General features: G+C 40.9%; 8 protein-coding genes across 8 annotated transcripts in view; 4 read left to right on the top strand and 4 right to left on the bottom strand.

Moving 5' to 3' along the window:
• The window catches only part of slc6a17 (solute carrier family 6 member 17), a 17,373-nt gene extending 6,028 nt beyond the window's left edge, over positions 1 to 11,345 (bottom strand). Inside the window, exons 1-5 of the mRNA XM_073470519.1 lie at positions 11,045 to 11,345; positions 5,837 to 5,994; positions 2,874 to 3,000; positions 1,074 to 1,255; positions 235 to 345 (exon numbers count right to left, since the gene is read on the bottom strand). Coding sequence (XP_073326620.1) covers positions 235 to 345; positions 1,074 to 1,255; positions 2,874 to 3,000; positions 5,837 to 5,994; positions 11,045 to 11,345 — 879 coding nt within the window. The remainder of the gene's footprint in view (positions 1 to 234; positions 346 to 1,073; positions 1,256 to 2,873; positions 3,001 to 5,836; positions 5,995 to 11,044) is intronic.
• Positions 11,346 to 39,641: 28,296 nt separating this feature from the next.
• alx3 (ALX homeobox 3) lies at positions 39,642 to 46,194 on the top strand. Its single transcript, XM_073471169.1, has 4 exons — positions 39,642 to 39,996; positions 44,274 to 44,548; positions 45,547 to 45,669; positions 45,847 to 46,194. The coding sequence occupies exons 1-4, from the start codon at positions 39,642 to 39,644 to the stop codon at positions 46,192 to 46,194; spliced, it is 1,101 nt and encodes a 366-aa protein (XP_073327270.1).
• A 4,028-nt stretch (positions 46,195 to 50,222) lies between these two features.
• Positions 50,223 to 58,291, top strand: rbm15 (RNA binding motif protein 15). The gene has a single exon (XM_073470307.1). It carries the CDS (start codon positions 50,339 to 50,341, stop codon positions 52,886 to 52,888), a length of 2,550 nt encoding a protein of 849 aa, XP_073326408.1. The 5' UTR covers positions 50,223 to 50,338; the 3' UTR covers positions 52,889 to 58,291.
• Positions 58,292 to 61,737: 3,446 nt separating this feature from the next.
• slc16a4 (solute carrier family 16 member 4) lies at positions 61,738 to 79,015 on the bottom strand. The gene is made up of 8 exons (XM_073470996.1): positions 78,889 to 79,015; positions 78,324 to 78,456; positions 77,924 to 78,067; positions 77,563 to 77,724; positions 74,942 to 75,595; positions 70,125 to 70,336; positions 64,617 to 64,710; positions 61,738 to 62,327 (listed from the first exon to the last, which is right to left on the bottom strand). Exons 1-8 carry the CDS (start codon positions 79,003 to 79,005, stop codon positions 62,119 to 62,121), a joined length of 1,725 nt encoding a protein of 574 aa, XP_073327097.1. The 5' UTR covers positions 79,006 to 79,015; the 3' UTR covers positions 61,738 to 62,118.
• A 12,866-nt stretch (positions 79,016 to 91,881) lies between these two features.
• On the bottom strand, positions 91,882 to 96,622 carry lamtor5 (late endosomal/lysosomal adaptor, MAPK and MTOR activator 5). Its single transcript, XM_073469409.1, has 4 exons — positions 96,498 to 96,622; positions 96,344 to 96,405; positions 93,654 to 93,771; positions 91,882 to 92,258 (listed from the first exon to the last, which is right to left on the bottom strand). The coding sequence occupies exons 1-4, from the start codon at positions 96,530 to 96,532 to the stop codon at positions 92,198 to 92,200; spliced, it is 276 nt and encodes a 91-aa protein (XP_073325510.1). The 5' UTR covers positions 96,533 to 96,622; the 3' UTR covers positions 91,882 to 92,197.
• Positions 96,623 to 99,452: 2,830 nt separating this feature from the next.
• On the top strand, positions 99,453 to 101,141 carry prok1 (prokineticin 1). The gene is made up of 3 exons (XM_073469408.1): positions 99,453 to 99,527; positions 100,520 to 100,645; positions 101,022 to 101,141. The coding sequence occupies exons 1-3, from the start codon at positions 99,453 to 99,455 to the stop codon at positions 101,139 to 101,141; spliced, it is 321 nt and encodes a 106-aa protein (XP_073325509.1).
• Positions 101,142 to 104,208: 3,067 nt separating this feature from the next.
• Positions 104,209 to 107,580, top strand: LOC140999824 (pepsin A-like). The gene is made up of 9 exons (XM_073470367.1): positions 104,209 to 104,282; positions 104,507 to 104,648; positions 104,826 to 104,943; positions 106,004 to 106,122; positions 106,228 to 106,424; positions 106,526 to 106,642; positions 106,735 to 106,879; positions 107,078 to 107,176; positions 107,274 to 107,580. Exons 1-9 carry the CDS (start codon positions 104,224 to 104,226, stop codon positions 107,409 to 107,411), a joined length of 1,134 nt encoding a protein of 377 aa, XP_073326468.1. The 5' UTR covers positions 104,209 to 104,223; the 3' UTR covers positions 107,412 to 107,580.
• Positions 107,581 to 108,122: 542 nt separating this feature from the next.
• On the bottom strand, positions 108,123 to 130,197 carry LOC140999413 (uncharacterized). Its single transcript, XM_073469783.1, is given in 48 exon segments — positions 108,123 to 109,043; positions 109,171 to 109,217; positions 109,319 to 109,437; positions 109,525 to 109,651; positions 109,872 to 110,183; positions 112,250 to 112,369; positions 113,842 to 113,947; positions 114,046 to 114,105; positions 114,197 to 114,280; positions 114,808 to 114,894; positions 115,016 to 115,113; positions 115,267 to 115,406; positions 115,538 to 115,680; positions 115,864 to 116,061; positions 116,153 to 116,267; positions 116,371 to 116,627; positions 116,712 to 116,800; positions 116,888 to 116,987; positions 117,099 to 117,319; positions 117,420 to 117,580; positions 117,760 to 117,836; positions 118,239 to 118,355; positions 118,455 to 118,473; positions 118,573 to 118,685; positions 118,776 to 118,953; positions 119,054 to 119,312; positions 119,430 to 119,594; positions 119,714 to 119,896; positions 119,996 to 121,123; positions 121,358 to 121,435; positions 121,559 to 121,835; positions 121,978 to 122,171; positions 123,281 to 123,352; positions 123,791 to 123,855; positions 124,112 to 124,224; positions 125,748 to 125,803; positions 125,919 to 126,022; positions 126,172 to 126,322; positions 126,414 to 126,553; positions 126,661 to 126,883; positions 126,973 to 127,128; positions 127,231 to 127,404; positions 127,498 to 127,671; positions 128,368 to 128,541; positions 128,651 to 128,779; positions 128,869 to 129,017; positions 129,546 to 129,784; positions 130,000 to 130,197. Coding segments are annotated over 48 exon segments (7,800 nt in total). The 5' UTR covers positions 130,138 to 130,197; the 3' UTR covers positions 108,123 to 108,872.
• Between the last annotated feature and the right edge of the window lie 13,982 nt (positions 130,198 to 144,179).

Genomic DNA, 144,179 nt, shown 5'->3' with positions numbered 1-144,179 from the left:
ACTACTCGTGGCTGAACAGCTCGCAGAGACAAAGTGTCACTTATGTTACATTTGTTCGGCTGACAGTCAGTGAATGAAGGATCAGGACTAAGACAGTTATGAGTTCAAAGATTACATTTCTCCCTCCAGCAGGGCAGCTAACAACAACATGTTGTATTATTTTTATTGTAAAAATTCTGCTAAGGCATCCTCTTTTATAGTTGCTTCTTTTTTTGAGCTCAGTTCCTCTCTCACCTTTGGGGTGAACATGTGAGCGATGCCGTCCACTGCTCCCTTCATCAGCAAGACTCGCACCAGGAAGCAGAAAAGCACCACGTACGGGAAGAGAGAGCTGAAGTACATCACCTAAGACAGAGAGAGAGTCAAGGACATCACACAGTGTTGCCATGGACACGCTTTTTCGGAGGCCTCACACATGGAGGACCAAACTGCAACCATGCACACACACGGACACGATGAATAAATCCCAAAACTGCTTTGTGTGTGCTCGGCACAGAAAAACTGTGAACTCTTACCAAATGTGAAGAGGAACTCTCTGAGGTTTGGAGAGATGAGTCAAAGATCCTTCCTACAGCGTTTTCAGGGAATCAATTCAGTACTGACTATGCTAATTGGATCACTCAGTCTAAAAACCATGTCAAACCTTGGCGATCTGTGTATTTTCCTATTGAACATGTGGGCTGGATGTTTCTCTGTGGTATATGACTCACTCTCTGGATCCAGATTACAGGATGTTGTTGCAGTTGTTGCCAAACTGAGCATTTTCCATCTGCATTGTAAACCGCTCTTTGCTTGGTTCAGTTTAAGCTTATTAGTGTTGCACGTATCCCTCTTCCATAATATAGATGAGATCCAAAAATAGACTAATGCTGATGACGGGCTTACCTTTGACTGAAAGCATCAGCAGAGTGAAAAAACACTCACTGATATGGATGAATCATTGATTAAAAAACAATTTTAAAGCTTTTGTTGAAATGATTTATTGTGTGAATGTTTACACAGCGTCTATGGTGTGTTAATCTCTATAGTTTGCAGGTTTGGCCCCTGCTGTGAAGCCAATGGAGACCCCATACCTTCCCAGAGGACTGGATGCCCTTGATGACAGCCAGGCAGACCAGGATCCAAGCCACCAGCAGGGACAGCGTCATCTTCCAGTTCAGGCCACCCGTGTCGTCGATGGAGCTGGTGATGTTGAGAGTCTGGCGGTACCAGAAGTAAGTGGTGGCCGAGCTCTTGTCACACTCTGGCACCACGACTACAACAGGGAAAGAGCAGGAAATGGAATAAAGAGTTCTCCAACAGTCAAGTAAGCACACATACCAAATCAGTGATGGCCAATTTTGGTTAAAAATAATAAATGTATTTACATGGACCCAGTGGTGGAAGAATTACTCAGATGGTTCTTTTTTTGTTTTGTTTTTACATAAAAGTCCCACAACCAAAATTTAGTAGTATATTTTAATACTACCCATGCATTCATGTAAAGGTAATTGCAGCTAGTCCAGGTTTAGATAATTACAGTATAACAATGATTCATAATTTTAACCTACAAAATCTCCATCCTAACAACTAATCTTATCCTACTATGCATTCATTTCAAAGAAAACTCCTTAAAATAAGTGGATTGTATGGGAGAGGAGTTGAAATCATCTCGTTTGACATAAATGACTTCCTAACTTGGAGATTTTAGAGTGTATGTTTTGGATGTAAAATCTCAAAGGTGCTCTGTGGAGTTTTCTTGTAAACAAAGTTTCTGTTTACATTCAGTGTTGAGTGCACTTCCTTTCTCATACAACAGTTGCAAAGCTGATTTTTTATATTTTTTTTTACAGCCAGCTTACTGCTAGCACGCAGTCATCTTCTTTCCTGCATTTGCTGATCAGGTCAGGTCAACAAAAGTTGTCTCATGACACTTTTTAATTGGAGCAGGTCTAGACTGCTCTTTAATTAATTAACGGACACCCAACATTCCCCCATGAACAGTCCTCTGGTGCATTGCTATGTGTCTTGGAGTGTTTCCACCACATTTAATTCAGTGAAATAGCGTTAAACCATTAGCAGTAACGTGCATCGTGTCACCAAAGTGCCTGTGCATGTGTGTCTTCATTCACTAGACAAACTAAATGGGGAGCGCTCATCATTATCACTCAACAGCGCTACTAGATAACAACTGTACAGGGCCCCTTTAATCTGCAAAATAACAAGAAGCAGTTTACTATTAGATACATGAAATGGAATATTAAATACAGTAGTACAAAGTAGAGCAAAAAAAAATACTCAAGTAAAGTAAAAGTACTTCATAATTGCATAATCCCACCACTGCACACAGCTGAACTAAATCCTATTGGACGCTTGGCAGCATCCCTGCTGCATTCGTAATCATAAGCAGAGTCGACATCCTGCCCTCGAATGTTAATGAAAGCTGATGCCCTTTACTCTGCCAGAACCTGCATGTGCCTCCACCACAGGCTACCAGCTGACGCTGTCGGCCCGGTCATACCATCTGACGGGCCGTGCCAACAGAGCTGCCCTGTAGGACAAGGTGCAGGGCCATCTCTGCTTTAGAGAGAGCATGAGCACTTTTCTGTTGGCCTGCAGAGACACTGCTGCTCGACTGCAGAGCCACAGCGAGGCAAGCTGCTTCAATCCAAAGACGCGTTCTGCAGCTTTAAGCACCGCCCTGCGTAGCGCTGGGCAGAGTCTGCATCTGCTGAGATACTTTGCTGAATATGGAATTGTCTTGCAGGACTCTGCAGTATTCATTTTTCCCCCATGTGCTGGTGAGGGCTGTACAATTGAAAAAGCTCTTTTGTATGGGTGCTTGTCTGTTTCTGTACATCTCTATTACAGATTCAGCTGTGTTGTGCACTCACTGGCTTGCGTTCCATTTCTCTGGATGGGGCATTCAGCCCAAGGCAGTGGATACTGGAAAGACTGGAAGAAGTAGAAGATGCTCCAGCCGATAATCACGTTATAGTAGAGGCCAACAAAACCGCACACCTGAGGGGAAATGAGAGCAAACAGGGATACTTATCATTTCTTAAAACAATCACTGTCTCACCACACAAATATACAAACACATGCAGCACAGGGGGCAAACAGCGTGCAGTTTGTTGAGGTGAACACCTCTTCTTGAGTCTGGGCACAGCCCTGAGCATACAGCTTAAGTCAGAGTTTGTATGAATTATTGAGCTGTTTGCTCTCAGCAGCCAAGGCTGGGTCCTCTATGAGAAGGTATTTATAGCTGCTGAATCTCCCACTGCTACATCCGGGCTGCCACACGCCTCACTGCCCCAGGCCAGGCCTCTCCCTCCCCTCTTTTGCACCAGATTGATGAAATCACTATCAGAGGGACTGACTGACGCAGTGGATCACTGACTGACTGACTCAGCCTCTGACTGAATTTGTTTTAGGCTGATGACGCTGATGGGATGGGGACATGATGGGTCACTACACCTCCTGATGATGGGGACAGATTATGACAGTGATCAGCGCTGGTCTTTGCATGCTGCCTGCTCTGAAACATCAGGAGGAAGTAATGTCAGCTGGCAGAGGGAGTCAACAAGAATGAGCTGTATGGCACATTTGTTGTCTCTGCACATGACCTGTTCGCTGAGTCGACGAGTGAAAGTGAAAAAATTACCATCTTAGATACAACAACAGCTGGAATTGTTGTTTCAACATACACATTGCATTTCTTCAAAGCCTGCTGTAATATTTTATGCAATAAATATGTTACTATATCACTGTGTATGGCATTTAAAAAAAGGATCATAAACTGCCAATAATATGTTTGATAATGGTAAGTTAATTATTCATTAATGCTCAACAGTTCAGTGTTAAGCCTTTAAAAATTAATCATCAGACCTTTTGGTTGTTAGTTTGTTTGAGAGGTCACAAGAGGCCCCATCGGTTGGTGTGTATCTTCTGTAATTGTAGCTTTGTTTATTGTTTTACAGCCTCAATGGCTCATTGTAAAGTGGAAAGATATGTCATGGGTTTTTCCACTTATGATAAAGCATTAAATATTATCAGGTTGTTAATAAATCAGCCTTCCCGCAGCACTAAAAGTTCCTTTTATAGATTCATTAAACTGACAGGTGAGTGGAGAAAGAGGCTGTGGCCAACTTGAATTCATCTCACCTTGAATAGATTCCAATGAGAGGTTTTCAAGCTTGAAAAAATATCAAAATGCCCAAATAAAGAAGCTTCAAGAACCACTCCTGCAGTACAGTCCACTTCACTGGACATTTTCCACTGTGAAAGCCACTGAATTAAACTGTTACTGACTTGACTTCATGCTGACCTTATGAATCAAACTTCAGCCACATACAGCCATCACTTCAGCCTACAGAGGTTTGTGTTTGATATTTCAAAGGTACATTTTGCGTGTGCGGCCATGAAAATGTTTTAATTATGAATTATAACATCTTATTACTGACCTGTACATAAAAAAATATATATATTTAGGACTTAGTATGGATGGTAATGTTGGTCGGTCTGTCCACCACTTTGGTCCTGACTGAATGTACAGAAAAGCCAGACATTCATGTTCCCCAGAGGAAGAATCCTTATGACTTTAGTGATCCTTTTTCTCCTTTCTTCTAGCGCCACCACCAGGTTAATATTTCTGTTTTTGAGAATAATATCTCAACAACTATTGGATGGATAGCCATGAACTTTGTTACAGACATTCATGCTCCCCAGAAGTTAAAGTGCAATACATTATGGGATCCTTTAGCTTTTCATCTAGCACCATCATCAGGTCCAAATATCAATGTTTCCAATACTTTGGTTTACGACCAAAATAATTGTCTTTTGGCCTTTTTCATGGCTTTATTGGACAACAAATCTGAAGAGTGACAGGAAACAGGATAACAGAGAGGGGCGGTGACATGCAACAAAGGAGTCACAGTCTCTGTACATGGGGCACACTGTCTAACAACTTGTGTTTAATGCTAATTATCAAATATTAGCATACTAACACAATATGTAAGATAGCAAGCATGCTAAACATTAGCCTATTAGCGTTTCCATTGTGGGGACCATTAGCATAGCCATCAATCAAGACATAAGTGATAACCCGGTATGGTAGAGTTGTGAAGTTGGGGGTCGCTATTTTAGGAGTCACTGGTTCTGGAGGTAAAAGTTCATTTCCATTTTCCCCATAGACAATGTCTCACATGACTCACAGTTGTTGCTCCTCTACAGATTATATGAGCATGAAACTCTCTTGGCAAATAGTCCAAAATATTAACAGCTGCGTGAGATAATATGTGGTTCTTGGGGGAAAGAGAGTTTGAAGGTATAAGCTTGTGAATATAAAAATGTCAGGAGGGAAGTTATCTATGAATCCCAAGAGACAGCTCCAAAGAGCTTTAAATCATGTCGTGAGCACCTCTAATGGTGGGTCAAAAGTAAAGATTATGCTGTTGAGAAAACTGTTTTTATAATATGCACCTTAAATCCATTCAGTTTTAATTTTGGGGTCAACTTTGGTTGAATTCAGCAACTGTCAATTCACATATTGTTAAAAACTGCAGAACCAAAGCCCTTTGTACTGGCTACAGTTCTGATTCAAGTCTCTCACTATTTTCTTCTTCATGACATCGCTGGATAAGGCTGTGATTGTTACATCATCAGGGATAGCCCTTGCTTTCTATTTTTTTAGAGTAATTTATTTTATTGTCGAAATAAGAAACTAAAATTAAATACAGATTGGAGAAATCAGCTCCAGAATCAGATGCCCCTCCCGTGCCACAGCTCGATTACACCCTACTATAAAATGCGAGCAGTATGATGTGCTAATTGTTAATGAGGTCATGTGTGCACATACCATCAGACTGGAGACCCCGATACCCCCCAGCTGTGGGTAGACGTAGTTCCACACCCCGATGCTGCCACGTCTGATCCTCTGACCCACCGCCAGCTCCAGGAAGAACAAGGGGATGCCAATGAGGAGGAGGAGAATAGCGTAGGGCACCAGGTATGCACCTGAGAACGACAGAGGAACAGGGCAATACAAAATTATCTGAATTTTTATCTGTCTGAGTTTCTTTGCTCTGTGTTTGAAATCCATGTATAGTAAAGGATGAAGGCTTATTGTAAAACAGCAGAAGGGACATTATTAAATTCATTGTTAAAGCATCTATTTTTATCCTCTATCACTCTAATTTCACTTCTCTACCTCTCTTCCCTCTCGAACTTCCTCTTTCTTTCTCTTTCCCTTGTCATTATCAGCTTCCATTCACCACTTCGGCAGATACGACTGTCTTTTTTGCAGAAGGGACAACAGAGCGAGAACTGCAAGCACTCAGAGACAACGAGTCACGTCCACTCCTGCTTACGTCAAGACATGAAGAGGCACCATGGTGACAAAGCCATCGACAGCCAGAGAGGATGGGCTCATACTGATGGACAGCTGAAAGAGAGCAGCCTGTTTCAAGACTAAAAACAAACGACTGTGACGTCTGACTTGATCAAAAAAACCCTGATCACGTCGTGAGTGGCTATTAGAGCTAGCAGCAGACAAAGGAAACAAAGACAGGGACACAGAGTCATGTTACACAATGGTATTATTATCTGGACTGTTAGAAGTGACTTCTGTGTGGCTGCCTACTTTCACTGATCTTTGATGTCTATTCTGAGCACATAGAACAGAAGAAAACAAAACGTGCTAGTGAGTAACTGCCTATTTTATTGGTTTTCCTCACAGATATTGCACTTCAGCCACACTGGTTGAGATGGTTCCTGTCCGTTTAAACAACTTGGCGTTTCTTTTTGGTTTTCTTGATTGCTGATTTTAAAAACATATTCTTGATGAAAGTAGGTTATTGTACAATCATTGCGTATAAATCCTGAATACATTACATATTTCAGGGAAACCGCAGAATTAAGAATACAGATAATCATGATTGGCACAATGAGGTCTACAGACTGATGAGTGTCTGCCTTGTCATATTGTTTTGTTCACTCCTGTGTACAGAGCAAATCTTTATAAATTTAGCTGAGACGTCATAATCTGAGAAGAGATATTTATGTGACTATATCCTAAGATTGCGTGCTTTATATCTGACAGAAGATCAAGGAGACGGGTGTCATAGTTTGTCCTGGATTTGATGATTAGAAAAACACATTAGCCAAATGGGTTTTCAGAGAAGACATTGCATTTCTTCTGAGTTCTAATATCTTATAATACAAACTCAGAAATATTTATTTTTTCCATAACTGAATGAACAAGCTTTTCTCAGAGGAATATAAGGTCCACAGAACACTGTTTGAATCAAGAAAGGTGGCAGGGTCCGCCAAATATAAACAAGGTAAAACAGTATGAAATTGTGTTGTCCTTTAAGGTCACTTTGTTTATTCGGTTTATTCATTAATTAAAATGAAGAGTTTGTTTATCTATTTCTTTAAGGCATTCTAAAAAAAATCAGTCATTTATTTTTCCCTTCTGATTAAAATTTCTTCCCCAAAAACTACCTAGTGCACCTTTAAAGGATTCTATGTTTCAAGCATTGTTAAATTAAAAAAAAATCTATACTTAAGAACATCAAACAGTTAACTAATGTCACTTAGCTTGTTCAGCAATACAAGCTTCAACCAGTTTGATATTTTGCCAATCGACTGAATTGGCATTTGTCATGTTACGTTACGTTAAGTTAGGTGGAGATAACTAGCAGCATGTGACTAGTTAGCAGGGATAGCCGATTTGCTCAGTTCCACAGGTGGTACAGTGCTCATGTCTTGTTATGATGTACTAAAAGTGAGAGTTGTGCACACAGTGCCACTATACTGGTCAGACTGACTTCCACGAGAGAAAATTCATCAGCAGCGAGTTGGTGCAGGTTGCTGCAGCTTATTAGCGTTACACGCTGTTTTTGTAGCCTGCAGTACGAAGCCTTGTTTTGATCTGCTACTCCTGTTTACCATGTTAAAGTTACTGCATGCTAATACAATCTTGACACTTCATGCATCTGTTTCAAATTAAAAGCCCACTAGTGTTTCGGTGAAAAGAAACACTAGTTATTTCATTTGTTATTATTTTGATGTTAAACTTTAGACGAAGACAAGCTGAAATGTTGTCGTGAGAAATTAAAACACAACGTGTTGCAGTGGCCCTGATGGACTGTAGTGCTGCTACACTCTAATTCATCGGCTCTCATTATGTTCTTCCTGGGAGCAGTCTCGTACGATATCTAGTAGTGATATTTGGTATTACCGATCCGTTCCTGTCTAAGGACTTGTATCTAACCAGTCTGAACATTTTTAATGTAGATTTCAATTAATTTTGCTGCAGATATTAATGATCCGCAGAATGTTTTGGGTGACTTCTTGACTGTCCTGTGCACATCCAGCCCCCTCAGAGGATAAACCCATGTCCTCCTGTGTGTTCTATCATCACTTTGATGTCACAGCTTCAGAAAGAAGACTAAAAATGCTAGAAGCAGCCAGTTCATTTTTCCTGAAATATAGTTAACGTGGTCCTTTTGTCTGGTCTGAACCACTGTGAACTACAGTGAAGACAAATGTTTTCATCAGTATCCAAGCTCCACCAGGACAAAAACAAGATAACAGGAATTAATTACTTGAATTATTTATTTGTTAGACAAGATCATTTGGAGTAATTTGTCTTTGGCTTCTACTGCTTCACTGAGGCAGGCTTGGCTAGATAGGTGAGGTAAGTAAGCCTGTCAACTTATTTGTGCTTTGTTTCCATATTTTCTTGTGAAGTATACAACATTTTTTTGACTGTTATCGGTTTTCTAGATGGACTGGAGACAGTTTGTCCTCTTCTGTGAGACAAGTCCAGACAAGACAATGCAGCACCGCCTACTGAGATAAATTCAGCAGAGGATACACACGGTGTGCACACACATACACACACTGATTAAAATTATCCAGCGTTGTTATATCATGCATTTCAAATAACCTCTTTACACACACACCTCCCACACAAGGTAGAACCGACAATGTCTGAAAGCCCAGGAAATCAGTGTTTACTCTTCCACTTCCTCCATCTTAGTCATCACCACCCTCTCATCTCTACACAATACCGGTAAATCACAATAGCAAAGAGATAAGGCTGAGAAGCCTGCAAGGAAAGCAAATACAGACTAAAACTCACCAAATAACTACATCCCTCAATGTTCCCAAATCCTGTTGAGGAGAAGTTATCTTGTCCAGTCTGCTGACGGCACAACCTCACAAAGTCTGAGAAATGTTGAAGAGACTGCCCCTCTGACTTGCACGATTAGTTGGCTAATTGGGTGACAGGACACAATTTATCAAGGAGGAGGAGGCTGCAGCTCCTTCAGCAGGCAAACTGAGCAGTACTGAAGTATGGGAGGAGGGATAAGGGTGCAGCACCTGCCATATGTACTGGAAATTGGTATATACTGAAATGTATGCAAAATTAATTATTATGTAAAATTATCGACTTAATGTTTATTGTAATTAATTGTTCTTCCTTGTACGTCTACACACACATTTTATTTTTAATTGCAATCTGCTTGAATCGCTTATATGGCGACATAATTTTGTGAAATGATAACATGATAAAGTCATCCTACAATCCCACCAAAAGCTGACATGTAATATCAGTTCATTCTCTTTAAGGGAATAGATTCACATTCTGAGAAATAAGCTTTTTCATGAGAAGATTGATACCACTCACGTGTCAGTTCTAGTTCAATAGGCTATGAAGCTACCACTAGCCGCCAGTTAGCTTAGCTTTTTCTTTGCTTAGCGCCAAAGACCAGAAACAGGAGAAAAGCTAGCCTGGCTTTAGTTTACAAAATCCATCCACCAACTCCTCTAAAGCTCACTAATTAATATGTTACATCTTTATTGTTCAATGGTACCAGGCTACAATAGCTGTTTTCCCCTAATTTCAGTCTTCGTGCTAGGCAAACTGGCAGCTGGTTGGTCAAAAATATTGTTATTCGATTTTGTCGGCCAGTCTTAGCATTTACAAAGCGCTTTTGGAGGACCCTAGTAAGGAGAAGTTTAAGTTTCCCTGGGACCCACTGAAATAACCACCTGTGGATCCCCTGTAAACAACCTGTAAACATCCCTCTGAGTGGTGTCGATCTTTTCATTTAACTCTCACCAAAAAAGCGAATAAGAGTATTTCCCAAAATGTCAAACTATTCATTTAAAATGAAGGAAGATGGAGGCAGAGAACAGATGCTATGTGTACACAGCTTTTTATCAATCAAATAATGCTGTAGCAAGAGCCTACAATGATTAACTTCAGTACTGAATTTCTTTATCACATCCTGGATTATTTTATGATCATTTTGCAGTATATAAGCATTTTCTTTTTCACTTTGCTAACTCCTCAGACCGTCTAAAAAGCAGATGGTTAATGACTCAGACTAATGTGCAGTGCTAAGATGATGAGGCACTTCTGACAAGTGCAACATTTTAGGTGGTTGAAACTGTCACCACACTGGTCTGGCCCTGGGCGACACGCCGGGCAGAGTAATTGGGTTAGTGCTGTGTGTGTGAGTCAAGAACAACAACAGACAGAAAATACACAACAGTACTTATTGACTTTATCTGGTGGAGGAAATATGAGCTAAATTAGTTGAAATTACTTAAGTATTTCTTTCTGTAATGTGATGTAAATGAAAGTTTTATGAGCTAGAGCCAATCACAGGGCATTCTCAGTCAATTCAGGTTTTAGAAAATAGCTCCCAGACACAGAACACTATCCTGGACAAGACAGACGCGCAAATCCCACACTCAAACAAAAGCATAAAACCGAAATTTGAACATGCTATTAAGTTAACTACTCCCATCTGGCAGCTTATTTCAGTGAGGATTTTACACAACTAATAAAAAAAAATTTGCATTAACAGCGTTGACTCAGCACAACATTTCTCGCTGTTCACAATTACTCAGCAGCCTGAGGGGACACATGTTCTCGATGGGTGGCCCAATTAGGAACCGACTTCCAAACCTGGGAAGTGTTACTATGCTTAGCAACACAAACCTTTGGATTCAATGGACAGTGAACTATTAACATCTATCCACCTACCTCCACCGTTCTTCTGACACAGGTAAGGGAACCTCCAGACGTTACCCAGGCCCACAGAAAAGCCCACCTGGGCCAAGATGTACTCCAGCTTGTTGTTCCAGGCCGGTCGGCCGTCCTCAGCATCTGGGTCAGGGGAGGGTAGCAGGGCCTTTACCGGAGCAGTCGAGCCAGGACTCAGACCCATACTCATTTGGCTGCTCTTATAGTCCATGGGGTGCTCCAGGGACAGCAGGTCAGCCACCGACTCAGTGACCGGCTCATTGCTGTGCTCCCGCTGGGTCACCTTGGTGTTCTTTGGCATGGCTGCAACGCAGGAGCTCCTTCAGGTCGAGTGCGGTGAAGTCAAAGAGGAGAGCCTGAGGAGACTGACTGGAGGGTGCAGGAGGAAGTAGGGAAAGGAAAGTTGTGCTTGTTTCTTAAATCTGTGAAGAGAAGAGACAGACAGGAAATGTAGGAGTTTAGGATGACCAAAGTACTTTTTTCTGCCTAAACCATAAATGTTATTATAACCACTTCTCATATGAAGTTTTTCTTTCTCATCATATGAATGTGGTGAGCTTGTGCCATTAACAACTTTAAATTAAAGGGCAACTCCACCAATTGTACACTTTACAGTGTGTTTACAGGGCTTGGCGAGAACTATTGCATATGTGAAAAAACTCAAAGTAGTATGAAGTGTTTTGTGTCTGCAGATGTAATCTGATCTGAGCTAAATTTGCATTGTGGGTAATGCAGGGTTTTGAAAAGCAGTCCACTGTTGGAGTCATTAAGAAAAGTTAAAAAACAATGATCAAAATCGATACAGAACCAGCGATATCGCCACACAGTCTTCTTCCTTTTAAAAATTGGGTGCCTACATTACCCAGAATGCAACTTTGCCACCAAGTGACATCACTAGAGGCAATTTATCAGATTCCATGCAGCTTCCTCTGAAGCCACAAAAGGTTTTAAACTACTTTTTTCACGTACACGGTAGAACTCCTCAAAACCTGTAAATGTGTACAATTGTTGAAACACTCCTTTAAGCGAATGGCAGAAGACCAACAGTAAAAGATCAGTTGCTCTTCCAGCTGTACCAATGAAGGCAGGTCATATTAAATTCATCAATGTGCAAAATGTTTGGGATGAAACTGTCTCTGAAGACATGATTATTTAGTAAAACTACAAAATATTCTCTGGTTCCAGCTTCTCAAATGTGAATATTTGCTGCTTTTCTAACACTTCTATGATGTTTTTTGGGTTTGAACTGCTGGTTGGACATTAATTAATTCTTTGAGAAAATAATGAGATTAAGTGATAATGAAATTAATCACTGCAGCCCCTCACAGTACGACAGTTTAGGAGCCAGACATGTGACAAGTTACTTTAAACATTTAGATTCAGAATCACGGGGCCTGCCTCTCCTGTTCTCTCTCTAGTGCATAGAGTACTTTAAAATGGTAGTAAAACTGCAGCACTTTAGAGCCATAAGTGAGGTATTTCACTAATCCACTTCATTACGTTGAATGAGACCAAAAAATTCAATTACAATCCATTTAACAGCAGAGCCCATTATACTAAAACTGAGTCATGTGAACAGCGTGAATAGCGGTGTGTCTGTATGTGTTACTGCTGCTCTCAGGAGAACGCAGAACAATAAAACTAAAGCCTCTAAGCACAGATTTCATCAGTTATTAGTGTCTGTATTTGTTTCTCATCATGCTGCTTCAACATCTTGTTTTAAGGTTTCAGTGGCTGTCATGAAAGAATCCGGTAGTCCACATGGCTCCTTTTGTTGCCCGGAAAGTTAGTTTCTTAAAGTTCTCTGGCATGTGTTAGCTTTTCAGAGGCCCGCTGATAATCCTACAATCCTGTGCATGGTGCCTCCCTGAAGGGGAACTGGCATGGATAACAATACAGTATCAGAGTTATTGTGTCAGATGTTATAAAAGGGCTGATTCTTCTGCATAAATGAGGGTTTTACAGTTATTGTTTTAGCGGTGGTGGTAGACCAGATCCTGACAAATCTCATCTTGTGTTATCCTTAGTTTGTAGATAACAAGCTGAGCAATAAACACACCGATTAAACAAGCACCAATTCAATATTGCTCTCCTACATCACTGTCAGACTCATGATGGACATTATAGTATTTTTAAAAAGGCAATGGCCTCAAGCAAAGCTCACTTCGTGCTAATTTGGCTCCCTAGGACTTTAATCATCTTCCAACAATGATTAACATATGTAGTAATATTCCCCAAGTAAACAAGCTCTGATGTGTTAAATTGGTGGAGTTCCCCTTTAAAGGTACAATATCTAAGAACTGGCATCTTGTTGAATTCATACTTAAAACAAATAGGGGGAAGCACATCACTTCCACGTCAGAATAACCGCTAACTGCTGCTAACTGCAGTTACCATTAACTGGTTAGCTCAGTTAGCTGTGCAGCAAGCAGCCCAGAATGGGAGCTTGGAGCACCGGGGAAGAGTTGGTGTTTACACTGCCAGCACAGGAACTTTAGACCGAGATGGGCCGAGGCTAGCTGGTTAGCATTCTAACTTTAATAACCCTGTAACACAATACAAAGATGTCATAATTTCAAAACTGTTATTTTTTCACGTTCTGCTGATAATTTCAGTGAATTTTTGAAAATTCTTGCATATTGTACCTTTAAATATATTTGCTGAGCGAAATAGCACCTCTGCTCTATGATGATGTTAGTGGAGGTGGTCTTTATTTCCACCTCTATAAAACACTGGGAAACCCTGTAAACACTGAGATCTAATCTGTTTAAATTAAAATGGAAATTTGTGGCTGCAAGCATGAAACACTCAAAGTAACAAGATCCTTGACCTTTACAGGCTGGTGTTGGAAAATTGCATGAAAACATTGAAAGAAAGTTAGCATTTACTGTACATAAACTAATTAACTAAAGGTCAGCCTAAACATGAACGATGCAGACGACCTGGGTTAAATAAAAAATAAAGCAGCTACAGGATCAGAAAACAACAGAAACCAGACTTTGCAGATAGATTTTGGGAGTTTGCTGTGTGGGATGGATGAGATCCGGCTTTTCACTCAAGGGCAGAGAATAGAAACCGAAGGTGTTTGATCTGCAGACAAGACCTCTGATTTAAAAACAGATGCAGCCGACTGAAATCAAAGAAGGTCTTTTATTCACAGTGACTTCTCAAGAACGGTTGCCAGCCTGCTGGACTCTAAGCCCGCCTGGAGGCCGCACCAGCAGCACGCACATCGCATTCCTCAACAGTGGCTGTAAGCCCCTGCAGTCACGACACGCAGTGGCTCCGATGCTGAGAGCTCCACACAGATCCTGGAACAGCAGCGACCTTTCCCACAGCAGTCTACAACTCCACAAAAGTGAGTCATCAACAAAGCCTCGCCGATTGAGGTGTGAAGTCATGACGTGCATGTTTGCAAACAAAAACGATTTTCTGGCTGAGCTGCAGAGATTTTATAGCTCTGAAACACAGCTCGCGCGATGTTTTGCTCTACTTTTCTTATGAATGGAAATGCTGGCATAGTCAGTAACAATCTGTCCCAATTTCTACTGCTGGGTTTGGGTGACGGTGGCCCTTTAAAGAAAAATGTCCGCTCTCTGTGCAGGGAAAGTTTTCGATGAAAAGATCGCCAGCAACTTTCAGAGTTTCACAGTATGCGCTGACACAGATGGCACTGTACACAGACAGCAGGACTTCACACACAGTGCAAGACACACTGACAGATTATGACTCAGAATTTGGTCTCCATGTGAGGGAAACATAGCGAGAGGAGGCAAGAGGAGGTCTTGTCTTCCATGATACTGTGAAAAAGTGGACTGGAGAGAGAAACAGGCATGATGGAGAAGGTGCAGCAGAGAGTCAAGTATGTATTTACTGTGCTGACAGACCCCAACATGTGTGAGTCCTACATGTTCCTAAGTCTCCATACACAGTTTGGCGTGATGATGTAACAGCACAGGTTCCCTGTTTCTCACTCTCAATTTTATCTAATCTGGTTGCTAGGCAATGGCTCTTCCTGCAAAATTGAAATCCCATCCCCGCAGTTTCAGTGGTCGCCTATCTCTCCTCTCAGCATCTCAAAAGGACAGACATGAAATCCCCCTGAGGGTCGGCTGCAAATAACATGGGGCTGCTGTGACAGGACTGAGGAGGGGGCGATAGATTGTGGCTTAACTGGGGGTGCTGCTCTGTTGTTGTGGGATCTATTATAGTGTCAATCGGGCAGCCATCACAGACAGAAAATGGTGTCATTCTAGAAGATAAGGTTTGGATAGACGTCACTCAGTAATGATAAATTGCTTTGCAGCCCAGTGGGATTTGATCCTGGTCATCACAGTGACTCTGGCAGGTACCAAACAGCACCTGCACGGCCATGTTCACGCCTCTTTCATCAACATCACACGCAGGCCCGTGTGTAACCCTCTCTGCGTGGATATAACCTCTGATGCCTTGTCAAGGTCAAATGAATCACCTAATAACGGCAATGCGGGGATGCAAACAACACCTATAAGAGTGAGCGCGTGATCAGCGGCCCCGCAGTGTGTCACGCTCGAGCCAAATGTGGCCACACATGGCGCGGCGTCGTCAAAAAAAACGGCGGATTAATGAGCGACGCTCGCCGTCAATGTTGCGGCGAAATCACCATTTGTCATGTGATGAAGTGAAAGCTGACTATCAAATCATATCAGGAGGGAAAGTATCGCTGGTGAATCGAGCGGTAAACAGTAAATTCATCACAGAGACGCAAATCTAAACAGATCAAATTAAGAAAATGCGCACAAGAGCGTCGTTCTCACCTTAATGTGGCGTGCAGAGGTGGTTAAAACGTCCGAGTCCGCCTGACAGTGTGAATCCTGAAGTGACGGTCGGTGTCTTCATTCAGGCTCTGTGTCCGTGTGCAACATCTCTGCGCGCAACGAGATGCGGGATCACACAGCTTCCAGTCACACAGGGGCGCATGGTGCGTAAAGTCTGACGCACGAGCTGAACGCCTCGCCACAAGTTTGGTTACTACAATGACATTAACTCGTGCAGGTGAAGATGAAGATGAAGGCTCGCTGCAGCCGCCTGTCGCTTTAACGATGCTCTCTGCAGAAATCAGCCGCTCGCACCTCTGGTTTCCACGTGGCTCCGGCTCGTGTTATGGGATAAATCAGCAGCTCCCTGTAGGATGGAGAAGTTACTATGGAAAGTCACGACGATGTCTGACGCAGGTTTGAGTCACTCGATCGTGCGCACGTCAGCACGAGATACATAAAAAAAAAAACAACCCAACATCTGCAGTGTTCACAGGACGTCACGCAGGTAGACTGCGACCAGGAGCATCAAAAACATTGTCTGAATATGCTGCTTGTGCAAATGATGTTTGGATTGACCAAAATGCAGCTAAAAACACTAATTATTATTATTATTATTATTATTATTATTATTACCACACTGCTTTATATTCCCCTGATACATTAAAGGAAAAGTTTGCCCAAAAATGTAAATTCACTCAATGTTTACTAACTCTCAAGTCAACAGAAAGCCTCACAACAAAACAGCGTTGCAGCATTCTCCTAAACCACTAAAGTAGATGGGGACTTGTTTAAAGCTTAAAAAAAAACAATTGTAAAAAAACATAAAATGGCTCCATATCTGACATAATCCATATCCCATGATCCCAAATTGGGTGCAAATGTTTGAATGTGTGTCATTGGTGTTAATATGGTCTTTTCAAATCAATCTGGACGAGCTGTATGGAGCTGGGGTTTTTTGTGTTTTTTTTTACGCAAACAAGTCCCCATCTACTTCAGTTGTTAAGGAGAATGCTATAACGCTGTTTTGCTGCGAAGCTTTAGAAATGTTTTGTGAACTACGAAACTTCTCCCGCCTTTCCATCTGCATGTGGGTATAAAATGAATGAATTTTTATTTTTGGTAAACTTATCCTTTAATGTGTCAGGGTAATGTAAAGCACGTGGGGAAATTTGATGACAGATCTGTTTGCATCGTCATCAGAAAAGATCATTTTTGTGTGTACTTTTCCTTTAATCTCCATTACAGGGGAGGTACTGGATGTTAATACCTTTAATAGACATGTCAGACTTGTTGTGTTGCGGCCACAGTGATGCAGACTTAAACAGGTGTGAAAAGACAGCGCTTCCTAATGTACGTTCCTCAAGTGTAGATAATTTGTGGCGAAGTCATTTTTCTCTCTGACACCAGCAATTTATTCTGCCCTTGGCTCTGCCTGCCGCGGCCCCGCGCTCCATTTTTCTTCTCGCAGCTCACTGGGTGGTTTTATATCGCCACAAAATACACGACAGTGAAGTTTGCGTGACCTTGTTTTTGACATTTTGCATGTAATTGTTTGCCCACATGATAATGAGGAGGTGGATCATTATTCAGACAACTCCATTTTGAAATCCTCAGGTTACCTTTCAGTTTGAAGTGTCAGCTAGTGGCAACATCCTCTCAAACCTTGAGGGTGGAAACGAGGCTAGAACAAGAGGTGAGTGGTTTTGTTTTTGTTGTCGTGAAATTATAAAAATAGCCTGTGTGAGTCAAACAAGCACACCGTTTGTATTTGGAGACTGAATGTGCTACTAGTGTGTCAGACTTTGTAGGATATCTGCAGGAGTGACAGTTTGCTTTTCTACTGATATCATCTTGACTATCATCATAGCATCGAATACTAGCCCAAAGCTTGTTAGTTTTACTGTGTGTTAGTGTTGGATTTTCACAGTGAAAGTGTCTGGTGTTTGCTCCTGATCCCCCTGCACATTACGTTCCACTCAATGACTAACGTTCGACAAAAAACATACATAGATGGAAAACTAATCCTGCTGTACGTGCTAACCCCGAGCAACTCTCTGCTTCCATCACAAGAAACCCCCAAAACACACATACTCCCTCCTCACACACACACACACACACACACACGAGTAGCACTGCATCAGCCGACATGTATGCACAGTATGCTTCTTGTCTCCTTCAATTCACGCATGTGACTCACTTTCCAAGGGCTGGCTGCTGGGATCAGTTGCCATGGCAACCACTGATCATATGATGGTTACTCACCCTGTGAGCATTTTTCTTTTCTTTTCTAGTTTTTTTTTCTCCCCCTCCCCTCCGTCTCCAGCACCTACTGGCGTTCCGCAGTACGGCTGTGAATGAGCCACTGAATTATCCTACTAAACCCTGAAACACAACTTCTCACACAGTTGGTTTTCCCGCCTGTCTTTCATTGCTTCTGATGTGTGACTCAACTCATAAACACGTAATTTATCACACCTTTAAATTATGCAGCAGGAGACACAATGTGCCCTGCCTCCTGGTCAAAGCCAGGATCCTGCTGCAGTATTACTCACCTTAAAGCTTCATGAATGATGGCACAGAAGAAAAATCACATCTCATATTTGATAAATGGTTCCATGAGAGGAATTTCACTCACGGTGTAACATCAACACAGCTCTCCATCATTGCAGCTGTGACCTGAAATTTCTTGACCTTGAGCTGGGTGATTTTATTTTTAATCGTCTCACACAGCAGAGAGGGTAGCAGAGGAAGAAGCTGCAACGAGGGCCCTTGGATTCAGTCTCAATACTTCACATGTTGTTAAATTGGAGCCCAGAATGGAGGGGTAATGAGCCACTAGACTGGGCTGTGATTTACTGAGCCTTTTAGGACCGGTGGAGCCGGACTGCTAAAGACCTGGTAAACAGAGTGGAGACAGACTGCTGTGTATCTCCACAAGAGTAAGTGTAGTCATATGCAATAATATAATCCAAGAGTACATCATCAAACATTGATTCTGGATGTGAAACCTGGCATTGGAACAGGTGGGAGATAACATGTTTCCACAACACTGCTCAATAGGATTCACTTCAGCTTGAGGGCAAATTTGTGAATGGTGGTGATGTTTATATATATGATAATATTGTGAGAACCCTATTCACCATCAGTGGAGCACCAGCCCTTATCTCCAAACCTCAGGAGAACCAGGTTGCCAGGTCACAAATTAAACATGCTGACGAACACCGGCGGCCTAACTCTGATCCATGTCTCGGGGGGTGTTTCAGTGCAGCTGAGCCTCGCTCGCAATCCACTTTCCTCTCTCTGCTCCCCTGTTTGTCTGCTATTAATGGTGCAGCCCCAACTCTGTCAGTGCACTGACACCTTTTGCCTGCTCCTCCCCTGGGTGTGAGAGCACCATCATAAGGAAGAGATGAACAAATGAGAAGGGAGGGATACTTTGGCTAGTTCCCTGATTGACTACCTGCTGCTTTTCTGTCCATGAATAAAGAGAAAGAGAAGGCTGCCTCACCTGTGCTCATTACAGAAATGCTACTGATGCAACAGTCCTGCAAAACTGGTGTTTTTCTCACGTGTTCACTAAAACTTAATCTTCCAGGACAGATATCTCATTATGTATTCCTCCCCTGCCCTTCTCCTGTTCCCCTTTAATCGCCCACCCCTGCTGTTCAAGTGACAAGAGGCTCATTTGCACTCTGGTGAAGCTTCACTCCTCTTCCCAAGATAAAGAAACATACAAAGAAGTCACGACCATGATAGGAGAAACAGGAGTATTGACACCTGTGATGAATGTGCAGCGGTAAAATCGATGTCAGAGATTTGACCATGAGACAGTGTAATAAACACAGCATCGAGCTGATGACGCATGATGGGTGTGATATCCGGCATAAGACACCATCAAGAGACAACAGACAGCAGTTAGGCTTGGTTCAACAGCACCTGCAGCCCAGTCGCCAGGATAAAATGTTTGCAGTTACCGTTTCTGCAAACCCTCATATGTTAACATTTGTATGTGTCATAGGCTATGTAACATAGTGACATTGCTACAATACATGTCATATCATTAACCCATAACAGGTTAAGTAGTATTTGTGCCTAAACCTAACCAGAGCATAACCACAGCGTTGTCAAAAGATAAAATTGAAAACTGAACCTAAAGAAACATACAGTTGCAACATAAAAAAACACAATCACGGTTTGCAGAAAAGTACACTGCCAACATTTAATTTGGTGATCGGGCTGGCACCTGAGTTTGAGCCTGTGATATTGTTGGATGAATACAAAGGAGTCTGGCCTTCTCCCAGAGGAATAGACACTAAAACTGTTCGATACAAAAAAAGCTCCACAGTGAGAGAGAATTTACTACTGAGGTAGCTTTTATGAGCTCAGCGAGGTGTCAGTTGGCCTGTTAACAGTGGAGGCAGAAATAGAACTACTATAAAATCCTGCCACTTCGCTTTTCATTTCATCAGCCAAACATCTCAGCAGAAACCTGTCATTTGTCCATCACTTCATATCACTGACGTTTACAGCTGCTCTTTAAATTTCCTTTGTTCTTTCATCCAAAATGTTCATTATTATTCACAATATGTTCAAATGGAGAATGAAAACTGTGCTGCAAACCACTAATGCCAAATTCTGCTATTACTGCCTTGTGCCCTGTGGTTGTCGCCTATATAGCATGTGTGTGTGGGCGTGAGAGGAGAGGGGGCTGCTGGGAATAGATCAGACAACTTATTGTGTCAGCAGGATTAACACATCACTTATCATTCTATTCACTTAAGGACAAGTGATGCAAGTATTGTGCAGTGCAGTCAGAAAAATTAGTATTATAGTATAATAAATGGCCCGATTGTGTCATTTATTTGCATTTATTTAAGGCAGACGTGTCATTTCCTGGGAGCAAAATTGACAAATTGTGAAATGAAACAAATGTCACAATTCTTCTTGTTTTTGGTTTGCAAACAAATTATGTTTTAACTAGTCTTTTCCATACGGTGCAACGAGCTGTAAAGTGAGGCTCAGAGAGGGTTAAAGCCATCCCTGTAGATTTTAGTGATACAGTGTGAACACTGCAGTCCTTCTTGTCCTGCCCTCCAGTATACCAGATGGCTGTCCAGAGACCCCGCTGTTCGAGGCTGTACAGTAAAATACGCAAACAGTAAAGACTTCCCACTAATTCATTGTGCATTCATCCTGATCATGCATAACGAAAACTCACTGGGCCTTGTTGGTATTAATGGACATGAGCTGGTTTGCCCTGATGGAAACAACAGAACAATTGAGATGTAGCTGTTGTTCCTGTATAGAACAAAATGGAAAATTATGGGTAAATGTTAAGTCAATCATTTATAGCTATGATCAGTTTTTTCCTGCACAGTGAGGCTAAATAAAGAGCCTTTAATACCTCAGCACTGCACTGATATCTGACATTGTGACCAGATGATTGTTACTAAACACAGGGACATGATATACGGAAGCCCCACTGACCTGGTCAGTGGCCTGTGAAAAGTCTACCTCAGATTGTGGACACTTCTCTGCCACCTCACGGTGACTAATCCGCTGCGACCGTTGCCAGGAGGGTACTACAGCGCTTAAAGGGACAGAGCACACACCGTCTTTTATGTAACGACATAAGAGGTGAACAAAATGTTTGCATGTGGTGACCCTGTCATCTGCATTCTTGTCAGAAAACCGTGCTCCCTGGGGACGATCGGGACGTGTTCATGTGTACATGTTGTGGGTGTGTATTTATGTCTGCGTGTGCTGTATTTAACTGAACTCCCTGTGTTTATACTGTCTCTGCTTCTTGTTTAACCAGCCTCGACTCAAGCAGATGCTGCAGTGCAATTAAGAACAGCGGTTGTAATGAGGTTTTTCTTTGTCATATTTCTCTAAAATCCATGTTACACCCCAAACAGTTCCACTTCACATCATGTTAAACAAATCTCTATAATCAACCCCCGCTGTGCTTTGCTGAAATATAAATACCACAACACGCCGTATCTATATTAGGAATCCGGTCTTGGGTAACGTTATTTCACCGAGCTATAGAAACCCTAAGCAGTGAGGCTTATTTATTCATGGATGAACATCTAATGGACCTGGGTGATTTAAAGGCCACTGCTCAGAAACAGACCACAGGCTGACTCATGTTCCCCTGCCTCTAATACCTCAGCCAGCAATCTGTAGGGACATCAGTGCTAAAACTAAGCTGCCCGGAATAAGGGAAAGGGAGAAGGACAGGAAGTCAAATTCTGCACAGAGATTAATGCTTTTTTTATCCAGCTTTTGGACGAGGGGATAAAAAAATATCTTGTAATTCAAGTCTTGTGCATTTTTTCCACATTTCACTCTACGTAACTCTTGGTGTGATCTTGCTTCTGTTAATGCAGAGTTGTCACAAAGCATATATTGCTGTTTAGGCCACTTTATTAGGTACACCTCCAGTGCAACAGCTCTGTCACATAATCTTACTTCACACAGCTTATAATGACCAGCCCTCCGAGAGGTGTTAATTCAGCTGTATGTTTATTACTGGGGTTGTAGTTAGGGGTGGTGTTGCACTGAACTGCATTATATTGAGATGTATTTCTAAGACTCTGCACTTCAGTTCAACACCACTGCAACTTTAATAATACACATAAAGTTAACACCTTTCTGACAGTATCAACTAAGACTGACCATTATTATATGACACGATTAGATAGAACTTTATTGATCCTGCATCGGGGAAATTCAATTGTTTCAGCAGTTCAAGATTCAGAAGCAAAAGGAAAAAGTAAAACCTTAAAGTTCAAATTAAATAATAATAGACCATATACACTATGTACACCTTTCACATAAAGAGACATGATGGATAGTTGTAATGTGCACACTAAAAATAATGTAAGAGTATATCAATATATCTGCACCGAGACATGGACTGCACAGGATACAAGCAGGAATATTTCTCCGGATAGTTTTATCTTTATAAATACAGAATTTATGTATTGTATCTTGCCTGCATTGCATTTTAAATGTATAATAAACTCTAATATAGATGGATGGAAGATCCACTGTGATATTATTCCACCCTCTACTGGTGAGAATTGCAGCAGCACTTTATAATGTGAATTTAAATACCAACAAAAGCTGAGAGATTGTTTCATCACAGTTGGTCTCCTCTGTATGCTTTTAGTGTGAAATAAGCATGGGGGGGACGTAGTCAGAGAAAACCTTCCCGCACTGACGTTAGATTATAAAAGTGTCCATTTTGTAATGTTGTTCTATTAGATCAGTACATGACATATATTGATTAGCTATTTTCCACAGTTTGCACAATCGGTCTCATGTCTCAGAACGATTAAGATGGTAATCCTCCCTCCTCCCTCCGTCTCCTCTCCGGCTGTCGAGGCAGGCTGCTGAGACCTCTGCTGCTGAGGGAGGGCTCCGCAGCCATCTGGGCTGCAGCAGGGAGTGGCAACCAAGACACCAGAACCAGACACAGCCTTCATATACCATCAGCAAGACACATGGATGAATAAGAGGCTCTTTTTCAAGTATGGAGCGCTCATGATCGAGGACGACAAAGAAAAACAAAAACATAACAAAGGCCTGTCAGTGTGGTCTTAATATAAATCAAAGGCAGCAGCATCACTAAAAACATCCACAGTTGCAGCAAAATAGATGCTCAATACGATGCTCCAAACTGGCAAGCTTTGCAGGCTACCTCGCCCAAAGGTCTGTTGTGAATTATTCTGGGACAACAGCGCACTGTATCTTAAAACAGGCCTCTGTTTACTCCAGAAAAAGGCTGTTGTTCAGAGTCTTAGGAAGAGAAGTGAGGTGGGAGTGTATTCATGAAAGCTCAATAAATAAACAACACCAATTATGCTTAAGAGAATACAGTTGTTTGTGCCATTAAAATCGTGATTTACGAATGTAAAAGCTGGATGACAGAGTATAACGAGCATATATGCGCACACAAATGGATAAAGCACACAGAGTACAGTAAGACTCAATAAATGATCACTGGATGCCAGGTCTGAGGTTTTCAACTGATAGAACCGCTCTACTCTCCAGCCTGATTCCCGCTCCATGTCCAGATTCATGTCTTCATCAGTAACAAGGCCGGCAGTCACTGTGATAAATTCTGCTGTTGCTCAGACGCCCTCATACAGAGTCTGGCCGGCTGCCAGCTCCGTCAGCAGACAGCTCTGTCTGTACACCTCCTCTTCCTCTCTCTCCCTCTCCTGAAGACAAACGACCTCATCTCTGCCATCGCGCCGTGGCCGCCATCGATTATCACTGCTCGCTGTCTCATTCGCTCCTCGCTCACCCTCCTTTTACCTCATTCCCATTTAATTTCTTGTTGTCTTCACACACGGTTTCATTATCGATTCGAAAGCAGGGGTGGCGAGAGCTTGATGTCTCTTTTGTGGACTCCATGCAGCAATAGTGAAATGTTCCTGCAGGCTAAGAGCAAATATAATAACAGCAGGAGGCTTCACCTATATATTAGCGTCCTTTTCACAAGCTGTTGGTTTGACAGGATGATTCAAATGATGAAGCGAGAGTGTCATTCCTGCTGTAAAGATGCTTAACTCTGGGGTCAGCAGCATGTTGCCTGAGTTAAAATCAGCCACCGCGGCCATGAAAGCTGGCAACAGTCTGCCATTAAAACCATAAACAACAGAGTAAAGGGTGAAATGACCTGGTCATAAAATCTGGCTAGTCACTGGGTTTGATGTACAGTTCTGGGCTCTTTAAAAACGTGCCTTTGCTCTGAGCTCCGCGGCCATTAGTGGGAATGATTATCGCCATATATTTCAACCTGTAGTCGCCTACTGAAGTTTTAGGTAATAGCAACTCCAAGGTCTTGCTTGTGACAGTAGGGAAAACAAATGATTATTATAAGAGGGTGAAGGTAATTGGCCATAATTCACAAGGCCCACAAAAGAGTTTCTGGCCGTAATCAAAGCTGGTTTCCATACACTGAAGGTGCCTGTTTGACAGGCCGTTTGTCTGGCTGCATGAAGTTATTACATTCCCAGCTCTCCGTGCCAACTTTAAGAGGAAAATGATTTTAGGTTGCATCTCACACAATATCTAAAAGCACATTCAGGCTTCAGGACATTTATCAATTATAAGACCTTGATCTTCACATTTCCAGGATATAGGAGTGAAAGGCAATGCGGGAGGAAGCATTTAGATCCTTTAGTACCCCACAGCACATGATTAAATGTACTTAAAGTTTCCACTGCCAAATCAGTATACCTACTAATAATGTAGTGAACTCTATTTTCATCCTTCATACATGATCATATAAACCATAACCATATAAAGATATAGAGCAAAAGCAAACATTTGTAGTCATTGTTTGATGTGTCATCTTTGAGTAAAAGTAAAGATATTACTTTAGTAAAAGTATAAGTCACCCAGAGGAATAATAGTTACATTTAAGTTTTCAATAGAGCCTGACCTGATACTTGGTTTTGAGGCAGATACAGATACCGATTTCATTATATGGGCCAATATAAATACACTTTCTGCAGTGATCTCTCAAATCAACCATTTGTGACAAGGTATGTAATGGAGGCAGGATATTTTACAGTTTAGCAATAAACTTTATCGTCTATAATGACATCAGTCCACTGAAACAGTAAATTATTGACAGATATTGGCATATGTTTCGACTTTTTCTACATTATAATCCCGAAAAAATTGTCAGCCCATCAGCCCACACAGGACAACATATAAGCAGATACCAATATATCTGTGAAAGACCAATAGAACCAGGTAATATCTGCAATCCGATATATCAATTGGGCTCTGATCTGAAAGTAACTGATATTAAAGGGGCTCTGTGGAACTTCTGTGTTGTGCTGGAAGCCAGTCGTTAGTTTGTGTTAACAGACTCCATTTCTAAACTTACGTTAGCAAGTGTTGCTAGCTGTTAGCAGAGCGGCAAGGAGACAAGGCACTCGAGAATGTGCATAAGGTCACATCATTTGCGGATTGTCGCAGATGTTCCAAGCCGAGTCCTTCACAAAGAAATCCACAGTCCAGCAGCATAAAACAATTTAAACAAATCATCCACAGGCTTGTATCGGCAAACGAGAGAGAAGGTTTCATTTTTCATGTTATGCTACAATCCGCTTGCATTTGGCCAATAAAAAAGTGATTTATACATATAAATTACCACAAATTATTACATAGAAACCCTTTAACTATCTAAATATCAAACATAAATGTACTTATGTATCAACAAGTAAAAGTAAATATCATCAGAGATTTTTGATGCTGATGAAATAAATTAATTTAAGAATGTGCTACTTTAGCTCTGATGCAGCATGTGATCGGCAAAGTAGCTAGTAACTAAAATGATCCGATATATGTTGTGGAGTACAAGTTTCAATATTTGCCTCCAAAATGCAGTGGAGTGGAAGTGTGATGTAGCAGAAATACTTGTGTACAACTACCTCAAAATCGCACTACAGTACAGTAATTGTGGAATTATAGTTACATTCCATCACTAATTATTCATAAATCAAAAACAGCAGATACAAGTGCAAGAGATTAAATGCTGGTTGATATAACCGTTAATCACCACTAGATGGTATCATTAATGTCACTGTGCTTCAGGAAGTGACACTGGTTTGAAGCACAAATGTCATTCTGTTTACTGAAGACAGCTCAGAAACACAAGCCGCATCATAGCTTGTCATCATCGCCATACACATAAAACATGTATCAGCTTCCTGAATCTTAAAGGAATGCTCTGTCGGACTGTAAAGACACATTGTGTGTTTCATCAGCCAGGAGGTAGACTGAATGCACTGACAACTGATATCACTGATATCTATAACTGGTATTCCAGCACTGAAGTTAGCAGGCCAGACAAAACAAACACTAGATTCTGGCTGTAACTATAGATAGCATAAAATTAATTCAAGCAATAGAAGTCATAGCACTTGTGTGTGCAGACGATATAGTCTAGCCTACTAATAAAACAGCAAGAAAGTGCACAAGGCAAGTGAAAACTTTTGCTACAAGTCCTGAAAGTGAGGCAATAAAAATTAATAGTGACTTTTATAAGAAGAAAAAAAACCACTTACTTTGTCAAAACACATGGACACACACAGACTTCAATGGCCGCTGCTCTCTAGTCTTTTTCCATGGGGTCAAAAGTGAAGCCCTGACCTGGTGAGGCCAACATGCCCTTGTTAATAAAACAATAAACAGCAGTCTTCTCTCAATAACCCCCCAGTCAGCACCCTCACCAACAGCTCTCTCAAACATCCATTTTCATCCCCTTACAAAATACAACTAGCGAAAAAGAGTCATGCATACACATGCATGATTTTGTTCATCATACCAACAACAGGAATATAAGGCTCAAAATGATGATGTATGCTCAATCCTATACACGAGTGCTAAAAGGGAGTTTAATAAGGCTTTATTTACTCTCTGCCCACCATATGTGATGTTCCCGAGTGTTTGAAATCTAAGATCAGTCACGGGGGGGCTCCCAGGACACCTAATACTCTGCGTGCTCCAGGGCCAGTGAGAAGAAAAAGAGCACAATTGGATTAGATACCAAAATAGGGTCAGTGTTTGTTTTAATCAGTCTGGTGACACAGGGAGCTCTTGAAAGCACCGGGTAAAGAGAGCCTGGAGAGAGAGAAAACGAGAGAAAGAGGAAGGGAGTGAGAGTAGAGGAGACAGATAGTGAAAGAGAAGGAGAAAGGGAAAAAAGAGAGACAGAGAGGGCAGCCGGGGTGATTGGTCCCTAGGCTATGGCTGGATAATGGAGACTTGAGGCTGGAGGGGAAGCTGTCTGGGAGGTGGCTGGCCTTTCAGAGTTCACTGTCAGGTCTCCAAACCAAGAGGACAGTGGTCACTTCCACTATCCCAACATTTGACAAACATGCGGTGCAGTCAGTTTTCTTTCCACACAACACCAACAAATCATCTGACCAAGAACGCCTCTGAAGAAACGAGCATCCGTGAAATTGATGATTTATCTGTTTACAGGGATTTAGATAAACAACAACCATCCCTTTGTTGGTTTTGCGCTGGAGGGGGATTCAAATAAAGTTGTTGCAAAAACATTTGAAATCTGAGGCTGGGAATGTCAAGTGTCTTGTCTTAGTCAGGGCTATCTGATTACCAAACGTTTTTGTGATGTGGATAAGAAGTTTAGAAAGAGAGAGTGCTTGAGCTTATGTAGCTCAGTTGACACATTGTACATTTCTGCAAACCATGGACATGTTAAATTTGTACATTTCATATGTATGATATGAACATTTCTACAATATGTGTCATATGTATATCTTTGTGAGCTGACTTCCACATCAGGAGGAGGAGGAGGTGGTGAGAAGGCTGCCAAGCCAGAGACCACTGCTCAAGACAGTGTTTCAACATGTGTAGATAAGGAACCACAGGATATTTTTAACAAGACAATTGGGAGAATTTTAGCCGAGTTAGTGGCAACATAACCGGATATTTCTGACGAGACATTGGGATGATTGCATCCAATGTAAAAACATATTTAATTAAACTAGATACAGGTTTTTATTTGGATCTGGATCAAATTGTACTGATCGATACCAGCCATCTATGCCCACCTCCCTGACAAATTAACGAAAAAGGTAGAAAATTCTCGCTGTCACACAATGTTAAAGAATTATTGGATCTGTCCCTTTATTAGGAGTATCATTCCAAGGTCACCAAATACTGACACTTTGGGTTGGAATTTCAGGCCAAATACTGACCCAAAGCATCAGTATTTGATGACCTGGGAATATGACTCAACAATCAACTATCTTTCTCCAGAATCGCCTTCCCTAACTTTAATGGCATCTATTCTGAGCCAGGACCCATCCTCCATCCAGGTTTCATAGAAATCCGTTCAGTAGTTTTTGAGTAATCCTGCTGAGAAACCAGCAAACCAGCCAGCAAACCAACCAGCAAACCAACCAGCAAACCAGCCAGCAAACCAACCAGCAAACCAACCAACCAACCAACAAACAAACAGACACAGGCAAAAACATAACCTCCTTGGCAGGGGTAAGAAGTACTTTTAACAAGACATCTGGACAATTTCTAGCCGTGTGTCAGGTGACAGAACCAAGCAGAACTACATGATCTTCTCCAAACCCTAACCAGGTGGATTTTGTGCCTTAACCTAACCAGATCATAATCACAGCACTACAACATACAGAAAGAAAAATTTGCAACGTATCAAACTTTAAATTTCAACATATCTGTGGTTTGCAGAAAGGTACACTGCCAAAATGTATTCTGCCACTTAGATTGACCTTATGATTGAGAAAGATAGTGAACACCATCTGCAGAGAGCGATCTTGAATAAGTGTGTCAAGCTTTGGCTTTTTTCCCCATCTAGGTTGTTGTTGTAAGATTACACTCTCTGGCCAAGTCAGTGAATTGTGGTTCTTAGGGAACAAATCTCGATCGCAGCTGACTAGACTTTCCATGGCAGGGCTAAAAATCCTTGCTGGGATACACCACTGAATTTCAGATGTCAAAAATGATTTTCTTACTTCTTTGGATGAATTCAGTCTGAATCAGTGGGGGGACATTTACTATTGTTTCTCAAGGACGGAAACAAAAAGAGCGTAAAAATGTGTGATGTCACACCTCGCTCCATGAAGAATGAATGAGAAAAGACAGAAAAGTTGGTGGATTTTTTATCAAATAGATGTATTTTCTGGTTCATTACCAACCTCCAAGTCAGTATCCAATTTATGGCCTGCAGAGTAGCTCCAGACTGTGGATCTAAGTGGTATTACAGAATAATGTTTTAGCTGTCTGGCTTTGCAAGCTACTTGGTTATTTAGTTTTCCAAAATACCCATTGAGCCATGACATTTATAAATACTTAAAAATGAGTGCTATTTCCCTTTCAATGCCACCCATGTGCAGTCCACTGACCTAAGAGTTTAGTCACACATGCAATAGGAAAACTAAAAACAACAGCATCAAAAGCTAGAGCTAGATCAAAATAGTGGAAAATACTAATCTTCATATAATTTCATATCATTATTCCTGTGTAAAGTTGCACAAAATGAGTTATAGCTTCAGTTTAGTATGCATTTTTCTGCTGCGTGAGCATGTGCACGTTTGTGAGCATGCCTCTATAAATATACAGTATATTTGTGTGTCGCTGAGAGGCAAGAGAGCAAAAGCGAGAGTGTCCTATCCATCAGCCTTCTCCGTGGTGTTTGGTAATGGTATCCCCTGGTCGGAAGTGCAAATCCAGCTGCTGCGAAGTGGCCATAAATTAGATTTTCTGAAACTTGGTGCAGACGGGGTCTCCAGTGTGTCGTTTACTGGAGCGCTCGAGCCCCGCTCGCCCACTGCAGCTTTCATTATCATTACCTAAATCCCTTAAACTTTGCCGATTAATTGTCACATACCTCAGATGATCTCAGTTGTGCATCAGCTCTTTAGTCTGCTGCAGGGCTTAAACCCTGCAAGTCAACACAAAAAAGTTAAGTGTCAGTTTAACTTGAACCTCCAGCAATGCAATTTATCTCCTTTAAAAAGCGCAGACATGTTGAAAACATTACAACTCGTTCTTTTTGCTCTCTGAGCCTAGAGGTTAGTGTGATGTGCCTGCTGAAAGCTTTTCCAAATCAGAGAGAAATCAACTGGGTAAGTTCAGATTTTTGCAGCTGCTTTCTATTCCACAATGTGCAGAGTAATTCCAAACAGTTTATTTTCTATCCAGCCACTTCAGCCCCCAAGGTCATTTGCTTTTTCTCTTTCTAAACAGGCAGAATTCTCACATGTCCTTTCTTGGTGGAACTCCACTCGGTCTAATTCGTTATGCTGGGCCTGTTCTTCCCCAGCAGAGTTGTGACAGCTTTGTTCAGATGTGTCTGAGTTCCTTTAATTTACAGACCTCATCTCTTGCCCGAGATCTTCTGATAACAAAATAACCGAGCCAGTTTCAGCTGCACGAAGCCATTCACATGGATTATACAGTTTATAGCTGAGCATTCATTTTACTGACTGAAAAAGATGTTCCCTGTGGATTTTATAATAGTGTACTTATATTAAAGCAATACATTTTGAATGTGCCGTGTGAGCTGTCCTGTTTGTGCTTAAATGTGTCCTCCATGACAAAAAATACATTTCAAAAAGGGAGGATGAGAGAGAGAGTCAGAGCAGAGACAAAACACTAGCCACCATGCTAGCTTCAGTCAAGGAGGGCATTATGGCCAGTGTCTGGGTGGCTGTCTGGGGGGTCGTGCTCTATGCCCAGGCCCTCGGGGCACCAGTAGCAGGATGGGCCCGAGCATCCGCTGAGAGGATGACCCCAGCTATCCCTGTGGAGTTTGGCTTGTACAGCTGTATCTGATTGGACAGGAACAAAGAACTGCACTGCACCAGGGGGTTTGGCATTCAGCAGATATAAGAACAGATCCTCTCAGACGCCTATATTTTCAGTATAAGACTTCACGATTGTGTTGATCTGCTTTATCCTACACTGAGTGACTGGGAAAATGTCAGAAGGAGCATGTTTAAATATGCAAAAGGTGTTATTTTGTGTTTGTGCAAGACAGACATAACGAATGTGCAAAGTATAACTCATCATGACATTTTAATAGTAGTAAGCTACTAATTTTTGAGACTCAAGAATCAATTTTCTCTCAAATAGCACCGTTAAGGAGGACTTTCTAAAAAAAAGTGAGACAGCATGCGGTTAGCGTGAATCCTTGAATGAATATACTGTATGAGAAATCACTGCCAGAAGATTGGTTTTGTTCAGCGTCTTGAGCTTTTTGTCCCTGATTCTCATGGCCTGCAAAATGTAATGCTGCCCGATGAGACAATTTTTTTGTTTTGTTGACCAATTTCTTCTCTAACATAATCAATCATAATCTGTCTATCTATCTATCTATCTATCTATCTATCTATCTATCTATCTATCTATCTATCTATCTGATAAGCATATTCTGGAGAAGATTTCACACCTTGACTTCACGTTACAGTCCAACAGATCCTCCTGTCACAGCTGATAGCAGCAGAGAAATGTGAGCACGTTCAACTGGTTATAATTTTTGCGACTGTCATCTCTTCCCTCAGCTGAACTCGCAAAAACCGGTTGATTTATTGTGAGGCGCTCCGACAAAGAAAAAATATATCATGTGGTTCTTCCGCGGACTTTCACAAGTATTTATCCAGAATGTAGCTGACAGGTTTCTCTCCCCCAAAAAATGTGAGAAAGCCGGTCGGCTACCGGAGACCTCCTGTGCGTCAGGAGTTTTCTCATTTGATGCGCTGGAGACGGAGGCCGCTGCCAAAGCCGCAGGTCCTGTCTGGAGCCTCAGGATTACAGACCTGTGAGTGTCTGTCTGTCAGTATGTCTGTCTGTCACGATGCCAGAGACATCAGACGGACTGTCACACACACGAGCGTAAAGACCTTTAATGAGAATAAGACAGGTGATAAACAAGATCTTAACATAAGTCGCTTGTACTTTCAGTAGTTTCCCGCACCAAATCCCATCATGTTTGTAGTTTTATTGCTATATAGTCAACTTTAAATTTATATTTAGACAAACTATTCTTTCTATTTTTTTTTTTAAAGGTTGTCTGTGTCTGGTCTTTAGCAATCCGTCAAATAATAAAGTGAATAAAAATAGTTTATTCTCCTTCAATTTCAAACAACAAGCTGTTATATTTTTATATAACTAAAAGCGATGTTTAAGGCTATAACGGCTTCAACGTTCATGAACACAGGGGGAAAGAATAAATATAGTCCACTTATTTTGTATTTAATTTTGTTTTTTGTTTTTTCTAAGCAGGACGTCTCAGATCATCTCCTCTTAGCCAACACAAATCTGATTTTTTTTCGCTGTGAAAATCATAGTACAGATGATGCTTTTTAGCTATGGAAAATGTAATATTCATCCTTTGTTCGTTCCCTTGCTGTGATTTATTATCACGCAACGGGAATAGACTATTTGGCAGAAAACTGTGAAATAATATGTGAGTTCCCGATCCTGCAGTCAAAAAAATAGAAATGCTCGTTTCATTCAATCACCGGAGAAAAGAAACGTATCTTATATCAGGAAAATAACGTCAAAATGAATTTACAGTGAGGATTTAACAATCTAAGATTTAACACACCTCAAAAAATGTTTCCCCTAATTTTCTGCTTTTATTTTGAAGAGATAGCAACGATGAGAAGAGAGAAACTAGCCAGTAATGCTTGTTATTACACCAAACTGATAAAAAGAGAGAGTTTAATGCACACTTTAAACATTGGTTTAAAGTAGACTATTAGCAACATTACAATTACTATACTATAATTATAATATTGGTAAACTATTATTACAGTTTAACCTGTAGTTTGACCAGCATTTTTACTATAATGTCACACTGAACGGTCGGATCTTGGGTGAGTGAGAAAAAAATAATGATTTGAATGATAATTCTATTTTATTAGCAAATAATATGTATTTTAAATAAATAAATAAACGCTACAAAAACGTATTTAAATTTCCCACCATTAGAACATGATTCATTTATTTATCTATTGCATTTTTTAAATATTTATTTAAATGGATTTTAAATAGCCATATTTTTAACAGCACTACTGACTGACAGGTGAACACAGGTGCCACATGTCTTGCATGGACACTTTCAGGTCATCTACTCACCGGAAACCCGCAGTGTCTGCGGGACAGGAGGACTTGCAGAGGTCCCTGTCCTCTGCCTCTGGATAATGAAAATCCTGTGATCTCCAGTCCGTGCTGTTTATCGCTGCTCGACCACCTCTAATTCAATCCAAGACCCCGGGTCAGGGGCAAAAAACCAAAAACAGCATCAACAAGATTATAGCTTAAAGTGATCCCGGCGTTTAATCGTTACATTAGCCTACTTTCCCCTCAATATGTCGGCGGAAACCCGTCAGAAATAGGCTAATTTATTACCTCAGCCTTGACACTGCTCAATAATGGTCGAGACAAACAAACAGACGAGGATATAATGTTCCCAGCGAAATGTAGGCTGCTTCCACCTAAAGGAAATAGCCTTTATTGACCATTTCTAATCTAATGTTAGCTTATTTTAGCCTACGTAGATAAAATGGATGATTATAGCTAGTTTGTATTTGACTTCAATCTTAGTTTACCTGAAACTAGAAGAAATGGGATGAATGATGAAGTGGGATTTTGATGGACCCGAGTTATATAGCTATATATAAATATAAAAATGTGATATCTAGCCACACATGCTAACAGTTAAGCCACGGCACAAATTTGTTTTAACGGAAATTGCAGGCTGTTTTTCAGGCGACTCATTTACGCATGCGTCACCGCGCATCAGGGCCCCTGCGTCAAGGGCTCTCCGTCCGCTCTAAAATACATTTAAGATTATTTATTTTTAGCTCTGGCTGGCGTTTATCTGTATATCAGGGCCCAGCTAGCTGATACATCCAGATGGTTTTAGCTAAGGTGCATGTTTACGGATTCCTGGAGATTGTGAGTAAGGAGCGAGGCTGCACCGGTCTGTCCTTCATTAAGAGCCAGTCAGAGCAGAGAGGCATTTATCACGACAGACGAAGCTTTCATAACCCGGTGTTCCCGCACACACACTGCATTTCTCCCACTCTCTGGGCTACTGTGCCTAGCCAGCCTCCCCATTCAGCTCTCTGTAACTAATATAAAAAAGGTTAAGTGCTCGTATTAAACTGCTAAAAAGTCAGAGGGTAAGCTAGCACCTGTATGGGTTCTTCAGCTTGCCAATGTTGCAGAGTTAGCTAGCTGCTGGGTTGCTAAGAGTGACAGATGCTTTTTTATTGCTAGTTAACGTTGACATTACAGAACAGTTTCATACTTGTGTAGTTATGCAGAAAAGATCAAATTTACAAAAAGTAACAATCATAGTGAGCAGTCAATTTTCATGTACTGTAGGTTTGGTTATCTGTTGCAGGCCTTTTCAGCCTTTGTGGTAGCTCTGGCTTGGATTTGAACTAAGTGCTCCCAATTTCTCAAACTACAGAAAGAAAGCAACACACAGCATGTGTTGCAGCCGAAACTCTTTTATTATAAACCAACCATAGGAGAGCTAGGTCCAAATTTAAATTAACAAAGGGTGCAGGACCTGTCATAGTTGGTTTCTCTGCTCTGTCAAGCATCATGGTCCTTTGGTTTGAAGATCATCAGGGGGTTAATTGAGTAGCTGAATATGTCGTGATCTTTCCAGCAGTGAAATGAATGGAAAAAATTGCAAAGAAGTGTGGAAAATAATATTTTCATACAGTCAAATTCAAGGCAAAACAATACCATCTACCATCCATTATGAGAAACATTGGTCTTTTTCCTGACAGATACGTACCCCAGCTCATCTCATGTGTGTTGTGGCTATGGATCCGGACTTGCTGCTGACGCTCACTAGGCTCCAGTGTGCTCCATGATGCCTCATATGAGGTCACACAGAGGACAGCAACCCCACTTCCCATTCCCCTTCGAAACCTCAACCCCCATCGCTGCAGTGGACTGGCTTAAGCTTCCCAGAATGCACCTCTTCAGCCAGCTGACCCCAGGGTCGGCAGCTGTCAATCACGTCCTCAGCTGGCTCTGCAGCTTCTGGACATAGACTGGAGGATGTGAGGGAGGCCTCTGAGAGGAGCCTGGCTCTGCATATGGGATCATCTCTGTGCATTCATGGCGGGTAATTAAATTAGCTATCCTTCTCCTATTCTAATGCAAACCTCAGGTTGAATCGCCACCCTGTACGTGAGAGGAAAGGCCCCAGGCAGCGATAGCCAGACAAAGACAGCCAGCTTGTATGAAGTACAGACTTGGGCTTCATTCTAGCTGGCTGTCTATGTTCATTTGGCAGGTCGATCTTAATAACTTCTCCATCTACATGGACGATCTCACGGATTGTCACTGAAAAAGGTCAGATCTTTGTTTACTGTCCACACCCATGTTTTCATGATCATGACATCACTATAACCTTTTAAAAGTCCAGTTTTATATGATAAAGAAGATTGGTGCCTGATTCATCTTTTTCACACGGCAGTATCTGTGTTTACACATGCTAGCTAGAGGATGTAAGGTGTAACAGGTTGTGCTAAAGCCCTGCAGACTGACAGCCATGCAGGCCGAGAGGATGTAGTGGAGGGAGGGGTGGAAGTGGCTCTCTAGCCTGAGGGCCGCAGGGTGCACGGTGAAAGTGCAGGGTCACCTTTATCCACGCTGTCTGTGCCCAGAGCCGGGAGGCGGTGGGGGGAGACCTGGGACTCCCAACAGGCTGAACTGATTTCCTGTGCAGGGTCATGCCCAGGACAGGCTTGGGGGACAAGGGCTAAGGACCGCGGGGAGCAGCGAGTGGAACTGGTCATGGTATGGACGGTGAGTTGTTGCTATTTTCTGCAATTTCCCTGCTGTTAACCACCACTTATTTCCCTGCAAATGGGTGAGGATAAAATGATGTGCTTATTTAATGAAGAACCCTGCTCTGTTTTGTTTGATGTGGCAGAGAAGTCAGTGTCTAATCTACCCGAAAAGATGGACTTTTCAGTGCATAAATGAATGCACTCCATCTCTTCGAGGAAGCCACAGACGTCCACAGAGGAGACTTTGATTCCTCAGCAAATACCATCCCCATAATCCTCTACATCTTCTGCTCTCTTGATGCAGTATTCATATAAACAGTGTTACCTGCGGCGGCTCTGAGATCATAGCGCAGACTTTCTTCCTCTTGCCCACATCTCTGGAATGCATTTACTCAGCTGGGTTTGTGAATTCAAGAGTGCTCTGCTGCCTCGGGCTACAGAGGACATGCTTGTCACGAGATTTGAGAAAAACATATCCGTGTCCCCCCCCCCACCCCACCCCCTTTCTGTGTGTACATCTTAAAACTCATACTCCCCTCTAACAGAATTATGAGGTTTTTAATGGTGGTCAGCCAGACAGTTTGACAAATGTTGGCAACTACACCTAGACTGAGGTTTACGGGGATGAATGCACATTTAAGAGTGTGTAGGAGGGTAAAAGGTGGCACTGTGGTTGTGATTAACATGACAGCACAGTGTTTTTTAGCCCCTATGCTCTACTGACCCAAACATGTTAATCTAAGTCATGTTACTCATAAATGTCATTAGGTCTTATATCTAAGGTCACTAATCATTTTAAACTTAAAGGAGCTCTTCCTTTTCAATGCGAGCAGCCATGTCTTTGCAATTTGTGTCCAGATGAAGACTGGAATTTTCATTTTGTTCATATGTACGCTTTATTAGTAAAGGTAGAAATGTAGTTTAAGAGTTTTATCTGAATAAGATTGTCAGTAGAATTATAAATGCTTTCCTGCCCTAAACTCTTTGTTATCCTCTATTTGTAATTGAAATTCTGATTGAAAGTTGGACTTTGTACAAAAAGCGATCCAAGTAAGAATCTGATCTCCGTTGGAGCCACTATTCACAGCTCCATATTTCTTCCTCCCTACACTTGGATCTGTAACGTGGACGCTTTTGATATTTCAGAGCTCAGAATGGATTCAAATGGGGCTTATGAGGCCTCTCAGTCCAAATGGACCTCATGTTTACACACTTGTCCATCAGCTGAGCAGCGTGCGGCCTCAGGTATCCAGAGAGATGGTGAGATGTCCCCAACATCAGCGGTACCGCGTCTGAACCTGGTAAGTGCACTGTGTTTAGACGGGTTTGTCTAGATCGGAGATAACATGTCAGTATCCAAAAGCCTTTTATCTCACTGCTGAGTCTGATTCTTTCTGGGGATATTCAGTCAGTTATGAGCTGGATGGTAAAAAAAATTAATAACACATTTTGTGCTGCGTGCCATGGACGAAGCCTCTTTTTCTGCTTTTACTTTAGTTATTATTATTTTTATATTGACTCCTATCAAAACAGTTGTCAAGTGAGATCAAGTGAAAAATCCCACAAAGATTTAAGAATTATATTGCAGTAATTAAAAACTGTATTTCACTGCAAGCAGGGACATGTTATGACCATCATAACTATTGTTTAGCTGTTTCCATCATTTCTAAGAGACAGTCAGTGTTATTCAGTACAGCCACAGGAAATCAGCGACAAGGAAACGTCGAGCTGAGTTAGTGTGCATGTCGGGAGCCCGCATCGGCAATGTACAGTAAATGGGTGTTGTGTGTTTAATCTGCGTGATCAGTATGTTAATGATAATATATTACGGCCTGCCATTGTTGTTCCGGGATGTTACATTATTCTCAAAATTGCCGATCGAATAACTAATCCTTCTGTTTTAAATAATAGGTGAATTCTGATACGTTCTTAGTTTGAAATTAATATTATTTAAATTACAGCCTCCAAAATCGTCATATTGTAAAGCTATCCGTATATTTAAATATAGTTAAATAAGATATACCTACATTTATGTTTTCTTTGTTGACCGCCGACGCCTTTTAAACGAAAGTTATAGTGTTTTTTTTTTCTTTTCTCTTTTTTGGGGGCTGTTCAAAAAACAAAACAACAAAAAAAATCAGTCGTCAACCTCAGTGCGTATACATTATCTAAATAAAGCTTTTACATCTAGTTTTTATGAATTAAAATGTAATGTTTGCGTAGCATTGTTTTTAATCCAATTTATTTTCCACATTGGTTTGACCTCGGCAGTGGTCTTTTACACCGATTTTCACATGCTTTGTAATTGTAGTCTTTTTACATCCTTTTTAATGGTCATACAGTAGGCTACACTACAGTGAATTTTGTAGGCCTATTTTTTATGTGACTATCAGTGCCTTCAGCGGAAGGACCCATTTATTGGCATTAGAATAATGCATCGACATCTAACGTGAAAAACAAATATAATAGGTCTATATATTCAGTATGCTGAGCGCTTCATTGTGCGTGCGGATTTTTTTTTTAATAAAGGAAAAGAAAAAGGTCTCTAAGGCTATATGAAAAGAAAAGATTTAGGCCCACTCCTTGCGCGCCTTGTATGAAATAGTAAAGTAAGTAAAATAAAAAGGAATAGCTACTCGAAGTAAAAGTTTTATAAAGTATATAAGTCAAACAAAAAAACAACATACTTGTCTGGTGGAAGTAAGAATAGTGCGTTTTTATTCGGTCAGTTTTCTGTGCGTAAACGGTGTGTGTGTGCGTGTGTGTGAGAGAGAGAGAGAGAGAGAGAGTGTAAAGAGAGAGAGAGTGTGTGTGTGTGAGAGAGAGAGAGTGTAAAGAGAGAGAGAGAGTGTGTGTGTGTGTGAGAGAGAGAGAGTGTAAAGAGTGTGTGTGTGTGTGTGTGTGTGTGTGTGTGAGAGAGAGAGAGAGAGAGAGAGAGAGTGTGTGTGTGGGGGAGAGAGAGAGAGAGAGTGTGTGTGTGTGTGTGTGTGTGTGTGTGGGAGAGAGAGAGAGAGAGAGAGTGTGTGTGTGTGTGTGTCTGCTTCTCCTGTCCTGCTTCATTTGGTGATTAGAGCCATAACAATATATGAAATAGGAATTAAATGGTTAATTGGAGGGACAGAAACCACACGTGATTGAATTTTTGGCGGATTATATCAGACTGCTGGATGCTGTAACAGACACCCCACCACACACACACACACACACACGCAGCCTCTCACTCTCTCTCTCGCGCTCTCTCTATCACTCACACACACACACACATACACACTCACACTCAGAGAGTCCAATCCCGGTTTCACGGGTCTTTGTTTCTGATCTGTTAAATCCCACCCACTTGACATGAACACAGAAGAAGAAAAAAAAGCTCTCACTCAGGCGCCCACACTATCAGCGCCCAGTCGCTGCTGTTGTCTCTGCTGCTGCTGCTGGAGCCGTAAGATGGACACGGACAGTTGTTTGCCTTTCTCTTCGCAGAGCAGCAGGAGGACGCCGGAGAACTCCCCACGACTGGAGCACGGCGGCTCCGGCTCCTTTCTCCCCTGCGATGAGCTGCAGAAACCCTCGCACCTTCCTCCTCCTCCTCTTCCTCACCGACTCAGCCTGCGCGGGGATCTGTACGCCACCGCCATGGGGAGATTTGGTGATGTTGCGGCGGCGGCGGACTTTACGCACGGCGCTGCCTCGGCGAACCCGCCCGCCTCACCGTCCAAACACAGCAAGTTCTTGGACAGTATAAACCAGGAGCAGAAGGGCACAGCGATAAGCGGCAAGTTTTATGAGAACAACTCGGAAGGTAAGTTGGAGAGAAGTTATGTGTTTCACACGGAAAAGAAATGAAAAAATGAGTTAAGATAGGAGCAACGAGTAGGGTACTTATAAATATAATAGGGGTGACACTTTTTCTTGGTATTACATTTGTCCAAAGTATATTTGTATGATGCACATTTTTTTTAATAAACGTTTTTTTATTTTAATAAGACATTCATACTTGAAAGGCATAAAAACTGAAAGTAACTGATGCCAACATTTTTCTAGTTTTGAAGCCAATCCTTGCACGAGCATATTTGTTCCAATTTTGAATTAAAAAAATGGCCTTCCTGCACAGGATAAGCAAGTGTAAATATAAATAAACGGAAGAATTAGAATAATAATCTTATCCTTTGCAAAGAATGTAAGAAATTAAATGACACAGATCCGTCAGTTGATTCGTTTTTAAAATCTTTGTCAGTGAGCCAGTTCTTTTTTCCGTTTGCCGGTTTTGTTAATGTGCCAAAGCCAGTTTTACTTGATTTTTGCAGGTGATGGTTGTGATAAAAATGTCAGCAAGTTTTCTTTCACTTGACAGTCCTTGATGTAAAGTGAGAGAGGTTAAAGGTCAGTCTGGCAGCAAGTTGGGTGTGTCATTGGGCTTCTACTCAGCAAACCGCTCTATAGGCCAAGATTTAGCTTTATATCACTGTATTTTAGCCCTTAGAGTCTCTCTATCACTTTCAAGTCTTTCTTATTCTTTTTCTATGCAAGTTTTTTGGTAATTTAAAACATTAGAAATCAGAATTGAGTTTGCATTTTGCAAGCAGCTCAAAGGCTGTCAGAGGTATCAGCTTGTAAATGTCCATCTTGGGAAGAAAAGTGACGCCTGTATATGTTGAACCGAAGCCTGGAGAAATTATGTGGTCTTCCACTTTATTTATTTGTGTTGATGATTCTGCAAAGCAACAGAGGATATGAGCACTGATAAGGTCTTTGTGATATCTGCGTCCAGAATAATATACAACCGCTTGATTCATGTTCCTGCCAAAGACAGCCGACAGAATTTTTTCACAATTAGTTACGATAATGATATCAGCTCTCCTGGCTTAAAGTGAACTTTATTACTTTTCTTATAAATTCAGTGTAAATAAGCGAAGGAAGGCATGTAGGTTTTGACCATTCCTCTGTTTGCATGCGTGCACACACACGGCACACACACGGCACACACACACGCATGCTTTTGCGCTGACAATTGTTCAGTGATAGTTTAATTTATTTTGTGAATTATTAGCTTTATTACTGAAAATAAGTAGGGCTTTACATTTTTGCATGTGCAGAATGGAAACTGTGTGTGTGTTTGTAGCCACTCGTACTACTTAATGTTTGTGTGTTTTTGAGTTCGTACACCTTCAAAGGCAGACTCATCTTCCTGTTTTGTCTACAGTGGGAGGAAAGTTTAGTGATGGTGGGACTGGCCAACTCATTTATAACCCTTCGATCACCTTAACACACTTTGAAGTTTTAATTTAGTTTGCAATGATGTTTATTTTACATTTGTGCAATTGTAATACAGAATTAGAGAATTTTAATAAATCGGCGAGATGATCTCTATAAAATAGTTTCATAATGAATTGCTTAGTTTTTATAATAAAAACATATATTTTTCCAGTAAAAATACCACAAAGTTTTTCACTGTTTTAACCAATTAAAAGCAGTCAGAATGTGAAAAAAGTTGCTTGTTTTGCTTTTACTCATCGGGGAAATTTGAGGCTTTTAAATATTTACGAAAATGTTTAATACTATATTTGTTATATCGCTAAATTCTGATTTACATGTATTACATTCTCAGTAGGATATTTGTTTTTTGTCTGTTTATCTGTGACATATCTGCCACAACATATCACACACAAACTGTATCCACAGGTACAATACATCGCTCACATTTTTTATATTTTCTACTACTGTTTAAATACTTTTGTGAATTCAGCAGAATAAACTCTAACTAAACAGAATTCATTTCAAACTTTGCTATTAAAGGCTAAGATCATTTCATCTTTTTACTATTTTTTATTATCAATCTTCTATAATAAGTATCACGGATTTAAAACCAGTAACTATTGTATATCCATTAAAGAAGCAGAATGAAACATTTGTGTTAAAAACTGAGGTACCGTTTTGCAGAAATTCAAAACCTGAACGTACAGCGCAAGAGAGGCCTGGAGAGGAAACATCTTAAATCTCGAATGCGCCTATTTCACCTTTTTTAAAATTGATCCCCGCGCTCACAGCGTGATACTCCTACCTACACAATTTGAATTTCTCCTCTATTTGCCGTTTCCCGTATTTCATATACATCTCCAGTTACACTGCAGTGGAGGCAGAGCGGATGTGGGTGTTTGACAGGGTAAAAGCTATACAATGTCCTGCGGCCCCAGTTTGCAATCTTAACGCAGAATATTTTCAGCATGGACTGCAGCGTGAGGTGGGATCTAATGGACATGAGGAAATTAATGTTGCATTAAAAAGTGCTCTCTGTTGGGCCCCATATTGAATTAGGAGAACAGCAAAGTAGTGTCTCGGTCACCCCCAGTGAGTGGGTTTCCTGCAGATAGATGCAGAGTGAGTTTTGGTTTGGAGCTCAGGGTTAAACATAATGAACATGTACAACATCCAAACACTGCAGGAGGGAAAAAGCCCTTTGCATGGTCTGTTAACAGGAAGGGAAATAATGCTTTCAGATTTCCACTTACTTATAAATGGAAAAGGCAGAATGTATATTATTAATTTAAACAATCATGTTCTTTATCAGATATAATTTTGTCAGTGCTGCATTCTTGTTTCTCGCTTAATGTTGCTTTTTTTTTTTTTTGTACTTATTGCCTTGTGGGTTTAATTCAAGCCAACTCACTGAGAGTCCACTGCCTAAATAAGGGTTGTCTGAGATAATCACATTAAAAGGCCGTTTGGCTGAGCTAGTCTTGTGTAGTTTTCTCAGGCGTCTCACAGATTTGAGTTTGGGAATTAGATTGGGAAGCATAAAAAAATAGATTCAAGTTTTTAATTTTTATATCTCACAGACAAAATGTTTGATGTGACACCCTCTTTAATTTAATTTTATGTGTAGAATGATAAAATGTTGCTCTTAAAATCCGACAACTGTGTGTCAGAACCATATCCAGGTCAAAGTGTGCTGCGTAATAAAGCAACTTTAAACTATTTCTCTGGCAGTGAAATTGAGAGCGGTTTGTCATGTTGTTGCTTCCATAGAACTGATCTTTTCTGTACAAAAGTTGTGTTTCTCACCCTAATATGTGCGATTTCCTCACAGTTTTAAAAGATATTTAAATTGACTTTAGGTGTGAATAATGAAATGGCTTCTGATATGTTGGTGTTTTTTCTTGGGGTCAAACTCAATCCTCCTGAAACCCTACAAAAGAAATTTCAGACTTTTTTTTCTCAAGAGTGTCCGACAGTGACAACGATGGACCATACAAATGTAGTAGAACAGATGACACAATTGGTGCAGTGGTGCGGTGTTTAGCTCAGTTGGTAGAGCGGGCGTCCCATGTACAGAGGCTCTGTCCTTGCTGTAGCAGCCCCGGGTTCGCACCTGGCCTGGGGCCCTGTGCTGCGTGTCTCTCATCCTGTCATACCTTCAGCCATTCTATCAATAAAGCCATATAAAGGCCAAAAAAATACTTTAAAAAAAAAAACAATTGATGATGTATCGGTTGCATCCAAGAGCTTTTTTTAATAATTTAATACAAGACAGAATAAGTTGCAAAAATGTCCCACTTTGTTAAAATAAAGACAGACAGTAAAAAGTAATTAAAAGTACATTGAGCCTGTATGTTGCACAAGTTGCCAACATACAAAACATTTTTCAACAAAATGTTCAATACACATACAGTAATAGTGTTTGATGTTTTTACATTATTTAAGGTTTTTACACCAAACCTAATGTAACATTATGGTATTCTGGAAATTATAAGGTATAGCATAGTTAAATTAAATAATTTAAGTGATATATTTCTATACATAGGTCAAAACATTGCAAAATTTTGCTGAATTGTAAAAGCAAGTAGGGGCACTAAATGATAAGCTGTTTGGGATCTGGCTGACTACAAACAGCCAGAATTCTCATCACTCAACACAATGTATATAACAAAGGATCAGACTTAAACAGTGTCAAAAGAAACAATCTTCATCTCTCAACCCCATCAAACAGTGAACTGATGCTTATGAACTGAAAATAGAAATGCCAGATGTTGCATATGAATTCATATTTACACCTTTTTCTGTGTACCCTCCATGTTTCAGTCAGGGAGAAAGGACCTCCAAAGACCATGGGCTATCCTGGTATCGGCACAGATTGTTGTGGCAAGCTGAAAGAGCCAGGCAGCGGTTTACACGGGGACTCTATCGCTGACTCCATCGACCTATCAGGCAAGAACAAGAAGCGGCGCAATCGCACCACCTTCAGTACCTTTCAGCTGGAGGAGCTAGAGAAAGTGTTTCAGAAGACACATTACCCTGATGTGTACGCCCGGGAGCAGCTTGCCCTGAGGACCGAGCTCACAGAGGCCCGGGTTCAGGTGGGTGCAAGGGCCACTCCCTATTTTTTTATTTATCTTTTTTTTTTAGCTGTTATAACATTTATTAGCCAGCCATATTGTAGACTATATCTACGACACACCATAACTCCAGTTCAACATTTCTTTAATTCCCCTCAATTAAGAATACGTGCATTGTCATTTAAAGATAACTTAAAATATGTTTTAATGGGCTAAAATGATGGTGTAGATATCTCAAATAATCATATTTTCATTATAGATATAATCAAGTTACAGATATCTTGAAATAAATGTTGATTAGAGATGTCTTTAACTTTCATTCTGCTAAGTCATAATGTAATTACAGATATCTTGAATTAGAGTTTTGACAAGGTGAAATGACCTCGCAGTTATGTCATAAGTGAGAGCAAGTGGGAGCAGCGTGCTATTCAAACATGCTATGGCTCCGTATCCATATATCAAGCTATTTTACTGTCAGTTTTGACAGGGTTTTTAATGCTGCGGCTTGTGCATGACTTCATTCATCAGCAAGAAATGCAGATGATTTAATTTCTGTAACAACACGATACACAAAAGCAACCGCCACTGCCTCTGCTGACACTGTTCAAATTCTTTGCTTGGCCAATATGCAATTGGAAGCCTCAAATAAGCAATGTCATATCCATCAATTCGGATTAGTCATAATGATGTCTGAGATATAAGAAAGGTATTATTTGGAGTAGTCAAAGCTCAATTTGATATCTGCAATCACCATTTAGGATGTTTGACAAGTTGAGTGTAATTTATAGTGGCATCACTACTGTAATTCAGTTTTGACTAGTCAAAACTGAATTACACATATCTCTAACTGTCTTTTGACCAATCAAATTATGTTATAGATAGAATAAAAATTCAACAAGTCAAGATGATGTAATATCTGTAATCTTAAGTCCACTCAAACTTATAACGATACACAGAAGATAGTTTTTTTTATTGTCTTCTGAACCTTGCGTGTCATCCTATATTTTTGTATATGACAGGTTTGGTTCCAGAATCGTAGAGCCAAGTGGAGGAAACGGGAACGCTATGGGAAGATCCAGGAGGTCCGCAACCACTTTGCTACTTATGATATCTCTCTTCTCCCTCGCCATGACACATACCAGGTGAGCCACTGCAGATCTTAAATGACACGTAATGATGTGTTGTTTTGTTTTTCAAGCTCAATCCAGCCTTTGCTGACATTGTATCTTGATTTTGTCACCATAACAAATTATGAAGGTTTTCCATGTTCATTTTGTCAAATTTAACATGTGTCCTCTCCAAATTCTCTCCCTGTCCAGATGCAGGGCAACCTGTGGCCGGGGGCAGCTTCAGGAGGAGGAGGTGGTTCAGGTGCCGGCTGTGTCCTAGGAGCTGACTCCATCCCGTCGTCCTGCATGAGTCCATACCCTCACCCCCACAGCAATCTGCAGGGCTTCATGGGCATGCCCCCATCCCCTGGCCATCCCCACCACCACCACCCGCCTCACCATCCTGGCATCAACGGCCTCTACTCCCTCCACAGCTTCCCAGGAGGCCTCGGGTCCCCTTCCATTGAGGGGCCTGATGCTGAATACAAGCCGACGGGCCTGGTGGCGCTGCGGATGAAAGCCAAAGAGCCAGGCAGCATCCTCTCCTGGCCTACATGACCACAACAGTGCCAGCTCCCCCATTATGCACTGACTGAGCCAAAGCATATTACATTCCCGACCCATAGACAGAGCCCGGTGTACACACCCACCTCAGCATATGACTCAGATATTTCCTCTTAACATTTATATAAGCCAACTTGGAGTCTTGTCACACTTCAGAAGATCTTGGAATAGGAGTTTCATGAACATTGAGTGCTACTTGAGCCTCTTGCATGAAAATCCAACGCATTAATGAGAACTTTCAATCTTAGTTTGATATCACAATGCTGAAACCAAAGAGGAAAAATTATTTAAGCATGTAAAAATTGTAATTATCATATTAATCATTGTTTTTTGTTTTTTGTTTTTTTTTTGTCTGTTGTTCTCTATAGTGTGACCAGTAATAAAGGCCTCCATCTAAAGTATCTGTCTTATTCAGTAAGAAACTATTTTTGGGGAAAGACTATCAAAAAATTTAACAAAAATAGTCTCAGATGGAATTATTTTAGCCTTGACATGACACTTTTAAAATAATGGTAACCAAGAAAGTTGGCCAAAAGTCTGTGTCACAATTTAACTGGGAATGTGGTCATGAGGCAAAAATGCTACGCAGGCTGTGGTTGCCATAAACACAAAGATTTCCGCTGTGCGGGAAGTGAGCTTCTCTGTGTTCGCGAAGCGCACAGAGAGACCGTACATGTGCAGCTTACTTGGCCTCACTCCAAGAGGCCTTCAGGTGGCACCTCATGTATCAGGAGCGGGTGGCAGGTTCATTAATGAAAAGCTAACCGAGCAACCACACTTCACTATTGATGATAAAGTGGAGAGCCTCCCACGGACGGTTGGCTTGATGTTGAGGCAGGCATTTCTCATTCACATCTGGCATCAGGGGTAAACCCAACCAAAAGGCTAATGAGTTACAGTTTAATCTGAGAAATTGGGGTTACCATTGCTCAGAGCGTGTTTGTTTACTTACGTTATTCATTGAAGCCAGTACAACTGCTTTCTGCTTTTAGTTATTAATACGTGTGTTTTCATGTATTATCTTTTAAAAGAAGAATATGACATGAATATGTTATGGCATATGTGTATTCTGAATCGTTCCTAATAATTGTTTTCAGGAAATCTCCTTGTTGTGCACTACCCCAAACAATTTACTTTATTGTCAAGGAAACACTGAATTGCAGGGTACCATCCCATCTGGTGTAAATTACTAAATACCAACATATTCATGTCAGATGTGCAAACATTTCAATCTGTGCAAGATGGAAAATGCAACTTGAATAGAGAAAAAACAGAGCTCCACTGGTGGACAAAGCCCTCCCAAGCTCCACATACTCCCCAGGACCGTGCATGGCTTGCGGCGGAATATATTGGCTCTGCTCTCCCATTGCTTGCTTCACCATGACAGCCACGCTGGGGCAGATTAGCTGCCATTCCCGTAGTCTGTGCCGGGGTTTTGTGTGAGCCACTAACATGTGGTTCCAATAGAAGAATGCACAAACCCATCAGAAACACTTTCCACACCCACAGCTTCAAATTCCAGCCAGGCCCTGGGAGACTCTTACTGCAGTTACATAGCCCCCCTGATTAAATCCCAGATTAAGTGGAGAAGATAAGAAAAGCTGTCAGTAGGGATAAGGGATTGAGGCGATGGTCATCTTTCAGAAAGTTGAAGAAATAGCAGATGGTGGATCAGTGTTCAATTTTAATATTTATTTTTAGAGATAGAGAGCAGGTTAATCAAATGTATCTGTCCATAAGCAGAAGAGGAAACTCAGTGGCTTAGTCAATTTGATTTGTTAACTCTCAAAGAGTCGGGACGGCTGTAATAGAATATTTCACAATATTATAAATACAGTATGGTTTATTCCACTTCAGAAAGGACCAGTTACCCCCATCTTAAAGTTTTGATTAAGTTTCAATTAGAGTGATTTGGGATATGCTTTGATCTGTATTGACTCAATATATCAGCCTCCAAAAGCCTTATAAGATTTGTCAGAAATGAAAAACGCTGAGTTGAGACTGCACAATGCTGGGGGCAGTTATTAACTAAGCATCACTCCATCCTGTGTCAGGGTCATTGGGTGAAGACTGTCACTAGAGTCTGGAAATTACTATACCCTTAGCCTCATTAATGGACAAAAAAATATGATTTAATGCTCATTAAAATCTGCAGCGCTGCCTGCTGGCCACTGTTCTGAGCTTTGATCTTAACAAGATTTATCTTGGCCATGAAGTGTAGCTATTGTGACACAACAGATCCTTGAAGTATTAGAACAGCATTAACACGTTCCAACCAAGCTAAAAAATATGGCTGCACAGTCAAATGGTGGATTGAGGCAAGTTGAGCGAAGTCTGTCATGAAGTATTTGGCTGTTTTCAGACATTTATCAGTAGACCTTCATGACAGAAACCCTTTGTATTAAGAAGTTCCAAACTCGAGTCCACTTTTTGTACTTAATTGTACAGTGTGCACAAAACGTTACCACATATGTCCGGGAGTGTAAAAGGGAGCTGACAGCAAGGGCATCACTTTGTGCTGAAAAGTGGTGGAGACATAAGGGCACAGATGAAAAAACATTTTTTTTTAAAAATGGTCTTCAGGATATGCAATTTTAGGCAATGTAATGAGGGGATCATGTGAGGTCAGAGTAGATTATTACTGTGGGTGAAAAAATTGCAAAATGATGCATCAAAATTAATCTTAATCTCTAATGATGATTTTTTTTCTAGCACATTTTAACTAATTATGCTTTTAAAAAGTGATGGGGGCAAAATCGTCCATTTCAGAAAGTGGTGGGGAGATGTCCCCAGGGTGAATGAAACCTATGGTTGATAGAAACAGTGATTTTTTTTTTCTATTTTAACATTATTCTTACAAAAGTTTGACTCGGAAATAAAGAGAAAACAACTCTGATAAAAGGACAAGAAGTAGAAAATGACAAAGTTTTTATTTTGCTTCCCTCCAAAACTTCTGTCTTTAAAAGTAAACAAAGTGTTCACAAGTAAAGGGCACTAACAAGTATAGAGGCCTAGTGTCAGCTTATTAGCACATACTTGCTTACTAGGTTCATTAATAAATTATTATGCCTCTACAATATGATAAAAACAATCTAATTGTGATTATTCTTGACAAATATTGCGATTGTGACATGATTGACGATTAGTGGGAATGATTATCAGTGAAGAAAACTATTAGAATCATGAAGATGTGACATTTGATGGGGTCTGTACCAAACAAACATGTCTTTCTTACATCTGGAGAACAAGATTTGACATGTTTGCAGCACTACATAATGCTGTTTCCTCACATCTTTGAGCTTTATCAAAAAATTGCACCCTCTTGGGATTTGGACTGCACTTAGCCATACTGCAATTTTGATTATCACAATTGTGCAGCCCTATTACTTTTTAACTCACAAGGCACTAAAATTCAATTTTTCATCTTTACAAAAATCCTTAAATTATGACTGGAACTTTGCTACTGTATACTTATGAGCATAAAGATCACAGCTGGTTTATCAGAAGCATGCTTTTTCCATACAGAGAAAGGCCATGTGCCTTTCCAGGGTCATTTTTACAGATTAGTTAAGGGCTTATGGGCTACTGTAGCTTTTGAGCTGCTGTTCAAATACTGCCATCTTGTGGTTTATGGTGGACTTGTGTAAAAAGTTTCCCATCTCTTCCAACATAATGATCATTCTATTCCCCTCCTGTGAAATCCTAGATTATGTTTTATTGTCACAAAATCTGCTCAGTTCAGATGTGTAGTGTAGTCGAGTCATGTGACTGAGGAGGGACAAAATAACCATTCAAAAAGCCTCAGATATTAAATGAATACTACCTCTCTGTGCTCATGTTATTTAATATCCTGAGACAATGAGCGATTTTTTCACTTGATAATGAAAAAACATAATTAAACATTTTCACCAGAGGATGATTGACAGGCGCATTAAAGTTCTCCACTCACTTTTTCAACCAATCAAAGTGAAGAGGCGGGCCTTCGCACTAATCCTTACAAAATGGCGGCTGTTGTTGTTTTGCCGCAGGGTCACTGAATAAATCCGTTTTTCGTTGCAATAATTTTCTGCACTAAATTGCATAAACAGCGCTAAAAACCAGCCCAGGCGTCCCGACGGTCGGCTCCGTGTGGACTGAAATGAAAGGTAAAGAGCGGTCGCCGATTAAAAAACGCTCCCGGGCCTTGGATGATATTCGAGACAGGGGAGGATGCCACCCGACCAGCAAGAAAATGGGGGCTCTCTCCGTTTCCAGTGGGAGTAATAATGGAAACAGCTCGACCAAAAGCGACGGCGGCTCGACGAGAAGGAGTCTGCTCGGCGAGAAAAGAGACAGAGATTTCGACGGACATAGTCGGACTGGGAATAACCACAGTTTGTCTGCTGCCGCTAGCTCCGTCGGCAAAAACCACAACCTGAGCCTGACGCTGGATTTAGCCTCACCGAGGACAACTTCCCGGGGGGAGCCGCGGGTCCAGCCGCCCAGCGCCGAGAGTGAGTACAAAACCCTCAAAATAAGCGACCTCGGCACCCAGCTGAGCGACGAAGATATAGAGGATGGACTATTTCATGAATTTAAAAAATTCGGAGATGTGAGTGTTAAGATAAGCCGCAGCAACGATGAACGGATAGCGTTCGTGAATTTCAGGAAGCCCGACGACGCCAGAGCGGCTAAGCACGCCCGGGGCCGGCTGGTGCTGTACGACCGGCCGCTAAAAATTGAGGCGGTGTACATCAACAGGAGGAGAAGCCGGTCCCCTGTGGAGAGAGACTTGTATGGTGCAGCTCAAAGCCATAGACATTTGCAGAGACCCCTCTCGCCCACCGGGCTTGGATATAGAGACTACCGGCTGCAGCAGCTGGCCCTGGGACGGCTCCCCCCTCCCCCGCCGCCCCCTCTGCCCAGAGAGCTGGAGCGGGACAGGGAGTTCGCCCTGTTTGAAGCCAGGGCACGTCCAGCTTTCATTGCAGAGCGAGCAGCTTTTCGTGAGGAGGATTTTATATCGCCAGAAGATGACCAAAGAGCCAATAGGACGTTGTTTTTAGGTAATCTGGACATAACTGTTACAGAAGCGGACCTGAGGAGAGCTTTTGACAGGTTTGGGGTCATAACAGAAGTGGACATCAAAAGACCCACACGGGGACAAATCAGCACATATGGGTTTCTGAAATTTGAGAACCTTGACATGGCCCACCGTGCTAAGCTTAGTATGTCTGGCAAGGTAGTAGGCCGCAACCCCATAAAGATAGGTTATGGGAAAGCAACTCCTACCACACGCCTGTGGGTGGGTGGACTTGGACCTTGGGTCCCTCTTGCTGCACTGGCGAGAGAGTTTGATCGTTTTGGCACGATAAGGACCATTGACTACAGAAAGGGGGACACTTGGGCCTACATTCAGTATGAAAGTTTGGATGCTGCACAAGCGGCATGCACACACATGAGGGGCTTCCCGCTGGGAGGCCCAGAGAGGAGACTCAGAGTGGACTTTGCTGATGCTGAGCATCGTTACCAGCAGCAGTTCCTGCAGCCTCTCCCAATACCACCGTTTGACATGGTGGCTGAGTCGTTTGTCCACCGTGCCACTCCTGAACCTCTGAGGGTCAGGGAAAGGACTCCACCGCAGCTTCACTTCAGGGAGAGAGAGCTCTTTCCTGGAACTGAGTGGCCCAACCCAGCTATCCGTGATCGGGTACGAGCCTCACCCTTTGAGCCTCTAGAGCATCTGGAACGTGAGCGGCGGGCGCGTGAGCCCTGGTCCTTGGAACGAGAGCTGCAGGGACGAGAACCTGCACGCAAACGCCGTGTACTGGAGGATGGACGCCACATAGACCACTCCCCTGACAGCACCGATAGGACAGTAAGACGCAGGCGTGCTTCTCCAGATGGTAGTCCTGGAGGTAGCAGCAGAGACGGAGGGCGCTTCAGTGACTCAGAGCGCCCCCTGCGGGGTGAAAGACCCTCCCCCACACGAGAACATCACAGTGGACTAGAAAGAGTTGGGGCTGAAAGGAGACTCAAAAGCCAGAGTCTTTCTGAAAAAGGACCTTCAAGCAGCAACATTTCAGCAGTTGGAGAGCGTAAGCGCAAAGCTGGCGATGGTGGTAAGGGGCCAGCCAAGAGAGAACGTTCTGAGAGCAGCACCAAGGGCGGTCAGTCATCCAAACCTGACGGCACCAGACTCGGTTTGGCCTGGAATGGCATGCTACTGCTCAAGAACAGCAACTTTCCAGCCAATATGCACCTGCTGGAGGGCGATCACAACGTAGCCAGCGACCTGCTTGTTGACGGCACAACAGGGAGGCAGGTGAGCGAGCTAAAGATTACCCAACGTCTCCGTCTGGACCAGCCCAAGCTTGACGAGGTGTCCCGACGCATCAAGGTGGCGGGTCCCGGCGGCTACGCCATCCTGCTGGCAGTTCCTGGCACCACGGAGGATACATCTTCGTCTGACCCTGCAGCTTCAACTCAGCGGCCACTTCGCAACCTGGTGTCCTACCTCAACCAAAAACAAGCAGCTGGAGTCATCAGCCTGCCTGTGGGGGGGAGCAGAGATAAAGACAACACAGGGGTTCTTCATGCTTTCCCTCCCTGTGATTTCTCCCAGCAGTTCCTGGATTCCTCTGCCAAAGCTCTGGCTAAAAGTGAAGAGGACTATCTGGTCATGATTGTTGTTCGTGGAGCATCTTGAAAAACATCAGAACACACTAAGTTCGAATGGTGTAAAAAAAAAAAAAAATCTGCTGTATGTCAGTAACTATTGCATGCTGTGTGTTCTGCATTATGGGGTACACTAGTATGGTTCTTGAGTGTTTGTATGTTGCCATGTAATCCACTAAAAGGACAAACAGTGCCCTCCTACAAAACTAAAAGGATGTGTGTTTTTGAAATTATTTTTAAAGGGTGTATAAGTTGCTCTCAAGGTCATAAACCGGCAGTAATTCAGTACAGTTGAACAGGAAAATATGAGGAGCATTTGCTGAATACATTTTATTTAAGAAGAGATACGTCAAATAGAAAAAAAAATATTTGGTTAATTCACAGGTTTAAAATCTTACCCACCCCCAGTTCCACTACAAGAAAAGCAAATTTAGAAATGCAATGAATGGACACAGTAACACCTCAGACTCCCTCAGAAACTACTGTAGTGTCAAAGCCACATTTATCAGACACAGTATTAACAAAATCTTAAAATGACAAGCTTAACAATGCTCACTTATACTGTAGTGCCTGAGATTGTATAGGTGTTATTGTGTCTATCTCCTGCACAGGTATTTATGAGGGGAGGGGAATTAGAAAACATCCTTTTTCAAAGCTTTGAATTACAGTGCAATAATATTTCTACTATAATCACTTTGTTTGATGGATGGAGACAAAGGAGTGCATGACATTTTTGAATTGAAGGTTTTCAGTAATGGTGTAGTGAATGATTTGGTATTGCAGTTACAAAGCTAATCTCTTTGGAGAAGGAATCCTGGTTACATTTTGAAGGTCAGAACATGTTGGACAAGTTTTCTTCAGCACAACACACTCACCAGACGTGTTCTTCTTGCCTTCCACAAGTAACATACTTGATGATAAAAAAGATAGCTTTGCTGAATGGAGTTTGGTGTACTGAAGAAGAGTTGTACACTATGTTTTAATTTTAATGGTCCCTAGATACAAGTCACTATTTCAGTTACCTATGTTGTGATTAATGTTTGAAAAATGACAGATTATGTTCAGGTTCATGGTTTGAATTTGAGTGTATCTTTTTTTAACGTGTTCCGCAATGTCGGAACACCAAATTGCAAGATAGACAATGAACTCAGTGTGTGTCCACTGGTCAGACTAAGTTGTTATGTCAACTCAATGTGGAATGCTCAGTACTAACAGATGTGAGATTTTTTTTGCCCAGGGAACAGCCCATAACACAACACGTATAGCATAGTAAAGCAAATACTAACATGTTTTTCTTTTTTTTTTTTTTTTTACTCCATATTTTATTTCGCGCATCCCTACCTTAGAAATGGTTGTGTCATGTGATCTATGAAAATCTACAGTAGTAATGGATAAAAAAAAGCTTAGAGAGGTTTGTGTTGTTTCATTTATTGCTCTGAAACCAGTAGGTCCTCCAAGAATAATAATATTCAGTATCAGTAAAATGTTGGTTCAAAGTAACCTGCTATTTGTTCAGTGTAATTTTAAAGTTTTAAAAACAATTTAACAGTTAATGTTTGAATTTAAAGTCTAAAGATCTAAATTGGACAGTAATTTACTCATGCCTGCCAACATGTTCCCAAGGCCTACTTACCGTATTTTGTTTTGACATTGTATGTTCGTCATGCAATAGTTACCCACCCTGAATTATAATTTGCTGAGTTTGGTTTAATGTGTATTGAAAACATTAATATGTCTGAAAACTGTTACATGTGTGAACACATCACACCCACTTCAACGTTGGACTCATGAGGAACCGAGTGCAGAGCTGAACACCTCTGCAGAGAAGTGTTTGTGAGTCCTCGCTAATGAGGCAGCTTTTAAGTTGTGTGTCCCCTCTGCACCTGTGATGACTCCTGTTTTTAAATGGAAAAATTGAGCAATGTACACTTTGATGTCATGGGAAAGGAAAATCCGTAGAGCCCATGCGAAGCTGTTCACATACCTGCAAGTGCGTTTGGGCACTTAATGTGACCGATTGTCAATAAATTGTTCATTTGAAGGGAAACATGTTTCTTCGATGGAAGTGAATTGAAGAAAAGAGCTGCCATGCCTTATTGTGTTTCGAAGGAATTTGTCACTTGAAATTGTGTTTTCCTGCACACGAAAAAGGGAGACAATTAACAGTTTGTTTAGCACCAGAAGAGAGACCCAGGATCACTGTTTGCTTACAGGCCTGTTCTGAGCTCCTAAGTTGCCCATCTTTAAATTACTCCCCTGTTACACCCACATCTGTTCCTGTTGGCATGTGAACACCTGATCAGGATCGAGGAGCCTGCACTGCCCCTTGTTTACAGCCAGTTTGCAGTGTGAAAAGGTGGCAGACAGCTGTGCAGTCCGGGAGTCGAGGGCTGGAGCAAACAGCAGCACGTGCCAGTATCCTGTTGTCTTCCCTGCTCATAACTCAAAAGGTTTCATGTGCGTTGTTCCTGGTTCTGAATAGGAGCTGAGGAAACCCCATCACCGCCTGTCACACACTCCACTCGGGAGATTGTGGGTGACACTGCTCTGAAATTTCCATACAGTTCAGGCTGTCTCACTGCAGAGGCCAAGCTGAACCACTGGGCTGATTTGTCTTTATTAAACTTTGCCCAGTTATGATTTGATTTGACTAAATGTTTGGCGCAGGGAAGAGGATTGGCCCAAACCTCAGCTAGGAATATTGTTTGCTCCCGTCTTTGTGTTCTCCTCTGATTGAACCCTCTCCGAGGAGACGAGTGAAGAAGTGTTTTGCCGTGCTGAAGCTGTACTCCATCATCATCTGAGGTCGGCTGCAGCATGGAAATGAAACATGAACAGGGTAGATTGTTTACCCTTTTCGACATCGCTGGAAGGAATCCACGCTGCGGATGCCACCCCTCCCCCATATTCTTCTAGGAGACCTGTTTGTTTAAGTTTAAGGCCACTTTACACAGGAGAGAAGGTTTTCCATTTCCTCCTGCCATCCATTTTAGTCATATTAGTGTGAAAACAAAAGCTGTGTCCTGTGCTGAGAAGGAGCCCGCACTACACTAGAGAAACATTGCCATCTTGAGGACCTTGGTGCTCCTGCCTTCCCCTCACAGTCTACCTGACAAATCACACTCATGCACATCAGACAGCCAGGACAGAGCTGGTATCAGTGTCCGACTGCTGTGTAGAAATGGCATGAGGGTGAGTACAGAGGAAAAGTGCTGTCTGCCAGGTCTGTATCGGTGGCTAAGGCAGCAGTGGTAAGTATAAAGTGTCAACACCACATGTTTTATAATAACAAATGCAAAGTGGCACACTGTAGTTTTCAGCCAAAGTCATTACTGACATTATTTCAACTAATGGCAGCTGGCATTAGTCCAGTTGTGTAAGATAATACAATGACCCATCACATAGTGCTGCTTTGATCAGCAGCTTAAGAATCAACAGAATAACATGATGATGAATTGTCTCAAATGGTGAACATTTTAATACCCAAATGTATACTTTTTTGATAATACACTCACACAGAGGTTTATGTTTACATTAATTGCAAAACTGATGTAAGAACACGTAGCTGCTTTTGCAGCCTAAAACCAAATGAAGATTAGTATCATTCATGTAAAGATTTATTATGTCTCTGATGAAAAAGAAGTACAGGCAGGGTTAATATGATGTGGTCTCTGAGAAAACGGTGACGTAGGCTTCATTGTTTCATGCAGAACAAAAAAGCTTCAAACCACTCAAATACATTCATGTTGAACACTGTCAGTACGCAACTCCTGATAGATAATGTTATTGATCCTGCTAAAAAGGAACCTCCATTAGACTATTTCTTGTGCAAGACTGAAGCATTGTTATCAGTAACCAGCTGGGCAAATGTTATTTAAGGAATTACAATAACATTAAGAAGTTGCTTCTGCTACAGAAACATCTTTTGCATTAGGAGATTGGCCACAAATGATAACCTCATATTAATTAAATGGAGAATATTAATGTGACATTTAAAGGAGGTCATCGTACACCATATGCCACCAGCCGGCGATCAGAATCTAGCTTGTGAAAATGAAATCAATCTCTGTTCAATAGTATATTAAGACTGTTTGAGCAGCTACGTGCTATCTGTCAAATAATTCACAGCCAGCTAAATATTCACTCATTATATATCAATCAGCAATACAATGTGTGGCTTACAGCTTTGTGCAAAAAATAGATATTCACAAATTAAAGTATATAAAAAAAGATACATAAAGAGAAACAAGCGTTTTTAGAAATTGATTTATAGGCTGGACCCTGGTTAGGTTTTGTCCTGATACACTGTTAATAAAATAGACTAATTTATACCTCTTAAAACAAAGAATTGTAATATTTCACAAATTTGAAAGATGATTATGAAACAATGTACAACAATGTAACATTAAGTTCATCATTGAAATATACTCACTCTGGTATTAGTGTCACCACTTTTCCAAATAAGTGTTGTTACCTTTAATCTAAAGCAAAATATGGTAAATATTTTAATTTTATGCCAGTCGCACTACGATATTTTCTGCAAATGCAATCCGCAGTAAGATTTGGTAATGTACAATCACCTCAGCTCAACACTTCTCATGTCATAGTATTTGCTAATGCATACTGCCAGAAAGGTCATCTATTTTACTCATAGCCAAACAGTAATTCACCGGGATGCTGACATGGATTTTTTTCAGCCAATACAAAAACCAATAATTATCTGCTTCTTATGGCCGATAACAATGAGATAACTACTTCGTATTTTTCTGCTTCTTCTGGCAGATCACAAACCAACTTTAAAGGTGCAAACCACTGTATGTGAGTGTGTAGACAGTGAAAGCAATCTGGATTCATATTATTAACTTTATTAGTTGGCTCAAAGCTCACTGATATTGATAAGTAGCAGATAAATACTATGAATTTCCCAGTATCAGGCCGACAAATGTATCAGTCCAATATTATTGTGCATCCCTAATAATTTATAAAAGCCACAAATAATCAATTTCACACTTGATTTATGTTATCCATGCTGATTGCAGTGTAGTTCATCTTAGTGTAAAGCCCCTAGTTGGATATTAGGTTATTGATAAGCATTTAAATCTTGTAAAAACAAGTGTTAACTTGCCATAACATTCATTTACACTGTCATAGTAAACATTCACGTTTGTTTCCTTTACAGAGTTTCCTGGACAGGTGCATCAGTTTGTTTCCTGGCACTAAACACAACATCAGGTGACGTCTACTGTAAGTACCTGTTTGCTTTGATTACCAGTATTTTTACAATATGAAACAACAAGTGAAATAATTGAGAACATTTGTTGTGTCTACTTTTGAAAACAAGATGAAATGAATGTAATGTATACATGAATCATTTGTTTATTCAAGTCAGTGTGTCTGAATAATGTCTCAATAAAACATGTTGAAGATGTCAAAAGTTGTGAATGTTTTTGTTTTTTCTCCCCGAAAGAGATGGAGGTTGGTCTGGCATCAGTGCATTTATTGCCAAATCACACAGGAACAGACTTGAGTCACATGTCAGTTTATTACAGCTGACTGCGCACTGTTACAAGGCTTACAAATGAACTCTAAGGGCTCGGAACAGGATATCTATGATTGGTTAAGCAGGTTTTCTAATCTATCAGTTAACAAATGTAGGAGCAGAGTAGTGACAAAACAGTGCTTTACCCATAAATGCATTCACTGCAACAAAAACACAAAATCAAACGCCACCAAGCAGAACTCAGTTCCTTAGAGTTTAAGACATACCAAAGGGACACATAAATCCTTTCAAGATATTTCTCAAACACAGAGATCCTTAAAACTAACAAGTAAAATAATCCCAAAACCAAAATCTACTTTTAAAGCATCAAATACTTTTCATAAAAGATTTATTATGGTACAAAATATTCAGTGGTCCTCAATCACAAAAGCATACTGGTGCTGAATGCAACTCGTGAGCCAAAAGAGCTTTTGTGCATGACTGTCGTTATTGAAACAATACAAAGAGCCTTGCTCAGTATTGTGAAAGTGAGTTGAGGGGGAATAATTTGGTACTAATTGAGACAGCATTCTTTGAGTAAGAGCGCTCCTCTGCCTCAAGAGGGCAGCGTAACAACACACATGTCCATCATTGGAGTCTGGGCTGTCCTCAAGACTTGGAGATGACTGTAGAATGATCATAGTAGTTTAAATTATTTAAACTCCCTAAACTATTTCTTTTTAAACAAATGATAAGCTTCAAGTTGTAGGTAGGTTTCTAATGTGTCTTTGGCTGACATCACAGGAAGGTTAGTAAAGATACAGTACAGTACCTTGTAAGGCAAACTGGTGAAAACACAAAAATCTCTATTACATAAAAAAAAAAATTTCAACAACCAACAGACTCCCGTATATAAACAAAATATAACTACAAGTTGCATTGCCATTAATTGGCTGCCTGCAGGCACTGTTAAGGCTTGGCAACAGTTTCCTACCAGTCCAGTGGGGCGACGTGCATCTACACACATCTACAAGGGCAACAACAGAGAAATATCTTTGTTACACAGTTGGTCAGATGATTTACAGACATACAAGGTCGACAAAATGACACTTTTATCACCCTCATCAGCTCCGTCGCCCCTCAGTCTAACTGTGATCAAAATATTGAGGAAACATACTGAAATCTCGGCTTCAGGATCTACAGTTAAAATGTTGTGCAAGTGAGCTGTTAATGACAGGAAAAACTCTCTCTGTGTGCACTTGCATAGAACAGCTCACAAATGATGAGCTAAGTGTGACTGTTTGCCAAGTTAGAGTTATTAAAATGCGCATTATCATTACTGACCCACAAACAGAGAAAGGCAGTTTGTAGATTTGTTGTAGCATTTAAAAGGTCACAACTGAGGTTTCAATTAAAAAGAAAGTAAAGAAAAAATTAAGTGTGCTTGCTTGCACTAAAAACTGCAAGTGCAAACACTGTAAACAGGTTAAAATGTGCTTAAAGTTGAAGCGTCAGTGATGGTTTCAGTTCGATTTGTCATTTGAAGTGTAAGCATTGAAAAAAGCTGAGGTGTGAGTTGAACTGCAAGATCTGAAGGCAGCTGAAATCAGTTGGAAGTGCAATGACTGAAATCATGTGATATTTAAATTGTATCCCAGGTTAGGGTCTATTTGTATACAACTGTCAGCTGATGCGTCAGTTTAACTGTCATTTGCAACAATACAAGTAAAAGTTCAAATGTAAGTTAAACTGTAAACAATGAAGGAAAGATAAGTATTAATACTACAAGTACTGGAGAAAGTTGAAGTGTCTACCCTGTATAAGTAGTTGGAATTGAAGCAATTAAAGCAACATTATGTGGAAACTGGCATTGAGTGCAACACCACTGTCGTAAATACAAATCCCAGGTCTGTAACAATTTGTCAGACGTAATGTAGGTGCCCACTACAAACAAAACTCACTATTCATGACAATATGCGTTGAAAACTTGTATCTTGAAGTAAACGTGTGTAACGCTGTGATCCTACCCTCTTACTGAAGTTACACAGTGCAGAAACAAGAGATAGGAGGGCGGAGTGGCTGAGACAGAGACACCATTCACCCTGTTACAAGACACTGTACCATCAAAATGAGTTTGAAGCTGTTATTTTGGGTTAAAAAAGTTACATAATGTTGCTTTAAAGTTGCTGAAATTTCAGCTGAAGTGGAAATGCTGGAGAGAGATGAAAGCAGGTGAAATCAGTCACATGTAAAGAGTTTTAAAGGTGCATTATGTAGTTTTGGGGAAGAATTCTTAATCAGAAGAGAAAGATCTTCATTGACTGATTTTCTTTATGCCTAAACAAACTAAATAAACAAACTCTTCATTTTCATGACTGAATAACCGGAATAAACAAACTGGCCTTAAAGGACAACTCAGTTTCATGCTGTTTATATTTGGCGGGCCCTGCCACCATTCTAGCTTCAAACAGTGTTCCTTTTCCAAAACTACATAGTGGCCCTTCAAGGGTTACTTTATGTGAAGTCAGTAAAAGAAGTTGACGGGACAGTTTTTGTGCAAGTACTGAACACAGCTGAGATTTTAGTTAAACTTCTAAATGCCTCTGAATGCTCTGCTGTAAGAAGTCGGTGTCACCAGCACAATATACACACATAACTCCTGAACAGCTCCGAAAAAAGTTTAAAGCTTCCACTGCGATTCCAGAAAAAGTATGAGATATGAAAAGACGTAACCAAAGGGTTTAACTGTATATAGATTAAGTATGAATTACGAAATTGAAAAGGATTTTGAAAATGTTAAACTTTTGAACATTCTGCCCATTCACTTCAATGGGAATAAAAGATTGGTGAGTGTATGTGAAAGAAGGCCTAAGTAGTTGACGGACAAAAAACGTCCAGAATATTATTAATAAAGATATAAATACGAGAATATGAGTGTGCATCAGCGAAAGCAAGCAAGTCATACCTCGAAATACTATATAATGCATGCCATACAATCTATAATTATCTTGTAGGGACAATAGATACCTTTTCTACTGAAGCAGCTGCTGCTTTTTTGGCTTTAAGGAGCAGATTACACATCGTGTCATACAAGCAGGCTGCAATTAAGTGGTTTGCTCAGTATCTTAACTATCTGGCAGTTAAAGGTCAGAGGAAATGACATGCAGCATAATCACATATTGGCCCAAAGTGCATATCAGTGAGTACAGGTTTACAGATACAGGTAAAGGCTTCCCAAAGGATTCAGGTGATGAGTATTTCTTCATGGATGTGTGCTTTCATTAACGGAGAGAACCAGCTGAAGACAGGATTTTGAGCTCAACCGCATAGCTTAGTTCCCGGCAATATTGTGTGCATTGAGAAGTTTCTGCAAAGTGAGCGCAGTTTTGCTGTTGCATTGGGAAAAATCTATAATATGTTTTAATAAGTTATGGTTTCACAGCTGCTAATATTAAAAAATGTGCTTGAACATATTTGTAGGGGATTACCTTCAGTTTGGATGCATGTACCTCTGATAAGAACAATAAGAGGGGATAAAATATTTTGCAGAACTCTAAAATTTTGGCTTTTTAAAAGTTCAACATTATCATCGTCCAGTCTACTGTATGTTCTCAGACATCTTAGGCAGGACATAACTTTCCTCTCCTCGGCCTGTGTTACGTTCCTGCTGAAATTAAGGGTCACTTGGGTCCCGACTTTAAGCTGGAGTCCAAGGTATGCAGGCCTATGTCAAGTTATGAGCATGCTGGCTCAAGATCCAAGGCCTTCCCTGGGTTTCATTCCTACACAGCGCCGTTCTGTAGGCGGTCGGGGGTGAAGCAGCCGTTGGTCCTACAGCTGCTTTCTGCCCTCTTGTCCCAGGTCAGTTTGTTCCGGGCCCTCCAGCGCTGAGCGAGCGGCTCCAGGAAGAGGGAGAGGGAGGAGAGCAGATAGCAGAGCCCAGCCAGGTAGAAAGAACAGTCGTAAGTCTGAGTGTAGTCGTACAGGAAGCCTGAAATACACACAAACAACACAGGAGCACTTTAAAAGTCCGGTTCATTCACAAGCTGAGGAAACCAACTGACAGTGCTTGAATTATTATTTTTTTTTTTTTTTAAAGAAACTTTTAAAACTGGGAATTTATAACAGCATACGTGGACTTTAAGACAGAAAAAAAAGTTTCGATCAAATGTGGCCTCTATCTGTGTGTATCGTTAGTGAAACAATATTTTTGAACTTTTCTATAAAAATAATTTGAGCAGCTAAAGATTTGTACATTTCTACAGGAGCACGTGTCACTTCTCTTGTTTTTTAGGTTTTGGCAGCTTGGTTAAATCGTTGGACTTGTAGCTGAGTTTGTACTGAAAAAAGACACCATGCATGTGGGGTAAGAGTTTAAAAAGTGGAAAACGATGATGAATGACAATCAGAAAAATGAAACTGGACTCCCAAGGTATAACACAGAAGAAAGCAAAAATTAGGCACCGCTTTCTAGTATGGCACCGTGTATAAAAAAGTGTTTGTAAGTAGGGTTGCAGCAGTTATATGCCCTTGTACATTTGCCTGTGTCAGATTTGAATTCTACCGTATTAGTGTATCAAAATATTTACATTTATTTATACCAAGTTTTTATGCGGTGTCATGTCTGTCAGGACAACATATTTTGCATGCAACCCCAATCCCCCCCCCGGGGAAAACCCCTTTCCTTATGCACTATGAACCTTAATAACTGCATTACTACCAAAAACTTCAGGATGAACACCATCCAGGAAGGTTTTTCACAACCTGGCAACCTAAATGTTTCTTTATAATAGCTTATAACTGCCTTACAAAGGATTAGTAAATGACATAACCATTAAGAAAACCAGTCATTACAATAAGACCCTTTGTAAAGGTTGCCTTATTAGAAGGTGGTACTAAAATTAGACACATTTGTCATTTGACATATTCACATTACAGCACGGCGAGGGATCACATTTTAAGCATGAATGATCTCAGTGTAAACTATACTGCAGGTGACTCATGACTTCATGTGTTCCAGTGATTGTTTTCTCTGCACAATCCATGTTGACATTTCACTTCAGACAAGTGAACTGGTGTGAGACAAGAGCCCCTGAGCCAGATAAAAAGCAGCTTCGACAACAGTAAAAGCTGCCGCTGCGGACATTAGCGGCCAGCTGGCTACCCTGAAGAGACGGACAAGACAACAGGAATGTTATCACGACCTGTGGCACGAAAGCCTAACGTCAGTTTCTGACTCGAACCGCATGGATGGTAAACAGAGCCACACGCTATTTCCATTCCACCCTGAGGGGGTCATTAGTCACATTTCAAACCTGAAATCCATAAGCTCCTCTGAGGGGATTGCCTAACATGTCAATAGGTTCAAGGGAACCCCCCTGCTTTCTCTGGGGCCAAATGTTACCTATGAGGGTAACTAAGAGTTACTTTTCCTAGAAAGACACACACACGCACATTCACAGAAAAAAATAGCCAGGGTGGATATATGCATTAATCATGACGGGACTTGCTCTATTAACTTCAAAACAAGTCTAAGTGTCCCATTTACTGAAGACTGAAAAACTGGTTTGATTCATGGACGAGTTCATGTGTTAAGAAGATGATTGATTTATGACCTAGAAAAGGCATAGTTCAACTTGAGGTAACAAAAAAAAAAAACGCTTCCAAGATTAGAAACAGCTCTCAAAGACAAATAAAGGCAATCTGCCTTCACTTAAACAGTCAGAGTCAAAGCCAGGCATGAACACAACGCTGTTATTCTTAGAGTTAGGATTGGCTTACGTGCAGGCAGGATGAAACTTGACCCAGTAACCCCTGTGTGAGTTTTCGTCAAAGCAACCCCAAAATCCCAGCCTGCATTGAGGGCGGCTCCATAACTAACTATAGGTTGTTTTTCTCCTGTGTGTTTCAGTTTTCACACTCCGCGGTGAGTGCAAGCACACGGACAGGCAAACACACACTTGGAGGTGCTGCGAAGAATTCAGGGCCCCATGAAAAAATGTGCCACAACACCCCCAAAAAATATATGTTCAGAGGAAAGGCTTATGAACCCCTTCACGGATCCCCCAATTCACTCACTACACACACACGAGAACAAGCAGAAACACATACAAACTTCACCTTGCCCTCTGTGTAACAAATCACTATCCGACAGTAACATCACAGCCACAATCCCATGCCTGTGCAGTGCATATGTGTGCGCTTGTTTCTGTATACGTGTGGAAAAGTGGGTTAGCACATGTCTAACTCCTGACTGTATTCCATGACGTGATCCACTCACCCGCCAAAGGAGGCCCCGTGAGGCAACCCAGGCCCACGAAGAACATGGAGAAGCCCATGGAGTTGTTGAGTTTGTCTGCGCCGACGAGATCGACCTGCAAAATAAAAACATCATATTCAACCTGAAGCTCTTTTTTCTTATTTAAATTTTAAAACATAAAGATGCATGCATGTTAACACTGTACAAGTCACATATACTTCACATTACAACCATATTATAAACAAACATTTTTCATTGATACAATTTTAAATAAAAAGCTACCAGGTAGCTGCAAACATTCGACAATAGACCATATTCACACAGTGGCCATTTTCCTCTGACATCACGCTCAGGGTGGGAAGCTCAGTAGCGTACTGCTGTCTCAGGTTGCAAGTCTTATAAAAGTAGGAAATCTGAAAAACTGTTGTAATTTCACTGCTTCCTGATTGATCAACAACTGAAAAGACAATAGATAATTAAAATCCAGAGGAACATCGGGCCATAATTCAAGATAAAACCACAGATATCCTGTTAGCTTCCCGTTAGACAACTGCTAACGTTAGCATTCAACCGCTTTCTAGCTAACAATACTGTTTGATAGTGTTAGACGACACGAAAGGAAAGGCGCAAACTAATTCAAAACATCAACACACATCTCGGACACTTTTATTTAAGTTTGAAAGTGAAACAAACTGGATGTAATTAAGACATAATCTTAGCTAGGCAGTGGTATGCTAATATTAGCGAACAGTAACCAAATATGTTGTTTTACCTTTAAATATGGCCCAATGTCCCTTCAGATTATCACTATCCATCTTCTATTCAATTGCAATAGAGAAGCGGTGACATAATATTTTTTTCTCAGATACGTTACGCTTAAATTACTTAATAACAGCAGCACCTGTTCATCCTGGCCAGAGAGTGACGAGAGCAAAATGGCCGCTGGTTGAATATGGTCAATCAATGTCATTCCAACAAGTTCAACTTGATGGATTACCTGGTAAAATAAGCTAATTTATGATTCTAAATTAATTTAGACCCTAATGAACTGACTCTCTGGTTCTGGTTCAGAGTTGGGACATGGTGTTTGGAAGCCAGGGACGAAAATGTTTTCATGTTTATTGTTTCTTTCTTTGTTAATCACAGTTCATTTTACTAACAGTTGTATTCTTAACCTCAATTAGACAATGACTTAAAGGGTAACTCCGACAATTTTACACTTTGAAGTCTGTTTGAAGGTCTTGGGGAGTACTACTGCATATGTTAAAAAGTATTTTGTGGCTCCAGAGGAAGCTGCATGTAATCTGATAAATTGCCACCACTAATGTCATTCTGTGACTAAGGTGCACTGTGGGAAACAGATGCCAGGCTTTTGAAAAGGAAGAAGAATGTGTGGAATAAAAGAGGTGATATCTCTGGTTCTGCTGTATCGATTCTGATCACCTGTTTTTAAACTATCCATAATGAGTTCAACAGTATTACAGGAGTGCAATGTTAGACCAGTGGACTGCTTATAGAAAACCTGGTGCCTACATTACCCACATTGCAACTTCGCCACAGAGTGACATCACTGGAGGATAGTTATCAGATTACATGCAGCGTCCTCTGGAGCAACAAAAGGCTTTATACTACTTTTTTCACATAGTACGCCACAAAACCTGTAAACACAAAATGTTTTTATACTGGACAGCAACCCGCCAATTTGGCTGTCCTTTTTGCGGCTAGGTCCGCGAATTTAGACAGACTGCGGTATACTGAGGGTCTGTTTTGGTCTGCCAATATGACGCCTAGGAGGGTACACTTTTTGCCATCTCCATTGCTATGTAAATCCAAGTCGTCGATGTCCCGGCAAGTGCATGACATGGGCGGAGGTGTCGATGACGCGCACTGTTGTGAGACCCACAGGCGGGAGTTTTAAAAGCAGGAAACAGCTGATCACAGCAGTCAGTTCATCACTTCATCCGCGGACGTCAAGATGAGCAACTGGAAAGCCGCTGAGATCCAGGAGATGTTAACCATCACAGCCGAGAGAATCGTCAATAACCAGATCACTCGTCACTGTTCACGCCCAACTTCGTGCTTAACGTCACGTCACATGTTTACGCCTACCCCAGTGGCGGCTTTTTTGAAAAGGAGGAATATTACACCTCCATTTCACATAGACAAGACGGCAGATTGCAGCCTTTACCTGGCTGCAAATGTGGCGCATTTTCTAACTAAAAGGGGCTACACTTTAAAGGAATAGTTCACTCTAGAACGAAATTCATTCATTATCGACTCACCCTCATGCTGATGAGAAGTCCGGTGTAGTTTCTTCTAGAGTGAACTATTCCTTTAATGTGTCAAATTGGTGAGAGACAAGTTTACACTCACTACACCTACCAGCAGTTACAGAAATGTAAAATAACATTCTAAGGGCTGAGGTGACGTGACGCTCAAGGCAATTAATGTAAACTGATAGCTCCCCTCAGGATCAGAATAATAAAAAAAAGAAAAAAGAAAGAAAGAAAAATAACTCTATAAGATTTAGTTGTTCTCCACAGTGAGCTGCTGTGCTGAAAGACCTGTCAATCACTTTGGGAGTGACTACAGGTTCCAGACTTGTGTTTTGAATGTTCTTTTGTTTCCATTGTACTTTTAATGTCATGCCTGACAACACTAGCTCTGACTGAGATTATAAGGACAGCTGTTGCTTGCCATTTCAAACTCTTCAAAACATTGTCAACTGATCAACATCAACAGGCAGAGACAAGTTCTTGTCAAGTTTTCAATCTGATTGAGGAAGAAAACTGGTTTGACTGTTTCTTCCGTTCACATTCAAAGAAAAAAAAAAACTGATTAACACTTGTCGACATTTAGGCCCAGAGGCATGTCCTGGCCTTTGAGACCACACCATCACCAGGTGAAATCACACCACATGATGAACGTCCTCACGTTTTTGTTTTCAGGTGTGATATGACCTGACGTTACTGGATACATGCTGACTTAATGTGTCGTTCCACCCATAAAAGGCAGTTGGGAAACATCTCCAAGGATACTTTTCCCTCTCAGTGCGTGACACCCTGATGTAATGACGCCACTTTTAGATAATGCAGAAGTCCTCACACGCAAACACAATTATTGTGAATTCACCAGATTCGGAGTCTGATACTGTCGAGGTTCATGGTAAATGAACTACAGACTGATAATATAGTGAGACTAAAGTCAAATGATATTAAGAGAAAACACTGTGGCACTATCTGTGGGTACCACAGACTCTTCAACATTGCATTGTTTTGGATTTCCTAAAACACAGCTTTCACTTGCTCAGAATTGCTTCTCCTCTGTGTACCGCTCTGTACGGTGGTGAAGAAACAATGACCATAATTGGTTCTGGAAAACATTTTTATGCAAAGTTGAGTCATAGTGTCTTAGACCTTTGAAGCTGCAGCAAAAGTTAGCTAACTGTTCATTTCATAGGTTTGAAATTTCCTAATAATTTAATTGCAAGTTCCCTGTTAAGAATTATGTATTTTGACGGAGTGGTGCACAGGAGGGAGGTCCATTCAAATAAGGGAAGCGAAAAGAGAGTTTTTAGTATTTTGGTAGGTAATGTGTCATAAGGCCCTGACACACCAGACCGTCAACCATTGTCAGGGGACTGACTAAGCATGTAGAGCAGGTGGCGGCTTGTCGTTGAGAGAAACCAGTCTGACTGGCTGTTCAGGTTAGAGGATCAGTGCACGAAAAGAGAGATGGAAAAAGGACGGGAAAGCACTAAATGATTTCACCCATTTAGTGCAGTTTCTACTTAAGTTATGAGCTTGTCGGCCACCGGCTTTGGTCTTTATGGTGTGTTCAAGTTCAGCTTTGTGGTTGAGACACAGGAGGTGTGTGGCGACAACAGTGGACCTTTGGTGCAGCTAGGTCCCTGATGTCAGTTTGGTGTGTCAGGGCCTTTAAACGTACAACTTAGAACTAGAGCTGCAATGATTAGTTGATGTATGATGTATGATGTATGATGTATGATGTATGATGATGTAATGATGTAGTTGATTAATTCATTATTCGATCCAAAGAAAATTAGTTGCCATCTATTTTGATAATCAATTATTTGTTTGTTATTGGTTGGTTCCTGATTTGCTCATAAATGAAGAGTCTTTAGCTGTGGGATAGTTAGCTGGACAAAAGAGACGACTCAAAGACGTCACTTTGGGCTCTTGGAAATTGTAATGAGCAATTTTTCATTATTTTCGACATTTTATAGACTAAATACTTAATCATAAAAATAATCTGCAGATCAATCAAAGCATAATAAACATAATTGTTGCAGCCATACTCAGAACACGTCTGTTTCTAGCATAAAATCAACCTGCTGCCAGTCTGATGATTTAATCGTCATAGCAAACAAATGTTCAGCAATGCCACAATAATGCTTAAAATATGAATAAACAATTTTAAGTAAAAACTCCCCCGCCAGTAGATAAAATATTCAAATGTATGTAAATAAAAAAAAAGTTTGCTGTGATACAGCAGGAATAGCTGTAAATCTGTCTGTATTTATCTCTAAATTGATGAGTGACTCTTATAGTATCTGTTGTAGAGTTGTCACGATTGAATTCAATTTTCAGAAGAAAAAAAAAAATATATATGTTTCAGCACTGACGGCTATGCTATTGTAAGATTTAGACTTTTATCCACTGACTACTGCCATTTACATTTTTTATGAGGTGCACCTGAATGCACCATGAAGTCCCTCTGAGAGTGTCAAACGCGGGCACAGACAGACAGCAGAGGAGAGAAGCAGAGACGAATCTATGGAGATCAACGCCACCAAAACACGACAGAGACGCACAGCAGAGTTTTGTGGATACTGCATTTGATTATGATTGCAGAAACTGAAAGCTTATTTTGTTACATTTCCGTGTTAAACTTATTACTTAAAAAGCTTCTCCCTCACTTTAGTAAATCCCTGCAGACATGTGAGGACAGCAGGGCAGAGATGCTGATACATAACACCAGAGTACAGTGCCAATACAAATGTCACCTGGCTGCTCTACACACTTCAGGTGGTTCGGTTATAACTGCCTTTTGTTGTTTACAGTATGCGGAAGACATGTGCCTGTTGGCATCAGAGCTCAATCATCCTGTGCGTCTACAATTGAAATGCATCAAGGTTCCTTTGTTGAACTATTGTTGTCATGAGTCAGTACAATTGGCACAGCTGTTTCAGAGCCGTGACACCAGGGACGTGACTGCCTGAGAGTGCATTTATTCCCACACCCTCTGGTCTATATTACATTTCAGGCAGCCTCTCTGCACTTTGAAGACTTAATTTATTGGAATTAATATTTTGGATGAACCAACTCAACACTGTCTCTGTTTCCCTACAATAAGAACCAAATTAGCCCACTCCTGTGAATTTGAAGTTACATATCAGCAATTTCTACAAAACTACGAGACCTGTAAGGTAAAGCACTACTGAAAATTACATCCCAACTTGTTATAGTACAAATGAATAGGCATGTTCAGATCAAGTGGTCTCCTTACTAGAACGGGAAGCAGCAGAGCCATGTATCCACCACAAAAGATGGCGAAGAAGATGGCGTAAACCATCAGCAGGATGTAGGAGGTCGCCAGTGGGGAGAGCAGGTTGACAAGGCCACAGAGGATCAGGTAGGCCTTGTGGTAGTGGTATTTATGGAACAGGTTCCTGTCTGTCACCCAGCCTGAGGCCAGCTGGGCGATGGTCTCTGTGATACCTGCGACAGACAGAGGTGGACAGGTGAGGCTCATGATGTCTCACAAGTGAGAGAGAAAGGAGACAAAACATTCAGCTTCCACAGTTCAATGATTTTATATGAGTGTTCAAATCAGTGGAGGGATCAGACGGTTTGTGATGGAGTGTTTTATCTGAGTTAAATAAAGTGAAGTAAAATGTTCCTGTTTCTTAGAGGGAGGAATACAAGAGAGAGAGGCAGACTGTGGAAGGCAGACAATGAAATATTCAGGTAGTAACAGGAAGATGCTCTTTGGTAATGGAGTTTTTGATGGAATCCAAAAGACAACAAGAGCATCGCTGCTCTCTTCACCTTTAGATATAAATGTCTCCAAAAATCAAGAAGCTTCACATTTAGTTTTTTGTTTTTTTTTAATGTTACAACCATCTTCTCCGTAGGGCAGAACTATCTGCATGACTAAATACCACTTGAGGTAACTGATAATTACATTTTTAGCCAGGCTATGGCATGGCTCTACGTGTACTTTAGGACTATCGGTATGTTTATCGCTGTGGTCCAGACTTAAGTATCCCAACTGTAATTCTTAAAAACATTCATGGTTTCCAGACGATGAATCCTAATAACTTCAATGATCCCCTGACTTTTCTTCTTGCTCCGCCATGTAGCTGACAGTTCAGTTTTTAGTTCAGATGTTTTGACAGCAATTGGATGGACTGAATTTGGTACACAAACCCTCAAGATGAACTGTAATACTTTTACAATCCCTTAATATTTCATCTACCTTGTCCACTATTTTTGTTTATGATGAAACACCTACAAAACAAGAAGACAGTGCTAATTAGAAAATGTTAGCATGCTTATGCACTTTACTAAGATGGTGAACATTATACCAGCTAAACATCAGCCTGTTAGCATCATCACTAGTAGCATGTTAGCATGCAGATGTTAGCATTTAGCTTACTTATTGTTATTTTGAGCTAACTGACCCTTCCAGTTCCACATAAACATTCAACCATCACGTAGTTTAGACCTATTCAACTAGCAGCCCTTTTTTATAACTCCACATGCTAATGAGCCCATTTATTAGTTGTGTCTTTTGCTAAGCGCGGAAATACTCTTATTTCATTTAAAATGTTTAAACCCAGGCTGAAACCCAGAGGAAATTCAAGTTCCTCTAAGATTAAAAAGGTTCATTGTTTTGTTTCCTGCACTTTTGTACATAGTGTTTCTTTGTCATTGTGAAAACTAATACGAAGTGGAGAGATAATGTTTTTCCTGACACTGATGGCATAAAACAGTAAATACCTTTGTTCTTTGGTGTTCCTGGTGGGACGAACACTGATAAAGTATGTAGTTTACACAGAAAGAGTTAAATGTCAAAGTCAGCCATGACACTGCAAAGTGTGGTTCGAGTGCAGCTTAGGCAGCCTATACATGCATCTACCAACAGTGACAAGCAGGGACCTGTGCACGTTCCACTTCTTGTTCCTTTAAAATAATGCAGTTTAATAAAAAGAAAGCCTTGAGGAAGAGGTAGTGTGCACCGATACCTATGTGTGTGTGTGGGTGGGTGAAGGTGGAGCAAAGAAAGCATGTGAGGGAAGGCTGATGCTCTGCAGCAAAACTACACCGGTCTGCATTAATATAAACATGATGTCTAGACGAGTCTACTTCCTGTTGCTCCCGTTCTCTAAAACGAGAATGCTGGCAGGAACAGTGAGTGGCAACATGTACATTTATTAACATCTGTATGACACCAAGCAAACTACTCATTATGCTCTATCCCATCTGATTGATTGTTTGCTCCAGTGGGGTATGATGACTGGGCAGATATATCCTCCTCTCTGCTGAGGTCAACTGGAACGTGATAGGCGGTGCGGAAGCTGCAGTGGTGTATTGACCGTTGCAGGAATAGCTACACACAGGCAGCCCTGAGCCATTGATCAATGAAACAAACTGGTTCTATGCAGATCAGAGTTACCCACCCTCCGCTCCACTCAGCCTCTGCACCACAACCGCACAGGCTGCAGCCACGGAGACACTCAGCTTGAACTCCAAACAGAAGAACTGCTGAATATGGATGAGTTTGCATACAGTATGTATCACCAAGTAAACTTTTATTGTGACTAAAACTCACGTTTATCTACATAAATGAACATATCCCTGTAATAAAGGCTGATGAACACTGAAATGCCTCGTCAGTGAACACCTTTGCCTTCCTTACATAACCGACTCCAGAGCGTTTCTTTCCTCCAAGGTTACAGAGATGACATGAGGCAGCTGTGCAGTGTTTATGTGTCCTCCTCTAGCGACCCAAGACAGCGTCCTGGGGTGTCCCCTGCTTGCACACAGACAAGTTGTGAGTTTGTTTGTGTGTTTTAGCCTCAGCAGGTTGGTCCAGGCTTGCAGCTGTTCCTGTTCAAACTCAGCACAATGCAGTTTAAATTTGGCCTTGCCAAGTAGCATCTTAAGCCAACTGCACCAGGAACATTATTGGTTCTGTCCCTTTCTCTCTGCAGAGCTGACAGATATAAAAGGTGTATGTGCATGCCTCTGAACAGAGGGACAGTTTGTCACTAAAATAAAGCAAAGGATTATAAAAGGCATGTTGGTTTTCCCAGCTTCTCTGATCTGCAGTTGGCTGGTCTTCTTGCCTCCTCTTTTGTACGCACTGCTCAGTGCTCCTCTGCAAAGTATCAGCCACTTTAGAGCTGGACTCGAACAAAATTGGGAGCCCCTCTTGTCACCACGCCAGCAAATTTACTCAGTTAGCTGTTGCTTAGCGACTTCGGTTAGCTCCAGTGTTGGCGGCTGAGGGTTGACAAACAGACTGACCCGGACGATAGCTGCCTCCCTCCCTCAGCCGAGTCAATGGGCCTCTATGACAAGCGCAGGGTCAGGGGAAAGAGGGACAGCGGGACGCTGGCATGGTGGCTTTGTGGTGAGGGTGGCACCACATCTCTCCATCTCTGTCTCGCTCATTGCAGTGCACGTGACCAGCGAATGGGACAGAACAAATGTGTGTGACTCAAAAGAATTCTTCACGCTCGCTGGCTGGAAGCTCGTGAGGAACCCTGCGGATCACCAGGGACAATTCAGACACCTCTCTGGTTTTTGTTACACTTCCATGGAAACGTTGTCATTTTATCCAGCAGTGTTATTTGACCTCAGTCTTAGTTGTGCCTAAATCCATAAATGTTTCCTCCCAGCTATGTATCTTAGATGTGCATATGGTTTTCTTGAGACCTCTTTCTTTAATTCTTCCACATTTTCTCTTGTTGTTGCACAGCAATACTGACAAAACAAACCCTGAATTTTTCCAGACCGTCTACATACAGTAATTCAAAATGAGTCCTCAAGGCACACGAAGACCATTTCCTCAAAAGCATGGATGCATAATTCAAACAATCACATCACATTTAAGAGATGTGAGTTTAAAAATGTATTAAAAGTCAGCACATGTGTATGTCTGCAGCTTTTCTCACTTTGTCTCTTTTTGTTACATCCTGCAGTAGATGATAACAGATGATCATTACTCTTATCTCCAAGACACCTTTCATCAAAGGTGATGCCATATCTGCCCTCTGACGACTAATTACCGACCGATGGATTACAAAACAGAAGCATGTAACTCATAAACGTACAACCCCATCTGGAGCGTTTTAATTATTCACAAAGCCTGACCGAGCACTCTTAGAGAATCACATGCACATGTGTTCGCTGGTCAAGATGTTAATGCTGTTTTCTGTTCATATGGAGTGGCCTCATCAATGGCATACTGCTGAACCCACCCGCCCTGGCCAGTGGACCAAAGTTCAGCTTTTATGTAAGCACATTCATTACATAAGACTGCAGAGTCTGAGCAGCTCACAAATAATTAATGCCTAGAAGTTGACTGAGGACTTTTTTTTTTTTTTTTGCATTGCTTCTTAAACCAAGCCTTAAAGTAACCTGGACCTCCCCCTGCTCAGTCACTGTGGAGTCCCTGCTGGAAGCTGCTTTCAAAGACAGACAGCAGGAATCGACTGTGTACTACACTGTCTGTTATTTATAAAGAGTGTCAGGTTTATTATTTGACTTGATGCTGCAAAATAAGTCAGGCACAGTCAATTCCATCACTGGTGTCTAATGTAGAAGATGAGAGCAGGTGAGATTTGGTACTGGTGTTGGATGGAGAGGACAGTATATTTGCTCTACAGTCAGGAGAAATACTGCACCTTACAGAGGCACCCAGATGAGGAATATTAGAAACATATTACAAATATTCAAATTAATTAAATGCCTCCATTCATTTAAATGCCTTGTAACGGTCAATAGCACCAAAGTTTCAAGAATATGTTGTTATTACACTTTGGCTTTTATACGGATCAAACAAACACTATCTAACATTTTAAATTAGTGAGCTTTAAAGGTGTTGGTAGGAGGATTTTGTCACCTTAGGACTGAGCAGACTAGCTGTTTCCAACTGTTTCCCATATTTTTGCTAGGCTAAATTAATTGCCTGTAGCTTCATTTTCACTGTACTGATTATAAAAGTGAAGGCACTGCACTTTCCAAAAGGTCAGACTGTTCCTTTAAGGTGGATCATAAAAACACAGTAGGATTGGCTATTGGCCAATGTCTTACCTGCCACAGAGATGATAAAGGAAGCATCCATGGCATCGATGCCCAGGGTTCTGGCACGGGCAGACAGGTGGAAGTAAGGGATGAAGTAGGCCAGCTGGCTGAAGACCAAGGACCAAGTGTAGATGCAAAAGAAAGGGTTCTTGAGCAGGGAGAAATCCAGTACTTTGGTTTTTCTGACAGGTACCTCAGTCGGCGTGCTGGCATGTGAGGGAAATCCAACAATGGTGGAGCCATTCATGCTGCCATTGACCTCCGCAGGATTGTCTGGAGTTGTGGGTTTACACTGACCCAAGTCATGGTGTGGCTCATGGCCATTCACTCCATTGAGGACCAGTCTGGTCAGTTCAGGGTTCACTGACTGGTCCTGGAGTCCCTGAGTACATTGGCCCCCCTGGATCTCAGTGTCCCCGTGAGGAGCAGGAGGAGGGGAGGGGAATGAGTCTGATTTGGAGATGCCATTGGATAAGTGAGAGGAGCCATTAGAGCTGCTCTTAGTGTATTCCTTCTCTGAGGAGCTCTTGATGGAGACAGCAGGGCTCTTTTGGATGGGAGAGGAGGTAGGGTTTGCAATGGGAGGCTTCACGTTGATGGGTCGCAGAAGCATCCCAGTGGCCACCAGATTCAGCATGAGGCCGCCGAGAATTAGCATCGCCCCTGTGGAGGACAAAGAAAGCTCAGGACCAACAATGTCATCTTATATTTGCTGCATTTATCCTGGGGCCTGTTCTTTTTTCCCTCTACATGCTCCCTGTTGGAAACATTATAACCTCCAACAAGGAGGTCATGTGTGTGTCATACCAGTGTCTGTTTGTTTGTTGGTTAGTTGGTTTTGTCAGCAAAGTTACACAAAATCTTCTGAACAGATTACTAGAAAACTTGGATGGAGGATGGGTCTCAGCCCAGAATAGACCCCATTAACTTTTGGTGCAGAACATTTCTCGCAATTCTTTTGTTGATTTCTCAGGGAATAATGCATGCATCTTGAAAAAAAAATCATATTGAGGTGGCTGGGATCTATGAGTAAGTTCAAAAGAGGACTGTTGGGCCTTGGCAGCGGTATGTGCGCTACTGAGTACCATTCCAGTTAGAAAGTGTAACATCTTTTGTCACTTCTATGCTGATGATTCTCAGCTGGACCAACCAGCTGGATGGATGGGTTTGAGGACATTAAAAGCTGGGTGGCAAATTATTTCCTTTCGCTAAAAAGCGGTAAAACTGAAGTAATTATCTTTTGTCCCAGACACCGTCTCACCAGTATGCTAGGCCATGTCAGCCTTGTGTCATCTTTTATTCTGAGCTCTGTCTTGATAATCAAACCAGTGCTGTTGTGATGGATAGGTGGGGTAGTAAGAGGAGAAAATACATCATTTTATGTTAAAACACCACTTGAGCCAACCAATGATAGTGGACCAGATTTTCATCCCATGTGAGAATGGACCCCAGGAAACCCATATAGTGATTCAGATGATACATAGTTAGGTTTTGTTTTTTTAAGTGTGATTTGTTTTAATGTTTTTTGCTGTTATTTTTATTTTATTTTCATGAAAAGTCATACAATTTTGAGTTCCAAGTGAATGTCTTTAGACCCCCCCAAAAATCATAAAAAACATTAAGCAAAAACATTTTTGTTTTATTGAGATTTTGATGACATATGTAGCATTGATACTTAGCGTCAAAACGGGGGAAGAGGGAATTAAACATTTTTTAGATTCAGAAATCAATATATGGATTAGAACATGTCAGGAATTAGATGAGGAGCAATTCTCTTTGCCTGCGGCGTGGGGGAGTTGTCAGGTGAGAGTTGATTCTCTTTACCTAAGATATTGTCAGGTCATTGTCTTGCAAAACATTGAAGGGCCATTGCCCCTTGGAAGGCATGATTAACACTTATGGTGATGAGGTCTTTATCTGTTGTCCTTTTGTTACCCGACAGTTTATAAGTGAAGCCAATCTGAAAGTCTGGAGAGAACATTCTGCTTGGGTCTTCTCTCCATGCTGCATGTATTAAAGAGATCTGATTCACACACTGAGTCTGTGAAGCTTCAGAGAATTAGCAACTCTCAAATTTCAACAAGGAGAATTTCCCTTACAGTTGTTAAAAAAGGTTAAAATCAGCCAAGAACCATTTCCAAACCCAAACTGATTCTGTCTTTCTATTATATGGAAAAGATAATTCACACCTTAAAATTCTCTACATCTAGGCCTTCACCAGTTGTCATTAACTTGCTTGCAGTTGGTCCAAAATGCAGCTGCAAAATGATAACTGAAAATAAAAAAGCATGAGCACATCAACCCCGGTCTAAGCTTCTGTTCATTGGCTCCCTGTTCATTTTACAATTCATTTTAAGACCTTGCTGATTACTTCCTAAGCTCTTATTGGTCAGACCCATTCTTGCATCACAGATCTCTGTATTTTCTCCCTTGTTGTTCATTGTTGTGTTTTTTATTCTTAACTTTATATTTTTTTGTTCTTTTGTACAGCACTTTGGTCAGTCTTAAGCTGTGTTGAAATGTGCTCTAGAAATAAACTTGACTTGAATTATACAATACAATACAATGTGCACCAATCAAAGAAATGCTTTAGGACCTGACACTGCCTGCTCATGAACAGCTCTGCCTACCTTGCCAAGCATATTGGTCCAGGAGCAGCTGAGTGAACGGAGCGAGGGCAAAGGTCAAACCCATGCCAGAACGCCCGATCGCATACGCTGTCGCTAGCCTCTTTCTGAAGTACTGCGCTGTGACCACTGAGAAGGATTGGTATAGTAGTGCAAACCCCATTCCTAAGAGGAGAAAAGAAGGTTACCGTGATCAGATATCTTTTACAGGAATGTGGACAGACAAGAGGTAGATGAAAAGTCTTTCACAACCACTGATGACAAATAGCTTTTTTTCATGTTTGGTTTTGCTTTGTGGTTTCAGAGTCATCAGGGAGGGGTGCGTCTCATTGAGGTTTTTTGGCTCACAGAGATTTCTACTCACCAACTATGACTCCCATGCTGATGTAGAGGAACACCACACTATTGGCGAAGATACTCATGATGAATCCTCCACTAACCAGCACTGCCCCAGCGATGGAGGTCACCCTGGTTCCCAGCTTAGCACAGGCAACAGAGGCAAGGGGTGCTACAGACGATACAGGAGAGGAAATTCTCAAACTTTTCTGTTTTCAGCATCTAAGGGTAAACATGTAGAGGAAATGTGGCTCGGAAATGATGAAACTTTGCAATCTCTTCTTAGAAACTCATTTGGGTCATGAGGGTGAGAGGACACAATTGTACAAGAAACATCTCTGAGATATTATTATCTTTATATCCAGCCTATGGATTCAGCGAGAGCTGAGTCAGTGATGCAGACAGAGTTTGCTGTTCTCAATACGGACCTCCGGACAGACGCAGACTCGACATGATGGAACCGATCCAGCTGATGCTCTCTGACGAGCCTCCAAACTCATCTTGAAATGCCACGAAGAAGATCCCAAAGCTTTTCAGGGTTCCCATCACAAGGACATTTACCTGCACACACACACACACACACACACACACACACACACACACACACACAGGAATTGTCAAGTGATCTGTGCTTGCAGAGAAAACATCTATTTAAATGTGTTTGGCTTAATCTGTGTTTTACTGACAAGATGAGCTCTGTAAAACAAACACGAGGGGGAAAATGAAACATGAAAACATTAAATTGTCGATCGTTGCAGTATGCAGTGGTGAGTAGTTTTGCTGTTTAAAGTTTTGTCTTGCTGTTGCAACCATTTTTTTCTTGTTGAAAGAGAGCAGAAACTACATCATTGCACACAATATATCTGCATTTGATCACAGTGGTTGAGAAAACTACCGGTAGTAGTTTAAGAACTTTTGCACTGTTAGAAACTGTTGAGTTAAATATTTGCCTGTTTCAGGATCAAGGATCTTAAAGATTTGAGGTGGACATACCAGGAAGCAGTGCAGCACCACCATCCAGCCCCACCCTCCATCTGGAGGGTCCTCGTACTGGATCTCTTTCTCCTTCTCCTTCTTGGTGGTCATGGCATCCTTCCTGAACAGGTTCATGGCTGCCTTGGTTTCACTAAGGAAACAAAAAGAAAACATCAATAACATATCTCAGAAGCATTCATCGCATTACAGATCAAATTTATACAAACATGCATGACATGTGTTTAAATGTAGGTGATGTTGATATATACACAGTTATGGTTGTTGTACAGTAACACAGTGACATAGTGCTGTCAAGTGTTAATACACATTCAATTCATTTATATTCTGTGAGCGAGTCTCTTGGTTTCGGTGTAACAACTGCAGCAGCACAACAGTGTGTAGCATATTAGAGATTTTGAGGAGAAACATGAACAAAGAAAATCTTGATCACTTTCTAAATAAACTGCGATATAGATTTCTTCTGCAGAGCTTTTGCTTCAAGCAACTTAACAGAAATCTGTCGACCGAAAAAATCTAATCTTTTGAGCCATTCAAGGAGACAAATGAAGATCTGTTATCTTCATGTCTTACAACGACCCTGTAGGCATAACTGACACTAGACAGTTGTAAGGGTTGCCCAAGTCTACCTTGATGTGTGGTAATTGTGGTGATTAACATGTTTCGTGTTTAGTCTTGTGCCATAATTGTAATTGCCATGATGGGTTCAAACTTATCAGGAGCCTATGGTAAGAACACGGATCATTAATACGGACTGGTATTATTATTATTTTTTACTCTGTTTATTTGTTGCCAAATGTGGTAAATGGGGGAGAGGGGAAAGGTCGAGAGAGAGATGACGCGTGCGGCAGGTGGAGACCGTCGGAGTTTGGAGGACGTGGCCAGCAGGATTGTTCGGTGAATCTCCACTGGAGGAATCCAACAGAAATCAAAAAAGGATTAAAAGACCACTGGATTACTGCGTGCCCGTGATCCGGTTGCCAAACGGGCTGGGTTCGCTTTGCGTGGGTTCGCTTCTTTTTTGCATAAGACTTAAGGCGGCTCGCCACGTTCCCACTTGTCAAAGGTAGTTTTGTTTTGATACTTTTCTTTTAGGACTAATTCTAATTTAATTTATTTTCTGTTAATACAGAGTACGAAATCAAACCTTCCGTGTGTTTTTGTTTCCTTATAATTTATTCCAACATTATCGTAGGTGTAAGGGTGAGATTTGCTGTTCACTTTTGGGGGTTAAATTAGTTTCGGTCAGCCGGCAGTGTCCATTCGTGGCATTTATCAGGTCAGCCCGTTCCCTTAAAATTTGCGTTTGTATTTTTCCTTTGTTGAGTTAATAATTGAGGGAGATTGTTACCTAGTAATACTGTATTAACTTGTTGAGTCTCTGAGCTGTGAAACAGGCCAGTTACAGAACAGCTAACCCTGGTTACTTTTCCACCTCTTTTGCTCTTATTACAACTTCTGCGCTTGACTGAATGTCTCAGCAGTGTTTATATTAAGTGTGTCTGTGTTGCAGCAAGGATAAATATTCAATCATGTGTACCTCCAAGCTCCCTGACAGCATGTACTATAACAGCATGTCCTCTGCATGATGGCTAAAGTTTGCTTTGATGATGATGTTTTAACTTTGTGAGAGGTCTGTTCTGGGTCATCGCTGTGGCTTTGCAAAGTCATCCACATACTCAGTAAAACTTCTTCTAGGAACTGACTTTTGAACAACTTGAAACCATGCCACCTGAAAAACATGACTGACCTGCTGATGTTTTAGTCAGATTTGGAGATTAATTTATTTTCATGCAATGAATGGAAGTTACAGTGATGACTGTTCCATTCATCCCATGCTGACAGAGCAGCACTTTTCCTGTCATATAACTGGTGCAATCTTGTCAAAACTTATGTGTATTCATGGCGAAGAATTCATTTTTTTCCAGCAAAAATGCTGTGTCAATCAGGTTTCGAGAGAGAGGTGTGTGAGGGAAGTGATGTGGCGACGGTTGTGACCACATGTGGTACGCGCTGTAAGGATTCAGCTACCAATGTGCTCCAAGCTTTTATCCTCATTACCCTGTGGAGTCTGACGACTTTTCGCGAAATGGAGCAGTAGTAGGTCTCTGTTTTGTTCGTATCTCCCACAAGGATGCAAGTGCCTGCAGGTGTGCATGCGCGTCACCTAATACACAGCCCTGCCAATGGTTTCAAACTATTTGTGTAATCAGAATGGCACCCCGCCAAGGCCCAACAGTCCTCTTTTCCACTCACTCATAGATACCAGCCACCTAAATATGCCTGGTCTTTTCATTAAGATCCTTGCATTATTCATTGAGAAATTAACAAGAACATTGGAAAACGCCCTATCTCACAATGAAAGCGATAGAAATTCCTGGATCTTGGAAATTTCATGGAAATTAGCATTTTTTGTTTAATCCTGCTGACAAACCAAACCAACAAATGGACACAGGTGAAAACATAACCTCGAACAGGGATTTAAACAATGCTGATTTCAAAATCAGGTTTGAAAACCCTTAATGAGGAAGGAAACAGATCCCATACCCATTTTATGTCTAAAATACACAAAGTTTTGGTAGTTTTTTGTTTCGGTAAGGAACAGTAAGAGTAAACATAGTAAATAGAAAAGAAAAAACTCCACAGGGTACCTTCAGTGAAAGCAAAGTTATATTACTGTAGAATTCAGATCAAGCAGGTGAACACAGTTTATTAGACAATACAGTTTGATGTCTGTACTGGCACATGGCAGAGCAGGCCACAGATGATGAACATGGTTCACTGACTGCATTGATAATTCAGTGTTTTTCAGCTTAATGTCGTGTTTGGCATGCACAATGTTCTGCAGTGCATGTGTGTCCACACGTGTGTTTATTCTATATGGTATATGTGTAACTTATGAAGTTAAGATTTAAGCCGTTAAGACTGCAGCTTTGTGAAAAGAACCTGCGCTCCTGCTGTGAGGGTTCATGCCTGTGTTATGAGCCAACTGTACTGCAGTTTGACTTGGCACCCCAACGCGCAACGTGTGACCTTGAATCACTTTGAGCCCTTCTTGGAAAACACCTCCAAACGATCCTCTTTTGACTCGTGTGAGCAGATATTTTATGAGTGAAAACATCTTTTTAGTCAAGAAAAGCCTTCAGTGTTGTCATTTTATTTTACTTTCAATGGAATTCTGATATAATTGATTATACAACAGCAGCTACACTAACCTGTTTAAGAATTGTCATTGTTATTATTAGCTGCCAGACCCGAGCTACAAGCTTGTCTCCAAACCACAAACCACACGGTGCGGTGTTTCGGTCTTTCACCATCATACAACCTCCTCCAGGTGACCCAGCCGGGGCTGATCAGACCCCAGCTTGTCCAGATAGCTAGCTACTCTGACTCCATGGCTCTCCTCTTTTGAGCCACAGGAGGGTTGACAGTGAGACAAAACTCTTATTTGTTACACACAAACTTGACTGTAAATACAAAGACACAAATGAGGCTTCAGAAGTCTGAGACTGAAAATTCAAGCTCTTTCAGAATAGCCATTATTATCATTCTGCTGTACCTATCAGATAAAGTCATGCAATTAAAGTAGCTCAGTTCAAATACTGACCAGAAACAGATGGAGCATGTGTATCTATGAGAATGAAGCAGAAATGAGCTGCTTTATAAAATGTTTGCAAAAAAAAACCTGCATGGTAAAATCATATAATCTGTTCTCATTATCTGTCATCCACTCTATTATTATCTCATTTAAGCTATGTAAGCAATGACTGACAGCAATGCTTGTAATACTAGTTGGACGCTGGATAGACATTTTATGCTTGTGATGACTATAATTATGCTGTAAATCAAAACATAGTGTATCATTGTCTCTGTTGGCTGACAGACTTACAGGGCATGGCAGGCAAGTGAGTTTGAACCTGCCAGGTGATCGCACCCAAACACACGAGGAATACAAAGAAAACTTAGGGTTACAATATCAGTTTGATGGGCTGTTTCAAATGGGAGGGCTTCAGTTTCAAAAATAACCACTGAAAAAACAACTTTTATAAAGAATGGAGAGTTGATGCTATACCACTGGTCTGGTGCACTTTATATATAATGATATATAATTTCATATAGATGTAAAAAGTGCTAAAGAGTGATGGAATTACTCAAGTAATGTATTTAAGTACAAGAGGTACCTGTTTTCTTGAGTATTACCATTTTCTGCTACTTTACACTTCCACTCCACGCCATTTTAAAGGATAATTTTACCCCACTACATTGATTTGATAACATTAGTTATAAGTTACTTTGCAGATTTCATGCTGCATCAAAGCATATTTAGTGCATTTTTACTACACTACGTCCTCTCGTGTAATATTAAATATCAGTAATTTTTTAACATGATATCTTTACTTTTACTCAAGTATGACTTTTAGGAACTTTTTACAATGCTGATGCTTTATAAACCACAGATCACAGATTGTAACATTCCATGTGTATGTGAAATATGTACCGAGCGAATCAGCACATCTGTAACCAGATCTCAGGATCAGGTGCCCCATCAGGTACTTGAAATAACATCAAACAAAACAACTGTGGTTACATGCTTATTAAAACTTGCCTGTCTTACATTGTCAGCACGCAGAGAGCACGAGGGGACGTAGTGTAGTAAACCTGTGTTTATCACCAGTCCTCTGTAGCCTGCATCACTCACTCAGTCTGACTTAGACGTGTATAAGAAGCCGAGACCAAATTAGGCAGAGAGCGCAGAGCGGATTAAAAGGGGAATGAATTGGGCCAGTGTACTGTGAGGAAAGTATTTCCCCCCATGTGCTGTTCACAAGTTGTCCTCAGAGTGTGCTTGAGTGCATGTTTGTGAATGTGCTGGGGGTCTGAGGGTTTGGAGCGATGGGGGATTGGAGATCAGAGCTTTGTAGTGTGGTATTAACAACGTGTTCCTGCAGACTTCCACCAGGAGATTCTCTCTCAGACTTTTACACTGTGAAATTTAAAAACCATTCCTGTAGAAAGAAGCCCATGAGATTCATTTAACAGATCTCTTCACCTTCATCTTCTGACAGTTTATCAGAGTCAGAGTCTGGACTGGGCAAACTGGAAACACAAGTCTTAAATGAGCCCTGTGCAGTTTATGTTTATATTTGTGTTATTCATCTTTGAGATCGAACACATGTGTTGAGTGCTCTTCCTACCCCATAAAAAGTTTTAAAAATATTTTAAATCCAGCATTGTTTACATCAGTGTTTGCTAGCTCACAGTCTCCCGCCTCCCTGCCTCTGCTTGCACAGTGCAGCATATTTTGGCTTGTTACCACCAACTGTTGATCAGTGAATAAGTGTGAAATCATTGGCAGGAGTGTGTATGGAAGCATGCACCTCAAAACAAAAGGGGGACCCACTCAGAGAAAAATAGAGCCATAACATGACTAGAGGTAAAAAAGAAAAGAAAAGGAAAACTTGACAGGGAACCTTTTGAAGGGGAGCCTTTACATGTATAAGCTTTCTACCAGCGAATTACATAAGAAGATCGATACCACTCTCATAACTGGAGCAAGCAACCTCATAAAAGCTGTACGAAGGCAATAAAATCCACCTACAGCACCTTGAAAGTTCATTAATCAACATGCTGCTTCTTGTTTGTCTTGTCTGCTAATTCATTTCAACTAGAGGTCTAGAGCTGTGATGATTACTGACTACATTTTTTGTCAACTATTACATTCATAGCCAAATATTTTGATAATCGATTAATTGGTTGCATAATTTTCTAAGACAAAAAAGGTCAAAATTCTCTGATTCCAGCTACTTAAATTTGAATACTTTCTGGTTTCCTCACTCCCCTATGACACTAAACTGAACGTATTTGGGTTGTGGGCAAAACAAGACATTTGAAGACGTCATCTTGGGCTTTTGGAAACACTGATCGACATTTTATTCACCAAACAACTAATCGATTAATCAAGAAAATAATTGACAAATGAATTGACAATGAAAATATTCACTCCTCGCAGCCATACCAGACTCCATGTCCGACTATAATGGCTATAATATAATCAAAGTTTAATGTTTCTCATTTGGTTTTGGTCCCTGGTGTTGCCATTTCCTGACACACACACACACACACACACACACACACACACACACACACACACACACACACACACACACACACACACACGCATGCAAATACACACATGGGTTTAGCCAGTAAAACTGTGTGTTCTTCTTCTGTGATTACTTATTAGTGCTTTTTACCAAAATCAAACCTTTGAATTTGTTGCTACTGCAGCCAAGAATTCTGAATAATGTTTGAAACATCTAAAGAGTATCGACTGAATCTTTAATCAACCGTGAAACCATAACAGAACTTCAAAAAACTCTCTCCCACTAACTGAACTACCTCACTACTTATGCAGCATAACTCAGGAGTTACACCTCGCTCTTCAACGCTCTTCATGAACATCTAATAAAAGCACAATGCAATCTAATTGCAAGTACATTTGTGTGGATATGTGTATCATATAATAATGATCAATATACTTGAGTAAGAAGTAAAAAAAAAGATGAGAGCATATTCAAATGTTTAGTGACACATCAAAATAAACACGCAGGAAAGGAATCGAACACACGTAAGAATTCAGGTTAGTCAATCAGTGAAGCTGCGATGGCATCAGCAGCTCGCTGTGAGAGATATTCTGATCAAACCAGTCTGTTAAGTTACCTCTGATGCTGATTTGGTCGTACGCCTGAAAGCTCTGTCTGGAGATGACGGATAAACTCAGCAGTCCTATTCTCTGAATGTCATTCTCAGGTTGGCTGAAGGGCACTTGTAACTATGGCTGCATCAAGATTAGCGGTACACCTGCGACAAGAAGAGGACAAGGAGAGTGATGAGTAAAGGGACATTACACAAGAACATGAGAAAAAAACAAAACACTGACATCTGTGAAACTTAAAAGGAAAGACATAAGTAGCACTCTCCTAACAATAATGTGGATACTGGGCAGGAAGATTCTGTAATGACAATATTCTACATTCAATCCATCCCGTGATTATTGAGACATTTCCCTCTTATCCTCAGAAAGACAGAAAAGTCATCACAGAAGTTACTAAGTTTTACCCTCTGGAGATAACCAGCGTCTGTCCAAAGTTACTTGTCCGTTAATCTAATGGTTATTTGGATATTTCAAACCAAATACTGACCGATTTGGCACAGGAAATTGCCTTTAAATTGCCAAAACACCAGAGCTTAACTTGCATTAATCTGTAAATGTTGTATTTATCAACCCGTTCAAAGTTTATGTGGGACTTAATGTGGGTTTTTTTCATACAACCCTGATGAAACCTTTGTAATGAAAACAGTACAAAGACAATATATTTCATGCTTTACCTCATCAACTTCATGAATTTTTGTAAACATTTGCTTATTCTGAATTCGATGCCAGCAACAAGTTTCCAACAAGTTGGGACAGGTGCAACAAAAGACTGGGAAAGTTGTGAAATGATCAAAAATACCCAACATGATTGTATATGAAAGGGGCATCCTCGAAAAGGCTCAGTCGTTCACAAGTGAGGATAGGGTGAGGCTTACCACTTTGTGAAACACATGATTGTAAAAAGGTAATCACCGCACGGGCTCGCAAAAAAACACACTAAAACACTTTCTGCTTCCTCCAGCCAGATGTCCCCCTACGTTGCAGACTTCCGAGCTCTCCCCACAAGTGTCCACACCTACAGGCATTAGGGGACACCCTCCCACCCTCTGTCCACAGCTGTGCTTTAAGTGACCGAGCTGACAGCTTCTACAGGTTCAACAGGTTTGTCCTATCCAGGCATTCTGTTTGTGTCAGGGGTCCAGCACGACAGGAACCTTTGCAAGCAAATATTATTTGAACCAGCACAAGAGTCTGAGGTTTGACTGATGGAAAAGCTCCGTGCGTGTTAGAGTTCTGACAAGAGTACTCACTGACACTGAGGACATACACTGAGGACAGACACTGAGGACCAGGGGCGCCGCTAGGGATTTTGGGCCCCATGAAAAGAATCTTTACAGGGCCCCCAACACAGCGGCAAAATTTTTTGATGCTATTTTACATACAATTATGCATTTTAATGGTATTTTTGACTATCATTACCATATTTGTGAAAGAAGAACAGCATGACAGTTGACATGTACAGTAGGGGAAGAACTGAGCACTCTGAATACAATGGAATTCATTTTGAGTCATTTATTTGCTGCACCACTGATTCTTAAATTGGAAATAAACTCTTCCATGAAAAAATAGCAATTATAATCAGTGGAGAGAAAAAAATCTCAGCAAAAACAAAAACGCCATCAGAATACAAAATGGCCATATATGATTTCTCATCATTTAAGTAGAACTTAATATATGAAAGAATGGCAAATATATATATAATATAACGTTGCCGACTGAGTCAGCAACCTTTCAATCACTGGTCCTTGCTCAACTCTTCTCACCAAAAGCCCAACGCCGAGCCTTCTCATGTGCAAAATCACTTATCAGGTCTTTGAAGTCCAGCTTTCTAGCCAACTGACTCTCAATTGACAGCATGGCAAGACTGCAAAGTCTTTCCTGAGACATTGCGGACCTCAAATAGTTTTTTATCATTTTTAGTTTACTGAACGCTCTCTCACCACCAGCAACAGTAACTGGCAGGGTGCAAAATATGCGCAAGGCGATGCACACTTCTCCAAAGATGCTTTATTATTTCAACACACACAGCTGCTCACCTCCTTCCTCATGTGGGGGCACTGGGGCTGGTTCAGGGCAAGGGGGAGTTTGGGGCTGACAGACAGCTGCTGCAGCTTCTGGTGCACTTGACTCTGTTCAGAATGAGGCATCATTTTGACAGAGGGGAGATCAACTATTATTGAATAAGAACAGCTTGATAAATGTTTGACTGGATTGATTATTTAACTAATATAGCAGTAAAATGTAAAAATCCAGAGTTTTCTTGAGCTAACATGGTGAGAAAAGTGAGCTAGCTTATAGACCACAGACAGGGACAAAGTTAATATCCATAACTTTCCACCACAACAAACCCACCTTTTTTTTGGAAATACTGGGTGACATATTGTCGACCCTTCAACTCCTTCTCCTCTCTTAATTTCTTTTCCTTTCTTTTTTGGCTGCCTGATTTTTGAGGCATACTGCTGTCTCCTCCGCTTTGCCCGCTGTGGCGCTGTCTGTGACAAATCGCCGGTGCGCTACCTGCAGCTGATCCAGGCGGACTGAACCATTTTACGTAAATAGAGGGGGGGGAAGGGGGGGCCCTGCAGGGGTTGATGCTTCCAAAACAAATAAAGGTATTGTTACCAGGACATGGAAAATAAAACATGTGTGATTATATGTTAGTTAATAACTTAGTGTCATTATTTTTTCTGTATTATAATTTCATCATCATTAGGGGCCTCTCTGGGCCCCCCTCCATCATGGGCCCCTAGAATCCGTCTCCTTTACCCCCCCTTTTCGGCGCCCCAGCTGAGGACAGACACTGATGGACAGCTCACTCAATCTTTTTTCAGCTTTAAAACAAGAGATGACATTAAAGATCTCACAGAGATCTAACATGAAAATTCCGACATGGATTTGTCAGTCAAATTAGTATAAATACCAAATCAAAATCTTTAATTGGCACCTACTCCTTCTCCCTCAATATGCAAATATCTTAACTGCTGGACACAAGATCACTGTAAAGTCCATTCTCAGTGTGTGTGCACTGGAGACTTCAAGTTTCCACATCACACTCGTGTACGGACCACTACTGGCTTCCAAACTATTTGCGATGTCACAAATCATGCCTCTTGAAAATAACATTTCTTCAATGAGTAGAAAAATGTACACTTTAAGCAATAAATGTGAAGGAAACGTTAAACTGGAGGAAAGAGAAGAAAAAAAACACTTTTGCCCGGAGGACTCTCCAATCTGCACAGACTCGTCTTTAGATAAAAAGCCACAGCCAAAACAGCAGACAAATCAAATTCTGACACCTTAAATAGGCCATCCATAGGAGCCTAAGAGGCAAATATGCTTCAAGGTAACTGTACAAAAAGTGGGTCAAAGAAGGATCCCGCTTCCAAAATAGTTACAAACTTCATGCCAACTCTGCAAAAAAATGTTCAGGTCTGCATTGTGTGAAAAACGTCTGCATCAAATCTGCTGGCACCCCTGTAACAGATCCGTTATACACAGAGCAATACTTGGCAGAATGATATGTCTCCCTCTGCATCATTATTGTTCTACAAATGCAGCCTGTGAACGTTGTTTAAACTCTCTGAAGTCTCCTCACCCAGTGCTGAAATGTCCTGCTCAGGCTCTCCAGGTGATCAGAAGTGAGGAAGTGCACATTTGATGCAGCCACCCTGTTTTACTGGAAAGTTTAAAGGCTCACCAGAAAGACACTCATTTACTCACCAAGTCAAAATCAGGATTTTGGCCTCGTTCCAATCCTGCCACTTTTTATTGCAGGTTATCCACTGATAGCTGGAGAGATGACTGTGTTACTCTAATACAAGTAATTTTCTCTTTTGAGTGTGTTTTTTTAAAAAAATTTTTTTTACTATTTCATCCATCAAGGTAGAAGCTGGAGCCTCCACCCCTGATCACAGCACTGAGCTCTGAGGGCAGCCAGTCATCAGTCCTAAAGGAATTGTGAGATTATGTAGTAAACGCAGCAGAGTGTTGAGCTGAGAGCTTTTGGCTCGGGACGCATACGCATTATCGTGAGGACAAAACAGGGTGGCCTTACCGTGTGCAGCTGTGGACGAGTTGTTATCTTCACCTCACAGGCCTGTTGCATCGTGCCCCTCACTCAACTCAACTCAAAGCTGCTGGGATAGGCAAGAACAGAGTCGTTCAGTCAGACGCACTTTACACGTCGAGAAGGCGTCATCTAGGTGACATCTGTCGATAAAGACGCACAAACTCGCATTGACGCAAGAAAAAAGTTTTAAAAACTACAAGCGCATTTGGAGAGTCAGAGAGCAGCTTGGAGGATAAGTTGTGTTGATGTCTCAGGGGAAAAGTTTGTTTTGACAAATAAATCATCAAAGAAAAAGTGAATAACAATCTGATCTTCTAATATTAAACATGATGGATGTGTCATTTTAAGTAAATGTGCTAAAAATGTTTTAATAATAATAATAATAAAATAATAATAATAATAATAATAATAATAAAAATAAAATAATAATAATAATAATAATGAATAAATACATACCTGAAGTCTTCTGCGCTCCTGTCCCAATTTTCATTTAGTTTAATTTGACGCGTAATTTGGAGGTTTCCCGCTCCAGAGATGTGCGTCCCAGAAAGCAGTGCGTGTCACCGGTGAGGGACTTTTTGGCTGAGACGATCTGCTGCGGGACCTTTTTCTCCGATGGTGACCGTGCCATAACTTTGCCTCTAGGAGCGAGTCCCTCTGAGTTGCATCTCACGTTTCAGCCCCGACATCGCTGGCTGTGTGCTGAGGAGCTGCAGAGAGCAAAGCCTTCACTGAGGAGAGACACGTGACCGAGACGTAGCGGTGGTGAACCTCATCTGAGGGCTCACAGGCAGGGAGGGAGGGGGGGAAAAAAGCTCTGCGGTCTAAACATCAGAGCCACCGCAGACTTTCCTCAGGTCCTGAGTGTGAGGCAGTGCGCCACCAAGACGCACTGCACTGTCAGTCTGCAGCAGATAGGACACCGTGTGCTGTGACAGGAGGGGCTCACTCCTGCAAGGGAGCTCCAAAGATGACCCAGAGATACTGTAGGTGCATGATACACCTGGTCCACCCCACGGTTACCCTCCTCCAGTCATCCCTCACTGGCAGAACCACAGCAAAGCCACTCTAGGGAGACATCTACTTTGGTTAACTGAAGTTGTCAAGCATATTAAAATGGGTCTAAACATCTTGAAAGATAAAATTGACAGTGTACTTATGACCAGGTAAGGTTCATTTATTGTCATCTTTTTTTAAATCAGAAGAGTTTTAAAAGATGAAACAATGTTTGAGTCCTGCTACATCTAATTTGGAAAATGGAGTCTTGATGACGAATTAAAGAGTCTCACGGCCTGGAGAAAGAAGCTGCTCTGTGGTCTGGTGGGACGGCAGCAGATACTTCTGTATCTTTTGCCAGAAGGCAGTAGGGTGAACAGACTGTGCAGACATCTCCCTTCATCGATGTCACTGATGCCCTGTAGATGGGTACCAGTGATGTTCTAGGTGGTTTTAATCGCCCGCCATAGAGCCTTCCTGTCCTGGACCGTGCATGAACCATGCAAGTTTGGGATGTTTTTATTATCATTATTATTATTGTGCTTATAGGAAATTGTATGAAAATATAAAACTGCCAGTTGTTCTCAGGACATACATAAGCCACAAAGTGAAAAAAAAAACAAAAAACATTATTCATGAGAATGAAAGGAACATCAGCAATGTCCATCAGTCAGACACCAGCCTTCCAGTAACCGGTGATGGAATGTAACTCGGTAGATTTACTCAAGTACTGTGCTTAATACAATATTTAGGTACTTGTACTTGAGTATTTCAATTTTCTAATAGCCTACTTTGTACTTACACTTCACTACATTTTGGAGGCAAATGTTGCATTTTCTTTTACTCTGCTACATTTATTTTATAACTTTAGTTCTTTTGCAGATTACAGTGCGTTCCTAAAAGGTGAAGTAAGTAATAATTGGCCACCTTTCAAATCCATACTCAAAACAAATCAGGGCTCAGCACATCTCCAGAATATCCACGAACTAGAGCTGCTGTCTCGCCCCAACACTGGTCAGATCTCAGTGAAATATGACTTGAGTGGCTTCACAGCAGCTTTAATTAATGATTGTTTAGTCTGAAACAAGTTTTTGTCTGTCACCTGTATGTCCGTGAAGAATTTCACACAGCTGCCAAAGAAAGTTAATTGGTTAACCACGAAACACTGAGCAAAGGAGAAAATAATGAATACTTAACGCGGAAGAGGGCAGCGCGAAGTCAAGTTAAAGTTTATTAAAGCTTGTTATTCTGTGCATGACTGCCTTGGATGTAAGTGTATGGAACAAAAAGACACACGCACACATCACATGACAGCAATAAAATAAAAGAAAGAAATCACACTCAACATAGTAAAGTTAGCAATCATGTTCTGGTTTAAATATGAGATCTAAATATATGGAAAACACAACAGACGCAAGCAGAAATTGACAGTCTTTCACAGAGTTCATCAGATTGTGAGAGTAAAACTTGTGTGTATGTTTAGATGTACATTTCTTTACAGTAAAACTCCTCAGTGTGTCTTGTTGTCTTCAGGATGCTATCTTGTGAACTGCTACTGTGATGGTCCCATGAGTCCTCACCAGAATGTTTCTATAGAAAACAAACAAACAGAAAAACAATTCAATTAGACACAATTGTTTTTATGATAAACAATAATCATACAGACAAATAAGAGGGATTAGTCAACATCCGTGGATCTCTCTCCTTCGGACTGCATTATTACTGCTTCTGGTATTATGACTATAACAGTTATCTTAAGTATTTATCATCATCATCATCAATAAATTCACATTGTGCCAAGTGTAAATGCTGTTTCATAGGCTTTCTCAACCTCCCACAAATAAGTTGGGTCACTCCACATGGCAAGTCCAACCAAGTCCTGCCAAGTACCCTTGGACTGCTTTTAAAGACTTATTTTTTATGCAAAGTTCTTCTTATAAGGGTGTTTAAGTTTGAGGTTTATTTTTTCTTTTTAATTACACTTTACTTTATTCTTGATATTGCACTTAAGTCTAGCTCTATTTGAATGTACCCATTGCTTTTCTAACCTTTGATCTTTGGTGTTAATCATCCATTGTTAATAGCTTTATTGTCTTTAATTACTTTGAATTTTATTATTGTGTTTGTTGTGAAGCACTTTGTAATGCTGGTTTTGATAAGTGCTATACAAATAAACATATTATTATCAGCATTATCATTATTATGAAGATGTTCAGGACAAATTTCAACCCAATCCAGGCTAAACTTCAAAAATACATAATTTTAATAGAAGTTTTAACATGAATTAATTCAAGGAAATCCAGGAAATGAAATGGGAAAAGTTCTGGGTGAGTTGGCATGAAATTACTCAGTTTTTTGAAACAAATATGCTATTTAAAAAGAAGAAATATCGAAAGTCATTGAATGTTGACCTTAAAATCCTCAACTTCAGCACAAACCCAAACTGAAATAACTTGACCTAGTAGCTGATTATGGATTGGATGGATGAATGCCTGTAACATTTTGTTTTGAAATTCAATATCTGTCCCAGTCATCAAGTCATTGATTTACACCTTGTTGACAGACACTGTAATCTTAGAAACCAGCCTACAAGTCACAACAAGGCAGCAGGCTCATCTACAGAGTGAAGACAATCACAATATCGTCTAACATTTTAAATAACTTCTTTCTATCAATAACAATAATAAGTACTGGTGGGAGTTGAAGTCATTGATATACGTGCAAAAGATGATGTTTTGTCCAGAAGGTGGCAGCACAGCCATGCAAATGAAAATAACCTCCTTTGCCAAACTTTGAGTCTGAGTTGCAAATAATGAACACTCGATCTTTGATTTTGGATCTCTTTCAACTGTTTGCCCAGGATTTACTGATCTTCTCTGAGTATTAATCAAACCCACTACAGTCAGAACTCTTAAATTCACTGAGAAGGAGAAAAAAGAAGAGTCAGTCAAGCAAAAAAGACAAAAAGCTTGAGGCAGTTCTCACCCTGACTCAGACTCCAGGCAAACAGTCGGGGTGTCTGTCGGGTCTCTGGTGAGAGCTGCAGCTTGTTTGGCCAAAACTGACACAACACCGCCATGTTCATCAGACAGGGAGCCTCGGCCTGGTGATTATTAGATAAAAACAGAGTGTTAATGTGCAGCACTGAAGAAAGACAAAAGAAGCACTAATGAAACTTTCTCCTGAGGTAACTGGAGTGCATCCAACCATCTGTTGTATCTACAACCACTAGGTGTGGCTCTCCAAAGTTAAAATCTACATGTTTTTATCATGTTGATCAAGGAGACAGTTGAATTTTATTTTCACTGCAGTCATAACCTGTCAAACATAAATGTGTAGAAGGTTTCATCTCCTGGTGAAAGGAAGTGAGCTAACCCAACTGTTTTATCTGGAGAACTGGCTCAAGGCAGATCTGGACTGAATGAAACAAGCAGCCATGACCCGACAGAAGTTAACAGTGGACTCATAGGTCTTGGACTTCAGTAAGGTCATTTTTCAATCACATCTCACTTAGGTACACCTTCTGGTGGAGGTTTGTTCATACAGTTTTTTGTTTTTAAAAATACAGGTCAACCAGTGAATGATGATGGATTGATTTTTTGTCTTACATCTGGAGCTTCAATAATTAATCAGTTAATCGTCAGCTTTTAAATTAATCGCCAATTATTTTGATAATACATGAATTGGTTTGAGTTATATTTTAAGGAGAACATTTTTTTCCCCTGATTTAAGCTTCCTAAATGTGAATGTTTTCTGGTTTCTTCACTCCTCTATGATAGTACACTGAATATCTTATGGTTGTGGACAAAACAAAACATTTTACAAGATCATGTTGTGCTCGGGGAAACACTGATAGACATTTGTCAACCATTTTCTGACATTTTACAGAACAAACAACTAATCAATCAATCGAGAACAAAGTCAACATTGATCGACAATAAATTCATTCATTCATTCATTAGTTGCAGGCCTATTCACATCCAAGCTGCTCTCTGAACTATGTTAAATCCTCCCTTGGGTATATTCAGAACACTGGTGCTGGCACCTGACTTTGTGTGGGGTTCCCAGGATAGTGTCCCTTCTCGATACCCACCTTTCCCCCTTTTTTCTTGGTCTTGTGTGTGCGTGTGGTTGTGTGTGTGTGTGTGTGTGTGTAAAAAATAAAATAAATACAAAAAACGAAAACAATGATTCATAAGTTTCAGTGCTAATTGATAATGTTGTATACTTCCTGCAAATTCAACTTCAGTCGTCCTTAACTTTCACATGTTGTTGTTTACAGCTGTCATTTCTCAAACACATTAAATAAGAACTTCACACTCGGGGAAAACTGGCCATTATGTGGGTACCACAGTTACTGACTATGAACCAGGCCAACATCAGAGTGGGACAACAGCCTGCTTTTACAAAAGCCTGCTTTTACAAAAGGGAAGATGTGAAATTTACTGTATGTGATGTGTTTTGGTTGGAGCAGTAAAACACAGAAGGAAGAGACAGAGGGAGGACAGAACCTATACTCCCGTCTTTCAGGATGTCACAGACTCGACATGCAGAACAGTTGGATAAATAGCTGATAACATGCTGTGAACAGACAGAAAAGAGTGTTTAGATGGCCAGTTAGTGGTTTCTTTTTTTCTTTACACTTCCTGCATAAATTAGGTGAAATGAGATGTGGTTTTTTTTTCTACTTTCAGTTTGACATTTCTGTTACACAGAAGGTAATTACTGTTAATAGGGGACAGAGAGGTGAATATTTACAATTAGAAACCAGTAAATAGACTGTTTGAACTAATGTTTTTATGACACGAGGTTAGTGTCAATAAGAAATGACAGCAAGAAACACTAGTTGAGTGGCATCTGTGATACTAACACTGTTATTCAAACATTTCACTGTCTTGGCTCTGATCAAAATGTCTTTCTTTCCTTTGACTCATGAGGTACATGTTCGTTATTGGACTACAATGAATAATTGTTTTCATAATCAGATATATTTTTTTAATTAATTCATACTTCTATTGGTCTTTAAAATGTCACCAAATGATGAAAAATGGTTATCACAAGTGTCCAGAGCCAACGGTGATGTCTTAAATATGCTGTTTTACTCGACAACCGTCGAAAACCCCAAGATGTTCAGTTTACTATCATAAAAGACTAAAACAGTCACATTAGACAAGCTGTATCCACTTTGTTTGTGCCATTTATGCTTAAAAAATTATATTTAGTTGTTAAGCAATTAACAAAATAGCTACCAAGCATTTTCGACTCCTAAATTAATAAACTTACGGCTTCAGCTCTTGTTTAGAGTGAGAGTGCTGTTTGGTATAAAACGAGGTCGTGATTAAACTTGATGTTTTAAGAAGATTGTGTTTCAGGAAAATGTTCAGAAATTGGAGGAAAAAAAACTATATACAAGTTTTATTAAGTAAATAATCATTGGACAAGTGTTGTTTAAAACATCAATGACAGCATCATCGGTCAGTTATTTGAGTGATTCACATGTAGAAATGAGTCTTTCCTGTCTGAAGCAGGTGTACTTATTTGCAGTAATGTCATGGGAGCTAACAACAGAGGAAACCCTCACTTCCCCCTCAAGCAAAGGTAAGTTTGGTGTAATTAATTCTGAGAAACACATTCCTGAAAAACCTCAGATAGACCAAGCAACTCTGTTTTCTTACAGCCCAGGTTGTGTCCCTGTTGATCCGTGCACAGCACCCCGACGACTGCTGGATTTTTCATGCTGCCAACAACAAACAAACAAAGAGCGATAAGTCGTCTTTAACGTCCCGACATTTAAAATACAAACTCAAACTGAGTCCGGTATCAACTTACGTGTCATCTAGATGTTGTTCGAGGGTCGACTCCATCACTAACAACCGTAAATAACTGCAAAATGTAAGTTTTGTGGAGGAAGTTTTGTTTTGTTGTCTGCTTCCTCAGAGCTTCCGGGTGGAGTCAGCTGACTGTCACGTGAACGAAGGGTGCCTGTGAGGACAAACTACACGAAAGGCGGCAAAATAATAAACAACCCCCAAATTGACGGTAAGAGTGATATTTGATCTAAAAAATGAAGACTTTAAAGTGTATAGTGAGTCATTATTCAAATACATGTATTTTATATCTACTGCAAGATAGCTATGGTTAGTTAGATGGTGTTTATATGTATATGTGAGGAGATTTCATATTCTGCCATCAGCACTTGATATATAAGCTTAATATAGTGTTGATGCAATTATTATTATTCGTGGCTTCTTCTACGTGGCTGGACTGAAATCATTTTCTAAACTGGATTAGTTATGTGATGAAAGCCTGCCTCTCTATATGTCATCATTCACATGTCACTCTCTTCATCCAGGCCTCAGTGAGAAATTGATTTTGATATTCAGAGTTGCATAAATATAAAATTACATTACTTGAGCTATTTTTTTCCCCCTCTGGAATCTTTATTGATAATGTAGCTCCCGCCCTGTTCTCTCGCATTGCAGAGGCAGTCACACTCAGATGACTCTCACAAATAAGCTAAAAAAGCTCCAGAGTCACATGCTCCTCAGTCATAACACAGATATTTGGAGACACATGAAGTTTTTTTTGGACATTCAGCTTTAGAAAACAAGAAGATAAAGATAAATACTTACAACATTTCTCAACATAATGTGAACTTTACCAGTGTCTAGTCTTTATTGAACATAAAATATAGTATTAATATTATGAGTGTAAACCAGAGCTTGTTTCTTGCCTTTTGTTGACACATTTTATTAATGTGTTTTCTTCAAAAGTTGGCCGGAGGCCACTGCCCGGGCTCACCTCCCTGCATGATTTCTGCTGCCTATCCCAAGACGGTGAGGCTTCAGTGCTCCTGCTGACAGGGCAGAAATGGGTGAATGTAATTATGTGGCCGCTGCATTGGAGGAATCCATCACCTGGGGTAATGTCCTGCTGACTAACCCATGGGGTATGCTCCCCCTCTTCTCCTCTAATTCCCATCCTTTCCTCTCCTCTTTGCTCACTCATATTTCTCTCCTCGCTGTTTAAATCACAGCCCGGCTGCTTCTGCTGACAAGCTGCTGCCCATCACTGTCGGAGGGTGCACGTAGGCTAACACACGCACAAGGGAAAGTTTATGCATGCATAATGATTTAAAAGGTCCACATGCATGTGATATCTTCTTCTCTTCTCACACACACAAACATGCATCATGGTGCATCACACACACACACACACACACACACACACACACACACACACACACACACACACACACAAGGAATCTTTCATCTTGTCTGAAGGGAGGTTGGCATAAAGAGTAGATCCCATTATTTTCTACATATGGCCCCTTTACAACCACAGTAAATCTCCAAATGAGCCGAACCCAAAATAGAGATCTGATCAGAGTCAGTGAATCATCACCCTGACATGTATTGAAGAACAACTAATATAACTCAGGGATTTAGCTATTTTTTATGCAATTTAGCACATAATCAGGTCATTTTATTCATATTCTATTATCCATTATGTGACGCTGTTTCTTATTAAGCATTTGCAGAGAGGTGAAATGAGCGGGAGTCTTTCCAACCTGGAAACAAACTGAACCAAGTTATTCCTTTACATCTTACATAAAATTTAAACCAAACAGATACTTAAAGGGGCTCTGTTGAACTTCTGTGTTGTGCTGTAAGCTGGACATTAGTTTAAGTTAGTGGACTCCATTTCTAAATTAACGTTAGCTACTGTTGCTCTCTGTGAGAGGCTCTGAGAGGAGGCACTTGAGGACGTGCAAAAAGTCACATCCTTTGGACTTCACAAAGAAATCCACAGTCCAGCACAGTTAAACAACTTAAACAAATCGTCCACAGGCTTGTATCGGCAACCAAGAGAGACAGGGAAGGTCTAATTTTTCATTTCACGTTACAGTCTGCTCACATATGACCAATACAACAGTGATTTAATGTTAATTGCAACCAATTGTTAAGTAGAGTGACTTTAAGATCATATACATCACACTGATTACAGAGTCGTTTATGTGACAAAGAGGATATTTTAACCTTATAGGCCTTGTTCTCTCAGTGTGGATAGACTGGTGATGTCCTAAACACGACAGCTGTCACAGTACATGGCATTCTGGAACACATCACCCATAATAAAATAAGGAATATCACTTTCCAGCACATAAACGATTCACATGACGCCCAGTCCATGAGTCAGCCAGTGATAATTTGAGTAAACTTGTTATATGGCCTTGATGTTGATTTGTCTTGTCCTGCTGCTCCAGACTGACAAATAACTCTGGATTTCATGGCACCTGTGCCCTTTTTCTCTCATGGAGGTGTCGGATTCATTTCAGCTCATATGAATGTCATCAATTGGCGAGTTTCATACTTTTTGTGTGTTAGCTTGGACCATTTGAGTCATGGAAACACTGTCAGCCTCTGCTTTGAGCAGATGTGCTCAAACCCTGAAGATCTACAGGTAGAGGGGACGACTGTGAGCCTCCATCAGCCGTCATCCGGATGAGTAAGATGACGAAGCTTCTGATGAGAGGGCGTAGGGGGATGTCAGACAAGGGGAAAGAGGGAGGGAGGGAGAGAGGGAGGAAGGGAGAGAGTGTTGGGTGGGGGTCTGAGGTGGATAAAGAGAGGGAGAGAGTGCAGCTCCCCCCTCTGAGGAGTTCTGGGAACCTTTATGAGTGACTGGAGAGCCGGGGATCCAGTGCGAGGTGCTAGAGAGAGCGTTAACAGCTGTTGTCCAGTGTTGAGGGTGTTGTGAGAGTCCAGTTCTCCTGTTGCTGTCATGGGCTTCAGGGCGGTGCTGCTGTCTTTGCTGCTGGTGTCTCTGAGCCTGTCCAGAGGAGCTGTCATCACCGGGGTGAGTGAGACGAATCTGGCAAAGTCATTTTCTGTATTTTTTATCTGTTAATTATATTCATGTTTTATACGATTTTAAGGAGAGTTTACTAATTACTCTAAATTACAAATTACTCTTTTGAGTAATGTTTCATTTAAAATAACATTTTAGATTGTTATTATCCGGTCTTTGTGTGATTGTGCATTCAGTCACTCATTGATTTTACACATTACACTTAACAGTTATTTTCATTATCACTTAATCCATCAGGGTTTTCTTTTGATTACTTAATGAATCATTTAGCGTGTAACATGTAAAATGGTGACAAATGCCCATCACAAGGTGACGATAGGTTGTTTTTGCCTGACAAAAAAAGTCCAAACCCCCAGATACTGAACTGACAACAATATAAGACAGAGAAAAGCACCAAATCCTCACATTTGAGAAGCAGAAGCCAGTAAATGTTGGTCATTTTTGCTTGATAAATGACTTAGTATAAGAAAATTGGCAATTTATTTTCTTTTGATTAATTAATTGACCAGTTATTTCAACACAAATTGTGTCAGTGCATTGCGAAATGTGCTGTACTTGCAGTCAATCCTTTACGTATACTTTGTTTTAAGTACTACCAGCCCTTGACTCTTGATTTTTGGTCGCACGTTCAATCGATAAATGTGCCCATAAAAAAAGCTATATATGCAAACAGCACAGTCCAATTTTCAGGATAATTGTCTAAAATTTGATTACACATGAGTGACAGGAGACCACATCCTCCTCCGCTTCAAGTCGGCTGGAAAAACGATAGGAAATTATCTCAGTCCTCTGATTGATATTCATTTGTAAATGGATTAGGGAGATGACGGGCAATGGATGAAATGTCTCTGACTGTAAGAACATGAGAGGACGTCCCTATTAACACAGAATAGAGCAAAACTAATTCACTGGCATCAAAAGAACTCCCCTTGTCTGACCTTCTGCCTCTTTTATTCTTTTAATGTCTGTATCTCCTGCAGGCCTGTGAAAGAGACATGCAGTGTGGGTTTGGTTTTTGCTGTGCCGTCAGTCTGTGGCTGAGGGGTCTGAGGATGTGCGTCCCGAGAGGTGTGGAAGGGGATGAATGCCATCCCTTTAGTCACAAGGTGGGGAGAAATGTGAAGTCACTAATCTGCCTGCATCACAGTCTCATACTCTTTTTCTCTCTCGCCCACACTTGTTCTCGGTGTTAGTGGAAACTCAGATGATATCAAGTGCTGGCAGGTTGGCTGAAGCTTTAGAAAAGCTGCTGATAAATGCAGGAGCTATTGATCTCCTCTCCGGAGTGAAGCGTCCAATCAGAGCCATACATCACTTTGATCAAATGGCAACAATTAGTTGTTCTAACACCACATCCATCTAATTCAGAGTTTTAAAGAGCAGCTTTTTAAAAAGACCTGCAGCTCCACTTGTCAGCCGATGAAGGATTTAAACTGTCAGATTATCACCTCCTCCTCCTCCTCCTCTTTTTCCCACTTTCAGGTGCCCTATCCAGGCAAAAGGCAACATCACACCTGCCCCTGTCTGCCCCACTTGGTGTGCACCAGGTACGATGAGAGCAGGTACAGATGTACTGAAGACTTCAAAAACATGGACTTTTAAAACATGCAGATGAAGAGGAGCGTGACAGAAACAGCATTTCGGAGTGAAGATCAGAAACATATTTTATCTTCACTGACTGTATTCTTCATTTGTGTTCTCTATGCACTATAATACATAGTTTTGATTCTATTAATCCACATATCAAGGACAGAAAAGAACAGAGCCTCAGTAGACATCAGACACTTTTTACTTCTTAATAAACAAATGTGTTATTTGTGATTGTTTTGTTTTCCTGCTCATTTTATGTTAATTTATCAAGAGAAATGTATAAATATATTATTGTCAATAAAAATGTAATAACAACATTGTCATGCCCTTTTTCCATGAGCAGTTTATGTTGCTTGATTAAACATAGTGTGTTTTATGGGATGGAGGTGTCAGGTGGTTTTAATCACAATCTGATTAAGATGAAGGTCATAATCAGAGAAAACTCTTGACTTTGCTGACTTACTGAACTGAACTGAACTGAAACGAAAGCATCTGACTCATGCCAAACTACTGCAGGTGTCAATTAAAGGGCAATTCCACCAGAACAACACAAGATTTAAGGGTTTTGGTTTTTCAAATACACATTTATTTACGGACTTTAACAATTAAGAAATAAATAAGAAAAACATTGTGATGTGTGAATGATATTTCTGTGCACAAGATGGTTTGAAGTGAAATGTACTTTTTTATAGAAGCAGTTATTATCATTGATAGTAGTAGTGGTACAAGCAGCAGTATAAGTATTATTAACAATGAAAAAGGTTATTTTGATAAAAACAAACAGATTTAGATACTAAACAATGGATCAACAGAGATTTTTCAGCTGTAGAATTCATCATGGTACAGATGTTTTCACAGTAAATGTACCTGAAGTAATTGAATGTGCTTTTTACTTTATTACACTGACAGCTGTGGTTACTAGTTACTTTGCAGTTTGCAGATCAAGTTACTGTGCAAGAAATTAAAGGAACAGTTCGCCTGTTTTGTCTTTCCTCCAACACAGTAGTTCTTTGCCTGTTTTCTTCTCCACCATTTCTTTAATGTTTTTTTTTTCAAGTCTTGTCAAGGCAGTTTTAGTTTCATGAGCGGCTTCTTTGTGTTCCTGTCTTAACGTGTGTAGTTCTGCCAGAACTGCAGCATGCTGTTCATAATGCTCCTCAGCTGACGTGTCCATTGTTTCATTAGTTTCTTTCCTGTCGCGCTCTCCTTTTTTCCCTGCACCTCTTGACATTGTCTTCACTTTAGGGCAGTGTTGACTTCACTCTTTTTGTTACTGTTTTAAACGAATATGCGAGTTTTGTCAGGGGTTTTCAGGGAGCAGTCGTTCTCATGCTGCCACCACCAGCAAGACGCCACCGAAAGTCCTCCGAAAAAGTTCACCCAAAAATGAAAATACAGTCATTATCTACTCAACCTAATGCAAATGGAAAGTCAGGTTAAGTTTTGTAGTCCACAAAACATTTCTGGAGCTTCACAGCAAAACAGTGTTGCAGCGTTCTCCTAAACAATAAAAAAAACAAAAAAAACCCCAACAACATTAAATTGCTCTATACAGCTTGTCTGGCATAATCCAAGTTTCCGGAAGCCACGAGAACCCAAATTGAGTTGAAAGATGTTGTTTGCACCCTTTTTTAAACTGAAATCTTCACTGTCATGAGGTGGGTGCACGAGCTCAGCTGCACATTGAGGGTGTAAATTATGTCTTCTCAGATCAATTTTGGATCTCAGGGGCTTCCAGAGACTTGGATTACACCAGACGAGCTCTATGGAGCAATTTTATAGGTTTTATTTCATTGTTTTAAAACAAGTCACCATCAACTTCAGTCGTTTAGCAGAATGCTGCAACACTGTTTTGCTGTAAAACTCCAGAAATGTCATGTCGACTGCGAAACTGACAAACCTATCCTTCAATCCGGCCAACGAAATTAGCTTGACCTCAACCAGCTGCAACAAAAAAGCTACTAATATATTAATGTATTATAATAATTGAAAAATATGACAATTAAAACACTGGCAAGGGGCATTTTTCTGCTTTAGGGGTACTCTGTGTACCTGTGTATCTACTGTCACTTAAGTCACATTTATGTATTTTCACATTTATGAATCATAATACTTTTCCCACCTCTGTACTTTGATAAATGTTACTTTCACTATTTTATGGAATAAATTCAATGCAAAAGCCAAAAGTTATGAAAGCAGTTCTGAGTGGGATTTCAAATTAAATGAATTATAAAATATAAACTCTGTCAGTATGGCATAAAAACAACTTGTTAATCAAAGTCAAACCACAGTATATGTACTCAGTTTAGATTAAAGTTCACCGAGAATTTTGACATTGTTTGTTCACACTTCAAGTCAATAACCTGAAGTCTTTGTTTTGTGTATTACTGTTATCAGACAAACCTGCCCACATAACGTCAGTTCACACCCTTGAAACACGTGGAAAGTTTCCATATCAGTGTTAAACAGAAGTTTTGAACAGCAAATCACCTGACCTACACACAGTTCACATTGTATCACACTGTAAACACTTATCCTGCACTTATATATTCAAATGATCAGTTAGATAATAAAAGTCAAAGAATTATTTTGCTGAACTGTTTTCCACATTAAGGAAAATACATCAACAATGCTGAGATAATCATTAGCAATGTCACACTACTTTTGCATGTAAGATTTCGCTTCAGCAAAATTGTAGAAACAAACATGTATATGACAAGAGCAGCTTCTATTCATTAAGATTATTTTAACTGTAGACAATCAACACACACACTTACAAAATATCAGTTAATTTAAAATGAAAACTTTAAACTTGAACTTTAAAAAGCAAACTTTGTTTCACAGTACACTGTTGCCACAAAATAGTTTAATAATTCCAGTAAAACTCTTCATTGTTCAATAGTTTAATGGAGTATTTGCTTCTAGATAAGAGGCAATTTATCACCATATTGCAGATTTCTTATCTCCAGCTGATACATGATATCAAGTTATGTAGAAGGGCATTTCGGAGTCACAACCTTGATATGTTGTATATAAGGGCTGGGCTCTGCTACTGAAACTTCACTCCTCTGAGTCCAACAGTAAAGTGACCGACATGATGAAGTGGCTCGTTGTCCTTTCAGCCCTTGTGGCTTTCTCCGAGTGCCTCCACAGGTAAGTCTCACCTGGCTGGTTGAAAAGAACTTGTCCCTCCATTTCTTTGACACTTCATGCCTCAATAGGCAAAATTATTGGAAGACAATCTTTACATCTAATGTTCCTAAGGGAAACATCTAAAGGCCGTCTCTCTTAGAGCTTACTCTCTGATTCATCCAGCTATAAAATGGTGGACATCTGTGCATTTTTGCTGATTCTTTATTCACCTTTTCTGTGTGTAGGATGCCCCTGATCAAGGGAAAGACTGCCAGGCAGACCCTGCAGGAGCAGGGAAAGTGGGAGGAGTTCAGGAAGCAGTACCCATACAACCCAATGGCCAAGTTCGTCCAATCTGGAACTGAGTCCATGACAAACGATGCTGACGTAAGTCCAGACCAGTCACCATCTTATTGTTTGCAGCCTCTGGTTGAATAGCATACATATATAGAGAGAGCTGAGTGTCTCTCAATGCACTAATAGCAGGTATTTATGGAGACCAACATATTTTGTGCTTTGAATCAAGTTGTTAATCTCTTTGGTTGTCCTCTTGCGTCCCTCTAGCTGTCCTACTATGGTGTGGTCTCCATTGGTACTCCTCCTCAGTCCTTCACCGTCATCTTTGACACTGGCTCCTCCAACCTGTGGATCCCTTCAGTCTACTGCAACAGCCAGGCCTGCCGTGAGTGTTACTGAGACTACTAACCCGGGCTGTCATTCAGTCAGTTGTACTCTCTCTGGGGGGTAAAAATCTCCAAACATTTGGATAGTGTTTTCCACAGTGGTTCAAAGTAACTAACTATATTTGTTAAATTACTGCATATAAATATAATATTGAAGCGCTTGCATTTTGAATGAATATTTCCATTTCATGCAACTTTATTCTTCTTTGTACTCCGCTACAGTTATTTGACAACTGTTGTTACTTGTCACTGTGCAGTCATATTTTACAAACAAGATATACAATTATCATATAAAATAAAATGCGTAGATTACCATGGATTAAATTACCTAACTGTGTAAACTAAAGTTGTAAGTAGTTCAATTCATAGTAATGCATCATTAGTAGAACTCAGCAGTATAATAGCACTTTTAGCTTTGATACTTAAGTAAATTTAGCGCCTTATAGGTCTGTGCCTCTACTTTATTAAACTTTGATTTCAGGATTTTAACTTGTAATACAGTGTTTATTGGGTTGTTGTGTTGCATTGTACAACTAAAAGATCCAAATACTTAGCAACTAATACAATAATTAGCAAGCAGTGATAAGAGTTTATTAAATCAACATTATGTAAAAAATTGCATTTTGTGCGATTTGGCGCCCCCTACAGTTTCTGAGTGCAGCACCACTGTCGTTAATACAAATCCCAGGTCTGTAACATTTGTCAGATGTAATGTAGGTGCTCACTACAAACAAAACTTATTAAATTATAACAATGTTACATGTTGAAAACTTGTATCTTTAAGTAAACATGTATGTAACGCTGTCATCCTACCCTCTCATTGAAGTTACATAATGCAGACACAAGTGATAGAAGTGGCTGAGACGGAGACACCATTTAACTTATTACAAGAAACTGTACCATGAAAATGATTTTGAAGCTGTTATTTTAAGATAAAAAGTCTCATAATGTTGCTTTAAGTATAAGCAGTGGTACAACACTCAGTTAATGCAGTTACTCCATGACAAAATATGTTCCACGTTTTGTGGCATATTCCTGAAAATGCACATTTCTCTGCAGAGAACCACAAGAAATTCAACCCTCAGCAGTCCTCCACCTTCAAGTGGGGCAACGAGGCTCTGTCCATCCAGTATGGCACTGGCAGCATGACCGGATATCTGGCCATCGACACTGTTGAGGTAACTCAAAACCCCTGGAACAACATGCACAGTCTATTTAGACTTCAAACATGCATGTCCCCATGCTCTGTTGAACTGTGACTGACAGCTGTCTCGTGTGTGCAGGTGGGCGGCATCTCTGTGGCCAACCAGGTGTTTGGAATCAGCCAGACCGAGGCTGCTTTCATGGCTTCCATGGCTGCTGATGGCATCCTGGGATTGGCCTTCCAGTCCATTGCCTCTGACAACGTCGTGCCTGTCTTCGACAACATGATCAAGCAGGGTCTGGTGTCCCAGCCAATGTTCTCCGTCTACCTGAGCGGGTACTGAAATAGGATGGATAGGATGGATCTGTGGGATGAGTGCTTGTCTTTAATTTTACTTTGAATTCACACCAGACATTTGTTTTTTTACTCTATAACAGCAACAGTGAGCAGGGCAGCGAGGTGGTCTTTGGTGGCACCGACAGCAACCACTACACTGGACAAATCACCTGGATCCCCCTGTCCTCTGCCACCTACTGGCAGATCAGCATGGACAGGTAAAAAAACAAAAGAAACAAACTGAGCCCAAAACATTGCACAAAGCTTCCTAGCTCAACTGCAATCCACTCTCTGTTGTTCCTCCTCACAGCGTTACCATCAACGGACAGACCGTGGCCTGCTCTGGTGGCTGCCAGGCCATCATTGACACTGGTACCTCCCTGATCGTTGGTCCAACCAATGACATCAACAACATGAACTCCTGGGTTGGAGCCTCAACCAACCAGTACGGAGAGGTGAGTCATACCATCACACCATACCATGTGAAGTAGATTTTCCCCCATTTTCTGAACTCAGAGTAAACAGACTTTAATGCTCTGACGTCAAAACTCTCAAATGAAAATAATTAAGCAGGACTTGGTTACTTGCTTTAGCTGGAAACCTGTAAAACACCAATAAATACATCTTCTCTGTGCGTAATGTTCTTCTCACAGGCTACAGTGAACTGCCAGAACATCCAGAGCATGCCTGATGTCACCTTCACTCTCAATGGACACGCCTTCACCGTCCCTGCATCTGCCTACGTCTCTCAGGTCAGCTGGATCCCTGACAACCACTGAAACAGAAAAGCTTTCAACACTATAATGAAATTTGGGGGAAGTAACTCTGTTTTCTCTTGTCTCTCCTCAGAGCTACTACGGTTGCAGCACCGGCTTTGGCCAGGGTGGCTCTCAGCAGCTCTGGATCTTGGGAGATGTCTTCATCAGGGAGTACTACGCCGTCTTTAACGCCCAGTCTCAGTACATTGGTCTGGCCAAGTCTGCGTAAGCAAATAAGGCAGCTGATGGATAATCTAGAAGTGTGTATTTCCCTGCGGGGGCTTGTCTGATTGAAGATTTAATGTAAAAAGTAATGGTGCAAATAGAAGATTGTGGAAAGCATACACATGACTGTGTTGTAGCTGCCTTTTTATTAAACTGATTACAGCAACTAAAAACATTCTGTATGTGTTTTGTGTGTGTGTCAGTCTGACTGTGGTGACTACAATGGAGATCATATATCTAAAGTCAGTTTTGCGTTACAGTGCTGCGCTGAAATGTCACAGGAATAAGAATCTGTCCCGTCTCTTTATTCATTTGCTCTTAAGAGAAACTTGACCTTTAAGAGATGATACAAAGAGGAATCGCCAACAGCTTTTTTGTGTAAAGGAAAGAACAGGGCCAGGAATAGAATATCGAACGGCTCTCAGAATAGCGGAGGGCCAGGTTTCCTCTGAGGCTGTAATCGAGATGAAACTGATAAGGAAAAACATTGATATGACAAAAGATAACCTGATGACACGATCTGACAACATCGCTGCTATCTCAGCCTGTGAATAGGAGCACAGTGTTCAGAGGAAACCACATGGAAACAAATGTTTTGTCTTGTCAAATGTTTTTTTACCACACAATTCATTTCTTTAATTACATCATCACTTCATTTTCACAGCACATATTTTATACACTTAAAGGTATTAAAAGTTATTTTATATTGCACTTCCATAAAGCTGGAGGACCCATGACAGACAAAAGAACAGTTTAAACCAGCAGAGGCCAAGATATCATGATTTTTAATCCGTTATAGAGGTCAAGCTCCAAAAATGCTGGATCCTTCATTTCCCATAATGCAACCAAATGCCTCTTTTTGTTACGTCCTCCTGCCTTGTAAATGTCTTAAAGGAGACCTATTTTGCTTTTTTTGTTTTTTCCCCTTCCTTCAGTGTGTTATAAAGGTTCTTGAGATGTAAAAATCTTGAAAGTTAAAAAGGTCAAATCTGCACCAATGGGAGCTCCTTTGTCCCACAGAAAACACTGCCCCTGAAACGTCCCGTCAGTAGTCCCGCCTTTAATTCTGTGACTTTGTGACATCACACTATGTCATCATGTCACACATTTGCATAACTTATGCCTAGCGGCTAGTTTGGCACATACGGATTGATTTAGCACAGCTGCTCTGTTGATGTTAGCGGTGCTGGCTCAGGCTTGTGTGAGCTGACCAATTGGGAGGAGACTGGGTATTCAGGAGGGATGACCTTAAAGAGACAGGAGCCAAAATAGAGCCTTTTTAGACAGAGCGCTAATAACCCAAAATAAAATTATGAACCTGAAAATGAGCAAAATATGTCTCCTTTAAAAACTCAGTATTACGAACCACAACCAGTACTTGCCATTCCATTCATTTAAAAACATGCAAAGAACAAAGAAAATCTGTCCCATTAAAATCAGACACTGACTAAACTTTCACATGAATTCACTGGTGGATTGCCAGTGTGGAGTACTCCACCACCCCATCACCCTCTGCTCTCCAGGTGGAGTCAGCGGCTCCCACTTGTGTTGTGTGCGTCCTCAGGTTTGCATATACCTCCATCGGCCTCTGGTGAGCTCTGAAGTCCACTGTGGTGTAGACTATGCCACTCGTGTCCTGTGGGAGACAAACATTTTCAGGAGACAGCGTCTTAGAGGAAGTCTGGGGCACAAACATTCAATCTGCTATTAAAAACAACTGACGATGAATCATAGAGGCGACATGTTCCCTGTTTAGCACTTACCGGGGCCTCTTGTTTCACTGACTCACATGGAGTTTCTCCATATTTGTCTGCAAAGAAAAACAATATCAGTTCAGTCTGATTGACCCATTCCAAAGAAAATGCACAATATTTTTTACATGCAAATCATCAATCTAAGGAAACTACTTACCTGACTGTTTACGTTTGGGCTTGACTCTGCAGAAAACTACACCAATAATGGAAGTGATCAAAATCATTGCTGTAAAGGACACAATGACAGCTAGTGACAGACCAAAACTCCAGGGAACTCTGGGAAAGAACAAAATACACTGCATTCAGATCATCCATTATTCAGCAAGGGAGCAGCAGAAGATGAGCAGTCTGCAGAGTGAATACCTGAGGCTGTCACTGTGGTCCTCTGCCAGAGCAGCCCCAGTGGAGTCTAGGAGTGTTGTGGAGGTGTTGGGAGCTTCGATGGTTGTTGTCACCGCAGGCTGAGACTGGCTATGGTGACCGGAAACCTCTGTAAAATGCAAGAATATCAAATAAGCTTCCAGAGTTTCAGGCTATAATTAACCTTTGCAATTGTTTTTCATGCTTAAGAAAACAAACTTAAATATCCTTTTGCAAGAAAACATTTATCTTATGAAGCTGTAATAATCCAGGCTTGGCCTGAGCGTTAGAGGCTATCGCACAATGCACATTAATAACATCACATGAGAGAAGATTATAAGACTGCTTACCAGAAACCTCCACGTAGTAATCACTGTAGACACGGTTTTGAGTTCCCAGCACAAAACATCTGTAATAGCCTCCGTCCTCAAACCGTACATTCGATATTTTAAATTCTATCCAGCCATCACTCTCGGTTATTGCAACTCTGCCTTTCAGTAAATCACAGACATATCCTGTGTTGTCCAGCAGATTATAACATCCCGCTGGATAGAGTTTACAGCAGGACTTGTTGTAAGTATTGTAAAATGAAGGGAAGGCGAGTCTCAGCACAACGTGTTCGAACTCCTCAATCCTCTGCTGCCCCTTCAGATGAGGGATATCTGGAAAACAAATATTAATTAGTTATAACAGGCACTGGAGAACAGAAAATTATCAAATTTGCCTTTGTGTAAAAAAAAAAAAAAAATTAATCATACCTAATAAAAATAGGAAGACAAATGAAATCTTCATCTTCAGTGTAATGCTCAGTGACACTCAGCACTTTTGATGGTTTTCCAGTCTTTTTAGAGGATCTAAGCCCCTCCTTGGTGAAGAAAAGAGGAAGTACATCAGCTGGAGGGAACAGACAGATGTGTTCCACGCGAGGCTGTCGTCTCTTTGAGGATTGTTGTGGCACACTATGGATTTGTTTCATTTTTAACTTTTTTTTTTAACCGAATGTTAACTGTTTCCATATAATGCAGACACACATGGAGTGGACACAGGAGCAGGAACACCTGTGATATAACCAACAACAACAACACTTTTGAAACTAATGATGATGACAGTCAGGATCATTTTTGAGGTCGTAGGTTGTGGCATGTTTGTGTTGTATTATATTACATTGCTCAAGAGTGGCTGTCATTGCATCCTTCCCTATACAAGGAGCATTGACACATGCTGGAAATGCCTTCAGTACATCATTGTGCAATGTAACCACAAATTACAGCCTCACAACGAGTTGGATCAACTCATTTCTGACTGAATGTGGGAGCAGAGTGATTGTTTTGTAATAGACCATATTCACATGGTGGTCATTTTCCTCTGACGTCACGCTCATGGTGGGAAGCTCAAATGTTGGGATAATGTGATATAAACATAATGAATCTGACAAATTGTAAACAATATAAATGAAACATGGTATAAATGAGGTATTTCCTGTCGTATTGTGTAACACTATCATACAGTAATGTTAGCTAGGAAGTGGTTCAATTCTCACCTTAGCTGTTGTCTAACGGAGGCTAATGGTTTTCAAGCATGTTGTTTTACCTTCATATATGGCTCAATGTCACTCTGGATTGTCACTATCCATTGTCTTTTCAGTTGCTGATCAATCAAGAGGTGGTTAAATGATAACAGTTTGTAAGATTTGCTATGTTTATACGACTTGCAACCTTGAAAACAGCAGTACGAAATTTGAGCTTCCCACCCTGAATGTGATGTCAGAGGAAAATGGCCGCTGTTTGAATATGGTCTGTGGCTTTGCTTTTTTTTGTCCACTGCATTTTAAAATAATGATACTTTAAAGTGGATATATTGTAAATACCTTTATGGGCCCATTTTACACTCATTTTCAGGTTCATTTTATATTTATTAATTATATTGTTCTTTTCATACTGTCCATTGCTGAGGACGGTGACTTATGTAAGTCTGGAAGTCCTGACGGGTCGCTTGAATGGACAGCTTCTGAAAACAGGCTGTGTGTATTTCTCTGTGAATTGAGCCTTTTAATACATTCACCTAGACCTGCTTTATAATGAAAAACGAGAGAAGTATTACTTTCCGCAATATGGGACCCGTAAGAACAAGATCTTGACATAAAAGTATACGTAAAGTGATTTATTTGGTGTCAGCTTTCAGCTTATTAAACAGTTCATATTCACCAAATCAACACATCTCCTCCATCACAGAACAGAAGACAAATGGAAAAAAGTATGTACATTCAGAAAACACAATGCTGCAGATTAACAACAATCATATCTGATTACAGATGAAAAATAAACACTCCCTTTTCACTACTCCATTCAAAAACTTAAATGTTCGCTTGGATGAGCTGTATAATTGATATAAGCCATTTGATTTTCGTTAATAACATTGTCTCGCAAATGGAAGCAGTTGAGGCACATAGACACAAATCATTTTTAAGAATTCACCAATCTTGCCTAAATTAACTCTTAAATGCACAGCCCCTATGATTAAGTTAGAAGCAATGGGTGCAATAACTTGAATTTACAAAAAGCTGTTCACCTCATTGAACAGTGCGATCGCCCTCGAGCAGATGATTCTGTAGTTCACAGCCAGCTGAATGCATAAATAAGTTGAGGTCACTGTACTTGTCAGCTCATAGTGGTTTGTGTTGGTCCTGCTCTGTGCAGGTTTGAACCCAGGTAGGTTTAAAAAACCGTCTACTCGTCTGTGAAGGTAATGACGTCATAGTGGATGCCTTGCTGCTGCAGCTGCTCCAGCTGCTCAGGTGTAGCTTCAGTGTAAAGTGTCTGGGTCTGTGCCATGGCTGCATCTGCTACAGCTGCAAGAACAAAGATCAGAATTGATGTTATTTACAAGCTTATAATCATTAATACTAATACTACTACTACTAATAATAATAAACTTTAATTGCAAAGCACCTTTTCAAACTAGTTTCAAACAAGTGCTTTATTGTAGCAATAAAAACAGATTCCAATACAATGACAGTGATATATTGATATAAAAATAGTCTAAGAGGATACGATAAGACACAATAAAACATTATGAAACGCATGGTTAACCAGTGTAATGAAGCTAAAATTGGGGTCAAATGTACTCTTTCATTTGAATTTATGATGAGTTCTGCAGCAGCATTTTGAATTAACTGAAGTCTAGAAAAGTTGGGTTTGTTTCAGCATGAGTGGAGTGAGTCACAGTAGTCTAAACGGGAAAGTTTCCAGGTTCTTGGAAGACAGAAAGGACCAGATCTTAAAGTTTCTGCATAACTGCGAAAGCAAGTTATTTCACAATAATTTCAACATGCTGATGAAATTGATATTATTATCAAAAGAAAAGACATCAAGATTTCTGCAGCTATAGGTGATACTGGTGGATAATGAGCCAAGTTGTGGTGAGATGTGATTGTGTGTGGTATCTGGGCCGATAATAATGACTTGATATTTTGCCTGTATACAGTTGAAGGAAATTATTCAACAGACAGATGTGGACGCCGAGGATGGACCCCTGAGGGACACCACAAAACAAAGATTTTGAGGAGGATCTGCAATTACCGATAGCAACACTAAAATTCATATCCTTCAGGTCCTAATAAAACCAGTGACAGAAAGGCAAACCCATTTCATTAAGATATTCTGTTAAAAATTGTATGGTCTACTGTATTAAAAGGCAGCTGTGAGATCTAACAGTTTAAAATAGAAGGTTGGCCATAATCATTCATAATGGATAAGACCTTTAACTATTCATTCCACGGATCACACAGGTGGTTTGGTGATGTAATGTATTTTCACCATTATCACCATTTTCAGCAGCAATAAAATTTCAATTCCTTTCACTGAAATCAGCCTTTAGCCATTGTCTCCTCCTTGATGATGCGTTCAAGAGTGCATCGTCATCAGTGTTTTCAGAGTCGGCTACCAAAAGAGGAACTTTTTTACTCCACATTACTTCGCATTAAAACAGGATTTGAGTCAAATGCTTTTTGCCAGCCAGCTCTCAAACATGCATGAGCGCATCTTGAATAACACTAACAAGTAGGGCAGAGTGTTTAATGGATTACTGATATTGTATACAGTCTCCTCAAACTTGTCTTTATCTGATAGATTTTAATAGTAACGTGAGAGGAAGTCAACAGCTGCAAGACAATTTATAAACCTTGATTACTGTGGTATGCTTTGGGAAACGTTTCAATGGTAGAGTCCTTACTGAATTTGGTAAATATAAACAATTTAACAGTGTGGTGGAGGACAGAATATAAAACAAGTGAAGAGCAATCTGCTCCCTGTGAGAGCCAACCTGTGACAGCAGAGTGGGCGGCAGCCTCCAGGTCTTCAGGATTCACAATCTGTTGCTCCGAGCTCACAGGTAGGTACTGGATCTGACCATCATGACTCACAGCAATCTGAACACATAAAGAACAAAACAAAAACCTCTCACTGTAGAGCATTTGAGGTTATTTGCCAACTTTAGATTGTTCTAGATGACGAATATCTGCCTCACCTGTTGCTCCTGCAGAAATGACCCGTCATGCTCATACTGGATGATCTGTCCATCTGGCATCTGAGAACAGAAGAGCAGGTTGAACAAGACACCTCAAAACACTGCATTTATCCAGCAGTTACAGTGACTTCTCACAAGGTAACACACTGACCTGTATGTGGTTGCCATCAGCTACTACTACATACTCCTGAGGGATCAAGTGCTGCACTCCGTCCTGTGAGATGATGTACTGAACCTGAAACATGTGACGAATGAGTTGAAATGAAGGAACAGAATAAGGGCTTTACTATTTAAAGGGATAAGAAGTAACATTTATGCATTCAATGCCTACAACATGTATAGATCTTTGTTATATATTTTGTTGAGTTGTGCACTGCATTATCTCAAATAGGAAAGAACAATATCATTATATCATTTCAGCACTGACATTGCAATGTGCACATGCACAAAAGCTACATAGCGAGACACGCAATGTCGAATTAATTAAAATGTGTCATGCTACAACTCTTTGCTGCTTAATACAAAAGGGAAACTCAGATTTTTCTGACTTTTCACAACTAATCTACAAGAGAAGTCTGTCTGATATTAGATCATTTAGTCTGATTACGTTCTTGTACACGTGGGAGTGTGTTGCTTATGGATGACACAGCAAACATTACTTGATCAATTAATTAACAAAGCAGGGCCTGCTTAACATATATTCATCTCTGATATTCCACTGCTGTCAGGAACATCAAAACAGGAAGTGGTAGAATCTCTTACCTCTGTCACCTGGTTGTCTCCTGTCATCAAGTGCTGAACTGTTTGTCCGTCTATGGTGGTTATCTGCTGGATATATGTGCCCTCCTCCTGATTAATGTACAATTAACCCATTTAGTTATAAAAAAAAGAGTGGCTACATACAGTATGTAAAAACACCTATACTGCATGAGACCATCATATTAAGTTACATGTCCAGTAACATATTTACCTGGTCTGACAGTGCCTGTTCTTGAGCTACAATGATGTGTTCCTGTCCGAGGGCCTGTAATCGCTCTGGAGTGATCACTGTTTGATGTGCCTGCAGGGCTGTCGACACACACAGCAAAACACACACATTTAATTTTTGTGACTTTATTTCTTTTGATTCTTGTCTATTTTAACCTATAAGCCTGTTTTGATCCATATTGCCGGGTACCATTCATTCATTTTTATTTTTCAGCCTTATTTTGTGTTCCTTACACTGTAGTGTGGCCAGGGCCTCCTCATCACTGTTCACTATGATGGTTTGTTGAGATGTGGCGCTGCGATTCTTGCGTGTTGGATGATCCTGATTGTGAAGACGCTCCATGTGAAACTTCAGATGGCCATTACGGTTAAACCTGAGATATTAGACAAAAAACATGAACATTGATGTTTGTACATCGTCGTCACCGCAGATGTGTTGCATTCAAACATTTTCCTAATTTAAACCAACACGTTTTTTGCTGATTCAAATGAGGTATGCTCCTACCTTTGTCCACAAAGTTTGCAAGAAAATGGTTTCTCATTGGTGTGTGTCATCATGTGTCGCCGAAGGTCTTTCTTGTTCTTGGAGGCAAAGCTACAGTTTGGACACTTGTGAGGGCGTAGATAGGAATGTTGCCCCATGTGAGCCTAAAGACAAACAAGATATCAATTGCAAGGTCAGAAAATTCAGGACAGAAATGCTTTTGAAATGACAGAAACACATAAAAATAGATAATATTGACAGTTAAATTACATAAAGGTAAAGGTAGGTATAAAGGTTGGAAATTACAAAGAGTTGAGTACAGAGTTGAAGACAGAGAGACGGCTCACCTTGACCTCGGGCCAGGAGGTGGAGGTGAATTCACAGTCAGGACACTTGAAGGTGTTTGTATCCAAGTGCGCCCTCTTGTGGTTCTCCATGTCGGAGCGTCCGTGGAAAGACTCCATGCATATTCGGCAGGAAAACCTTTTGGTGCTCAGACCGGGAGAGCTCACAGCAGAGGGAGAGGCTGGAGCTTCACTGCTCAGCTGACGGAAAACACAAAACACAGTCAGAGAGGAGGAATCACCAATGTACACAGATCTTTACATGCCAAAACAACTGATCTCGTGTAGTTACCTCCACCTGCTGCAAAACACCATCAGGCAGCGCTGAGGCAAGGTAGAACTTGTCACTTTTCAGGCTCTCTGATCCCGAGACTTCTACAGTCTGAGAAGGACTGCTCTCACCGTTACTGCAAAGACATAGAGGTCATCAGTCTTATTCTAATTATTCATATGACTCTGTTTTCCAGCAACATCTGTTCTTTCTAATCAGAGAGAAGTGTGTTATGTTACCTGTATTCAGGGCTAGGATTCTCTTCAGCCGTCTGTTCCACCACACTGAAGTCCCCTCCACCATCGTAGGCTTCGATGGCGATCTGGGTGAGCTCTCCTGTTTCTGAGGTGGCTGCCTCGTAGGCCTCTTGTAGCACTGTCTCACCGTTCTCAGACACATGGAAGGTCACGACCTTCTGGGCCTGACCTGGCGTTGCGGTCACCGTACTCCACGTTCCCTTTTCTAAAGCTTTGCCTTCTGACTTCAGCACTGCCACCTGAGGAGCACAATCAGTCAATTCTCCATTTTATTGCTTATTCTCTATGTTAAGTGACGTTTTTTAATGAGCCACAGTACCAACCTGTAAGGCGTTTCCAACCAGTTCCCGGGCATTGCTCATATTTAGCAGCAGGTCAAGGGCATTTTGTGCGGATAGATCACTGGATTCAGCTGTAGAGCACATGGAGAAAAGTCAGAATGTGTCCTTAAGTTGACATACCTCACCAGAAATACTACTAATAAAGTCTCTTCAGTGACCTTGTTCGTAGATGATGGTGGTGTTTCCTAATGCATCCTGGGACACTGAGGCATTTTCCATACCCTGCATGGCTTGTAGTGTCGCAGAATCCACTGCGACCTAATAACGGAGGGTGAAAAAAACAGTTACAAAACTGCAAAAAAAAAAAATAACGCTAAAATTAAATTCAAATGGGGCCTGAAAAAAATAACACAACTCTAATAGACTCACAATAGTGTTCTGCATGCCCTGTGTGTCCTCATGTTGTTGTTTGAGCTCCTCGATCTGCTGCAGGGTGAAGAAGGGTCGGCGTCGCCTCCTCACAGGCTCCTCAGGGTGAGACACAGACCAATCCTCAAACGCCTCAGGGTGGCGACACTGCACGTGTAGACGCAGGTTCTTCCTGTGCTTGGTCGTGAAGTGACACATTTCACAGGAGAAAGGCTTCTCTCCTGTAGGACGCACATTCATAATTCAGCATTTGTACAGTTTAACATAATGAAGTCGAACATTAAATAATAAACTTTGTAAAAGCCTTTCTGCCACACTGACCTGTGTGTTTGATGGCCAGATGGGAGACGAGGAACTCCTCTTTAGAAGTGGAGTATTTACAGTAGTCACACTTGAAGGGCCGGTCGTTAGTATGGGACAGCTGATGGTTGAGCAGCAGCTTCTTGTTGTCACAAGTGTAATCGCAAAATTCACACTTGAACCTGGCACAAGCACATCCACGAGTTATTAAGTGTGATGATGTCATCATTGCTTACATCAAACAAAATGACCAGTGTTGATTCATGAAGGCCTATTGCAACAAAAAATGCTCATCAGAAAATTCTGTTAAATTGATGTTTTTGAAATGCACACTGACAAAATAAATGTTTGGAATACTGACTTGCTGTCTCCAAGGCTCTGGATGTGGGTCAGCAGGTGCATTTTGAACGTGTACCGTTTCTTGAAGGATTTCCCACACTGCGAAGACAGAAAGGCATCTTCAACAAGAGTTTTGGAGTAGATTAAAAAGCCAATAAAATTAAAGGTTTAAGTTTTCTACTTGCTTTCCTGTGAGGACAGTCATGGTTATGCACAACATTGTTGCACAATGACATTGTTTTATCGGGCAAGTAAATCATGCACTCAAAGAAGGAAGGAAGGTAAACCCAAAATCTCCAAAACCTCCAAAATCAAAAATATCTTTACAGGTAATTCTCAATTGGTGAACGGTGTCCAAAGATTCTGGACACTAGAATTAAGTGAAAACAGAGAATGTATGGAAAGTCACTACATTGTCAGGGAAGTACAGGCTGTGGCTAACTCATGATTCAAATTCTTAAATAATGGTGCTCTTAATTTATACAATCTTTGTTCTCTGACCTTGTCACACATGTGTGGTTTCTCTGAGCTGTGGGTCTTCATGTGCTGGGTCAGTCTCTTTTGCATGGGGTAAACTCTGTGACACACAGGGCAGAGGAACTCGGACACCTTTGGTACCTGCAAGAATGAACAAGAAGTTGATGGGTTAAATGGCCAAAAACACCATGAGGATGCTAATGAGCATTTTACTGTCATTCAAATACGGAAATGTCTTACCGACTCTGTCTTTCTTCTTCTGTTGGATGGAAAAGAAACAGAAACAATATTAAAAATCCTGCAAAACGTGTTCTGTATTTGGAATTATTTATCGTGTGTTGTTAAACAAGCTACTTACTTGTCTTTTTTGTGGACTGCTGAATGACGAATGACATCTTTCCTGTAGACACTCGTGTAATCACACTCCTCACACTTGAATGGCTTGGTGCCCTCGTGATTGAACATGTGTTCCTGCAAAACAGACAACTTTTAGGAAACTGTTGAAACATGCAAGCAAACTGAGGTTAACCTAAATATTTTTGTCTGTTTTATTCAACTGACCTTGAGTGAGGACCAGCGCTTGCAGCGATAGTTGCACTGGAGGCACTTGAAGAGCTCGGGGTCATTGCCTTCATGAGAGTCCACATGGAAGCGCAAATCTTCTTGAGTTAGAAAGCGCGAGCCACAGATCCAGCAGTTGTGAGGTCTCAGGAGCGGTTTGAGGGATTTATAGTACCGACTGGAAGATAATGAGAGAAAGAAGCAGTTAGCTTGTTGTAAGTTGTTTTACAGTTAATTTTGCAAAACAACCTTATCACTAATACTAATTTGACACTTACTTTCGATTCATATACTTCTTATACTTCTTCCGAAGAAAATGCTTCGAGGGTCTGCCACGCTTCCTCTGGAAGAACTCCTCCTCTGGCTGTGTGTTGGACGAGGGGTCTTTGTTCTCAGAGTCTGATTGGCTAATTGCTGCCTCAGCTGTGTCTCCATCGGTCACCATTGCAGGAACATTGTTTAACCCAGAGGAGGTTGCCTCTTCAGGCACACTAGCATCCCCATTAATCCTGGGCTTCTTTGCAATGCTCTCTGCTTCTGTAACATATATACAAAACAACAATAAAAACACAGCAACCAGAATTGTAAGCTTTGTGATGTAAGTGATGCATCATGTGCTGTGTTAGGCTGTTCTGTCTAAAACTGAAAACCGACCTTTGGGGTTGTAGCCTTCTTCTAAAAGGCTGTACTTCCTCGGACGGCCAACTTTACGTCGAGGACGCCCTGGAGAGGAGGAAGAGATCGGAGGAGTGGGCTTCTTCAGAATGGCTGGTGGTCTTCCATTGCAATCCTCCTCTGCTGGGTTGTAGTCACTGTCCTCTGCAGATAAACAAAGAAGCAGGGAGAGAGATGTGAGAATATGATTCCTATCTTTTGACTAATTCACTAACTCAGAAATGTAAGAATGAATCTGTTTAATGAAAATCATCCTCACTGACCTTCAGGATCATCAATTGCACCAGCATCTACAATATCATCCTCCTCTTCTTCTGCTTGTTGAGGCTCAGCAGCCTTCAATTTTGCAGCCCTCCTCTCTTCAGCTTCCTCCCTCTCTGCCTGGCGACGGGCCAATGTCTCACTTTTAGGAGGCCTTCCACGTTTACGCTTCTTTGCATTGTCCCCTAAAAACCAGACATTACACCAAGAATAAATTACAATTAAAAAAAAAAGAAGGTCCATCTCTTTGTGATAAAAAAAATCACCATACCACTGGACATTACCTGCAGGTTTAAAGTGTTTGTCTCTCATGTGGTTGATGAGTGTGTCTTTGGAGGCACTCTTGTATGGACACATCTTACACTTGAACTGCTGTACGATCACCACTTCCATCATCTCCTCAAGCTCAGCCAGGTTCGGCGGTCTGTTTCCAGAGCCTTCTGCCACTGTTGATGTCTCCATCTCCCTGACCATCCCACATTCATCCTGTGGCCCCTGGGAGCCTTGAGGCTCCTCTTGACTGGGTGAGCACTGCTGTGCCAGCTCAGGCTCTGGATTGGATGTGTACGTCCCGCTACTGCTGATGAAAGGCCCAGGCTGGCTCTCGCTGCACTCCAAAGCCTCTGGGAGCCCGCCCGAGCCTGCCGTGTCTGCCAGAGGGTGGTCTGATGAGGAGCTGTCATCGGCGTACAGAGAAGCTTCTGGTCCGTTGCTGCTTTCCATGTAACAGGAGTGATGTGGCTGCTGTTGGGAGTGCTGCGGCTGATCTGGGTCCTGGTTCTGTTCGTCATCTTCATCATCGTCCCTCGCTTGGTACCGAGAGCAACCTGGTTGCTCAGAGTCTGCAGCTGCGACACACTCCGCTCCGTACTCAGCCCCATACTGCCGACTCTGTGTCCGGTGGTCTGCACTACTGTCAATGTAACTTCGTGAATGATGCGGTCTCTCGCCATCGTCCACTGCACACTCCAGATACCCAGCGCTGCACTCCACCACATAGTGACCTCGGCTGGTTGGGTTTGAGTCAGCCCCGCTGCATTCCACATATCCAGGCAGGTCCTGGTCACTATTATCCCCACTGTAGTCAGGGAAACCAGACTGGGACCGAGTCTGGTCGGGTTCCTCGCCTGAACACTCCACATAGGAGGATGAGGACTCCTCTGTCTGGTCTGGACCATCTGCACTGCAGTCCATGTACTGGGAGGGGTGGGAATGCTGGGGCTGGTCAGGTTGACTGCTGCTGTCCTCTGGGTAACCCGAGTGACCCGGCTGGTCGTCAGGCTGGTCAGGTTCAAGGTTGCCCTGCAGGTCTCCTTGGTCCACACAGGTGGACGTGGGGCCTTCTGCAAGAGCTTCTATGGATATACGATCAGAGAGGGCTGAGGATGACATGTGGGCTACCATAGGAGCACCTGTAGTGGACAAATACAAATACATGGATTCTACGATTGTACAATTATTTCAATAAAAACTTGTTAGAACGCTAAAATAAAGTTGGTTCATAACAAGTTAACACAGAAAGGTTAAATAATGTATCTGCCTGATAAATAAAAACTTTCTGAGTAACATCCAGCTGGAATATTCTGTATGTTGTTTCTTTTGTCCATAAACATTTATTGAGTTAGCGGTAACAATAGCACACTCACCGTCATCCGGTCCTTGTAATATCAGATACTGGGTTGTTTCTGCACCTCCGTCTTCTGCACTTGTCACAGCTATGCAGCCTAATAGAGGAACAGTAAATAGGATCAGATTTTTGCAACTTAATGGTAAACTAATCAAACTGACAAAGCCTCAAAGCTGCTCAGCTTATGATATAATTGAAAGTGGAGTCTCAGTGGAAATACCATTCATGATATCAGGGCCGATTGTTGACTCTATGATCTTGTCAATGGCAGATCCCAGATCTGACGAGGTAGAAGCTGTTGAGTCAGAAACCATCATGGCTCCCTCAGACACAGCACTGGAGTGGACCAGCATTTGGGGTGACTCAGACACCAGCACTGACTGAGTCACTGTGGACACGCTGGACACGCTGGTGGACTGGGCCACTGAGGAGGAGTCTGGGAGGTGGACTGATGAAACTCTGACGTCTGTACTGGAGCTGGTTTCTGGGATGAACACCTTGAGGGGAGGGGCAAGAACATGATATCAAGAAACTTCTGTCATGAAGTCAAAAAGCCTGGTTTTGTTGCCTTTAGTACAAAGCTGTTTCCTCACTCATGCGCACACAGTCATCCTTTTCATTTGTTTACAAAAAGCTTACCACAACTCCCTCTGAGCTCTGTCCCACATGACAGTCAGACTCTGGGGCCTGTGCATGAGAGGCAGCAGCATCACTGCTGTCTGCAGACATGGCCTCCGATGACTCCATACCCATGCCGCTTTCAGACGGCTCCTCCATCCCCGAGGGACCTGCATCACTGCTGCTCTCCACCTCATTCTCCTCAGAATCCATAACTATCCACAAAAATAAAAACAAGAAGTCATTTTGTGTCATTTTTAAAGCATACTTCAGTCACCTGCAAGTTCATTGTGTTATGATAAACATAACTCATTTCTAGCTGCTTAGTTACTTGCCATAGGACAGCTGTTTGAGTGTTTGGAGGATTTAAGGTATTTTATAGTTCCTGCTAATTTGTCCCTTGATAAACAGCAAAGAGTGTAAATAGTAAGACCTTCAAGACCTGCTGGAACAGGGGCCATTTTTCAAACTTTCTCAACTGTGAAGAAGGTTATATAAGGTAACTAAGGGCATGTTGCCCATCTGTCTCATTAACTCTAGCAGAGGGCCAACTAACTGGAAAAATGTTGGAAGTACGCCAATGATAGGTTTGTAGCAGAGATGTGGACTCGAGTTGACTCAACTCACTGTTTTGATGACTTGACAGAAAATAAATGACAGGAGACTCTACTTCAACTTGTAAGTTAAAGACTTGTGACTTGACTTCAGACATGATGACTCAAATCTGTGTTCATTTTATGTTTTCAATTTAGTGTATTGTAGTCTGGCTGTCAGTATTTAACTCTTTAAAGGTGATGGGAGGGAATATTTTCTGATTGAGAAGAAATTAAGAAAGCTTTAATAAAGTTTTTCGTTGTTTGTTTGATTTATTTCACTGAATCTCAATAAACAAATTCAATTCATTGTCATACTTCATGAAGAGGTTGGATAAATTGGTCAATAATGTTATTATCATACAGGTACTAACACCTTGTCTTTTCTCTTTATAAAGACCAGATGCTGCAGGTAGGACTGAAGTTTCTTGGGTGAGGAAAAAGTAATTCTATCTTTCCAAATAGAATGCAGATGGAAACAAAGTTTGAAATAGCTAAATCCTTATGCAGTGGTGGAGAGTGACACAGTATATGTATAAGTATGTTGTGACTTACTGACACATTAAACTTTTGCTCCACAACATTTACAGTTCATTTTTTTTGTAAGGACAAAACATTTCCTATGCTGCAGGTGACAGATTGTAAATCTCCTTTGGGCAAATTATGTTGTCTTATCCTGGGATAAATAAATAGACATGAATTGTGATAGTATGAAAAATGTATTAATATACCAAGACTTTTCCTTGATTGCAGGTCTTTTGCACACGATCCTTTTGCTATATTCACGTTAGTAAAGGAGTTTTCTGATGTTTATCTATCATGACGTGGTTAATCATGTGTTCAGAACAGTGTTTATGTGGCAAATGTTAAAACCAACGTAACTGCTCCTGGAGTTAATCTACACAAGTAACACAGCTTTTACCCTAGCCGATGCATGTTGTCTGTATACACTATTATTAGCAACATGAAGTTTCTTTACTCAAGGATGTGTACTCAATGTTGCTGTGATTAAAGGGATTTACTGTCGGTGTGAACAGTTTACGTTTTAACTGGTCAAGTATGACAATACTTGTAAAATGACATCACCCTTGGTAAACAGCTAGCTAAGCTATACAGAAACTTACTGCCGACGTTAACCAGAACAGCTAACGTTAGCTTTTAGCTGGCTAACTAGCAGTGTTGTCACTGTTGCTCGGAATCTTATTTAAAGAGGCTGCACATCACATATAAATGTCTCGCACTTATACAATGACAGTTTCCGTGGTTGGACAGGATACCGCTATTGAACGAAGAACTTGTCATTGATCTAAGCAAGTTGACACATCAACAGCGTTCAACACAACGCGTGCTAGCCGTTTAAAAACGGGCCTAGCTGCCCTTCATCCTGCCTGCTCCGCGTCGCCATTTTACACCAGGCAGCCCGATTTTACACTCAGGCATTCTGAGAGCTCTACTGGGGACCTCGAGGGCCTCAGCTGCGGCAGACCGCCCAAATGCTCTCCCTGAAGAAAATGAAAACATTTTCCCTCCCCGGCACTAGAATCTCCACGCTTTTTTCTTACCGTACGTTTTCGTGTAGAAAGGTATCCTTTAGTGTAGATGCGCTAAATAGAACAGAAATTAGTAACCGATAATTGTTGCTTCATTCTAGTCGGGCGCCATGAGACTCTCCTTGCTTCCTGTCCGTGCAACCGGATCTTATTTATTTTTTTGTTGAAAACTGGCTCGTTGTTTAACCAAACATTTTTCTATATATGTGATTATTCAACTGTTCGTATTTACTGGCAGATTGGCCGTTTTTTGGTTTCTTCAGATTCGGTTAATGTGATGTTTACAATCACTTGGTGGACTATTGTTTTTAGAGGAAGGCGTATTACGCAATTGGATGCGGAGTAATATGTATACACATCGGGCTGTTGTTTTCAGTGTTGATAATCAATACAGCAGGAAGTAAATAAGTGACATGTCCGCAGGACACATAATGTAGCCTGTGTTTTTGCGGCTGTGTATGAAGGGTGGAAGTATTTTTTTTAATTATTATTTTATGTTACTTTCATCCTTGAGGCCACTTTCCTAATGACATTTGTGATTTATGAGTGTAAGACAGGATAGATGGTAAACATGACTCTGTTTTCATCATAGCACGATCCATTTTTCATTTCACAGGCATTTTTACCCCTTTGTTTTATTTCACATGTAATTCTGTCACCTCCATTTTTATCATTTATTTTTTGTTACTTCCATCCCTCATACACTACTCAGAATTAGTTTGGGATATTTTTGTCTTCATTCTGTGACATATCTAAAAAAAAAATTTTTATTTTGGTCCCCAAAAATGATGCAACACATTTCATTTGACTTTTATTGCATATTCATGCACACGCATATATGTGCCCATATCCCAAATATCCCTAACTCATTTTGAGAAGCGTAGTTGTGGGAACATAGATTCAAATGTAGTATCGGATGTGGGAATGATAGTGTTGTTGTCAGATAATCCATGTGCTATAGTAAAGGATTGAGACAGAGGACAGTGGCAGGTAGTTCTCTTGGAATGTTTATTGCATTGAAAGTTAAAACTTTAATACAAAACACATCAGTCACATAAATAATTTCAGTGAAGGAGACATGCATTGTCTTCCAGTGCAAGTAATTGGCTTTAAAGCCATATTTAGAAATAAACACAGAATTATACAAAACAAACAAGCTTGTGGACACAAAAATAAGATAATTGCTATAAATACCAAAATAATCCAATACTGTTAAAAGTCTGAACCTGTCAGACATAAAGAAATTAAATATCTGGAATCTGATCCAGATAGTTTTTAAGAATAGTTTAATTGTGTTTATGGCTCTTAAATTTTAGACCACCATAATAAATTCACAGACGATCCGACTGGGAGCAGGGTAGTGTCTTGCTCTCCTTTTGGGCCTCTGACTTAATTTTAAGTCAATGCTGTATGTTTCAGAATTAGCCAGCAACCGTGGTGGCCAGTTATTCACATCCCAGAAAGCACAAACATACAACAGGTGCTATACACAAATACTGCATCTCATTTTCCCAGAAGAGATAAATAAATGCTACCACATTACAGACGATTTCCAGCTCATCCCTGTGTGTTCGTCTCCTCAGTATCTAGTGCTCGAAGAATCTGAGCACTTGAGGAGGTCGTATTTCACGTAGCCGACACGATCCACCTGTCTGCGGGAGTTCATGCGCCAGTAGAAGCGGTCCCGGCAGAAGTAGAAGTGACCTAAAGCAGAAATGAAATCAAAATGAGGATTCTTACATGTAACAATAGGCTGTTATTTGCAGATATATTTATTGGGCTGAGTAGATAAATATTTTGAATTGACAGGTTTATTTACCATTGTACTGGAACACATCATGGGCGTCATTGGGGACACCACCAAAGACGGCATCTGTGTATCTGGGGTACCCTCTGTCGATTTTCTGGGCCTTCACATCAAGCCTGTGTTGATCATACCAGAGAATGTCGTTAACATGGCAAACATAATCACAAAACAAAGACTTACAATTGTCAAAGAAGAACAGAGAAGGTCAAAAATTAAGTGCTTCCAGGAACATATATTTCCTAACCCAACCACAATTTTAACTCACCTCCAGAAGTTCTCCCCACTGAACAGCAGCACTTTGCCTTTCCCCCTCTGCAGTGCTCCCTCCACCTTCTGAATGCTGCTGGGGAGGCCGAGCTTCTCAATGCTGCGGGGTCCCAGAACACTCTGGCCTGTGTACACCCAGAATCGGGTTCCTATAGACAGAAAATGTTCATTATAAAAATGATCTGCACTTTTGGTTTAATTGGTCAGTGGTCCCTTATACAGTGTATAAAACTTAATTACCTGAGAAGAAGTACAGTTTCTTAGTCAGAACGTCCTCAAAGGCAGAGTCAATGACTGCTGGCAGGGCTGGCCACTTCTCAGAAACTGCAAATGGTCCTTTGGGTCCTGCATCACCCGTGCTGGACGTCTTCCAGTAATTTCTGTCAATCAACACATACAATTAACATATCATTTCCAGTTCTTGATTATGTTGCTGTTTTTGTTTTTTTTACTTCTGTCACAAAGATGAACAGACGGATTTGCTCACCCGTCCTTGAAGAAATGCAGCTCTCCCTGAATCACAGTGATGGTGTCGAATTTGGTCATCTTGCAGGCGTCTTTGGTCGGGTCCACAGGTCGTGTGGTGGTAGTGGGGGTGGGTTCAGTGGGTTCAGGTTCATCTGTGGTGTCAGTCTCGTCAATGTCTGGGTAGATGTCAGTGGTGGGGACGTCAGGCTGAGGAGGGGTGGGATCAGGGCCTGTTCTGCTTCCTGAAAACAAAATATTGTAGGTTGAAAAAAATTGTTGATAAATATTTTTATGCGATTTTGCTTGGTAAAGCAGTTTGTCATGACCGTACCATAGAGAAACTGGATGCCCTCAATGTCGTCTTCATGCAGATGGAAGTCCTCCACATAGCTGTACATGGGGTACATGAGAGCCTCTCTGATGTTGGAGTGATCCAGGCCAAGGGCATGTCCGAACTCATGGGCTGCCACCAGGAACAGACTGTAACCTGGAACACATTCAGAAAGGAATATTAATGAATGACAAGGATGAATATCCAAAACATTTGACCTGTAATCTACTTTTCCTATTGTATTTCTTTGTGACTTACCCTGGTCAGGACAGAAGCCCCATTTCTTGTCGTCATCGTAGTTGTCAGTGGTAGCACACCACAACTTGCCATCTCCTCTTCCCTCACTAGTACAGGACTCATACTCTTTACCCAGGAACACAAAGGGGAAGTGGCAGGCATCTCCGTCAGAGTTTCCACCGATTGTACTGGTATCTGTCCAAACACAGTCATCACAACAACAGTGAGAAAACAAGCCATTATGGCAGCACTCCAAGGCATTCGTGCATTGTGGTTCCTGTCACTCACCTCTACTGGGACAGAATCCAAATTTCTTGTCGTTGTCAAAGTTGCTTGTGGTGGCACACCAGCGGTAACCATCACTGCGGCCCTCTGTGGTGCAGCTGTCATATTCTTTACCCAGGAAGACGAAGGGGAAGACGCACTCAGCTCCGTCGGCGTTTCCTCCAAATGTGAAGAGAACTGTCAGGATGAAAATTGAGGGTAAGGATGAGCGGGTGAAGCAAGTCAGCGCGCCTAACAAACAAATCCCCTCATTTCGCTGACCTTTGACACTAGCAGAATAAATTGTCAAGCTACAGGGATACAGATACAGGGATGAGGGAGGGCTTTAAAAATCGCTAGGTTTTTTCATAGATGTAGATGCATGTGTTTGTGTGTATAAAATATAAATGTTATGAAATATAAATTTGTGGTAATAACTTGATCAATGTATATATATTATGTATATTTGTATGAATGTGTGAGTGTATGTATGTACGTAGATGTGTGCGCGTGTAGGTATGTATATGTACGTGTATTTTATTATATATGCATATGGGTGTGTATGTAAATATATTTATATATAATATGGTATAATTGTAATTGTACATATAGTATATGGAATTGTATATAGTTAGATGGGAGCTACAAAGGTACACAGGTTCAGGAATGGAAGTAAACTGATTATGATTAATTACTGAGTTGTGGAGAGGGTGGAGGATTAAATGAGTGTACACTTTCTTTGAGGACATGTCAATGCTTGTTAATGGAATATACTTTGTAACATGCTTTTCATTTTATTATGCTTATTTATCGAACTAATTTAACTTTTTTGTTGTGTTTTGTTTTCACGTGTCCATAATTCATTCATTCATTCATTCATTCATTCAAGCTTACGTTCGCTTGGGCAGAAGCCAAATTTCTTGTCTCTGCCGTAGTCGGCCGTGGTCGCGCACCATGGCAGGTTGTCTTCACGGCCCTCAGTGGTGCAGGTGGTGTAGGATTTGCCCTCGAAAATGAAGGGGAAGTGGCACATGGCTCCATCCGCATTCCCATAGCGAGTCTTCACAGCTGAGGGGACACAAATGGTTTTTTTTATGTTTAATGCAATACACAAAGTGAACATAAGGTGGCGACAGCGTCATATTAATTGTTGTTGTGAGCGTCTTCGTGTGATTACCTGGTCCTGTCCCCAAAGTCCAGTACTCATCATCGTCAAAGTGGGCGTCTCCCTGCACGCCCTGACCGGGAGGGAAAGCGTGGGCCAGAAGACCATCCTTACCATCAAATGGGTACCCGTCTCCGTGGTCTGAACAGAGGATTAAATCACACATCAGCACAGGTATAAAAATTACAGTTCAACTATGAGCCATCATTAAGAACAGCACAGAAACATACCGGCTTTTCCAAATGAAATCATGATGTCAGCTGTGCCATCAAAGAGGCGCGTGAATGTCAGAGGGGTGACGTCCCTCCACACCTTGAAGGCTCTGGCGAAGGCATCATCAATCAGTGCAATCTCCATGTCCGGAGAATAGTTCAAGATCCTGTGGAGAAGAGCAGAATGGCACTGTGCATTCAGACTTACTGTACAACGATGTAAGTGAAGACACATACTGTAGTAATATATCTCCATCAGAGACTGTATGAGGCGCACAGTGCTCAAGAGGAAACTTACTACATTCACTCAGGTACTGCACTTTTGATGCACTTCAACTGTAGTATCTCTATTTTGTACGTTGTACTTCTACTCTGCTACATTTCAGAAGCAAATATTTTAGGCTACTTTTCATTCCACTTCATTTATGTGAAAGGTTTAGCTACTAGTTACTTAAAAAAAATAAAATGAATAACCAGCCACATTATTATATCAGTAATATTATAATTATTATCAGATTATATAATATAATATATTTTACTCATAAATTTGCATGCAGGACTTTTACTTTTACTTAATACTTACTTTTTAAAATGTACTTAAAATATTTGAATACTTTTTCTACCACTATTGGTGCATTGAATTCCAAAGCGAAAACATTATAATATCATCAACTCTATTCTTTCTCTCTACTCACCTATAAGTGACATCTTTATTGTCCCATTTGAGGTCTCCATCAAATGTTTTGTAGTTGGCCACATCAGGAACCCCACAGCGAGGCGTTTTCATGGCAGCCAGGGTGGGCTGATCCAGCTCTCCAGTCTCCTCCAGCCCCATCTGCCTCTGCATCCTCTTCAAAGCCTTGGAGGTGGACACCATAGACTGGAAGCCACTGCGTTTCATCGTGTCCATGTAGCCAAACTTCTTCAGATAACCCTGGCAGGAAAACACGAGAAACCACATTAATGACTTGGTCCATAGAAGAAAAAAAAAATCTATCATTTTTGTGTCTCTTTAATGAAGAAGAAAATATTTTTCTTCTCATTATGATTGGGATGTCTGTGCAGGTAATTACCTCCCTGCACAGCTTGATTGCACACATTTTTGGGAATCTCACTCCATCAAGACAAAATGAACCATCTGCTACTCACTTCTGCCAGCTCCGTATCAGTCATGTTTTTGATGACATCTCCTGGGAAGGTGACAAAGACGGACTTGAGGGGAAGGCTCGATCCGTCCTGAATGCTTATCCCCAAAACTAAGCACACAGCAAAAGCACATAATCTCATGATGAGATTTTTAGTAGGCTGCTGCAAATATCTAAAAAAAAAAGGGTCTAAAGTCTTGCAGTGAACAAGTGCTCAGTTAGAAAAAAAAATAAGTGAAAAGCTTCTCTGCTGAAGTCAACAGTGTCTCTCCTTCAGTGTTGGCTTTCCTCTTTGTTTTGACTGGTGACTCTTGTTGTTGTCTCTGCTTTGTGCCCTTGCTTGAGCTTGTGGACCTTGTTTTTATGCAATGTAAAGCCTTAGTCACCTCGCTCCCGCCTACTACTAACCTCAAACCCTCCCACTACATCTTGACAGACGGTAGTGGTTTAATGGACGTGGGGAATTTCCAAAATATCCACATTTAGCTTTACCTAACAGCTAATGAGTGGTGAACTAATTGTTCTTGTTTGGAAATATTTCAGCCTAGAAGGGATGTGGTGTGTTGAGTAGACAATGGCAGTGGTAAATGAGACAAATTATGGTGGCAAATTATTATGGTTGTATTCATATTATTGTTAAAATTCTGCCTGGAAACCCACACAAATTATTAACCAAATGACAAATAACTGTGAAAGCTGTTAAAGTAGCTATCATCTTAAGAATTTACATCATAAAAACTTGTAGAAAATAACCTAAAGAGAGTATAAACACAATGTTTAGATCAGGGGTGCCCCAACTTTTTCTCCTGGAGGGTCAAAACTGAAACTTAATAATGGACCACGGGCCAAGAGCAAGCACCTATTGTATTGCATTGTTTCGTTAAGATGCAAAATGGTCTGGTGATCCAAGTCTGACCCAATTTGTTAATTTGCTGATTCTGCCTGCAGTGCTCAGGTTCGGAAAAGTAACTAAGAGCAATTTATCTTGCAAAAAACCCAGCAATAACATTGATTCATATTTTATTTTTTTCAAAAGTTAATGCTAGAAACATCTGGCAAGCCAAATCAAACCTCACAACGGACCATCGGCTCTACTTTGGGCAGCCCTGGTTTAGATGCTTATTGTACATTGTCGTTGTCATCGTCTTAATTACTGTGAAAATGTCTTTGACATGTTTTTTCATGTTTTTTGTACAACACACTCATCATGGGACCTAGCCAGACACTTCCGTTATTTTGAAGCTTAAAGTAATGATATAAAAAAAGTTTGCTTCCACTTTTTTCATAAATAGAAATTTGTTTCCCCGTAATCTATAGTTAGATACTGAATAAAATGCCGAAGTAGGTCAAGCCCGAAAGTACATATAAAAACATGTTTTTATTTTCTGAGATTGCAAACCTTTGGTCTGTTTTTCTTCAATCTTTAAATTTTCCATGATGAAATGATTGAGGTGATTTAGAAATCCCTGTGTATTCTTTGTTGTATTACTGCACTGTTGTTGGCAGAGGTTTTGGGAACTACCTGCTTCATCATCATTATACTAATGCTGATGTAATGTCCCTAAAGTGACCCAATTCATTAGCAATGATTTATACGCCCCATTTTGGCAATGACTGTTGCACCAAATGGTTCCCTATTTTTCCTAGAATGAGGATCTTACTTCTCTATCAGTCATGCACATCTCTATTGTATAACAGTCTCAGCCATGTGTCAAAAAACTTTTTTTTTTTCCTGAAGAACCACTTGTGTGTTGGCTTATCTGTCATCTTCAGAGTACCAGCTATGTGCAGTAGTGTGTGTATGCTGGGTATATGTTGATAGTTTGGGGTATGTGAATATCAAGGTGTTGTGGGCAAGGTTGTGTCTCAGCCAGCATTTCATGACTCACTGCGTTCCCACATGAATGACCAAAGCTGCAGATGAGGGGCTTTTTCTTCAGTGAGCACACCACTGACATCCTTTCTTCCTGTGCAAACATGTTTACTTAGTTGCTCTGCTGCATTTTCAGATGCAGGAAAGTAAACAACTCTCTTTAACTGATGTGCCAAATCAAAATACTCCATTAAAAGTCAAAAGGGTAGGTCCTGCCCAGGCCCCTGTGGAACAATGGTATTCCGGCTCATACATGTGGATTCAAAAACAGCTGCACGGACTTTCTTAATTTGGAGAGTTCAGAGAATTAAATTGACATCTGCTTACACAGATTCTCTTGCCTTTTAAGGTCAAGGAAATCTTGTACCTATCAGTGTACTAATGAGGAGGAGGTGTAATGCTTTTGATCTGTGTTTTGAGGAGGAAGACATCCTTCCTCAAATTTGAGATGGTGGTTGATGCTTGACACACTTTGACACATGCATCATTCTTAATGTTGAAATGCCAAGGAAATGTTGTCATATCTTCTTCTCGCTGAGTAGTTCTTCATTCGAATGTTATTTCTGTTATTTGTTGGGATTTAACCATGGAGAGCAGAATCCATGATAATGCCTATCTTTGGCATAGTGAGATCAACATGTCTACGCAGGTGCTTTAAAGTTTAAATCTATCACAATACACATACTTCTCCAGATTAGGACAATGATACTGACAGGTCAAAACACATTTGTTTGCAAGGGGGATTCAAAAAAGTAAATTTTCTTTATATTTATGATGCTTGTTGTCCTTTGCTCACAGTTATTTTATAAGCATGTTAACATAAAAAGAAACCCTACACATTATTGCTGGAAAATAGTAAATGTAATTCTGCATGAAGTGAAAAATGTCCTTTGTTTTAAGTGGGTAAAGACATTTAAAACACGCATTTGATTAACACACAAAAATAATAGCATCTCCAGTTTAGTTACATTACATACATTCATACTGTACATCTATTTTTGGTCACATGGATTAAAATTCATTCAGACTAAAGCTACTCTATCCGGCTCTGGTTTTTAATGCTCATTCAGACACAATCAGAAGGTTATTTCTGTCTAAATGTGGCTCCTCAGAGGATCCCCAGGCCTCCTTTGAAAACATCTGCCACTGATTTCACATGGCGTCAAAGGCTTAATGAATACGGCTCCATGCATTTTAACAAATGCCACATTTCATTTGGTTTCGCCACTTTGCCTCCAAAAAGACGTCTGGCACAGAAACCTCGAAAAATACACATTTTTGTGTGGCATTCTTCCCAAAATTGCCCTCAATCACAGCACAGCCCGTTGGCGCACAACATAACTGTAAGAGGTGGCCAACTGCGTCATAGAGAGCTGGATAATATCATAGTAGAGCAACAAGACCCTCACGGGCTCACGTGGGCGAGATCCTTATGAACCGTGCAACGTCAGAGCCATGGAATATCAAAAAGTCTTCATTTGTGACCTCGCTCTATTTTTTTCTGGGGCTGCTAAAACACAGCAACACGAATGAAAACACAATCTCTATTAAATGTCCCAGACATGGTCTAAATGTTGGCATTTTAAGATCAGTAATAGCTCAGGGTGAAAACTCTAGCTCTACATATGAAACACTGAGTTTAAATCAGGGCATGATTTTCTTTAGCTAATCTAGATTTTCAGTGTTTACAGCCAGTTATGCAACTTTGTGCTTAATTGAGACATGCCCTGTTTAGACTCAAACTGTCTTGTTAAAGCAAACTGTTTATGTCTTATGGTATGTTTCTAGCAGGCAGTTATAAATGCAAAAATCACTTCCTGTCTGCCACAGTTGATGTGGTTCCTTGGCCAGCTTCCTTGTTCAGCTGCGTTGTGTTTTATTACGACTGGTTTGTTGACTTTGTGGTGGGACACAGAGACTGTGCAGCGCACAGGACCGTCACTGCGTTTGATGTGGAAGGGGAGTGTTACCCCATCGCCAAGTCCAGGTACTTTACCCAGCCCTGCTGAGTCTGCTGTTCCTTGCAGTTATTCTGGGAATAGTTGTGTTTTTATACCCCACTAAACTCTGGCAACAGTTTGCTCTGGCTTTCCAAGAAGTTTGCCTCTGCATTTCCTCTGCCTTATTTCGATCATTCTGTGTTGTCATTATTACAGTAACAATGAAACTAAAACAGAAATGAACATTGTGTCTAATGTATTGTGTCTAATGTATTGTCTCTGAATATTTGCAGCTCTAATTTGTCAAGACAGTATGCATGCTTGTGGGTGAAATTGGCACACTAAACTCCTTAGAGCACAACAAACAAAACAAGTGACACAACCAAAACAGAAACTGATCAAAACAAGCAAATCGCCAGGGTGGATACCACATTCTGCCCTCCAAGCCCTCAAGTGTCACTCATAACAGCTTGTCTGTAATGAGTCATAAGTCAGCATGCTAAGTTCGGCAGAAATAATTCCATGAACAAACTTAAAACACTGGCCATAAAGTTGTGTACAGTCATATGAACAGGACCGTAGGAGCACAAAAACCCACAGCTTTGACTCATGTTTCCCTGGCTCAGCAGATGGGAGTGCTACTTCTGCTTCATCAAACACTTTATCAAAATGTAGACTATTAGTCACCCCTGGGAATATTTCTTGGCCACTGTGCTAGTACCTGCTCAGACAATATCTCAGTGTAACAACCTGATAAGCAGCTGTAAAGATTATGAGATTCTGATACAGAGGGAGGCAAACAAAAATAAATTAATCATATAAACAACATCCAAATATAAATATATTCAGTGTTTTTAGATGCATTATAGTACATTGAGATGATAAAATGGCAGACGTAGTGATAATGATGACTCATATTGATGAGTCTTCCTTGTCATATCCACTTCAGGATGACTAATAAAGTCAGTTAATGAGTGGTGAACTAATTATTCTTGTTTGGAGATATTTCAGCCTAGAAGGGGTGTGTTGAGTGAACAATGGTAGTGGTAAATGACACAAATTCTCATCTCATCTCATCTCATTTTCTTGACCGCTTTATCCGTGAGGGTCGCGGGGATGTTGCCACGTTATCCCCCCTTTCAGGGGGTTGCGGGAGTTACTGGAGCCAATCCCAGTTTTCATATGGGCGGAGGCCAGGGTATATCCCTGGACGAGTCGCCAGCTCGTTGCAGGGCCCTTTCTGACGGCAGAGGCTGCCACACAAGGTGCCAACTTGCGCGTCAGGAGCAATTTCGGGGTTCAGTATCTTGCCATGACACAAATTATGGTGGAAATTTTTATTGTTAAATTCTGCCTGGAAACCCACACAGATTATTAACCAAATGAAAAATAACTTTGAAAGCTCTTAAAGTAGCCATCATCTTAAGAATTTACATCATAAAACCTTGTAGGAAATAACCTAAAGAGAGTATAAACACAATATTTAGATCAGGGGTGCCCCAGCTTTTTCTCCTGGAGGGTCAAAACTGAAACTTAATAATGGACCACGGGCCAAGAGCAAGCACCTGTTGTATTGCATTGTTTTGTTAAGATGCAAAATGCTAGTACCTGCTCAAACAATATCTCAGTGTAACAACCTGAGAATCAGCTGTAAAGATTATGAGATTCTGATACAGAGGGAGGCAAACAAAAATAAATTAATCATATAAACAACATACATATATAAATATATTCAATGTTTTTAGATGCATTATAGTACACTGAGATGATGAAATGGCAGACGTAGTGATAATGATAACTCATATTGATGAGTCTTCCTTGTCATATCCACTTCAGGATGACTAATATAAAATACTAGGTTAGGTTTAAGTGCTGCAGGTCATTGTTAAAACCAACATAAGGGTTGATAAGGTGAAAAAACTAAATAAATGAGCAAAACATAATAATTGTGTTAATCTCAATCCATGTTGTTGCAGTGACCTACTGGTGTCCCACAAAGATCTATTCTTGGTTCAGTCCTATTCAGTCTGTATATCAGCAACCTTCCATCTGTTTGTCCTGAAGTTGAAACCAAATATACAAAGATGATACTGTGTTATTTGCACATGGCAGAACCAAAGCAGTCGTGCGACTAAGCTCACTAGCTTAAGGTCTCAAGAGTGCTTTCAAATCAAAGCACTTCCATTGTTGCTCAGTTTTTTAAGAAAAATTCTGATTTTAAGTTGGGATAAACAGGAAAAAGACTCCTGCACACTGTCCACTTCACTTGTGATTAAGTTTATTGACCACATAGACCTTCATCAGGTATACTAACAGTATAAATGTAATAGGTTAGAGCTTCAAAGAAATGTACTGTGGGAACTGGCTAGAAAAAAAGGCACCTCTTTATTGTGAAATATTAGACCATGCTTCCTAGTGGTCTGGATGACTTCATTCTTAATGTGACATCATGAGTTGGCCTGTTCTGTAATCTCTGAGAGGTGCCTTTTTTTCTAGCCAGTTCCCACAGTACATTTCTTTGAAGCTCTAACCTACTTCTGTATTACATTTATACTGTTAGACTATTTCTATTGTGTACATATGCGCATTGATTGATATATGAACTTTACCTGTTATGATGTTTTGTTGTTTTTTTTTAAATGTTTGTCATTCAGTGGCATAGATTTGTTAGTCCAGGTGTGTTTGATGACATTTTGAGGGACGTCTGTCTATGGTGTGGCCTGATTGGGCCACGCAAATCCACAACCCTACTTAAGACATCCTCCCCCACTGTCTTGTAAGATAACCTGATGAAAGTACCGAAACGTTGTCAATAAACTTAATCGCAAGTGAAGTGGACAGTGTGCGGGAGTCTTTTTCCTGATTTTGTCGGCCTTCGGTCTTCTCCTATGCTCCTGTCGACCCTGAGGTGTACAAAAGCTGCACTCTGTAAGTTGGGATAACCCTAATGAAATATTCAAACTTGTGCTCAGTATAAATACTCACTCATGACTTAACTCCACCGCCAATTGTGGCCCATATCAACAGCAGAACCGATACTGATCATGCCACTTCAACTGCATACCCTGTGTTATTTTGTTTAAAGCCCAGTGTTGTCTTCTGTCCCGTTTGTTTTGTTCTTTCTTTTCTTTTTTTGTTGTTGTTGCTATGTGATATCTTAGGAATCCTTTTGAACATGTTGGCCTGGGGACTACAGATGATAAATAGCCTTTTTTCTAATTCTGGCATCTTTACTCATGTATTAACAAGAGATTTATTATTTTGCGCAGTCCCTTCTTAATTAAACTGAACTAAATCTGTGACTCTTGAAACCTTGAATCAGGATCAAGACTTCTTCTCGCTCACACTAGCCAACATCTCTCAATCTGATGTGAGGAAATGAAGTTCCACCACACTGCAGAGGATCAGAGCAGAGTGCCATGTCAAGCTGATCAAGCCTGTTTAAATGCATGACATATAAACCACTACTGCTTATCACTGTTTTCTTTACCATTTCTCAGGCACCAAGTCTTTGGTGGCGACCGCAGACCACAATGTGCACACTTCCTCTGCTTCCACTCAGGTACTCTACGGGATTGGGTCATAGGCACTGATGAGTGAAACAGGATATGACAGAATCCTCAAACTAACGGGATGTATGTTTATTGATGTTTTGCAATGACTTTGTATGTATACATACTGTAAATGATTATATCATTTGTGGTATTTGTTGAGTAACTGGTGGCTTCACAGAAACAAAACATATCATCTTAGTTATGTACCTGGGTTAGAATAAATGATGATGACAGAAGTAACTGATGGATATATATACTGTATGGTAGACTGTCATGGTCATTTCTGTCTCCTTTTATTGTTGCTTCTGGGTTTTCGTGGTGTCTTTGCTGTTGCACATCTGCCTTGCATCATACTCATTTGCCCTGCCTGGGTCCCAGTGTTTTTCCGAGCCCATCGGCTCCTTTCCTGCTCTCTTGTTGCTTCACCTCATTACCTTCACCTGTGCATCTCTGCCTCTCTTCACCTGCACCTCACCCACTCATCAGTTTAGTTTGTATTTAAGTTCAGTTTTCACTTCAGTCTTTGTTGAGTTGTCAGTCTAGTTTGCCTCTTCCTGTGGATTATTTTGAATAATGGCCTGCCTCCCGTCTCTTTGTGTAACATATACAGTGTGTATACACCTGTATTTTGGCATTTTCTGCTTTTACCAGGATACTGGGAGTCAAGAGATAACAGGAAGTGGGAAGAGTGTGAGATGGGGAATTACTTGCTGCAGAGGTTCCTTTTTGGAAACAAACCGGGGACATTGTGGTTCATGGTTGGCGCCTTAACCCCGATGCCACCATGCCGTCCAGGGAGATATAATTTTCAAGTGATACTATAGACAATTTGTATGAGTTCTTGTAATTATATAATATCACTAAAAAGCAGCAGGCGTGTCTGGACAGGAGCCATTCATGAGGGTAGACTGCGTCTGCTGAGGCGTGGGCTGCCACTGCAGAGCAAATCCTGGCAGGCGGAGTTGTGTTGACTTTATGGACAGCCATCTTTCACCACCACCGTTAAAAGCTAATTACTGCCAGTCATAAGCAGTGGCCTTTATGGGCGTTCCATCCTCTGTCATCCAGAGCACAGCCACAGGGAGTGACAGCATGGGTCACGATGGGAGCACTGATTGCGACGAATATTATTATTGCTTGTTTAACTTCATATGCCTCCATAACGTTTTAAAGAGTTGTTTTCAGAATCTGCCACAGGGAACGGAGAGCCTGTAAAGCAAAACAAAACAGTGCTTTGTTACAGATTTTTGTATAATAAGGAGGTCATGTATGGTAAAGTCCATTAAACTGTTTTTTTTAAAACATTGTCTCAGAAAATGGGAAAAGGGATGGGAATTTCCCCTTCCTGATGAGGGACAAGCAGCTGATAGCAGGGAAGTGAGTCAGGCTCAGCACTTTAGCTGCCTCTGCAAACTTTGGTTCAGACTTGTTGAGGCAGGCAATTATCCCTCCTTCTGATGTGTTACCATGTGTGTGGGGTTGCCGGTGTTTGAACTCATGTGGCCTAAGATAAATCCAGCATTTCCCTCCAGGACAAATAACCTAGATTGTCGTACGCATGCTGTGTCATTTCCCAGAAACGCAGCAAAACAACAACCCTGACATTGCTGTTCGTGGTTATACATTTGCTGATGACTCCGTCTGTGTCACTTATGACCAAAGCAATACATGTAGCATAACATTATCTGAAGCATGTCCTCTGCAATCCTCGAGGAATGAAGCAATAAAAAGTCCTGGAGTCACAGTCTTTTATCCTGTTGGGACATTATACTGACGTTCATGTTGACAGCAGAACAACCTCCTGGCACAATGACAGTTTGTAGGGGATCTTAGAATGTGGATGTAGGAACATTTTCCGGGATCATACCAGTAGTATCTCTGAGATAATCAACAACTGTTTCATCCTCACAAATCTAGAATGATATAAAAAATGTTGTTTATGATAGAAACACATGATGAACTCTCTCTCTACATTCTTTTGAACTGCATTTTCTAGTTTAAAGGGTAACTCCACCAATTTTAAGCATTAAAGTGTGTTTAAAGATGTGAAAAAGTAGTATAAAGCCTTTTGTGGCTCCAGAGGAAGCTGCATGTAATCTGATAAACTGCCTCCAGTGATGTCACTCAGTGGCTAAGTGGCATTGTGGGTAATGTAGGCACCAGGTTTTAAAAAGCAGTCAACTGGTCTAGCATTGTACTCCTATATCACTGTTGGACTCATTATGGACAGTCCAAAAAAAATATTTTTAAGATCTTCTTCCTTTCCAAAACCTGGCACCTAGATTAGCCACAATGCAATTTAGCCCCTATGTAGTTTTGGGGAAGAAATTTTAATCAGAAGAGAAAGATCTTCATTGGCTGATTTTTTTATGCATACAAAAACTAAATAAACAAACTCTCTTTGTTTTCATGACTAAATAAACTGAATAAACAAACTGACCTTAAAGGACAACACAATTTCATCCTGTGTTACTTTGTTTATATTTGGCAGACCCTGCCACCTTTCTAGCTTCAAACAGTGTTCTGGGGACCTTATTTTGCTCTGAGAACAGCTTGTTTATTCGGTTATGGAAAAGAGTTTGTATTATTACCTCATTCGTTTGTATTATTACCTCATTAATGTTGTAAATATTTAAATTCTACATTTTAATTTCTTTTAAACAGAGTAAGTTCTGGATTCATGTTATTTCTGAGCACAATGTGGCTAAATTGTGTATTTATTCCAATGCGCAAGAGCATGCAGCAGCCTTTTTGTTTTGGCTCTTTTATCCATGATCTAATTCTGGTGTCTTGAAGATATTAATTAGTCAAGCCGGTCTTTGGAGATGCCTTCAGAAGATTTTAAATAAAAGCCTGCGGACACTGAAGTGGCCATCAGGACCTGTGGGAGAAGCTTAATGAAGGAACCAGATGTGACCTTGGTAGCCTCCATCAGAGAGCCAGATCAACCGCAAGTCTTCCTGGCACTGCTCAGTTTTAATTAAACATACCAACATATTCTTTACCAGCAGGTGGCAGTCTGCCATAAGGACAATCAATGAGGCCAGAGGAGAGTCAGAAATAAGAGCTCTGGTACAGGGAATTAGTGTCAGAGAGAAAATGCAGCATCAAGCTTAACAGCCAATACTGTATAAGGAAAATCTCTCATATACAAAAGGAAGTGAATTATGGCACATAACAAAGTGTAAAAGCATCCATCTGCTCCATAAAAACGTCTTTTTAAATGAACCATTTATTGCATCTTCTCTTCAGTCTGGGTTCACACAGGAGGCAATCTTCTCCTATTTTACAACCTTTCTTTAAGGCTGCACTTTCAAAAATACCTCCTAAGGCAGAGATTTGATAAAAAAAGAAAAGGATGATAAAATATTGATGTTGTTCTAATTTTGTAAGCCTGTTCGGTGAATAATTGATTGTAAGCGGGAATGAGTTTGTTTTATTTGCGGGGCCCTAATGCTGTTTTATTGAATGGTTTTCACACATGCTGTGAGCCCTTGTTGCTGTTTGCTCTGAGTGGGATGAAGGACAATTGATCCTGTTGCAGCACCTTTAGGTTTAATTCACAGCTAAAGATGATGGCACTTAATCGGCTTTGTGTAATTGCTTTGCGATATCTCAACAGTTTATCTAAAATATGGTGCATGTCATTTCATCTTAATGGGCCCTGTTCAGTTGTTACTGGATGCAAATTTTCCATCTGCTGCACATTTGCATCCACTCATATTTTTTCTGGCATCTTCTCATTTTTATGCTCATCATCAGGCCAGACGCAGCCAACTAGGAATTGATGTTCCCACACTGCTGAATCCTGACGCAGATGAGTATGGCGCAGATGCTCTTTCAGCAGAGGCAGAATCACTGGCCTTGTTTTTATGACTGATTGCTTTGCAGTGAAATCACACATGCAGAAGAATGAAAACAGTCAACTGTATGTGATGGTGGAAATTGGTCTGTGCTTTAATATATGACACCATCATGCTGTGAATCCTGCTGTGACTGGCTTACAGTGCTTCTTTTATGACATGCTACTCTGCACTGGAGCCGTGTTACAGCTGTTCCCTGAGACAGATGTTGTGATGGTATATAAAGTGTTCTGACAAGGAGCCTTGTTTCCTGTTGTGCAGCAGCACCGGGGGCACAACGTGCTTGCTTATTCATGACGCCTGATCAGAGCTCAGGTGGATCAAACGCTCCTCCATTTTTAATGAAAAAAGCCCTTCACTGGCACATAAATATCAAGCTATGCAGTTTCCCCTCAGCCTGCACTAGTGGAGGTGCGGGAGTCTTCAGGGGATTGGAAGGTCAGTGTCGGCCAGAGCCTCAGATAATGTACAGAGCTAAATATTGAGCTGAGACATGGTTGATACAAACCATCCTGAGGAAATATTGACCCGGTGCATTTTTACCGGAGGGGACAAGGGCGAGAAGAGGAAAGGTCACTTGCAGTATCATCACGATACTCTGATATTTCCACCTAATTACACTTGCAAATATGCACCAAAGCATTTACTGAGTCCAATAAGTAAATATATTATAAAATGTCATAAAACACAAGGTTGATACACCTTGCACTGAAGAATGTGAATTTGGTGGTTGAAGGAGAGGCTCCTCTCCTTCTCTGTGGTTAAAACCCACATTAGACCCAAGGACAGGAGGTCACTGCAGGGAAAGGTCACCTCTGCTGCTCTATTGGACACACGCTGCTCCAGTATTTCCTTTCCTCTTATTTGTAGTTCTTATCTGAAGTCTCCTTCAACGTGATATTCAATCCTTCCCTCAAACTCAGCATCTTTGCCCAGGAAGCCAAGCCAACATGATAAGAATAGCCTCCAAAGAATGATTCGTGTTATACTGTGTGTAAAATATTCATCATGTTGAGCCAGACTATTGATTTTGTATAAGCTTTCAGCTCAGAACTATATCACATAAAAGTGTGCACATGTTTAGTGTATTTTTCTGTCGGATGGATCCTGGACGAGTTCTATCTGAAGCGGAGATCTCACAGCGAGAGCGAGCAGTCCTCACAAGGATTACAAGGTCTCTCTAGGAACTTTATATGATGCCAGATACCAAAGGAATTCATATATTGAGAGGAGAAGTGGCTTGTCAGAGCTGTGATAAATCTCAACTGTTATCTAAGAGCCATTCGCTGTGTAATGAGAATTCTTACAGCACGGCCGAGCTGCAGCAAGGTACCAATAAAGAAAGTTGAGATATCCAGTGTTATTAAAGTGTTGATTGTTGTGGAATAATTATAACTCAGGAAGTGCTGACTTGTTGAGAAGACTGAATAGGTAGATATTAACCCATTTATCATTCTTTTTAAAAAATATATGAATAAATGCAGAGGGTGGGAGGGTGGCTTTACTTGATTGTATTCTCGATTAGCATACAGGAAGCGCTGACTTTACGTGAAGAAGGAGCAAATTGACAAGGGCAATTAGCACCCATCTTTAAATCTGCATTACCAGATTTTTTGGCCACACCAACATTGTCAGTGAACAGTTGGTTATTTGCACAGCTAGCAAATGTGTAGCAACATTAGGATTCATTTGGAGTTATGTTCATGGCTGCCTGATGAGTCCAATATTAAAGCTTTCCTTTTTATCTCTGTTCTGATCTTGCTAACTCAGGAGAAACATGTCTGAATCCCTTCTAAAATGCTCAAATTTAATCACCAGCTAGATGCTATCTTTGTCTGAAATAGCAGCCTGCTTCCACTAGAAACAATGACGAGAGTGTTGGCACTAAACCAAAACATTGAAGTTGCAGGCCACAAAACCAAAACAATGAGCTGAAAGACGCTGAATGTGCATAAAGCTGAATGGGAAAAGTATATTTTACACAAGTTGTCACATGATCCATCATAACTGTAGGCCTATTGCCATTGGAATGAGTGCACCAGGGATTTGTACTTGTGCAACCCTGGCTCCTAGAAATGATGTTGTTGAGACAAACGTAATCGCTACCTGAATTATGTTTAAAGGCAACTTTTTTCTTTTGAGTCAATGAAACTGCACTACTGCACAGTACTCAAGGATGTGGTTGGGGTGAACTGTGAGCATACAAAATTTCAACAAACGCACTTTGGTTGAGGTCAAAGGAAGACGGTGGTTTTGGTTAAATGTTGATGAACTTTAAAGCTTAAATCCATGACAGACTAATTTCTGTATTAAACAAAGACCATGTTTTTTCATGAAGTTATCAGTTTAGTTATAACTAAAATTCAGGAACTAGACCACGCCACTCTCCCTTGCTAATTTGCCACCTGATTTAATCAAACCATCTGTGTCTCATTAATGCAAAAACACCTGTGCCTTTCCAGTTCCATCCCCTGTGCAGACCTATATAGGTGAGCCTAACCATTTCACTTTCTCACTCCCCTCCCCCCCAGACCCTCTACTTCTCCTCCATCCTCTCCCACATGATCACTCACGGCTTAGCATTTGAAATCACCGCCTCACAGCAAGAAGACTCTCCAGAATTGGACCCTGGCCATTCAAGCACAGGAGCCACGGGGGGGATAATGAAGCTGCGCCTATCAAGTTGCGCGGGTCGAGTCTCAACATCCCTGGTTCTTAGACAGTTAAGACACTCTACAACCTTATTCAACCCCCTCTCCTCCATCTTGATTTCAACCCCCCCATTCCTTAGTGAAGTGTCATTTGTAAGACATGCCCAGAATTAGAAAGCAGCTCCAGAACTATAGGGGGCAGCAAAATGGCTTACTGCTGCTGGACTTGCTAGGCTGCCTAACAATTAGCTGCCATTAGCAAGTAGCTCAGTTGGGAAACTGGCAGGACTGGAGAGGCATGAA

The sequence above is a fragment of the Pagrus major genome, chromosome 7 (genome assembly GCF_040436345.1).
Source record: "Pagrus major chromosome 7, Pma_NU_1.0".
Classification (NCBI taxonomy): Eukaryota; Metazoa; Chordata; class Actinopteri; order Spariformes; family Sparidae; genus Pagrus; species Pagrus major.
Note: the sequence above shows the minus strand (reverse complement) of the source record. Positions and strands in the feature narration are given on the sequence as shown.

Bases quoted from the DNA above. Each gene is read 5' to 3' on its own strand.
- rbm15 (XM_073470307.1), top strand. From the start codon at position 50,339: ATGAAAGGTAAAGAGCGGTCGCCGATTAAAAAACGCTCCCGGGCCTTG.
- prok1 (XM_073469408.1), top strand. From the start codon at position 99,453: ATGGGCTTCAGGGCGGTGCTGCTGTCTTTGCTGCTGGTGTCTCTGAGC. The intron at 99,528-100,519 runs GTGAGTGAGACG...TATCTCCTGCAG, and splicing joins GAGGAGCTGTCATCACCGGG to GCCTGTGAAAGAGACATGCA. The intron at 100,646-101,021 runs GTGGGGAGAAAT...TCCCACTTTCAG, and splicing joins GCCATCCCTTTAGTCACAAG to GTGCCCTATCCAGGCAAAAG.
- slc16a4 (XM_073470996.1), bottom strand. From the start codon at position 79,005: ATGAACCTGTTCAGGAAGGATGCCATGACCACCAAGAAGGAGAAGGAG. The intron at 77,725-77,923 runs GTGAGTAGAAAT...TTCTCCTCTTAG, and splicing joins CAGCATGGGAGTCATAGTTG to GAATGGGGTTTGCACTACTA. The intron at 64,711-70,124 runs GTAAGGAGACCA...TTTATTTTGCAG, and splicing joins CTCTGCTGCTTCCCGTTCTA to GTCGATCTCGTCGGCGCAGA.
- alx3 (XM_073471169.1), top strand. From the start codon at position 39,642: ATGGACACGGACAGTTGTTTGCCTTTCTCTTCGCAGAGCAGCAGGAGG. The intron at 39,997-44,273 runs GTAAGTTGGAGA...TCCATGTTTCAG, and splicing joins TTATGAGAACAACTCGGAAG to TCAGGGAGAAAGGACCTCCA. The intron at 45,670-45,846 runs GTGAGCCACTGC...CTCCCTGTCCAG, and splicing joins CTCGCCATGACACATACCAG to ATGCAGGGCAACCTGTGGCC.
- lamtor5 (XM_073469409.1), bottom strand. From the start codon at position 96,532: ATGGAGTCGACCCTCGAACAACATCTAGATGACAC. The intron at 96,406-96,497 runs GTAAGTTGATAC...TGTTGTTGGCAG, and splicing joins GAACAACATCTAGATGACAC to CATGAAAAATCCAGCAGTCG. The intron at 92,259-93,653 runs GTGAGAACTGCC...TGTTTTCTATAG, and splicing joins TGCCTGGAGTCTGAGTCAGG to AAACATTCTGGTGAGGACTC.
- LOC140999824 (XM_073470367.1), top strand. From the start codon at position 104,224: ATGATGAAGTGGCTCGTTGTCCTTTCAGCCCTTGTGGCTTTCTCCGAG. The intron at 104,649-104,825 runs GTAAGTCCAGAC...GCGTCCCTCTAG, and splicing joins CCATGACAAACGATGCTGAC to CTGTCCTACTATGGTGTGGT. The intron at 106,880-107,077 runs GTGAGTCATACC...TTCTTCTCACAG, and splicing joins CAACCAACCAGTACGGAGAG to GCTACAGTGAACTGCCAGAA.